At 33.8% G+C, this 136702-nt stretch overlaps 10 protein-coding genes and 1 pseudogene across 11 annotated transcripts; 6 read left to right on the top strand and 5 right to left on the bottom strand.

Annotated features, from left to right (window-relative positions):
• Positions 1-14228: 14228 nt before the first annotated feature.
• Positions 14229-15429, bottom strand: LOC117917857 (probable carboxylesterase 18). The gene has a single exon (XM_034834296.1). It carries the CDS (start codon positions 15322-15324, stop codon positions 14317-14319), a length of 1008 nt encoding a protein of 335 aa, XP_034690187.1. The 5' UTR covers positions 15325-15429; the 3' UTR covers positions 14229-14316.
• Positions 15216-29882, top strand: LOC117917856 (CCR4-NOT transcription complex subunit 11). Its single transcript, XM_034834295.1, has 13 exons — positions 15216-15308; positions 16912-17206; positions 19760-19870; positions 21892-21978; positions 22874-22927; positions 23184-23329; positions 23494-23641; positions 23733-23870; positions 26301-26372; positions 26457-26530; positions 26653-26794; positions 27745-27823; positions 29498-29882. Exons 2-13 carry the CDS (start codon positions 17060-17062, stop codon positions 29596-29598), a joined length of 1299 nt encoding a protein of 432 aa, XP_034690186.1. The 5' UTR covers positions 15216-15308; positions 16912-17059; the 3' UTR covers positions 29599-29882.
• Positions 29883-33592: 3710 nt separating this feature from the next.
• Positions 33593-34750, bottom strand: LOC117919221 (mitogen-activated protein kinase kinase kinase 18-like). The gene has a single exon (XM_034836355.1). The coding sequence runs from the start codon at positions 34748-34750 to the stop codon at positions 33593-33595; it is 1158 nt and encodes a 385-aa protein (XP_034692246.1).
• A 1793-nt stretch (positions 34751-36543) lies between these two features.
• On the top strand, positions 36544-40562 carry LOC117919450. The gene is made up of 5 exons (XM_034836658.1): positions 36544-36614; positions 37982-38264; positions 38776-39260; positions 39338-39569; positions 39694-40562. The coding sequence occupies exons 2-5, from the start codon at positions 38033-38035 to the stop codon at positions 40164-40166; spliced, it is 1422 nt and encodes a 473-aa protein (XP_034692549.1). The 5' UTR covers positions 36544-36614; positions 37982-38032; the 3' UTR covers positions 40167-40562.
• Positions 40563-47914: 7352 nt separating this feature from the next.
• On the bottom strand, positions 47915-67262 carry LOC117917981. Of its 2 annotated transcripts, none has more exons than XM_034834484.1 (12): positions 67187-67262; positions 65722-67072; positions 56158-56165; positions 54455-54630; positions 53897-53957; positions 53692-53790; positions 52720-52814; positions 52283-52396; positions 50869-50936; positions 50446-50556; positions 49762-49999; positions 47915-48276 (listed from the first exon to the last, which is right to left on the bottom strand). In XM_034834484.1, the coding sequence occupies exons 2-12, from the start codon at positions 67047-67049 to the stop codon at positions 48166-48168; spliced, it is 2409 nt and encodes an 802-aa protein (XP_034690375.1). In that variant the 5' UTR covers positions 67050-67072; positions 67187-67262; the 3' UTR covers positions 47915-48165. The 2 variants fall into 2 exon arrangements, with proteins under 2 accessions (XP_034690375.1, XP_034690374.1); XM_034834483.1 differs by having other exon boundaries at positions 54455-54636.
• A 5734-nt stretch (positions 67263-72996) lies between these two features.
• On the top strand, positions 72997-78505 carry LOC117918792 (N-lysine methyltransferase setd6). Its single transcript, XM_034835686.1, has 5 exons — positions 72997-73100; positions 73192-73564; positions 74726-74922; positions 77207-77435; positions 77585-78505. The coding sequence occupies exons 1-5, from the start codon at positions 73063-73065 to the stop codon at positions 78248-78250; spliced, it is 1503 nt and encodes a 500-aa protein (XP_034691577.1). The 5' UTR covers positions 72997-73062; the 3' UTR covers positions 78251-78505.
• Positions 78506-78634: 129 nt separating this feature from the next.
• Positions 78635-83989, top strand: LOC117918793 (annotated as a pseudogene).
• Positions 83990-87995: 4006 nt separating this feature from the next.
• Positions 87996-89124, top strand: LOC117919105 (zinc-finger homeodomain protein 4-like). The gene has a single exon (XM_034836185.1). The coding sequence runs from the start codon at positions 88317-88319 to the stop codon at positions 89067-89069; it is 753 nt and encodes a 250-aa protein (XP_034692076.1). The 5' UTR covers positions 87996-88316; the 3' UTR covers positions 89070-89124.
• Positions 89125-98243: 9119 nt separating this feature from the next.
• On the bottom strand, positions 98244-105043 carry LOC117917345 (vesicle transport protein SFT2B). Its single transcript, XM_034833588.1, has 6 exons — positions 104784-105043; positions 103755-103808; positions 101546-101619; positions 100546-100663; positions 100373-100431; positions 98244-98554 (listed from the first exon to the last, which is right to left on the bottom strand). The coding sequence occupies exons 1-6, from the start codon at positions 104931-104933 to the stop codon at positions 98476-98478; spliced, it is 534 nt and encodes a 177-aa protein (XP_034689479.1). The 5' UTR covers positions 104934-105043; the 3' UTR covers positions 98244-98475.
• Positions 105044-121306: 16263 nt separating this feature from the next.
• On the top strand, positions 121307-123252 carry LOC117917600 (peroxidase 47). The gene is made up of 4 exons (XM_034833926.1): positions 121307-121692; positions 121830-122018; positions 122104-122266; positions 122358-123252. Exons 1-4 carry the CDS (start codon positions 121474-121476, stop codon positions 122753-122755), a joined length of 969 nt encoding a protein of 322 aa, XP_034689817.1. The 5' UTR covers positions 121307-121473; the 3' UTR covers positions 122756-123252.
• A 2094-nt stretch (positions 123253-125346) lies between these two features.
• Positions 125347-130169, bottom strand: LOC117918648 (PHD finger protein At1g33420-like). The gene is made up of 5 exons (XM_034835443.1): positions 129693-130169; positions 128758-128884; positions 128055-128270; positions 126754-127371; positions 125347-126398 (listed from the first exon to the last, which is right to left on the bottom strand). The coding sequence occupies exons 1-5, from the start codon at positions 130012-130014 to the stop codon at positions 125603-125605; spliced, it is 2079 nt and encodes a 692-aa protein (XP_034691334.1). The 5' UTR covers positions 130015-130169; the 3' UTR covers positions 125347-125602.
• Positions 130170-136702: the final 6533 nt, after the last annotated feature.

The following is a 136702-nucleotide window of genomic DNA, read 5'->3' on the forward strand; positions in this document are numbered from 1 at the left end:
AAAACCGATGATGGCTCTGAACGCCGAAACTGAAAACCGACAATGATGGCTCTGAACGCCGACACTGAGAAGTGATAACGATGGCTCTGAATGCCGAACGAAGATGTGATGATGGCTCTGAACGTTGAAACCGGGAATGTGACTCTGAACGTCAAACTAGGAAGTGATGGCTTTGAACGCCGAAACTGAGAAACGATGGTGGCTCTGAACGCCAAAACTGGAGAAGTGGTTCTGAACGCCGAATTGAAAGTGTGACATGATGACTTTGAATGTCGTAAACCGTGAATGAATGGTGGCTCTGAACGCCAAACTGCAAGGAAATGATGAGGGAGAAATATGCCCCAGTGTAGCATGCCACCACAATGCTCAATCCAATGTAAATGACTGAAAGAGGCTCTACGAGTCTCGAACGATGCTCCACTAACGAGTCGGGATAATCAAATCGACTGTGAACATAGTCTCATAACCATCCCAACTAAATCATGAGGTCTCAATCTCAAAGTAACAATTCACTGAAGAGTCATGGCTAGTAGGGCGATCAGAACCTGAACGTCATGCTCCACTGAAAGCTCATCTCGACGAAAATCACAGGAACAACGATCTGTAAGGCAAATACAATATATCTCGGCCGAGTGATGGAAACTATAACAGATCGGTGAGAGAACGATTGTCTCCATGGCTAAATGAGGGAAATATGTCCCAATATAACGTCAGATGTACCCGATATGCCCTGATAACTCAAGAATAACTCCATGGGGATGTATAAAAGATCTGACATGTACTCCACTAAAATGGTGATGTGGGAACCTATGCACCTGGAGTAACTCCAACCAAGAATCATGACAATATCGGAAAATATGAGCCTGACTGAAAGACTCAATAAAGGCTCCACCAGAGAATCGGGACAAAATGAAATCGAATCATCAATTTGACGTGTATCTCATAACTAGGGATAATCATGCAAATCCATGGAGATCTACAAATCTCGACCGAGAGGGCGAATATGCTCTAGTATGGCATCGAATGTGCGACAGGTCGGAAAGATCAACTGACATCAAATCATCAATCATCAACTATGCAATCCTGGTCACCCGAATCCATAATTGAATCAGACCCACATTAAAGAGGCGTATCCCGGGAGGAAGCATGATGACATATAAGTGCCGAAAGGTGCATACCTAATTAGATAGCTCCAGAGAGACTCTACTGGAGGGTCATCGTCTCAATGTGTATCTCGTAAGTGGGGATGAGCATGCAACTCCATGAAAATATGTAAATCTTAATCGAAACGGAAATATGTCCCAGTATGGCATCAGATGTATGGTAAGTCAAAAATCGAGTGACATGAAATCATCAACCGTCAAATGTACGATCTCCGTAATCCAAATCGAACCCAAACATCAAGGAAATGTCTCCCGGAATAAGGAGCATGATGACATACAAATGTGAAAAAATACGGGTTTGACGGGATGGCTCAAGGGAGGCTTCATCGAGGAACCATGATAAAATAACGAACACGTCCTCGTCTCGGTGTGCATCCCGCAAGTGGGAGTGATCATGTAGCTCCATGAAGATTTATAAATCTCAATCAAAATGAAAATATGCTTTAGTATAGAATCAGATGTGGAATAAGCCAAAAATCGGACAACATCAAATAATCTGTCATCAAATGTGTGATCCCAATCATCCAAATCCATAGTTGAATCCAACCCACATATCAAAAGGCGTCTCTCAAAAGAAGAAGCATGAGGACATCTAAATGTCAAAAGTGTGTGCCTGACTGAATCACTCAAGAGAGGCTCTCCTGGGAGATCATGATAAGATAACAAACACGTCCTCGTCTCGATGTGCATCCCGCAAGTGGGAGTGATTATATAACTCCGTGAAGATCTATAAATCTCGTCCAGGACGGAAATATGCCCCAGTATGACGTCGAATGTACGGTAGGTCAGAAACCAGATGACATGGAATCATCTATCATCAAACATGTGACCTCCGTGATCCAAATCAAGTCCAAACAACTAGGGAACGTCTCCCAAGATAAGAAGCATGGCAACAACCAAATGCCGAGAAATGTGGGCTTGACTGAATGGCTCTATAGAGGCTCCAATGACGGATCATCATAAAAATAACAAACCAATCAATCATCTCAACGTACATCTCGCAAATGGGGATAAGCATGCAACTCCTTAAATATCTATAGATCTCACCCGAAACGGAATATACCCCAGTATGACATCGAATATGTGATAAATCAGAAAAAATCAGGTGATATCAAATCATCCATCGTCAAACGTATGATCCCGGTAATCCAAACACAGATGAATCGAATCTAAACATCAAAGAGACGACTCCCAAAAGAAGAAGCATGATGATATCTAAATATCAACCAGATTTCAAACACCTGTCCAAGTAGAGGCTATCGAAGACGACATTTGATCTTATGGTCTCATGGTGGTCTTAAGACACGAGACGTAACGTAGGCCAAGGTGATAGGGTGATAGAAATGAAGGAAAACTAGGCTCAAATACCCAATGGTAAAAAACTCATGCCCTCGTATATGAAATACAACATGTATAGTGAATCCCGTGAGCCATGGACATGAGGATGCCTAACGTGAATATGATGTCGGTAAGGAGACAAATGAAGCAAAATGAATTGATAGTGATATGTGTAATGATGATATAAAGAAAGTATCAAACCCGAGATGGGTTGCTGTAAGAAAATAATAAGATGTGAAGTGAAAATGATGAATCAGAAGCGAAAACGAGGATGATGATGGAACAAATAACACAAATAGGAGTAGTGATCAACTCAAATCAGACATGAAGTGAAGTCACATCAACAATGAACGTAATGATGGAAGAGACAATGACCCAGAGCTTTTAGGAGAAGGTCACTCATCTCACATTCGAAATATACAATAAAAATGAATACAAAGCATGAAGGGCCTCAGAAAGCTCACATACGAACTCCCATCGAAAAACATACTCAATCAAGTGACCCTCAAACATCAATATACACAATCAATGATAAAAAGTAATACACACATGCGTTTTTTTTTTTTCATTTTTTTTTCTTTTTAATTTTTTTTTCATTCATTTTTTTTTTTTTTACATATATACAAATGTACACACCCTGAACATGAACAAAATAAACCCCAAAGATGATATCAACGATGGATAGACACACTCTCAAAACTAAGGTAATAAAAACTCTCTCTAACAAGATGACCTTCTCAAACTAAAAATCTCTGAACCAGTGTCCATAGAATAAATAGTGGAAATGATGTGACTATCCTCCATGTAATGAACTGAGGAAGATCACCACTCAAGGTGGAGAGAATATGAAACAAAACAAGTAGTAGATAGAACAAAGAAGAAAATATGAAGGACAACCACTAAGATACGATGGAATGCAGTAATGTGATGGTAGGAAAAAATGATGAGAGAAAGATGCACCTGTAGGTCCAAGACTCATGAGACTCCCAAACAATGCATGCATACACTAAAGGGCCCCTATCCCGGTGTAGAAATGTGTGTAAGGCGATAAGAAAGAAAGACTATAATGCACATGTGAGGCTCAATGGGCTAGCAATGGTCTATGTATCAAAAAGGTGAAAGGGTATATGGCTAACCGAAATGATGGCCACCCATCCTGCGACCATGGTCTCAAACATAGTACATCTTTAGCTGATCCACATTGGTTAGCTCTGAGAATCGGTTTCCATCTAGATCCATCAACCATGCAGCGCCCTCTGAGGTCAACTCCCTGATGAAATAAAGTCCGCTCTAGCTGGGTTCGAACTTCCCTCTAGGATCTCTAATCAATCCTCTGATGAACCTCAAGACTAAGTCACCTCTCTATAATGGTCAATCAACAATCTTTACTATCTTTCCCCACTAACGGGAGATAAAGGAAGAAATGGACTCATCTGATCTCTGTCTGAAACCCTTAAGCTCTCTCCTCGACACATCCACGATAGTACTAAATGAAAACTATCATAGAAACTCCTAAGCTAAGTCATCCCATGTCCTACGTCGCGAGGACTCCAAATATGCGAACTAATGTTGGGTTGCACCACTCAGAGATAAAGGAAACATGGTGATCATCTGTGACTCGTCTAACCCATGGACCCTCATCACAGTACTGTAGAGTCGAAAATGAATACATGGACAATCAACGCTTGTGTACCTCTCAATGTCAGGCATTCTGAACTTGGCCGGTAGACTGGCCACTGGTATACTATCAAGATCATCTCAAGTCCATGAATTGTCAGATACTCTCAACTGCTTGATACACTACTTAATACGATCCATACATGAATGAGTATCCTCAAAGACTGTCTACTCTGCTGACTGTCTATCTCCTGCCTGAAACTAGTCAAGGCCTCCTAAATAGAAGCCATGGCGGCTGTGAACTGATCAATTGTGACAATCCACCGATCTCTCGGAAAAGCGAACTAATCTCCCCTCTACTCTGACCCAAGATGGAAAATCCACACTGAGAATGAAAAACCAATCTTGAAGAGCATAAAACACAAGATACCTGAATAGAATCCATGGTGTTTGTGAACTAGTCAACTGTGACAGTCTGCTGATCTATGCCTGATCTCTCGGAAAACCGAACTGAGCTCCCCTGTACTCCCCTGTACTCTAACCCAAGATGGTAAATCCACACTGAGAATGAAGAACCAATCCTGAAGAGCATGAAGCACGAGATATGGTAGGCACAGGGAAAACATGGAAGAAATGCTAGTCTAAACTGGAATGAGTAAAACATCAAAGTGTAGAAGGATTGTCCGACTGTAACTCAAACCCGTACTGATCTCTGTGCACTCTCAATTGGAGACTAAAAGAGGGAATATTGAATCTTAACTATGACCAAAGAGGCTCTGAAGGCCCTTAGATGCACCCACGTGTAGGTAGGGAGTCCTAATAGAAGGATTTACGGCTCAACCTACGAGGTCAAGGCGACTTTAAATGGATATGGGTGGACTTTAAAAGATCCCTAGCAGAAGCGATCATACCCTCCGGCGGTACGCAACCCTCTGCACGCCTCCAAAGAGACGGGGCGCTTCCATGCAAGGTGGTCATCACCTTCACACATGCACTACCTCGGCATCCCAGAGGGTTTCCTATGGTGAAACCTCTCAAAACTCTCAACACTCAAAAGTCAACTAGAGTGTGTAGTGAACGATGTGGGTGCATCCGATAACCCTAAGAAGCTAAAACGGGAAAGGAAACACACTGGCCACACCAATATCCATGAAACCTAGTTCCGGGCTATATAGGTCTTCAAAGATCGGACTCCAATCAGCATCGACGTGTCGGCCTCCTCTAGAATGCTCCCAAACATCGATATAGCCCATCGCTAGACCCTACTCCTAATCGCTAGCTCGGTCAAAGAGCAAACAAAGCAACAAATCTCATATCATAATACGAGATCAAGGAAAACAAGATCGACCGAGACTAGGGAGTTGGAGGTAAGGGGATAGATGTGTGTCCCACATAGATAAACAATACATGCATCACACAAAAGAATAGTAGTCATGCACCAAAGCAGTCATGCAAATAACAGGTATATAACTCATATCTACACACGACAAGAATATGATAAGCAAGATAGGAATATAACAAGAATAGACAATATGTCGAGATAAACAAGATAATATACAACAAATAAAATCAATCATGCCAAGATGAATGAGATATACAAAAATGAGAATATACATGTCCAAGAAAGCAAGACAATCATACAACAAGAAGAGTCACTATGCTAAAGTAGGTAAGAGAATCAATCGATGTAATCAACATGTCAACATCACAAATGAACATGACAGTCAAACATATATTACATACAAACATATCAAAGCTCTCAACGTGTAATCAACAACCAAACATACCAAGACACATAGAGGGGGGTATCAATTAATCAACCAATCAAATGCCACATTCCCCTCAACTCGAGTTCAAGTTTAACCCTCTAAAAATCCCCAGTGGAGTCGCCATTTTGTTTTCCCCCCCATTTTTCCCTCATCTCTCCTCTCTCCTCTCTCCATTCACTCACATGGCCGGCACCGAACCTAGGGTTTCTGGGGGGAATTTATTTTCTTTTTTTTCTCAGCCCCCCCCGGGAACAGCAGTAGAAGCCCCCCATTTTTTTTCTGCTTTATTTTTCTTTTCTTTCTAAAGTTTTTTAGGGCTTTTGGCAGCCCCCCTCTCCATTCACTCTCACACGGCTAGCATCCCACCTTGGCTTCTGGGCATTTTTTTATTTTCTTCTCCCTCCCAAACTCCCATAGGCGTGGCCCCCATATTTTTTTTCCATCTTCTTCCTCCTTCACAGCACTCCACCACACCTCCCATTTGATTTTAATTTTTATTTCATTTTATTTTGCTTCTGGAAAACCCGTCCACCCTCACTGTCGCCAATAGGGCCGACGAGCCATTGCCGGCCGGCGACCCCTTCCCATCTCATCCGTTTCCGTTATTATTATTATTATTATTATTATTATTGTTATTATTATTATTATTATTATTATTATTATTATTATTATTGTTGTTGTTGTTGTTGTTGTTGTTGTTGTTGTTGTTGTTATTTTATTTTATTTTAATAATAATTGTTGTTTGTGAAATTTGGATTATTGAATTAATATGAAATTTGGGATTAATTTATTGTTGGTAGATTAATACATAATTTGATTTAATTTATTGTTAGTGAATTAATTTGAAATTTATTAATTTGGGTTTGTGGGCATATTGTATTTGGTGATCAATTTGGGGATATTTAGATTATATCAATTGCATATTGTTTATTTGGACTTAGACCTAGTGTTAAGTTGTTATTTGTTTGGGCTTATTAGATTGAGCTTGAAATATTATTTCTCTTGACCATGTGTTTTTTTTATGTGGGCTTGTTAATTGATGTGGATTTTGGGGCCCATAATGTGGGTGAGATTTGTTGGATTATTTAAATATTTGATATGAGTTTGGCCAATTTAAATTGTTTAATTTGGATATGGGACAGTTGTGATGTATATTAAACTACGCTTAGATTATGAAATATTAAATTTAGGTATAATAGAATTTATTTTAATTCTACTTATGCATGCCAGATCTCAATTTTTAACGTCCTTGCAATTCATTGAACTATTTATTGTGTCATGCCAGCCAATGAAGAAATGAGGCCCCCACCCCCAACAGAAAAAAAAAGAGAAAAAAGAAAGAAAAAAAATGTCTTGAGGATATTGATGATTTATGTAACACTTTAAGTTGGTTTTTTTTTTCTTTTTTTCTTTTTCCGTTTAAATATTCAACATGCAAGTAGAGTAGAGTGGTTAAAAATACTGGTTTTTGTCTTGAGGTAATATCTGTTAATTGTCACTTTGAGATTGATTGTGGCTTGTGGAAGTCTTGTTGCATTTTACAAGTATTCTATTTCGATGTTAATCCTTTGGTGAAATAGAAAGGGATGATCATGCATTTTCTTATATTTTAGTTCTAGGAAAATATAAGGAAAGAAAAGAAAATGATTTTCTCTGTTTGATTTCACTTTGAAAAATACAAAGAAAATAAAATATAATTAAAATTAGTTAGAAACTTATATATTTTTAAAAAAATTAAGTTCTATGTATAAAAGATGAAACAAATAAAATGAGTTTTAAGCTACACATAAAAATAATTTAATTAATTTTTTTTCTTTTTTACATTTTCCTCAAATTTTTTTTTTTGATAAACAAACATAGCCTTGAATGGGATTGTCCTTCACTTGTGCTTTATTCTTGGCATCTGAGTGGGGTGCACAGGGGCATGCAGGAGAGAAAGCCAAAAGATGTTCAATTCTTATAAGAGCCGTGGGTGCTCTGTCCTAGTAATTCTGTTTTACATATATATTTCTCTTTAAATGGGTATAAGAATTTGGGGAGAACAAACTTGGACAATCCAGAATCAATTAACCAATTCTATCATGTAAGGATGTATATTATTCATTTGGATTCCATTGCGTGTTGGAAATTTAGACTCGTGTATTATGTACAAGAAAATGTATTTAATCACTTTTTGCCAATTCCCCGAGACCGGGGGACTTTCTCGCCTATGTTTCCCATGGGAAGAAGAGCAGGGCACAGCGCCCCTGGCTCTTTTTAAATAGTTTCTTTTTAGCTTTTTCCGACTTTTTAAAAGGTTTAGCTACAGAGTATTTAACCATAACTTAATTTTCAAACTAATGCTTCATGTGTATTTGTTAAAATTGATTAGAATGAATCAAAATTTTGTCCGGCGTGTGTATATGGTTTCGAATAGGATTCACCATAATTCGTAGGGAAGGCCCTGGAAACACTCCTCAAGGGCAATCTTATATAGCCCCCACACTTAAAAAGTGTCAAATTCATGCCATCCATTCTTTGAGATAAGTGTTTTGCTTGCTTTTGACAGCTTTGGCATTAAGGATGGTATTGTAACGACCCGTACCTAACCGTATAGATATTGTCCGCTTTGGGCCCAAGGAGGCCCTCACGGCTTTAAAACGCGTCTACTTGGTTAAGAGGAGCCTCTACATATCACAGGTATTCTAAAAAAAAGTTCAGTAGCCGAAGCCTGCATGTAAGTAGTAGACGTAGCTCCTCCTGCCTCCTATTTGCCACCCATCAGATAACCACAAATCAAATTCCTATTGATGGATGGCATTTTGGCACAACGTGGGTTAAACTACAACCTTATATAGGATATGTTAGGATATGTTTGGTTCTGAAAGTATCAAGAAAAAAAAAATGCAAAGGAAAATGATATTTTTATTTTATTATAAAAAGATTTAAAGAAAATTAAATATAATTAAAATTTTATATATTTTAAATTTAGATAATGAAAGAAATTAAGTGAGTCCTTTTATTTATTTTTTTATTTTATTGCTCTTATATTTTTCCTGAAATTTTATGGAACCAAGCTGTGGACCCCACATTTCGGCTCATGCGTTTCCCACTCGATGGCGAGCTAGATTTTTATTTGAAAAAATTGATTTTATTCATTGTTTGAAAAATGACTTGGAGTCGCCACTTATTTTTGTTTTATTTTTAAAAGGGTAAACAAAATAAGAAAGAAAAACCCTAAGTGTGACTCCTTATTTGGAAAAGGTGATCTACAAAAAACGGGATCGGGTTCAGGGGTCAGGTTACTTATCGAGAAGGTACGATAGAGGCCGTAGCACCCCTCTAAGTCCCTAAAGTCGGGTCTCTACTAATAAAATGAAGCTAGCATGGTGACCAATGAGAAAGTCAATGAATCCTCAAATCAATCATGCACGTATGAGAATTAGAAACAAGCATAAGGAGTGACCGTGATGCGAGAATATACGTACCTGGGTCGCGACCGATCAATACGCTATCATAAAAATGAGGTTAGTGCACAATTAAGGAATAATTTCGAGCATGTCATAGAGTAGAATAACACCAATCATGCATGACAATTAAATCAATCAATTATAAATTCATGTATGTAGGGCCCCCACCAAAGCCCATTTATTTTTTTGCATGAATTAATTCCATAAATTCCATTAATTGGAATTACAAAACCAAATTCATGCTTATTTCAAAACGTTTTAAAAAACAAAAGATGTATGAAAATTGCTTGCCAGAAATGAAAGTGGTAGCAAAAATGTTATTAAAAATGGGACTATGGGTCCTAGAGAAGAATATTAGGAATAGGAAGTTGTGAATTGAATAGTTTTGAAAACTGAACCCTTCAGAAATGAGGTTCTGGAAGTATGTTTGCAAACATGAGCTTTGAGGGATGATTTATGGGTCTGAGATGCCGCTGAGCCTGTTCTGTAAGGCTTAGTGATTGCTGCTGCTATTTTCTTTAATGAGCTCAGGTGTCAACAATTTGATGTATCACTTTAGGTAAATGACAAACAGCTTCTTATCAGATGACTGTTGCTCTTGAAGTCCACAAAGTTAACCACTTTGACAGCTGGACGCGACTAGGGGGGTCTTTCAAGTTATTGAGTCCAAACTCTCTTTGTAATCAAAATTATACTCCTCAAGAACTGATGTACCCAGAAAGGATGAATTCCAATCATTAACTTCTGCATTTTCTGAAGTTAGAACTTGTCCTTGAGAAGCTACAGATCTTTCCACTACAACACTGTATTGTCTATTGCCAGCAGACACTTCAAAATTGTCTTCATGTGTGCTCATTACAAGGCCTGAAGCTTGGGAAGCGTGGTGACTGGTATATGGTGACAGGCGTAGTGGGGAGCTTGAGATGGGTTTGATGTGGCAGGGCATGACTATGTATTCGTGTGAAAAGATGTGGGATAGGTGAATATGTGAACAGGATTTAAAGAAAGAAAAGGTGATGGAAAGAAATGGGTATATTACATGGGGTTATGAGACCTGTGGTGTTAGAGAGAAATAAGTATGAAGGAGTGAACCATGGGCATGGAGGTTAGGAAGGATAAGCATGAAGGTTAGGAAGGATGGGTATGAAAAACTAGTGAGACAAGGTAGCAAGCATAGAATGGGTTTAAGGGCATTAACATGAAATGGGTATATGGTGGGGTTTAGAGAGAGAATGCGAGATGATGAGTGCATGTGTGGATATGGGTGTGAGATGATGTAAATATGAAAGGGACGATAAGCTAAATACGTGAATGGAGGGGGTCCGAGAGAGAGTACAGTGATGAGTGTGAACAAACGAAGTGGTGATAGAATGAATGGGAATGCATGCATGTGGTTAGTAATGGGACATGGGTAACAACTACAGTCGTGGGTGTTGGATGGGTGGCATGGAGGTGGGTGCGAAGAATGAGGACCTTTTAATGGAGGGTTTTGGCTGTGAGAATCTGGATATAGCTGCAGTAGAAAGTGAGCATGGCGCCTTATTGGAACAGACGGCACTGCAAGAGACAAGCTCTGCAAATTATAAGAAAATCAATCTTTACAAGTCACGTGGCCGCACATGCTGAATTAGTTTAGGCATAACAATCGAGAATAAATTGCTTATAAGACCCGATGCTGGACTGTCCTGGAAAACTGAGGGGCTTCTAAATTCATCTCTAAGCACAATACCGACATGTTGTAGATATGAATCAATTTCTGGGGTAGGATTCTTCACCATGGATATCTCGTGCATACAATATACTCTAGCAAAGGGCAGCTGCAGCTCACAAAAAGAGAAGTTATTTGGCGCGGGATTCATGTCTGAATATGGTCAGGTTCTACGTGATTTTGTCTCTATCCTTTGAATCCAAGCTCTGAATAACATCAGCCATTAGTTTGTCAAAACAGAGGGAAAGGTGCTGATGCTGATCCACATGCTGTGAAGCCAAAATCTGAGCTTTTAGACCGGTGAAAATCTGCTGACTAATAAGAATTAAGCTCAGCATTGGTCTGTTGGGACTCCATTGGTTGCCACAATCCTCAAACAAAACAAACTCAAATAGAGTCTTGAGTATTTCTGGAAACAAAGTGGGGCAACAGGATTTATTTTGGCCACACTACCAACATGGGCAACAGTGTATTCGCTAAAAGTGGAGGTCCCAAGGAAATGGTAGATGAGCTTTCCCTTAGCGACAACGTAGAACTGCACAAGGCAATACAAGGCCCAAGTTTGACTGAAATTAAGAACAGTTGTCAAGTAAGGATAGTCGTATCCCCACTCAAATTTCCCTTTTCCATAAACCCCCCAAAATTCAAGAAAGATTGCCAATAGTGCACATATCATCTTCAGTATCATATATTTGAACAATACCAACTTTAACAGCTGGGTAGAAGTCTGGACCGAGATACCATTCCCTTAGAAAGAGATTTAATGGAAAATGATGCTTTATAATCCCATAAGTGTACGCCTCTTCCAAAAGTGGTGTGCTGCAAATAGGGTCCCATCATTTGATAGAATGTCAACAATTTAAAGTGCGAGGCCTACCAAACCTTGCCAACAATCCCTCTGTCACATTCATCTTCCTTCCGCTCAAGTATTTCAGCAGATCATTCTGACCTCCCTCGAAGATGTTAGCGTCAACTAACTTCTTTTCTGATATATTTCTCCATTCCTTCATTCGCGACTGATGGAAGACATCATTAAGAAAAACTCCATCATCAGAAATCAGTAAATGACTAGCCGAGGCAGGATTATTCATCGTCGTCGCCGTCTTTCGGCAACACGCGTTGATTGGAAAAGCGGCAGCCATAGTCGATAGGTGGGGCGTGACGTTGTCAGAGAGGAGGCGCTTTGCCGCCGGCGGCTCGATGATGGCTTTGCTTGCTTTATTTCTTTCTCAATTCCTCAGTCAACCCACTTTTTACCATGTAAAACCTCTGGCCTTCATAGTTCCAGCCTGTACTAAATCCATAGAGACTGCTTGTTGAAACACCTCATTAACCTTCTCCTTTGTGGATTGATTCACGACAAATACCATCAACCAGTAAGTGGTGAACCCGTTCACATAAAAAAGCTTATCATTAACCACAGATTCGTTCCCTCTCTTCTGCACCATTGCCCATGGCTCACCTCCAAGGTCATTCATCTCAAAAAACCCTCAAAGTCTGACTCAAATGAAAATAGAAGTCGGCCCAGGTTGTGCCCGTTACAACTTCATATTTAAGAGAGTCCAAACACGAAGAGCAGAGAGAAAAGTAGCAAAAATAGAGCAATGGGGGAAAAATAAGATGAAACATTAAGAACTATGCTTCGTTTCTTCATTAGTGGGTTTGCAGATGGGTGGATTAAAAGGTCTTTTTCTTTCTTTAAAATGTCACAAAGAAGGTAAAAATGGAGTTAAATCGATTTTTAGCCATAAACAGAAGCAAAATGGGAGTAGTCAATCATGAAGAACAGAGTATAAACCATCCAAAGATCAACAACAATGCATCTCAATAACAATATATGAAGAGAAAAAGAAAGAACAAGAACACAGTGGAAAACTTACCCCTGTCTGTAGCTGCCTTCCTTTCCCCGAATTCTCTTTTTCTCAGCTGAAAAAAATAAACCTCCTAAAAATATCTCTCTTCCCTCTGAAAAAGCACCACTACCCTCTGTAACAGAAACGCTGCTTCCCCTCCCTCTGCCGAATCCCTCTCTCCTCTTGTGCTCTCTCAAATCCCTCTCAACAATGGATACCCTCCTTTGCAATGGAAAAACACCCACAAAACCCTTCCGAAAAATCTCTCACCGTTGTCCCCCCCGAGGCCTATCCTCTCTGAATATCCTTTTAACAGCCCTAGCAGCAGACCTGCTCCTCCAAAACGGTCTGCAACTTTTCTGCATATTCTTTGGACACGTGTCGCACACCCATTGGCTCCCTGAACCCATTATCTGATTCTTCAACAGCCAATGAAGAGGCAACGCGTGACCTCCTGAAGCTGCTCCACTTGGCAAAATTTGCTACAGCAATCACCTCCCAAAATGGGGGTCTACACAAGCATAGTCGTAAGATTATTTAATTAAAAGGGTAATTGGAAACCTTTATTTTTTTTTATCCCATTTTGATAAATATGCTATCATTGTATTTTTTTTAAAATATATATTATAAATATTTGAAATAGTTAAAGACAGAGCCGATGAATCCTCTACCAATGTTATAAGATGAAATTGAAAATCTTATAACTTCCAGCTGCAAAGATGCAACTTTCATTTCAAATGCTAAGTGTCCAAACATAATTTTATTACTTAAAACATTTCTCACTTATTATCAAGTTTTTTTAAAATAGTTTTGGACAGACGCGGTTGCGACTTGCGACTTGCGACTTGCGAGGCAAGCTCTAAACTTGGTCCCGCGGATTCAACTGGACAGAATCTTAGGCATCAAAAAGTAGTTTCATTTATTTATGTTTTTTGAGAAGTAAATTATGTTTTATAATTGATCCTCAAACATATCACAAATATATATATATTGTAATTAAATATTTTTATTCCTTCTTATTGTGTCTTTAACAAAAACATTCTTGAGAAATAATCTAGTTTCAAACTCTTTCAAACATAAAAAAAAAAAAAAAAAAAAAAAAAAAAAGTAAAAATAACTCATGCTAAGTTTAAATGAGTTTGAACTATTTTTACTTCTATTTTCCTCTCTACTTTTGTTTCTCAAAATTTTCAAAAAATAAATATATTTACACTACCTCAAACTCTTTATTTCTTTTTTCCTCTTATTCCTTTTCAATTTTTCCCACCAACCAAACACATCCTCCCTATTTATTTTCTCTTATGTTTTTCCCTCAATTATTTTCCAAAAAATAGAGATAAATGTGACTTCTGAGCAAAATATTCTTCAGTAATACGAGAACTACACATTATATTAGTATTCATAATACATAAATTATACCTAGATCATGGATGGGTTTTGCCTACGCGTTTTCTTCTGTTTCTCAACGAAATTCTTCACCTCTGCAAACAAGAGAGACGCCTCCGGCAGTTCCGGAAACACGTAAAACGCATGAATCGCACTCCCATACTCCAACACCCTCACGTCCTTCCCCGATCTCTTCAGCCACTCGCAGTACCTCCTCTGCCAGTCCTGCAACGGATCGAATCCTCCAATGAATACCATCGTCGCCGGAAACTCCACCTCCGACAACTCCCTCCCTCTTGGCCCGCTCACATTCGCCGCCTCGTGGTCTCTGTCGGCTCCTTCCGGCAAAAACATCTTCCACATGCAGTCCGTACGCCTCATTGACACCAGCGGCGAACCTTCCAGCCTCCTCTCCGACTCCGTCCTCTCCTCTCCCCCAAAGAAGGGCTGAATGGGAACCAGTCCCACCACCTTCACCTCCCGAAACGTCGTTGTTTCGCACGCCCGCACCGTCACGTTGTGCGCGAGGTTCGCCCCCGCGCTGTCCCCGACGAGGAAGCACATTGACAGATCGGAGTTGGCCGGGGGTTGAGAATCCAGGTACTTGAGGACATCGAAGCCGTCGTCGTACTGTGCCGGGCACCGGTACTCCGGCGAGAGCCGGTAATTGACGGAGGCCACGATGGCAGGGATTTTCCGGGCGAATCGGCGGCACACGGCGTCGTAGGCCTTGGAATAGGCGCTCAGGTAGGCGAAGCCGCCGCCGTGGAAGAACACAATCACCGGAAGCTTCTCACCTCGGCCAGGAACCTCCGTAGGCTCGAAGAGGCGAAACCAGAGGTTTCGTGAGGGATCGACAGTCACGTCGGAGGTCTTAACACCGTGAACGGGGGTAGAGTTGGGCGGAGCGCGGAAGTCGAGGAAGCTGAGGAGACGGCGGTTGATAGTGCCGTCATCACGGAGGGAAAAGTCGGTAACGGCAGAAATCGCGGAAAGGGCGATCTTGGTTTTCCATGGAAGAACAGGTGAGGATTGAGTCATTTTGTTTGTTCTTTTCTTTGGACGGCGAGAAAAGTCAGAAAAGATGGGATTGAGAGCGAAATATTTAGATCCAAGGACCCAATGTGGGTTAATGCCTTAATGGTGTGATTGCAGAGACTCCATCGCCACAACCTCTCAAGTTGGTGGGATTGGCCAACCAATTAAATGCACTGTCTCAATCTATTTCATATTTTCAAAAATAAAAAATAAAAATAATGGTTTTGAAAAATATTTAAAAAAATTTATAATCTCAAATTTAATTTTTTTAAAAAATATAAGATAAATATGTACTTTTTCTAGCATATACTTTCACATGCAAGACTTATATTTACTAACAATTTTATTTTTGAAAATTGATTTTTAAATAAATATAAAAAAACAAAAACCTATGGATAAGACGTATCACATGTTGTAAATTGTAATGGATTTAATTATTAAAATTGTTTTTTAAATAAAAATGATAAACAAAAACCTAATAATAAGACTTATAACGACGATTGGGTTATCTATCCCAAAGACATAACATGTTTCTATAATAAATAAGTGGTGGAATTTTGTCCTCAATTAATAAATTAATTTATAGATATAATATAATAACACATCATGATAGATTGACATAATTTTATTTGTATAGATAATATATAATTAAACAATGATATCTTAAATTTTATAAATTTTCAAGTCGGCTTTCACGTTTCCCTTCAAACCAATAACCTTGTCCTTCAAATTCCTTTGCATGTGAATCTCCCCTACCCATGTGCTCATGATATCATCCTCATTCCAAATTTAGAAATCCTTTCTCCAAAGGCTTCTATTGCATTATCCCTAGCAATTTCTCTTGCAGTGCTCTGATACGACTTATCATACCCAACAAAACGAATACAATAATTTTTTATTTTTTTTTTCTTTTTTATAAGGTGTGATGCTAAGACAAAACCTTAGCCAACCTTAAATCGAAAGCCGCAATAAAAGCAACATAAATCAGACAACCAACTAGATACGAAAATCTTTCTAACTTGTGTTACTCAATAATCACATGATTACTAAATTTTCTATGTGTCTTAACATGTATATAATTTTCTTTAAGTTAGAGAACCTGACCCTCGTAAGAGTATTACAATATGACAACTCTCTCTTTTTCTTGTTTTTCTATTGTGTAGGAGCATTTTATACCTAACTATCATGCTTTTGAATGAGGGAAAAAATAAAAAAAATTAAATATAATTAAAATTAGTTAGAAATTTATATATTTTTAAATTATTTAATATTTATATTGAAGAATTAAAATAAGGTAAATGAATTTGAATTAACATATAAAAATAATTTATTAACTTTAAATTTATTTTTTATTTTTACTTTTCTTCTTTATTTTCTTTGCTTAACATTTTCCTTCAAATCTTTATGAGAACCAAATATAGCATAAAATAATTTCCTCCCATTTTTTATTTTAACTTGAAAATTAAATAATTTCCTCTTTTCCTTTCATTTAAAAAAAATTTAATTAATTTATTTTTATTTCCAAATTTCCTCTTTTTATTATTATTATCTTCATCATTATTTCAAGCTGACCTATTGGACTGGCCCAAGGCGAGGCTTCACCTGGGCTACAATATTCCAAAGTAGTCTGGGCCTGGCCCAGCTCTATTGCCAACTCTGTGATAGAAACACTTCTTTCCTTTCTCGAGAAACAAACAACTCCTTTGGCAAGTGGTGCGTGGTGTGGAGCGAAGAAACCATGATCAACGTGGAAGAATCAGGTGTGCTATTCTCATTGCTGAATGCAGAAAACCAGGCGTTAGATGAAATCATGACTGATTTTAACTCTAAGTTCCCTCGAATCCGCCATTTTAGACTCTGCACCTCCCTCCTCATGCTCTTGGAGGTAAGCTCTAACCAAACCCTAACACTTCTCCTCTCTCTCTATCCCTTTCTCTTTGAATTTTAAAATTCACCAAGGTTAGGATGAGGGTTAGTGTTAGGGTTAGGGTTTGCGTGGAACTAAATCCTAAACCCTAATTATAATTTGATTTTATAAGATTTGACTTTGTAATCAGCAAATTTTTATAGAGTTTGCAATTCTTGGTCCAACGCCTAGAACTGTCTGCACGTTTGTCTCTTATTTTCCTGCATTTCCTTAACTACCAAGCAGAGTTCTTTTAGTGTAAGATGTTTTCAATGTTAATCTGAAATGTGTGTTGATCTAGCTTGGTTTCGGATTTTTTTTCCCACAATTTAAGGCTTTGGGAATGAGGGCCAATCAGTCATTGAAGGACTTGGATTGAAACTTGAGTCTTGCTGGAAAATGCCCGTGATCTTTAAAGCACGTCTAGACTTCTGCTCTTGATAAGTTTCTTTATGTTTAATGTAATCGTGCATTGCGCCTAAGTTTGTTTTTCAGGACATGTTTGCCCTTTTTTACTAAATGCTAACTCATATGGAGTCAAGTGCTTTGTAGGTGACATCTAAGCCATTTTTATTTTTTATTTTGATAGATGTAGGTGACATCTAGGCCATCATTTCTCTGGGCCAGTACTTCTGTGTGGTATTTCTAATCCATTGGCAGTAGCAATGCTCATTGGCATTTGCCAAGATATTAAAACTGGTTTTACATAATTGTCCATCCTTCAATCTTAAACCATGGTTTTTAACTTCCGTCTTCCAAAATGTGCAATTTTTAGTGTGGTAAATTTAGATAAACTGATTAACTTATGTATTTGTTGCATATGGTTGCTTGATTATCAAGGATTACTCTAGTAGTAGGGATGGGGATGCCCTGTAATTCATATACAGCAATTTTATGCTTTTTTCAGAGTTTTCCATGAGCTTGTAGGAGGGGTGGTTAGCCAAATGGATGGGAGATGTCATGGTTTGAGGCAAGAGGGGTAGAAAGTATGACATTAGACTTGAAGGGTTGTAGATCTTAACTGGGCAGATTGGGAACCATTGGAAAATTCTATGTTGGTGGGTTCAAGTGCTGTTGTGTTCTCTGTTCTCTTATCTCCTTCTCCATGACAACCTAGAACCCATCCATGCTCCCAAAAACACAGAATGAGTGTTGTTGGCCCTTTTATATAGGAGCCTGAAGGAATATACTTGCTGGCAGATGCAGGGCCAGTTATTGCAGGGGTTTTGAGACCTTCTGAGGCAGGAAGCCCAAACCAGGCCGTTCCTTTTTTTGATAGGCATGCTTGAAATTAGATTAATAGTGTGTAGCATAAATGGAGCACAACTGTAGGACACCAGGAATATACAAAGGGCACCAAGAGCAAATAAAAAAAAGAAAAAAAAAAAGAGAAAAAGAAAAAAGAAAAAAGAACACAGAAGTGAAAAAACCTATGTAACCTACACTTGACTCAATCCATGAAATCCATCAGGGAAAGGGCAGACCCTAAAGGGCTCTTAGCCCATTTAAAAAAGGTTCTCAAGAATCCCTCTTTTTACACTTGATTTGGATGCTTCTCTTCCCTGAAAATTATGCTGTTGCACTCCTTCCATATACATCAAAACTAGCAAAGGGAGGCCAAGTTCCACATTCTCCTTTGCCTTTTCTGCTTTCTTGTCTTTTTCTAGCCTAAGAGAAGCAATTTGATGGACTTTGGAAGAACCCATTGTAAGGCCAAATAAAGCTAGAAGAAGGTTCCAAAGCTTTCGGGATTTGACACAAGGGATTAGAATATGACATGCTGACTCTTCCTTGACCCTACATGGGTTGGTACTGGACATGAGTGGATATTTGCATGTGTTCCTTGGAAACTGGTGGGTTTTCTCCCTCTTGATTTGACCTAAATGTGGTTATCCTCTATATTGGCCTCGAATAGACTCCAAGTTTAACTATCAACCAACAACCTCAAACCTATCCTTTGCATGCTTTGGTGGTATGACTGAACCTGAACCTGCCACCAAGGCATGCCAAGCCCGTGGTGAACCTTTTGAGCTCTACTCCCAAGTTGGGTAGGCCCTCAGTGGTCATATTGGAGGTGCACCAACTTTATTACCAAACCAAGACCTTCAAGTAATGCAAGAATAGACCTTGAATCAAATAATACCTTCACCATGGTTGGCTGGGTTTGGGGTTATGGTGAGGGGCACCACCCAATGTGTATTCTATAGGCCCAAGTTGGCTTCCCAAGTGGTCAAGATTAAAAAAATAAATAAGGGATTTTTTTGGGAATGTGGGTGGCTCTCCTTTGCATATGATATTGATTTTTTTCTTAATGTAATTAGTAATGCAGGTTTTTTGGAACCCAATAGACTACATGCATGTCCTTTATATGGTTTTTTTACAATGTTTTGCCTCTAGATCATGCATTGATATTTCTATTAGCACCTAGAAAGTTTCATTTAGAATTATGAATTTTGCTGCTAAAGGCTGTTATTTTTCAAATAGTTTCTGGTATAATACTCCTATTATGTTGTTATTATTATTATATTGCAGGACAAAAGTGTGCTCAAATCTACTCAGCGTTTGGTTGCATTGACTATTCTTCATCAGGCTTATTCCTCTCAGCAATCATCTATGAACCCATTCATATCTTTTCTTATAAATGTGAGCTAAGTACAGTATTATTGACTTATTCCAAAATGGAATGTCTATTGCAATCTTGTGCTATTCTTGTTGTTCATAAAATTTTATGTGGTTTGGAGAAAGCTAGTTATGGGATTAGTTGCAGGTGAGTATAGCTTGCATAATGAAGGTTAATTGTGGTTTTCTTGCTGTGAATCTCTCTTATAGAGAGTTTTACAGTTTTTCGTTAACATGTATATCGGAGAATGATAATTGAGGTTTATTATCTTGTATTCAGGACACTTTGAAAGTACGTAGTTGTTATTCATTTTACCTAATTACTTTTATTTGATACTCTTCTCTCTTCTTTCTCACTCTCACTCTCCCTCCCTCTCTCTCTCCCTCTCTCTTCAATTCTTTATATCCTTTTTGCAAAGCTTGATTGTACGAAGAATGGGAATTAGAATCAAGCATCATTGCATTCTAGAACATGAAAGACAGAGAAATCTTTTTCATAAGTTTATGATTATTACATCATTGAACCTATTGACATTTATTTATTTTTCTTGGGATGTTACCTTCAATTATTACAATTCTCTTTGATGAATATAGCTCTCTTATGCAAGTGGAATTGGCGGTATGTGCCAATGAAAGAGAGGCCCTTTGGAAGCAAGTCATCAGTCAAAAGTATGGTGAAGATGATGGGGGTGGCACTCCTGCGAGGTGAGTGAGAGATATGGTGTGGGGTTGTGGAAATCTATTAGGAAGGAGTGGAATTATTTGAGTAGCAGGTTGGCCTACCAAGTGGGTAATGGGCAGAGAGTGAGATTCTAGATGGACAAGTGGTGTGGACATGAACCACTTTGTGAGTCCTTTCCTTCCTTATTTACCCTTTCTTCGTCCAAGAAAGCTTGGGTGGTGGATGTTTGGAACCTGAAGGTGATGGGGGTGGATGGACCCCTCTTTTCTCAGGGGCCTTTAATGATTGGGAGTTAGAGTTGATGGAGCGTTTTCTGCAAAAGATCCAAGCTGTTAGGGTGCATAGGGATGTGGAAGATAGAGTGATTTGGACAACTTCAAGGTGTGGGACCTTTTCGGTCAAATCTCTTTATTCTATCTTGGAGCCTGGAGATTCTCCTTTGTTCCCTAGTGGTAGTGTTTGGAGATCGAGCGCGCCTCCTAAGGTGGCTTTCTTTGCTTGGGAAGTTTTTTAGGGGAAAGTCTTAACTCTGGACCAACTTCAAAGAAGGGGGCACTTTTTGGCAAATAAGTGTTTTCTTTGCCTCTCTAAAACAGAGATGGTTGATCATCTTCTTCTTCACTATGCAAAGACTCGGGTTCTTTGGAATCTTCTTTTCTCCCTCTTTGGTGTGTCTTGGATTCTTTTTTGTTCAGTGAAGGAAACTCTTCTTAGGTGGCATGGGTTGTTTGTGGGTAAAGCTCATAAAAAGGCTTGGCAAGCGGCCCCCTTATGTATATTTTGGACAGTATGGAAGGAAAGAAATTTGTTAGTGTTTGGCAATGAGGAGCTTTTGCTCCAAAAATTGAAAAATTCTTTTGTATGTAATCTATGGTCTTGGTCTAGGGTGTTTTTATATTTGAGCCCTTTTTCTCTTTTAAGCTTCATTGATTGGTTAGGCTCTAAGTAAGGGCAGGTGATGTTTTTTGTTTCCGTCCCTCCCCCTCTAGTTTGAGCTCTTTTGCTTCTTTTGTATACTTCCTGTATACTCTGAGGGCACTGTTCTTGGTGTCCCCTCTTCTCTTTATATTCGACTTTTCTTTACCTATAAAAACAAATAAAATAAAATAAAATTCTTTTAATACACTATGTGTATGTTGATGTGCCTTTACTTAGGCATTTCTAATATTTTTTCACTTTTTGCCTATCAAAGTAGTAGTAGTAGTAATAATAATAATAAAAATGATAATAATAATACTTATAAAAAAATAATAATAATACAATTCTTTTTGCTGAGGTGCTGACCTTCTGATGAAGGTGATGCAATGACAATTTTTGTGTGTGTGTTTGCTCTTTTCTACTTCCTAATTTTCGGATTTTGCAGGCAGCATGTAATGAAGAAGCCGAGAAATATGAAAGAGCATTTATTCGCCAGTTGTTAGCCTCTGCCAACTCTAGCAATAGTAAAGAGGTTCTACATTCTTTCTTCAGCACATTGTGTGAATCTTTATGTTGAATACCTATCAAAAAAAAAAAAAAAAAAGGAATCTTGATGTTGAATGATCTTGTTGATTTGGATACTCTGTGCAAAAGCAGTTCCTAATATTCACGAACTCTGCAACAGTAATCCATGTGAAATGCAAGTTGACCACAATCAACTGCTGCCTTGATTAATTGATTGAAGTGTTCATGGAACATAGTTTTGGATTATGGTCTGTTAAACTGGCATTTATAACAGTTGGGATTTTCTTCCTCTGAAAATTCCACTTTGAAGAATCTTGTTTATCTATTAATATACCATCCATGATGTTCACAACTGGGATTTCCTCGTCTAAAAATTTCATTTGGATGAATTTGTGTTCATACAGCTTCTCAATTTACAGTGTATATCAAGTTTTGGTTTAGCTAATGTGGATGGTTATTTTCATATTATGTATCATCATCTATAGCCTTTGACTTTCTGCTGCATTTTGACAATTGTATAATTTACTGATGTAAATGACAATTAATAGTTACAAGGATGGAAGCTCCTTCTTGAACAAGAGAAGTGAATATAAAGCTCCAGTGAATATGTAAATTACTGTACAAAAGCACTAGATCATGTGACCGAGAGATGAGTGGGTTGTGAACATGCTTCACCAAAGAAGCTTCCCTCTTAGTTAACCCATTTGCTTAGGGACTAGCTAATCTAGGTTTCCAAATGGACACAACAGTCTTAGAGAAAACATGGATTGGTTGAATCAAGTGATTGTAACTTCATGGTTGTCTTTTGTGGGAATGTCAAAATGCATTTTGACACTTGTTTTACTTCAAGATGACTCATCTCTCGTTGATTAGGGATCTCTGAAGTGGTTTGTCTGGTGCAGGTTCTAAAGCAAACTGCTACAGACTTCATCAAAAGTTTTGATCCTTCGTCACAGGTGAGCTTTAAATATATATATATATATATGTGTGTGTGTGTGTGTGTGTGTGTGCGTGTGTGTGTGTGTGTGCATATTCATATATACCTGCATGTAGTTATGCACATATTTCAATTCTGCTCTTGCTGGATAAGATCACACCATAATCATGAGAATGATCCTGTATACTGAGGTGGGGAAGACATCTGGTTTTGCAGTATTTTCTGTATTTTAGTTCTCTTTAGAGATAATATATTTCTTTTTTCTTGATTGTCAGGCTTTCCCACAGCAAGAACAGTTGCAGCAGCAATATTGTGATAGGGTTCATCCAGAACCATATAATTGCTTACTCAGGAATGCCACTGTGAAAAATGTGGTACCAGACCCTGATGTCCCCAGTGGTTGTGACATAAATTCACCAGAGTATGTCTCATTCCTGTGGAGTAACAATAGTTTGAAGCTTTTAGTATTTTCATTTTTACCATGAAAGCTTTTAGTTAGGAGAAATTAAATCTGGCTATCAATTTTGTCCACTTGTTTTCATCTCTCAAATTATTTCATGTAAATGTCATGGGGTTACATTTCAGGTTTGACTTGGAACCTGGAGCCAAACCAAAACTTGGATCAGGAGATAGAGATGAGGCACTAACTGGGCTGTTGCAAAATTTGTCACTGGAAGGATTTGGTCCAAGGTGGATCAGGCCACTTCCACCAAGGCTTCTGATACAAGATGAGGCAAGAAGACATGCTTTAAAGATTAATAAGCAATCAAAATTTGTGGAATTTGCTTGATCTATTGCACTTATTCTTTTCAAACTGTTGGCAGCTAGTGTGGCTTAACCCTGACAACAATCATGAGCTTCAATGGGATTATGGTATGTGTGCTGACACTAGCAGGGGGGCTGCAGTTAGGGATCTGATTGCCAAAGCTTTGACGGGGCCACTTGCACCTACACAACAAGAGGTGCATACACTCTTTTCATAGTGTATTTATTATGTTTGTCTTTATGAAATATTTGAATTACTAATCACAGTGGTGGGAGAAGAATTGGAAGAAGGTTTCATAGCTTGAAAATCTATTAAAGATCCTTTCTGTTTAACATTTTGTTTAGATTTTTATAGTTACCAGTAATAAATGGACTAGTGTTACCACCTTCACAGCTTGGCTATGGAGCAAAGGCACATTTGGTGGCACCTTTGCACCCATGTGGCCTAAGGCTTGTTGGAAGGTATGTCTTAACTCATATAGGATGGAAATGGAGGAGGTTTAACACATTAGATTTTTCTTTATTTACCTATAAATAAAAAATAAAAACACATTAGTTGGTTTCAGAGGCCTGGGCATGCTACCACAACACATGGCTGAGGTATAGCAAAGTAGCATGGCATGTGATCCCTCACATAAGTGGCTTGACTTAGCCAAAAAATGAAGTTGGAAATTTTTATGGATTAGGAATTTTCATTTTAAGAGGAGGCTCGAGGAGGAATTTACTAAGTCATGGCTTGTGAAAATGATTGCTCCTTAATTAGTTATGATTTTTATTTATTTATTTAGAAGACTGTTATGCATGTTCAACCATATATAATGTCTTCTCTAGGAAATGTAAAAATGGCTTAGAATTCTCTTTAGGGTGAAGGGGGATGGTAGTCAAAAGATGTCAATCTCGGGGGATGGCTAGGTTGGCATCCTAAGACAATGTGACCCTGAAGATGGGGTCAATTCTTGGATGGACTAGCCCAAGGGCACAATGCCTTGTTCAATGGATTGGAGTGTTATGGGTGGAATGTCATGGCATGAAATGGCTAGACATGGGGTTGCATCAGTGTGGGGACATGGTTTGAAATGTGGTGTATGATATGAGGACCATGACACATGATGCAGGGCTTGACTTAGGTTGGCATAGTGGGCGTCATGCCATGAGTCACTACATGGAGTAGCCATGAGCACAATGTCATGGTATGGCAGAGCAAGTCATGGTGCGGAGCTTAAATTTAGTGATTCAAGGCAAGGGCTGAGATGTGCCTGGTGACATGAGGATGACTCAATCACATGAGCCATGGTAGACACAATAGTGAATGCAAGCTTTGGCACAACTTAGGTGGTGGGCTCGATTCAGTGACCATGAGTTGTTGGCATAATGTGTATGCGACATGTGGAGGCATGTTAGGGTGACACCTTGGCATTACGGGAAGCCCAAATAAGGGATTGCTGGTGCACATGGCCTCAATACCTGGTTGAAATAAGGATTGGTGCAAGATGTGTGGTTGATCAAAGATGTAGCTTGGAGGATTAGAACGTGAGCTAAGAGACATGCTTGCAACATGCAACAAGAGGGTTAGTGGGCTGGTGCATGGGACAAGAGCCTAACATTGTCATGAGTTGATTGAAACTGCTATGACAAGTGGGTTAAAACTTTGTGTGACACCTAGCCTAGCGGAGTTGCAAGGCATCAGAAGGAAGGGGGGCATGAAAGTGGGCTGTTGAAAGGAAGTGCTCTCAACATGTGGCATGAGCCAAGCATCTATCTGATGTGCTAAGACAGGTGTCATGAGAGGGCGTAGGAGGCAACAAGTGGCGTGATCCAAAGGAAGGCAATACTAATCAGCCAACAAGTAGCACTGATGGAGGACTTGAAGGCAACTATGAAGACAGGTGGCATTGTTAGAGTCGCCACCACCTATACATGGGTGGAGAACATGAAGAGCTGAGTCTCCTAAACATATGGGCAGCTGAGTGGCACACGATGCTTGTGAGTGGGTAGATTTGTGGGCAAATGTATGAGCTTAGCAGGGTTGCTGGTGAAACCTCCCTTGGGTGTTTATATAAATGTAGTACTAGGCTTTGTGCAGGGAGAGAGAGTGCTGCCGAACCCTAGGTTGTTTGCTTGTAATTGTATAAGAGTGAAATAATACAAGTTTAGGGTTTTTCTATGTTTTCCCCTTTAACATTAGCTTTGTGTTGGCTTGCATTACCTTTAAATCTTAAAGATTTATTAGAGGGGACTTTGGTGGGAACCTAGAGTAGGCTGGCTTAGAAGGGTCTAAGCATTGCACATTTCGGAAAAGTTGGTGAAAAACATCATAGGTGTGACAATTAGCATGGTTTATGGCTCAGTGGGCATCTAAGAGACAAGCCACATTTTTATGTTGTATTAGTCACATTGGTAATCTAAAATCAAGAAATTACTTTTATATGGAGTATTTTATAAATGATTGTCTTATATTGCATATTCACATGGCATCAATTTCAGGAGTGTACATACTTTTGATAAATTTTCTCTTCCTTGTGAAGCTTTTCACTTTTAGTAGACATAGTTTAAAAGCATTTTCCCTTCACGAGGAAACTCGTGAATGTGTTCTTTTTTAGTACTGCTTATATTATCTTACTCCCCAGCAAGTGTTTGTTGAGTTGACAAATGATCCAAAGCTTGTATATCACTGCGGACTGACGCCAAGAAAGCTGCCGGTATGTGATTATGCATGTGTAAATTGTTTCTTAATATTAAAATGGCTAGTTCTACCTTGATATTCAGAGACCTCTTGTTATCAGGATCTGGTGGAAAACAATCCCCTTATTGCGGTTGAAGTTCTCATTAAGTTGATTAATTCAGCTGAAATTGAGGAGTATGTTTTTGTCATGTTGATTTACCTTTCTTGCTTTATTACTGAAATGATAAGCATCCCAGCACTTTAATCTTTTTTTTTTTTTCTGTATTTTTGCTTTCCTTTCTTTTTTGTCAATTTAGGTACTTCAGAGTTCTTGTCAGTATGGACATGAGCCTACATTCAATGGAAGTCGTTAACAGGCTTACTACAGCGGTTGAACTTCCCACCGAATTTGTACACATGTACATAACTAATTGTATATCATCTTGTCAAAACATCAAGGTCCTTTTCTTCACTTCGCTTTCTGATAGTATTTTATATTGTTCCTTGACAAACGGATTTCAGCAAAATTCTGACTGGATTTATCGCTGGGCTTGAGTAAGTTTTAGATTTTGGTATGAAGGAATGAATATCGGGAAGTTAGGCCATCTTGGTTTCCATTTCTAGAAGCCCGTTTTGAAATTCTCAGAAATTTGGAAATCAAGCAATCATTACTTTTGAACATAGTGATGTTTATTGATCCTTTTTTATTAAACCAAGAAAGAAGGGAAATAAGAATCGTGGAAACTTTTTCACAATGTTTCCATATATTTATCTGTTTTTAGAGATTTTGAAAAACGGTTTTTAGGAACAAGCTTTCAAATAGGTTTTCATGCCATTTTGCTTTATTCTCTTCCAAAAAAAATTGGAAAATAGCTTCTCAAAGTCAAACCAACACTCCCAAGTTTGTCAAGGTGATTATTGTTTTCCATGTGTCAAAATGCTGGGTTTTTTTTCCTTTCCATTTCACATTTTCTTATTCCTTTCAATTATACTATCAATACAAGTGTCCCTTACATGATAGGGTAAATGCAGAATTAATTCTTGAAGGGATACAGAATATGACGGGGGTTGTTTTAGCTATATTATGATACTATATGGTATTTAATTTGGGAAAGTTGTGTCTGGGGTGCTTTCCTTTTGTATGAAATAGGAAAAGCATTTTTTCCATTATCTTAAAGACTGTCGGTGTCAAGTTTTTGGAATATAATGTTTGTTCTTACATCCATATATTGGTGATATGTGCCTTTGGACAAGTGCAGATTAGAAAATTTTGAGGTTGTAAACTACCATGGTTCTTTGCATTGCTTCTCTTCCTGTTGTAGTGGGTGGTTATGTTTCTGGTTTGTTCATATCAGCAAACCCAGTTAGGGTAGAAACATCTCAATCTTCTTCTTCCTTTATCTTTCCAGGATAGGTACATGCAGAACAGACTTGTGAGACTTGTATGTGTATTCTTGCAGAGCCTAATTCGAAATAAAATTATTAACGGTGAGTGTGCCTTCCACTTGCAATTAGAACTCCTGCAGTTTTTAAGTTTCATTGTAGTGAGTACAAGATTGTCTCTATATTTCTAAGCACATGCCCTTGAGGCCTGGCTCAAGTGGCAAAGGGTTGGGATGGGTTTATGGGAGGTTCCAGGTTCAAGTCCTAATGGGAACAAAAAAAAAAAAAAATGGAAAAAAAAAAAAAAAGCTATTAAAAAATAAATAAATAAAAATTCTAAGCACATTCTAGCTGATGAATGGTTTGGGAAAACAATGGAAGAAAAACTGCAACACACCAGCAAATAAAATTATTATCAGATTGAAGAGGGTATACATTTATTATCAACATAATATTGGATTTCTTTTAACCTTTATTTTATTATAAGAAAAAAAATAAATAAAGCCTCATAAATGGGTGAAACCTAGTACACAGGATATCTACAAGGAAACTCCCCAGAAAGTGAATAACAAGATTAAAGCTTAGACCTGCACTAAATTCTCTACAAACTGAAAGAAAGAGGAGCTCTCCTTTAATAATGTCTGTCAGACACAATTCTTTAAGACAGACTACCTACGTCCTATGTGATCCTCCTATTACGGACCTGAAGATGATCAAAACAGTCAGTAGAAGTGACATCCTATAAAATGGGCTAGAATTACCAATTTTGGAAACTAAAAGGGAATTTTACATGGAAGATGAGAATTTGAAATATGGAAAAATTATATGGGACAATTCTTTGAACTCGATCCAATTCTGCACGGGGAACTCTTTATGGAGACACAGTACAAAGTCTTGGAAGTCGTTTTGGAATAAATTAATGCTGGTTAGGTACCCTGGCAACTATGTTGAAACAGATGGTGTTTGGAAACCTTAAATGGAAATTGAAAAATGGTGAGAGAGTAAAAGATTTTGTTCATTGTTGTTCTTTGTCCCTCAAATATAGGAATTGAAATGCATACTAAGAGCATTATGACAGTTTGGGGCTTAAAATGGATGTTAAATTATTCTGGTTGTTTCTCCTTCTCCTAAGATGTGTAAGCCAACATAAATTAAGTAAATTTTGGGGGACATTATCTGGATGCCTGAAAATATATTTTAGGGAAAAAAAACACCGTTTTGCAAAGGATTTCTTAAATGGATTTGAAAATTTTCTGTCTGCATTCTGTTATGTTTCACTGAAATCTCCAGAGCATGGGTTTTCTGAGCATGCACTTAGGAGAACAGGTTTGGTGACTGAGTTGGATATATCAAAGTTGTTTTTCATAAGAAATTTAGATAATTGTTTTTTAGGTCCCATGCAAATACTTATATGCAAACTACACATCTATATGCATGCTGTGTATCGTTGATTCATGTGCTCTCTAAACCTTTGTACCATATAAAACCTCTAATAAATATTGGAACTTGGAAGTATATGCAAACAACCTTCTTATTTAGTTCTTTTTTTCTTTTAAGGAATGAAATTTCATCAGAGAGAATTATACTACTATTTATTTGATTGAACTGTGTTGTCAAAAGATGTTAGTATGCACCTGTGTTAAACATGTTATCCTTCCATTGTAGTATAACAACTTAGAGCACCAAGTGATTGGAATTGCATGGTATATGCCAGGATGAATACAATTTACAAGAGTAGTTTTTGCTGATTCTTTATGTTATGATTGTGGTTGGGTGCAGTTCAAGATCTTTTCATTGAAGTTCAAGCCTTCTGTATCGAGTTCTCAAGGATTAGGGAAGCTGCTGGACTATTTAGGCTTCTTAAAAGTTTGGAATCTTGATGCTGTTTGCATTGCTGTTTGTTGTAGATAACGACATTGTCATTCTCAACCTTCACCACTCTGAAGTTTGGAAATTGTAGAACCATTTGAAATGTGCTTTGTTTTGAATAACAACCATGCTATATGGATTAAAACTCTTGTTCAGAGTTGTTCAGCAGCTCAAGTCAAGTTTTGACTGACCCAAACAGACCTTAAGCTTGAGTTACAAGCCTAATTGATTGTAAAATGCTTTGTTTGGTTTAGATCAGATCAAATAAATTTCCTGGATGCTATTTTTAGGTTAATCACATTGGCCATAAAGTTAGACCTAATTATAAGGATCTTTGTTCCCTTTAATTCTGAAATTACATGGGCTCAATCCGTTGGCAGAGTTAGTATCCACAAAGATTGGAAGATAATGGGAATAGGGAAAATATTCCTTTTTAGAAAAAATAAAAATAAAAAATTCTAACAAGCATAATCAACCCCCTTAGCCCTAGAAGAGGTCACCATTCCCTCTGATTTGGTGGGAAAACAAATGCCATTTGTTGAATTTTGTTATTTTGAGTTGCTTATGAGTGGGACTGACTGGTAGGCAATTCAATTAGAATGAGAATCTCAATTGATTTGTGCTATTTTTCCTTGTAATTTGGTGGCTGTCTCTTTGATTAATGCTTTAGTAAGTTTTATGGGTCATGGATGCTTTGTATTATAATGTCATATGGGTTCTCTTTCTGTTACTTTAGGGTGCATTTGGAACGATGGAATGGAGAAATATTATTCCATTTCCCATTCATTATTGTGTTGGATTGCACATAGAAATGCGCTTGTCTTGTCCTTGAGACCTGGCGCAAGTGGTCAGGTGGTCAAGGGTTAGGAAGGGTTTTGTGGGAGCTTCTAGGTTCAAAGTCCCAAAGGAATTAAAATTTACCTTAAAAAAAAAGGATTTCTCTTATGCATCGTGTTAAGATTCATCTTTATTCTCGTTTCTATATCTATGGTAATATTTCATGTCGCAAGGGGTGATTTATCTAGACGAGTTTTAAAGTCTTGGGATGGTGCTTATACTACAATTAAAATATGATATGGGAATAGATGTAACCCACTGCCGAAGCTTTTACTGTAAAAAAAACCTTAATAGATTCAGAAACTTGGATGCTGTGAATGGATTCTGACATGATCTGTTTTGGAGAAAGGTGGCACTCGCAGTACTCTCTCTTCTCACTACAAAGTAAAAAAGAGAAGCACCACCAAAATCTCAAACAAGAGCGAACAGAATCGAATATTCTAAAGGTGTTGTGATCCTGAAAATGAAAAGAAAACCTGAATGTACCTGCCTACATGCATGAAGGATGTACATTTTGTGTACGACTGACCATTGTATGTCTCCTTCACAACACCAAATCTAGACCCCAAGATTATGATTCCATCTGTTTCATCTTTCTATATTCTATTTACTTTGGACCTTGGATCTCTATCTCTCTCTCTGTCTCTCTCATTATACTCTTTTTGAGCAACGCTTGCATTTAATTTAAGCTCAAATCTCACGGGGCCCTGTTCATTGAATCAGCTAGTTGGGTGCTTAATCTTTAATAAAGGCAACCCAAAGCAGAGCCACTAAAATTCAATTTGACATTAATTAACCATATAACCCTTACTCGTGTTAATTGTTTCCAGCAATGTTTATACCCTTTGCTTTAATAACGAGAAATCTACCTTAATCTCTAACAATTTAATTTTAGGCCCCAAGTGTTTGAAGAAAGGTCTTTAAAATGAAAATGAAAAGAGTAACGTGGCAAACAAAGAGACAACATGGGCAAAAAGGTGGTGTTTTTAATTGATTAAATGCGAATGCTGCATGGTGGCATGGTGGCATACTCTCCCATGGCATGTGGAACTCCTCCCTCTCCCCCCCACACAGATTGTCCCACTCTCCTAATTTGTCCCTAACCCCTTGTCTCCTCACTTCCCAAGGCTTTCTCTCTCATTCTCTTAAATATTATTCTTCTTATGCCGACTCCAATACTTTCCCATATCCCTATCTATCTCCTTCATTTCATTTTTAATATCCCATATGTATTCCACCTATGTAAAGCAATGAATCGTATATTCTACGGTTCTACCCACATAAAATAGAGGGATGAAAAAAAAGAGGTGGGTGTTGAGTGCTAACTCAGTCTCTCACAGCCGGATGGGTGTTGTGCTACCAATAATTGGAGAACAATATCTTCTAAGTATCGAAATGGACCATACGTGTTGTTCTCTTGGTAGACCACGACATCCACTACAGCTCATTTCCATCCATCCTCGTTCATCAATCATCCTTCCCTTATAATAATAATACCCAAAATCTCAATCACCCAATTATTTGGAAACCAAACTTCACAACTTGGCCCCCTCTAAACCAATCTGGGATACAGCCCTCGCTCCACCACCAAAAATCCGTTCCCATATTTTAATACCTTTGTTGCTATCTTTTTACTTTCTCCCACAAAAAGCATACCGTATGCCCTCCTTTATCACCACCTTTTGTATATATACAGCAGCAGAGGCACCCCCTTCACTAGCAACTTGCAAATACCAACCAACATGAAACCATCTGCCCTCTTCAGAACCCTCTCGTCCCGGATTCCAGCCACACGCCTGTCCTCTCCGGCCGTAGCACCGTTACCAACCCGAAGCCGATTTGATCACCTAGTGACTTCAGAGCTAGATACCTTGCTGATACAAGGGGTCTCTGGGTCTGGATACACCAGTGTTACTTTTCTGGTTGATGCCCTTGGTGCCTCGGCCGCTGCCCAGAAGATAGCACTCGAGTGTCTAGCAAATGTGAGACGTGGGGATAGGGATGACCGAACCGCCATTGATGAGTATCTTGAGGACAGTGCTGAACTGCTAGATGCATGCGGGGACTTGTCTGCAACAATGGAGGCGATTCACAAATATGTTGAGTCACTTCAAGTAGTGCTACACTCCCTCCATGGGAGGTTCCCGCCCAGCACACCAGCTCTAGCACGGGCATCACAAGCGTTGGAGTCATGTGAGGCTATGGAAATGAACATGAAATATAGTTTGATCTCGAGAAAATTAAGCCAGAAGCTCGCTCATGGCACTAAAACTCCAGCAGAATTGAGTGAGATCTTGAGTGGTTCTAGTGCCATAGCCTCAATGGTGTGCCAGATTCTTGGAATGGTATTGTCATTTAAATCAAAGCGCGCCTTCCCAACAATTCAGTCCAGGCCAACAGCATCCTGGTCCAGTTCATTGCATGAACTGCACAAGGGATTAGAGGAGGAAATAAAGAAAAACCGAAAATCTGGAGGGTTTGCGATGCTAACTGAGCTGAGGGAGACCGTGATGGCAGCTCAGGAGCTGAGGATTCAAATCAAGAACCAGAAGCACAATGAGTTGGGGCTCATTGTTGAGGAATTGAAGAGAAGATGTGAGGCATTGGAGCAAGGAATTAGGGCCTTAGATGAGAAAGTAAATAACCTTTACAGGCATCTAATTTCTCTAAGAATGGCCTTGTTGGGGATTCTCTCCCAAGCCTAGAACATTGCTGATCATGAAACCATTAGGAATACTTGCGAAAGAAAAAAACATAAACATTTGACTTCAATTTTTATGACAGACATGAGTGTATATAGATTTGGCATTCACCAAAATATGTTTGTTGGATTTGTATGAATGTCTATTAATTGGTTTAATTTTTTCTACATGTATTTGATCTTCCATTAGTCTGACGTTCTTTTTCTTTAAACCAAGATTTGAAGAGTAGAAGATTACATTATATAGCAAGGCCATTCCTCCATCAATGGTTCTTCCACTACAAAATCTGTAGATTGATGTATCCATGTTTCCCTAACAGGAGGTGTCACTCTGTTTTCATATGATCCTACAATCCCACTAAGTTAAACACCTATATAATCATTTACCGAATTACAGCTAACTTTCATCTGTCAATGTATCAACAACTAAAACAACAAGACAATCAATCAACCACTCTAAATAGTAATCAACTTGTTGCAGTGAGATCCAATGATAAAAAAGGATGATGAATTAGCATCTCAGCAGACCATCTACTCCTAAGACTCCTCACCAAACACCTCTCCAAGAAATCTTTCCCATCCCTTGATATGTCACTTGGCAATTCGGGCCATTCAGGGCTGTTTCCAATCCGCTGGAGAATATCTTTAATTTGCGAATCATGACTCAAGTCCGCCTGCGAATCCCACATCGGCTTCCCAGTCATCATCTCAAGAACAGTGCACCCAAGTGCCCAAATATCAGCATACTGATCCTGTACCCTATGGCTCACAGTTTCTGGTGCCATGTACCGGTAAGTTCCTCTCACGGCCCCCAACTCATCATCATCTTCTTCTCCATTAGGATGGGCAGCCACCCTCTTTGCCAGTCCAAAATCTGCAATCTTTGCAGTATAACCATCACCATCTCTTGCAAGCAGAATGTTGGAAGGCTTGATATCGCAGTGCACATAACCCCGGCTATGAACATGGACAAGTCCCAAAACCATGTCTCTAGCAAATAACCTAACATGGTATTCACTCAATCCAGGATTACCCAACTTCTTAATCCATTTGGCCAAGCTACCACCTTCACAAAACTCCATCAAGATATTGTAGTAGGTTCTGTTATCAAACCTTGACTGGGTCATCTCGTCTCCATGAGATTGAACTACATGAGGACTTAGTTTCAGGTCCCACAAGATCTTGGTCTCTCTCCTAAGGGAAGACGACATGGAGACTTCAGCAGACTTCACCGCGAAATTAGTCAAAACAGAGTCAGACCCACCACCACCACCACCATCATCATCATCATCATCATCATGACACACAATGATGGGGGCTCTGGATGTCGCAAAAGAAACAAAACCAAAACTGCCTTTACCAAGATTGTGTTTCCGAGTCCAAGCAACCCCATCACCTCCACGCAGGCTCTTCACCGCACCTTTCAGGAAGTGGCGCCTTCTGCACGCGGCCTGCCAATTACTATTACTACCCTGTTTGGCCCGCTTTGTTACCGTCATTATCTTGACTGATGAAGACGAAGACGAAGACAAGGGAGGATTCAACCTAGATAACAATCTAGGGCACTGGAGGATGAACTTACTCCTTCTGATGATCGCCAACCTCCTCTTCTCTTCTTCCACCATTGATCTCAACTAGAGAAGCAGATGGAAGTAAATGTGGTTTTTAAAGTATTTAGAAACATATATTTGTTTTGTAGTAGGATTAGAAATAGAAATAGAAACAGAATCTTGGAGTATATATATATATAGAGAGAGAGAGAGAGAGAGAGAGAGAGAGAGAGAGAGAGAGAGAGAGAGAGAGAGAGAGAGAGAATATCTTATAATATAATTTCATATAAAAAAATAAATCAATATCTTTCCCTTTGATTCTCAAAAAATAAGTATTTTTTATAATTTCAATTATTTTTAATATTCTAAAAAAATAATCTATTTTAAGAAAAGATTGTTATAAATTTGTTTTTAATTAAAAATTTATCAAACATTCAAAGAAGCGTTAATTCCCAAAAAAAAAAAACACTTGTTAATTATTTACATAATTTATTAAAAAATAAACAATTCCCAAAAACACCCTTTATTTACCCCCCCATACATTATCCTCCGATAGAAGAAGATTCAAAGTGTGATATTAAAGTTTACTTTGAAATTATTCTCGGGAAAGGATATCTCCATAAGTATAATTTGAGAGTGTCTAAACTTATAAATATTTTAAAATTTGTAAATATGAATTTAGTTTACAAATCTACAAATTATCATTATTTGGTATAAAAAGAAAAAGGAAATACTTATAGAGAGACTATCTCAGATAAGCATAATTTAAGAGTCCACAACGTTATAAATATTTTTAACCTATTTTTTATATTTTTAAATACGTTTTTAAACCAATTTTTTATATATCTTTTTTCATATTTACATAATTGTTATTTTAAAACAATTATTAAATGAAAACTATAGGAAAATATATATATTTGAAAACATTTTATATCTTATTTGAAGAAAAAAAGAAAACTATTTTGTAAGAGCAGAGTGCAATAATTAGTTGGGATTCTATTTTCTAATTTTTCTTAAAATTGCCTTAGTACTTTCCTTCCTAACTTCCAATTGTGTGTGTTGCCTCTCTTCACTTGTCTTCCCTCACAAAAGGAGTCTGTTTGCCAGGAAGCCCAAGAAGTGTTTTTTTTTAAAAAAAAAAATATATATATATATGTTTAATAAAATGTAAGAAATATTTTCTAAAATATAAAAAATCACTTATTGTATTAAAAAATTATTTATAATATTTTTTATGGATAAATTTGTGGTTGTTTGGTGGTGTTTATATTGAAGTATTTCAAGTGAAAGTGTTTTTAGGGGATTTGCTTAAGTAATTTTTAAAATTTTTAAAAGTGCCTTTTAAATTTTATTAAATACTTATTTTTTAAAAATATTTTTTAAATCAAAATCACTTTCTAAAATCATTATAAAAAAATATTACTATTAAAATATTTTTAAAAGAAAATATTATTACTAAAAACATTTTAAATAAAAATATTATGAAATGCAGTTGAAAATATATTAAAAACTTTTTATATTATATATATTATATATAATGAAAAAAATTATTTTTTATAAGTTATTTTTCATACTAGGATTTTGCTTTTTACAAATTATTTTCGAAAATATTATTCAACAGAGCGCTTTCATGTTTATTTATTAAAAAAAACCCTTAACATACAATAGTGTAAAGCAAAAAACTGACAGAATTGTACTGGAACTGACCACTCAGTTTGATTAAATCTAAGACATGATTGGTCTGTGAGATTCCTTAGATCCCCTACATGTAATTAAATCAATTTTATTAATTAAAATTATTAATCAATGAAATTAAAATCTAATGTTAATGGCCAAGAATAAAATAATACTAAAAGTTAATATTAAGGAAAAAAAACAAACAGCAAAGCACCAAAGTAAAACCCTAGAAATTGGATTTGCTTCTCTGTTAGGGTTTAAGGTAATCTTCCAGCTCAATTTTGATTATGCGCATTTCACTTCTCTCTCATTCAACACCCGTTTTCCTTCCCATTCAATTCATAAATATAAGATTGCTTTTTTATTATTATTATTTTTTTTTCAAATGGGTTTTATTCTAAAGTCCCTGTTTGGTCGCTGAGAAAAATCGAGGAAAGATTATTTTTCTTTTCAAATGGGTTTCTTCTTACGCTGTGGCGTTTGTTTTCAGGACTCGCATACAAAATTACAACCAAATGGAGTTTATATATGTTATTTTTATTATAAGATTGATTTTTTTTTTTCAAGTGGGTTATCTTCTAAAGTCCCTGTTTGGTTGCCAAGAAAAATCGGGCAAGATTACTTTCTTTTCAAATGAGTTTCTTATGCTTAAGTTAATTTGTGGATATTGTTTTCAGGACTCGCATATAAATAATGCTGTAAAAATTTATGATTTTCATTTCTTTTTTATTTTTCTTGTTGCATTTTCTCAGCAACCAAAAGGATGTTATAAATGCCAATTTTTCCCGTTTTATTTAATATCCATGTTTTATTTTTGTTAGGCGACTATGGTTGTTTGCCATTCTATGAAATTGAAGTCTTGCCGTTGTCTGTACAGTTATTCTATTTTATTTTATTTGGGTCTTTTTCTCTAATTTGGATGCTTATGCTTTGTTAATGGTTCTTTGATGACGCGTGCTTGAACGTTGATGACATGGGTGCATGTTTTCAGATTTAGAAAATGAAAGCTGGATGTAGGAATAAGGGCTATAAATCTATAACTGAACTGGAAAAAGCACAGACCAAATTAAGCTAATTAAATCTTTTTTAGGAGAGCAAACATTAGTTTAACATTGACAATGTGTTTATCATATATGATAAAAAAATTGTGTAGTCATAAACAAATCAGAAATCTCTTCACTCTATGATGCTTTCAATCTCAACCTTTGAACTCCTGGATTAGGAGTTATCTATAAATAAGGATATATGAATAATTAGTATTTACCCCCTTCACTTGTTTGCTGTTGCATTCTCACTGGAATTGCAGGATAGTTGCCAAAGTAGGGTCAATGTGGAAAACATATAAAATGGTTTTTGAGCAGTAAATGTGGGAAGCTATGTAAAAATGTGAAAATACTACTTTCTTACTAATAAAATGGAACTCAGTTGGAATGCACTTAATTTTTTTTTTTTTTTGTGCTCATATTTGTATCTTAATGGAGAATTGGTCTTTTGTTTTTCTATCCTTCTTTTGTTGTGAATTTATTCATCATAATATCTTTATCCTTTTTATTAGTTCTTTTTTGGGTGCATTAGTATGTCATAAAGAATTGGAATGATTATGGGCTTTATTGCTATTTTGGAATGAAGACAGTTGGAAACAAAAGACCTCAGTTGTTGATATGTGTTGAGACTTCAAGCATGTCTATTGATCCTAATGCACAATTACCATTGGCTTTCGTGGATGAGGACCCTTCCTCAGGCTCTGGAGATGATGTGAACATGTTGGATGGACACAACAAGCGTCAGTCTGTGACGCAATCAAGTGCAGGTCGTCGCAAGAGAAGTCGCAAGGCTACTGGAGATGCCATAGTGGATGCTATGCTTGAGATTGCAGCTGCTTCCAAAATGAGGGCGACTGCAATTATGAAGAGTGAGGACCGTTTTTCTATAAGCAAATGTATTAAAGTCTTGGATGAGATGCAAGGTGTTGATCAGCATGTCTATTTTCTCGCTTTGGATTTATTTGAGAATCCCAATGCGAGGGAAACTTTCATCTCTCTAAAGAGTGAGAGACGACTGGCATGGTTGCAGGGCAAGTGTAGTGCTTCCTCTGGTTCTGTAGTGGGAGGAGCTTAATGGTTTTTGTGCTTTTTTGTCCCTTTGTTTCAAACTTTTTGTGATGGTCTATATGATCATAGGGCAACCTGCAAGATTGTCATCCTTGTACTTAGTTTGACATTATGGTTGATGACTCTGTCACTTATGGTTTCATGATCGTAAATGATAGTTAGCAGTTTTAGTTTCCATTTCTTTGTTGGTTATTGCTTTTCTATGAAGCCTGCAGTATTTGATTGAACTGCTTTCAAGAATGATTGACTTTATATCTCATGAAGTTAAGTTTATTGCGTTATATATTCTGTATTTTTATTCTATTTCTACAGATACGTCTGCTAGCATGGATGAATTTGACTTAGAATTGGACGAGATGGAATTAGTTGCTGCAGCTGCTGGCTACTACTATTATAATAGTATAACCAGGCAGCCTTGTCATAGTTTGTCACCTAGCGGATCTGGATTTATGACTGAAGTGCTGAATGGTCATGACGATGTATGTCGGGAAATGTTTAGGATGGATAAACATGTGTTTCACAAATTATGTGATACTCTTCGACAGAGAGGCATGTTACGAGATACGGCTGGTGTCATGATAGAGGAGCAGCTGGCTATTTTCTTGAACATCATTGGCCACAATGAGCGTAACAGAGTAATACAAGAGCGATTTCAACACTCGGGTGAGACCATCAGCCGGCATTTCAATAATGTATTGAAGGCAATCAAGTCATTATCTCGTGAATTTCTGCAACCACCACCACTCAGCACTCCTCCGGAAATCTTAAGAAATAATAGATTTTATCCATATTTTAAGGTTTATTTCTGGACGCTTGTTTTGGTGCATTTTATGTGCATTCTGTTATTTCATTTGCTTTACTTCCTTTTGCTCAGGATTGTATTGGAGTTATAGATGGCATGCACATTCCTGCACATGTCCCGGCGAAAGACCAATCTCGATTTCGTAACAGGAAAGGTATTTTGTCGCAAAATGTGTTGGCAGCTTGCACATTTGACCTACAGTTTATTTTTGTTTATCCTGGGTGGGAAGGCTCCGTTGCAGATTCACGTGTATTAAGAGCTGTCCTAGATGATCCAGATCAGAATTTCCCTAACATTCCTGAAGGTGCTTCTGGAAATATATTCACCACAGGAACATTTAACTTTTTCTTTTTAATTTGGTTTTAATGTAACATATCATACAAATCGAATACATCCCCAACTTAACCATAAACGATTTTCTTTTGCAGGGAAGTACTACCTTGTTGACTCAGGGTATTCAAATATTGAAGGATTCATTGCTCCTTACCAAGGTGTGAGGTACCACCTCCATGAATATAGAGGAGCCAATCAACTACCAAGGAGCGCAAAGGAGTTGTTTAATCACCGGCATGCATTTCTAAGAAATGCCATCCAGAGATCATTTGATGTGTTGAAAGCACGATTTCCTATTCTCAAACTCGCTCCTCAATATGCTTTCCATATCCAAAGAGATATTGTTATAGCTGCATGTGTTATACATAATCACATCCGACGAGAAGAAAGAAATGATTGGTTGTTTACTGGTGTTGAAGGAAGGACAGTGGAAGAATTTCCTGATTATGATGATCAACCTGATATGCAGTTGACTACCTCAATACAAGAACAGATTGCTTCCTCATTACGAGACTCAATTGCAGCAGCAATGTGGAGTGACTTCATAAATAAGTGGGATGAGTGGTGATTGGTACTGCTAGCAATCTAGGAACTTGTAGAGATTCTGTATGAGTTCTCCATAATGGGTGAATCATTTTGTGGATTCTAGATGTCTCCATATGAAATGGAATAATCCATTTGATATGGCCTTTTGCAGTGCATGGTAGCAATGAAGAATTTCTAGATAACAAAATTCTTTTTTGGTTTTTATTTTTCTATTTATGTTCCTTTTTTGTTCTTTTCCTGTTGCAGCCTGGGGAAGTGGGTAGTAGTTGGGTGTTTTCTTTGGTTGGTTTCTGTTCCTCCAAATCGATGGCACTGCCTCACTTGATTGAGTTGGGTTTGCATTGATGATCTTGTTCCTACCCATAACTCATTTAAATCATGCAAATTTGTGTATCATAAGAGTGGGCACTATTGTAGAGCTCAATGGCACTAGAAAATCTAGGTACAAGTAGATGTATGGATGATTCTTTAAAAACTCACACCATTATCATGTTTGCAACTCAAGTAAATAGGTGCTTTGTTGACACAAATTTTAAAATATTCCAAAATTCCTCTATTCTTTTTGTTTTTTTTCCCCTGTTTTGGTGTGCCCCAATTTGGAAACAATACAGCCCTTCCCATCTCATTCACTGCTATTAAAATGCTTCATTGGCGTGCCTGTACAACAGAGCTCAAGTACCACCTTTTCCAATGATATCATATTCTGCTGTAACAAAGGGAATCTTAGTGTAGTTTAACTTTGTTCTCTTTTCTTTTTCCATTTTCTGATGATTCTGCTTAATGAAATGTTCACTGTGGTTCCTTTTTTCTTTCTATATTCTGATGATGGCGTTTGTATACAACTCCTGCTTTTGCCATGAGAGTGTTATTATCAAAGGTTATACATGAGCGTGCAACTTTGGTTATTATCAGAAGAATATTATTAGCAACCAAAATTTATTGCTTGGGAATGAGGGATACTTGAAGAAACAATGGCACAGACTGCAAAAGGAAAAAGATAAAAATGTAAGATGCAATATTCACATGCCAAAATATATATGGCAGTTGTCTTCAGGATGTGCATGTGTAGGTATGTATCTCTCTTCACTCACACTGAAGTTAGCAATAACTTTTTGAGGATGCCAAAATATATACGGCAATTGTCTTCAGGATGTGCATATGTAGTTATGTATCTTTATTCACACTGAAGTTAACAATAATTTTTTGAGGAGGCCCTGAGTGGCTTTGTTTGATATTATTTCTCATTCTGTATTTTTAATTTTTTATTTTGCTAACCAAATTCACAGCCTTGTCCTGTTATTAAATCTTTTAAGGTCTAGAATGAGACTGAAGAAAGAAGAGTTTGATAAGCATGAAGAATAATTAGGTATGCATCAATTACTTCTTGGACGCAAGGTTTAGAGAACTGGCTTTTTGAAGGAAACATCTGCAGAGGTACTGATTCTAGCCACTTCTTAATTGTTTAGCTATTTAGTTTTGTAATCATTCACTATATGCTGGGCCTGCTCAATTGAAGGGGTCTCTAGTTGGTTGGGATACTATTCTATTGGATTTTTAGTCTCATGAATTTTGTGTTGTGAGATAGTTCTTTGGCTATAATGGACTTTTGTAGGGTTTTTCCCCTATTGGAAAGAGAATTGAAGACTATTTTGTCCAATATCTGAAGCATAAATTGCATCTTCAATTTGTCCTATCAGAAAAAAAGAAAAAAAAAGGTTGCATCTTCAATTTGATGCAAGCAATAAACTATGATGTGAAGTTGTTTTCTTTTTCCTTTTTTCTTTCTTTTTTTAGTACAAAGGATGATATATATCAAAAAAATAAAAATAAAAATAAAAAATAAAAAGGAAAACCCTAAGAACAGCGACAGGATAGCTATACCAAACAATTATGAAACAAGAACATGTACAAAATATACAATAATGTATAATTCAAAGGGGTAAAAAATCTTTTACAAAAGAAACCAACTGTTTGGCTTCGTGTTTAGGTATAATCTCATTAACCAAATGAGGGTACCAAGAGAAGGAACAACCCAAGCCACTTAGCATACTTCCTAGGACCTCTCCAAATTAGACACCCATGAGATCACCGCAGCAAAATCTCCCTCCACCAAAAAAATGGAAAGATCCAAAGCCTTAGCCTGCAATAAACCCTCACAAAGAGCTAAGACTTGTGTCAATAGCCAAATTCTGTCTTGCCAATTTGGAGAAGGCTCTCAACACTATACGATGTTCTCTAATAACACCTCCAATTCCCAACCAATCTAGGTTATCTTAGAGCACACCCATCAAAGTTTAACTTAATCAAACCCAATGAAGATGGAGTCTATATTAAGGGGATTTTACAACCTACCCTTTTTTTTTTTTTTTTTTGATCGGTAAAAGAGTTTCTATTAAAGAAAGAGACACCAAGAAGGCGACTCAAGAATTACAAACCTATACACCCTCCTTTAAGAAAATGCTAAAAGAACAAAGGGCCCCAAAATACAACCCTAATTAGAGCCCATCCAATCTATGAAATTAGCTATAGTTAGAGGGCTATCAACTATGAACAATTTTGTTTCAGCCCAAAGAGAAAGAATAAAAGAGTATTTCAATCTTTGAATTGACAATATATCATCCTTGAAAGCCAAGCAATTCCTCGCCTTCCAAACCGTCCAAAAAATGTGCAGAGGAGCCGCTCTCCATACCTTCTTACGCTTTTTGCCCACAAAAGAACCATGCCAACTTAGAAGTGTTTCTTTAACGGAAGAAGGCAACACCCAAGAAACTCCAAAAACTGTGAAAAGAAGATCCCATAAAACCTTTGTTCTTGAACAATGAAGAAGGAGATGGTCTATGGTCTCCTCATTCTCAAGACACAAAAAACATCTATTTGCCAAAGCCCATCCTCTTTTCTGCACCTTGTCCAATGTTAGTGCTTTGCCCCACATAGCCTCCCATGCAAAAAAACTAATCTTGGGCTGCACATTCGCATTCCAAATAAGGCTTGAAGGAAACCGAGCCGAACCCCCCGCTTCAAGGGCCAAGTATAGAGATTTAACCGAGAATTTACCACTCTTAGTTTCAGTCCAAGATACCCTGTCCTCCACCTCCTCAATAATTCTGTGCCGATGTAACCGCTCCATAAAACTTGACGCTTCCTCTACCTCCCAATCATTAAAAGCTCTTAAAAAGCATGGATTCCAACCTACCCTTTCTGACTTGCAAACCATATTCCAATCAAGCTGTAGTGTTCAATGAAGTAATCTCAAAAACTGAAGAAGAAGAAGCCTAAAAGGATGAAGGATGAATACATATGTATCAAATACCAAATACATTCTAAGGTCCTTCATTTATCCTTGTAAAAAGGTTTTACAAAAAATAAGCCTGAAGAATTCAATGACCAAACTCTCTCATCTGAGAAGGAAGGTGATAAATACACAAAGGTAAGAGATGACATGAAAACTTCAAGCTCTTCAATTTTTAGATTGGTGAGGTTTCAACAAAAGTTGAAATTCTAATCCAAAGAGGAAGAAGAAATATCAAGAATTGATGAAATAAAGGTGCTTTTCACTCTTACAATTTGGAAGAGGTTAGGAAATTGAGTGCAAAGTATCTGGTTTCCTCACTACAAATCTTTCTAGAATCGAGCCTTTCTGCCATCACAAATTGAAAAATGAGTAACAAAAAATTACAAAAAAAATGTCAAATAGGTTTTTAAGGGTGACAGTACAAGGCTCTTGTGGCCAAAGTCTCCAGATGAGGTTTTTTGTGGCTAAAGCATACAGACAAGGCTCTCATGGCCAAAGCTACTCCCTCTTCTTCCTTCTTGGGGTGTGGGGTTCTCTGTCCTCTCTCTAAAGGCAATCATTCAGTGTTGGGGTGGATGAGAGTATGCTTTGTTGGATAGAGCCAGAAGGAGTGCCTATGTTTTAGTCTGATGGCGTAGTGAGTGAGCCATTGAGTATGATCTTGCAAGATGTGACTTTGAGGATTACTTTAGCAAGTTGTCAATTAGTGAAAAACGAGGTGATCCAAGTTTAGTTTGGGGTGGGGATGGAGGTGGAGGTGCTGCTAATGTGGAGGATCTAGCTGATGTTCTGGGCTGCTGGGTGAGTACCCTCACCACTATTTAATTGGGATACGGTTGTGAGCCCCTTTCCAATCATCATTGGTGTGATATGTTGTGGAGGAAAGATTCAAAAATGGCTTGCTACGTGGAAGAGACAATACCTATCGAAAGGAGGTAGACTCACTTTGATTAAAAGTACTCTATTGAATCTATACTTTATGTCATCATTCATCATCTCTAGAAAGGTGAGCCTAGGATTGGAGAAGATCTGAAGGAATTTTCTTTTTGGGGAGGGAGGTGCTCTTGAGAATAAGCTGCATTTGGTAAATTGGCAATTGTTTGTATGTACAAGAGGAATGAGGACCTTGGTATTAGAAGTCTCTCCATATTCAACAAGGCCCTCATCAACAAATGGTGAGAAATTGACTGTTGAGAGGGGATTCCTTCAAAACAGGTGATTATAGAGGAGCATAAAGCAAAGGATGGGGATGACACACAAGAGGCATAGGGAAGGGTATGGAATGGGTTTGAGAGGGGTAATTAGAAGTGGACGGGGAGGTCTTTAGAAGATAACAGGATTTATGGAGGGCAATGATTGGAGGGTGAAATTTTATAAGGATCGGTGGTGTGACTTATCATTGACAGAGTCTTTTCTTGCATTGTTTTCTATAGCATCACTCAAGATAGATCCATGACTAGGAGCTAGATGGAATAGAGGCTTTTTTTAGGAGACTATAAGCACAAGCAATTCAAAGGAATGAGGACGATAAAATGGTTTGGTCAGAATTGAAGCAGTAGATTCTTAGTTAAATCATTTTATTCCTCTTTGTCTACTAGAAGAATAGAGCCTTTGCTTACAAGTATTGTCTAAAATCCTTGGATTCTATTGAGGGTCAACTTTTTTGCATGGGAAGCAGTCTGGGTAGGGATTTTAACTTTAGACCAGCTCAAAAGAAGGGGGAAATGTTGTTGAACAAATGCTATATGTGTAAAGGAGCAGAGGTAATGGTTAATCACATTCTCCTTCATTGCTTGAAAGTACTCATCCTGTGGCTGTTGGTTTTTTCTCAATTTGGTATAGATTGGGTAATGCACTCTTTAATAAGAGGCCTCTTTTGAGTTGACATGGTTTTTTTATTGGAAAGAAGGGGAAGAAAGTTTAGAGAATTACTCCTTTGTGCTATTTTCAACCCCACATAAAAGAAAAGAAATAGAGGGTCATCTGAAAATATGAAACAGCCAGGTCAAATAATCAAACAGACATAATTTTTGGAGTTGGTTAGCGTATATAAGGGCTTTCCCAATGTCCCTTGCAAACTTTGTTGATTGGCGGAGCTCTAAATAGGGAGAGAGTTGATTTTTGTTTCTCCCTCCTTTTGGCCAGCCTTTTGGCTCCTTTATATATACCATGTATACTTTTGTGTGCCTTTTCGCTAGGAGCTATATTAATATATTCGCTGTTTGTCTATAAAAAGAAAATGCCTAAAAGGAAAACTGACTGGAATTCTTGTGACTTGCTTGTGGATTTGGTTGCTTAAACCCACCAGTTGTATTTTTCTTTAATTCCTGCATTTGGTTCTCTGACCAACCTTATAATTTATATTTTTTTATGTAATTAATATCAAGTTCATTTGTTAGTAGATCAAGTAAATCTAGCTACATTTAACATGATAAAACTTCTGTACAGAAGTAAAACTGCAAGATGTGGTTTGTGCCCTTTTCAATTTCCTTGGTGCGCCCTTTTTGGTTGGCTCTATTTATAATATTTTTGTTTGCATATTAAAATAAAACTGCTTGATGTAAATTGATACAAAGGTTAGTCGTCGATAAGTTATTTAATTAGGTAGCCAACCAAGTGCCAAAGTCATAAGCCTTTGCCTGCATGTCTGCCTCATCTATGTATCCAGCTAAGGCCTTATTGCTGGCCCCATAGAGGGCTCAAGTAGGCTTTGAGTACGCTAGGCGGTTTCTCATGCATAGGATGTTATATGTGGAAATGGAAAAAAGGAAATTATAAAAAAAAAGAAAAAAAAAACCAAAAATTGTGAATTTCCTTTGATGTGAAGGAAGGGAGAACTTCCAATCATTGGTTTGTTAAGTGTTTATTTCCAGTTCTGATGAGTAGGTAATGTGGGACTTGCTCTTCCATTATCACCTTTGCATGTTGATATTTTTTAAAAACTATTATTTAGCATTGAATCATATTTTATACACATTTGCTCCCTACTTTGTTTGGGTAGCATAATCCCTATGAATGAGGCTTTCTTAGATATTAGTGATTATGGAAAGACGATGCTTATATTTTGGGTAGTATAATGTCTCACTGTTGTATTTGGAAAGGTATCTCCTAACGTTGGGTGAATTCTTATTCCCATTCACAAAGGTTCTTGGAATGTGAACGTCTTTCTAGGATCCAATGATAAAAGAGATGGAGAATGCTTTCTTCGGACACTCTTATTGCCCTTATGCTTGTTATTTCTTTTGGGGGCTTTAGAAGAAGACTATCCGGATGGAGGGAAAAAGTTCAGAGATCGTCACAAAAGAGGACAACTAACGAAATGGCTGTGTTTGGTTTCTCAGAAGTATAAAGAAAAAAATAATAATTAGAAAAATATTCTTCTTATATTCAGTTGTACTATAAAAAAATCAAATATAATTAAAATTAGTAATAAATTTATATATTTTTAAAATATTTAGTCTTTATATCGAATAATTAAAATAAGTTAAATGAATTTGAAGTGATGTATAAAAATAATTTATTGATTTTGAATTTAGTTTTTTTTTTTTTTTCTTCTATTTTTTCTCAAATTTTTTGGGAACAAACATGGTTTATATATATATTCCTGCATGTGATTGGGCATGATTGTCAAAAGGATACACTCTACTATGGTATTTTTGTCTGACTTCCTTTTTCATCTAATTTGGGTTTCTCTTAAGAGTTTTGAACATGGGCAAAAATTGGAGGTGAGAAGCTGGAGGCAATTTTTGATACCTTGTTTTCAAAATAAGTTTGTTTTCACTTATTTTTTAAAATATCATTTTAAAAAATGATTATATGAATATAGGGGATGATTGAAATAAAGTGTTATAGATAAAATTTATTTTTATTTGAATATATATATGTATGAGAATATTTTAAATTTTTAAATAGATTTTTATTTTTTAAAATATTTAAAAATTATTCTGAAAAACTATCATGGAAAATGTATCTAAATAGATCCAAAATGACCTTCTCATAAGTCTCTATCCAATAGGTGTGTTGGAATTCTAATAAATTTTCATTTTCTATAAGAGAAATGTAGTAGAGTTGAGAATTCGAGTCCCCGGCCTTGAGACATTTCTTTTATTAAATTAAATATTGGCAATTTGGCAATTTGGCACCCAACCTCTTCTTTCTTCACTGGAATACATCATGTTTCATTCCGCTTTTACTCCGCCAGCAGCATCTTCTCATTACTAGTTTTGCTGTTGCAGCTCTTAAAATGACTTCGGTTTATTATGTATGTAGCCTTAACAGCCTTCCCTCCTCTAACAAAAGAGCAAAGATTTTGTATACATTGTTTGAAACCTAAAAATCACATCAAAATGATTATAATTAAAGATTCAAAACCAAAACCATGACAAGCATGAATGTCTTCTGGGCATATCATGCAGTTTGAGATTTGGTTGAAAGGTTGTATGTCATACGTATCATAAAAACACAAAAATCAGAGAGGGTTGTAGGAACAACATTCATTTCATAATAACAAATTAAACAGCAGATCTAATTTACATAACTTAACCCATAACATTTATAATCTAAATATTTGTACATCCTCCAAAGTTTCCCTACTACTGTCCTAGTAAGTGAGCATTCATAAAACAGGAACAGCTATTAGCCTAGCAACACCAAAAAAACAGCGCCAAATGGGATGGGTTATTTGCACAAACATTGTATTGTAGGGAAAAAGAAACACCAAGGGTCTATGCTAATTTGGAGATAGGAAATGAACTCGAGCAAGCGCATATTCCTTTCCAGCTATACAAACGCCAGTTTGGGACCACTGCACATCCTCCCAGTCGAGATTCTCCTCCAAGACCTGTTCAACCAAAAAAAGATCCAAGGCACTGATTCAGAATGGATTACCAGGCGCATATTTAAGTTTTATGAATAGATCATCGCCATTTGGATATTTGGTATCTCAGCATAACAGATCACTTTAAAAAAAAAAACAACCCACTAATTGATAAAATTTACAACTGCTGTTTATGACTCCTGTCCAACTGCTGTTTTTCAGAGCAATACACTTATTAGACATCCCAATATTTTTCTCATCCAGTTGAAATAACTTGTGAAGAAAAATAAGCTGCTCATCCCACAAATTATATAAAAATTGTGTAAACGCGTTTCTTCCCCTAGTACAATCTTAGCTGCTACGTAGAATCAGGTCTCCATCTAATTATTTTTCTCAAGAGTTCTCCCATAATAATTTATAAACATTTCTTAAAAATTTCTTTTCAAATGTTGCTTTACATTACAACCTTTTTATCATCCTAGCCGGTAATGGATGGAAATATGACAGTTACCAGAATTTTAGTGCTTTACAATTTCCTCAGGGTTTTCTCTGAAGTCTCTGAAAAGACTTCCATCAAAACTTTCAATTTAATTTCAACATGCTTAACCATTAACTCCAGCACAGCATTTCACCATAAAACAATTCAATTGCCAATTTATAGGAACAAACTGCAAACATTCCTATGGTATGACACCCATAAGGTATATAAACCACTCATTTGGAGATATAACCACTCATTTGGTTAAATCAAAAGATCTAACCAGGACTGTGTAAGTTGTTGACAAATGAGAACCGCATTCTTCCATTGCTCATATTAAAAAAAACACTGTTCACATGCCATATCCCAGACTCATAAGAGTAGAATTTGGCCCAACACCAAACTTAGGCAGCACAGGAGGAACTGCCAAATCATGCACCTAGATATAGACCAGAATACAACTTAAATCCACTTTAGTCTTGATCAAAACACTGTTCATTATCATCCCAAAACATGATCATGTCAACCATTGCTGCCCTTCAAACTATGGCCTAAAGCATACTTCAAGAACATGATATCCCCCTTTCCACTGTCCCCGACCAACAACCCAAAAAAAGAAATAGGGGTGAAAAAAGAACTACATACTTTTATGGAATCAGAATAATTTCCTGTGAAGTCTTCAGCTATAACTCAATGGTAGCCAAACAAATGGATTGGTGTGAAATATAAGCTAAGTAAAATATAAAATTCAAACTAATCATTCCAAGAAATATTAACTGAGAAATCTCCTAGGTTTATAGGCCCACCCAGATAGGAGCCAGATAAATAGTAACTGGGAGAGGAATCTGTCATGTACACTTGAAATAAAACCATAGGAGATATAAACCTCTTTCTATGTGAATGAAAAACTTGAAAGAATTATCTTTTCCCAATAAAAAGTTAGTACGGAAAGTTTTCAGAATAACAAAACAATTTATCTGTGTGCTAAGGATACGGGATAGATCCAGAATGGAATAGAGGAGACGAAGTACCTCTAAATGTTCGAGGGGCAGTGGGATTCCCAGTGAACGCATGACTTTTTGGGGAAGGGCCCTCTTACAACGAGACCAGCGGAATACATCAATCATAATGTTATCACCATCAGTTGAATTTCGTTCACCATTTGTTGAATGCAAGCTATGAGTCTGAGATTTCTCTGTCTCTGTTTCATGTCCATGCAATGCTGTTGTAGCTTTGACCATCTTCTCTCCAATAAAACACAGTTCATACCTTCAGACAATCCCAAAGATTAGAAAGCAAAAAGACATTACATAGAGGTTCATCAAACTTCAATAATATCATTAGCATGAACTTGCAGTGATTACACCGTTGTAGTCTGTCAAAGTGCTGACAGGACAGCTAGTAGAAAATAATATCAATTTTTTTAAAAGATATTGTATATTTTCAGATAAAAACAGGAAGAAAAAAAAAAAAAACTTGCTACAGTTATGTTTTGGACAATAGGGAGATATGAGAACAGAAAAAAATAACAAAAAATAAATAAAGATTCAGAAAATAATGTGCACAATGCAGGCCTTAAAAGGTGAATATAGACATGAATTTAACTACAAAAGAAATATGATCTCATTCCATGGAAAAATGGGAACTTAGATCTAAGGTACAAAAGAAGAGCCACCAGTCATGCTAATCTCACTCAATGTCAATAAAGTGAATACCTGCGGGAATGTGTTTCTAAATACAAAACTTCTCCCTTCTTCAAGCGTGCAGATGTATAAAGGGGCTTCTTTAGGCCTTTGTCAGCAACAATGCTTATGCTGTATTTAATCCTGTACATTTTTGCAAGCATGAAAATTGACGAGAACGCCATTCATTTAAAAGATAGAATCAAAGGAACCCATAAAACATCAAATGTTAGTCCTTGCTATCAATTGAAAGTTTCAGAATAATGGGTAGTTCTCTTCTCCTAGTCTCATCTCTTTTGCTCTACCTCTCATTCAACGCCATCTCTTGCACATTCAATTTGGTTGCTAGAAAATTAATTTGGTGGAAAAACTCTCAATGCCTTCCATTTGCTTCCAAAAATCCTCTACTTACGAATTAAAGGAGCAATAAGCTACCCAAAGAAATTTGAAGCATACCAAGGTTCATTACATAAGTTGTACTGTATTGTGACTTCTCGTACAAATCTTTGTTGCCGCAACGCATTCTGAAGAACAAAACACCATCAAAGAAGATGATTATCATTTATAATAACAAATAAATAGATAAAACAATACTAACATGATTAATAAAATCCACGTGATTACTAAAGTATGAATGTATCTAGGAGAAAAATTAGCAACCGGATAGTTAATGTATAAATAATAATAGCAAGTCTCCCAAAAGCTATTTAGTTTTGCACTAAGAATGTTAAAGTTTAAAACAAAACATACAATATTGAGACTATCTTTCGCAATCATGCTTTCAGTTCTCTCCATATTATTTTGTCTAATAGGGAGCAAAATTAATACTTTTGCATCTTTTTGAGGTTCAAATCCTCAGGCAGAATAGTCTGAGTGCTGCAGAATTACTACTTTAGCATCATTTTGAGGTTCAAAACCACAAGAAGAATAGCCTGAGTGCCATGCAATGATTGAAGAAATTATGAACCAAGAACCAGCTTCAGATACCGAGCCAGTTCATATTTTTCTTTCAAAAATGAAAGACAAACCTAGTCTAGATTTTGCATTTTATATGTATAGCTTTACCGCAAGAAAAAGGGGGGAGAGAAGAGACAACGAAAGCTCAAAACTCCAATGCCATTTGACAATTAATAAAGAGGTCCACCAACCTAGTCTAAATATGACATTTGACAACAAAAGCTCAATACACCTACAAGGAATAACCCAATTCCTTTTGAACAAGTGATCCAATGTCAAATATTCATTCAAAGTCACCAAAGCAAGTGAAAAGATATTAGAAGGGACTCTTAGGCTCCAAACCTTCAATCCAGAAAACTAGGATCATTCTATAAGCTCCAAACAGAATATGATCACAATCATTTCATTCACACCATGACACCAGACTATTCTATGATCTACTCTATGCACATTTATCAAATCAAGCTTTTCTTTTTTGATAGGTAAAAGCAGTTGTGTTATAAGCGCCTATCAAAAGGCATGCAAAAGAATGCACAATGTATACAAGGCGCCTAAAGCCACAAAAACAACACCCTTGCCCACTTACAACCCAACCAGACAATAAAATCAAATAATGACAATGAGCTAACTCCTAAATGCACCCTCGCTTGTCATAAAAAAGGCATTCTCTTAACATCAAATCATGAATATTCCTAGATAGTCCAATGAGTTGCCCCTTGAATTAGCTAAGAGAAAGCGACAAGGGTTTTGTGAACCAAGCCCATCCAACCCACACCTATTATTGCAGCCTGTAAATGTCTGTTAAAGAGAAAACGTACAAACCCAGGACAAAGAATGTTGGAGACAAAGGAGAAAGAAAATTCGCAAGTACACATAGCAAAAGATGATTTTGATAAAATATATGATGTAATACCGAAGCAGCTGCCCTTGTAGTCATTGTACGCTCAACAGCCACTGGAGCAAGAGTAGGCTCCACAGTTGATGTATGTGTTAGACAAGGTTCAAGACCAATGGTCCCGCCTCCTTTCTAGAGAAAAAGAAAAAAGAAAAAAAGGAAGCAAAAAGAATGAAGCATTAATAACGACTAACAGAAAACAGATAGGTACCTAGATCATGATTATTCAAGGAAAGGGCACATTAAATCCAATAGAATATTCTTTAGGATGCACAATGGAAAAAGAAAACCATTATGAGATAAAAATAAAGTTATCAAGTCCTAGAATTTGTCAATATTCTATACAGCCATCACCATGTATGGTTAGAGGCACTGATGACACTCTGAAATTCACTATTAAATACTTGAAACTTATGACATGGAGAAAAAGTAACTCAACTAGAGGTGTTTATCACCTTCACAATGCAGCACCGTTCGACACGGTAGCTACAACCAATTGCAGCCCCCCAAGCACGGGATCGGACATTGTTTCTCAGTGTAGAAATGTAGCCTAGAACAAGAAAAGTTAACGTGTTACACATGAATCAAGTACAATGAGCAACATAGAATAACCCCAACTGCAATAATAAGGAAAAAATAAAACCCAACTTACAAAATGCTCACACAATTCACCGGAAGTAAAGAAATGAGTTTCATCAGTACCCAGGTGTAATGATTTGGCCAAACAGTGGCCAGAACTATTAAGCAACTAAAGAACATTTTCAGAGTTCCATGAAAAGAATAACTGATGAACTGTCAATGGAGTAAGACATTAGGATATAAGGGTAAGAAGAACCTACCTCCTTCACAGCACAAAAAAAGACTACCGAGAAGAATTATCACCTACTGGACCCTGTTGGTCAAATACTTCTATCTCCTAAAGTTTCTATTGTTGCAATATATTGTTTTTTGATAAGCAAACCATCATTCTTTCAATGCAATATAGTATATTATCCTGTGTGTGACAAGTATTAGTGAAAACTGCATCACTCACATCTATGGCTCCTTGCAAAACTGTCGATGAAGTACAATGTGGAGATGTCAAGCATTGTCTTACACCAAAAATTAAAGAAACTTCAGGAGTGGCCAGAGCTTAACCTGAAGTAAAACTTTGCACTACAATATTGGCCATCAAAATCATCTAACAATTATATTCTAAATCTAAAACTCCATTCTCCTTTTTCAAATCTAGACAAAACATGACCATGTGTTCCAAGAACAAGAAGGGCATGGCTCTGTTGAACTGCAGATAAGAATACACCAAGCACACATACCACATTAAAGTTAATATTTCTAGTAAAACTAATGTATAATTTGTTAACATGGGCCTAATTTATAATTTATTAGCATGGGCCTAAGACAGAAATATCAATTTAATGCAAACTTACAATCTTGTGGAGGTAGCACCTGGATGGTAGCACGTAGCTCCTGAATAGCAGGTGGAGGAGGAGAAGCCGTTGGGCGACAATAGCCCGTATGCATGAGAACTGAAAGACAATAATGCAGCATTAATATAAGTTATGGCATACCACTAAGTTCTATCATCTACAAATGCAGTATAAGCTCTAGACTCTCCTTTGTAACACCACATACCAGCAACAAGATCTGAGTCATCAGTGTATATATCTGTCCCCCATAATTGGCCGCCTCTGACCTGTACATGAAGCACAAAGCACTTAAGAGGATTCAAACAGTAAGGATTCAAGGAGCAAGTAAGTGGTTGAGGTTTAAGAGGCAGGTTTGCAAGGCAACCAAATGGTGTAACCCCTACAGCTCCACCATTTCAAGTAACTGAGGATGACAACTCAGCCTATCAGTCCAGTAACCAGACCTGACCTGACTGATCCATACAGTGATGGGTTTAGGAACACCATACTAGGGTTTAAAGTGAGAGTCCAAGCCACAACAGTCAAGGTGACCACGAATCTGACCATGTTATGTTGATTAAATGTAATCTCTTGTAACTTTTAAATAGATTATTTCTGTCATACATGAACCCACATGTCTAATCAAGTTAGTTGAGTCCTAAACCCACCTTTCCCCCTAGTGGCAAGGCAATTTGCAGAATTACTTTCAAACTTCATAAAGCAACTAAACCAAAAGTCATCATTGTCTGTACAACCACAAGAAATTTTCTGAGGTTGATCTTACTTGGCGATTCGTAGCAGTAACATGCTCAGCTGGTATTCGGATTTCTAAAGTAGGACCATTAGAAGAGCTTTCACCATTTTTATCAGCTTGAGATGATTCATATTCCTTCCACAATTTTATCAGTTCTTGCATGCATTCACCGACTTTATAAACAACAGTGGATACTTCAGGTTTACCTGCAACTGAAACATTAGTAGGTTTCAAATATAAAAAGCCTGCCAAGGAACCACACAGTACCTAACTTTATGATGTCCAATATGGGCCTAAAGCATTAAATCATCCTTCAAGACCATACAAAGCATATGTTACAACAAACACAAAAAGGAGGGGGGGTATGGGAAAACACCAACAGGCCAGACTTCTCAAATTTCATGACAAGTAATAAGATGTTTTATGGATTTCTATAGATCTTTAAGGTCTAAGTTGCTGTATCAAAAATATTTTTTCGACTTGATCCCTTCTCAATGTCAGGTCACATTCCGTAAGTGCTATTGGTCTTCTTTTCATTAAAAATTGATGGTTCTTGTCCTTCAAATGGGATACATTCCACACTCTTACACATTGTATGGACCATAATCCATGGATGTCAACACCGAGCAAAGGTATGCCAAAAATCAAATGATTTATTGCATTGTGGCCATTAGTCTGAATTCTTCCTAATAAAAGTTATTTTTAAGCATCCCACCACCCAAAGAAGAAACCAGAGGCAATCAAATAGGAAATCTATAAGAAGTGAGCCATTGTGGAGCTTATTTTCTTTAGTCCCACATAAGAGATTATCCTTGCAATAAAAGGCAGGATGAAGACACTTTTCCTACCAAACTATCAACTTCCTATTCACACACCTCCCCACACCCTCATCAGAAAAAAAAAAGGGAAAAGAAGAAAACCACCACCACCACACCCTTACAAACAAAGTGCACAAACACATTCCTTAAGCACAATTGAAGACAGTCCCCATTGAGCTAGGACAAATCCACTCTACTGGGAGTTTACCCCCAGCACCTCAAAATAAGAATTCAATTGGCTATTCCAACAACCAGCCTCAACCCCACTCAAAGGATGACAATCTGCTGGCATGGTTTAGGTTCAAGGTGCTCCAGGGAAAGGGAGACAAATATATGGGGGTTAAAGTAGGCACAAAAAATGCACCTAGATAGCAAATACAAATAGAAGATATGGCCCTAGATAGCACAGAGATAAATAAAGTTCCACACAAAATAAAGTTAAATGTTAAACACACAGAATTCCCTGCCCCACATTCATTCCTTTCATGGTGACTATCCTATTCATAGTTACCACTGAAAAGGCACCAACGTTTCATTGATGAAAATCACGAGATTATTATTATTATTATTATTTTTAATAGGTCAAAGAAAAATCATGAGATATGAAGTGCTATAATTTTTGTAATGTTCATATATAAAATATAGCCTCTCAATCACATCAAGACAACACAAGGGGTATAAGTTCCACTTCACACCAATCAAAATACAATACCAGTATCAGAAATAAGGGGGGGGGAAGGAGCAAACAATATTGCTGCAAATAAATAAAAAAAATAAAAAATCAGGATGAATGGAATTTTGCAAACTAAAGTAATTTCTCTCAAGAAAAAGGATCTTTGCACCAGTGCACAGGTTCATCTTGTTTTCAGGAAGTGTAAAAGTTCCAACTCAATGAAATAGAATGCAATAGATTACCTTGAGACCTGCAATGCAAAAGAAAATACAGAGAGAGAAAATTAGAATGTGCTTTACCATTAGAAGCCAAAGAACAAATTACATCACATTGAAACTATGAGTATTCAATTCTTAAAATGGGACAGGGACAAGCCAAAATTCAGATGCTTCCAGGCAAGTGAATATTTCTCTAAAATGACCATCTATAATAAAGTAAATGATTATTTGAAACTCAAAAGAGAAACACTACTCACCCAACTCCAGATGGATACAGTGGCCTTCCTTATAAATTCAAGGAATGCAAGTGAAAAGGATTCTAAAATTGACCGTATCAGTAAATTAAAATTATTATTCAACACTCCAAAAGAAACACCATTTGTTTCCAGCTTCAGCTGCCATTAGTGACCTTCCATGTAAATTCAATAAAAAATTTCTAAAAAATAAATCATATCTAATAAAGTTACTCTTGAAATCAAAATTAACTATTAAACAAGGAAAGACATAAGATATGTCAATAAACATACAAAAATTAATTCTAATACCTGTTATAACAGCCCTGTTTACTTTTGGCTTTATAAACTCCACAAGACTACTCAAGAAATGAAATCACCTAAGGGGAAAGATGATAGCAGGGAAGTATGGGAAATGGAGAGGGGATGGTGTTCTACAATAGACAGGGAAGCATATGGCTTAAACTTTTGGAAAGCCATTAGGAAGCGTGGGCTTATATTTTTTCCTCAAGGACAAGGCCCTCTATTTGGAATGACCATAAGATTTTGGGATGACCCTTGATCAGAGGAGACTCCTTTAAAGGATCATTTTGTGGAGCTTGTCATCATGGTGGTTCACAAGGATGCTTGGGTGGCAGATTTCTGGGATGGGAGCAACTGGAATCCCAGGTTCAGAAGGAACATTTTAGAGACAGAGATGCCAACAGTGGATTCCTTGCTGTGGGTCTTTTTCTTTTCTTTTCTTTCTTTTTTTTTTTTGGGGGGGGGGGCGGGGGGGGGATCTCAACTTTAGACCAACTCATCAAAAGAGGTTGGAGCTTCATGAATAGGTTATTCTGTAATGAAGATCTGGAAGCTACAGCCCCTATGGGTGATTGTTGTCATCTTTTAGCATTGCCTAGGTGTTTCCCCACCTGGTTTGAAATGTTCTTCTTACTCAACATGGTTCATTTGGGGATCTAAGTGCAAGGCAACTTGGAGGATGGTTCTCTTGTGCATCTTTTGGTTGCATGGAATTAGTGCAATAAAAAGACATTTGAAGATCTGAAATGGTTTTCTGTGGAACTGAAATTCTCAAATCCTTACTTTGGTGGTAAAGCAGGGATATGGGCTATAATTTGTTGCCTTTCTTGAAACTCTATAGACAGGAAGGGAATTAGTTAGATTAGCAGTGTCCTAAGTTGTTTTTCGCACTGCTTGTATACATGTGTACATGGGTTGCACCCTTCCTTTTTGTTAAGCACCTTTTCAAATAGTCTGTTTTATTGCCTATCAAATAAAAAAGGAAACCATTAAATAGAAACACATATGTAAACAAGGAGGCATAATACAGATTGTCACCACAATCCCTTTCAATCCATAACTTGCTAAAAACATATCTAGATCATCGAATAGAAAAAAAAATTAAAGAACCAGATGAACCATCACATGAAACCAAAGAGACAACATCCGATGTCAAAAAAATTTGGTCAAATTAAGATGATGAGATTCTAGGTCATATGTCGCTATTCTTACCACATCATTTCTTGAACAATGGCTAATCATCATCAGCTTCAAAGATGATCACATGCCCAAAAGGTTGAAATCCAGGAGAATGTTTTCTTTTTCCTTATAGAAGATACGATTTGAGGTGGCGGGGTTGGGTTGTAAGAAACAAATAATTCATTAATTCATCAAAAGAAATAGGATTGCAAATTAGACAAAGGACCAAGAGAAAGCTTTAACCTAAACTGCCATTAGATCCAGCAAGGGATCCAAAGACCAAGACCATTTTTTTTATAAACCAAGGATAAGAATATACTAAAAGATGTCTAACTAAAAAGGGGGGATGTAACCCTAGTACGTAGGAAGTATATAGAGGGCATCTAAAAATGAAGGGAGAACAAAAATTCCCACAAGGAACTAACCATCCTAATATAATGAATTAAATCCAAGATAGAAGGGTTCAGAATTTGTAAAGAGTCAATAGACCATTTAAATAGAGATAGAGATCTAAGGAAAGACTCTCCCAAAGCTTGACCCAATTGCTCCACATCCCTAAAAGTCCTAGAACAAACACTCAAGGGGAAAGAAATGAACTAATAGATGCCTCTAACGGTGAGGCTTCTCGGCTTTCCAATGATAAGGTGCCTGTGAGTAGATCTAAGCATCTAAGATAAGAGTAGCCAAATCCAAGTAATGCATCCCAATACCCCTGTCCTCCAAGATAAAATGTCAATATCAATGGCCAAACCAAAATTAGGTGACTTTGAAAGCTCTAATCCTAGTCTCATTGTGATATCTAAAAACACCATTGATCCTCATCTTGCCTCAATTCCCTAGCAAACAACCATCAAATTGCGAAAATTTGCTTTAGTCCAACAACTCCACATCCCTAAATAGTCATAGACGAATACTCAAAGGGAAGGAAGGTCATAATAGATGCCTCTAACAATGAGGCTTCTTGTTTTGCCAATGATCTGCTACCTAGTTGGCAACCTAAGCATCTAAGAATAAGAGTAGCCAAATGCAAGCAATTGCATCTAAAGCATCCTCCCTTCCCCAAGCTAAAATGCAAGCATCAATAGCTAACCTAGAATTTGATGACTTTGAAAGCTTTAATCACCCACAACCATTGTAGTCTCTAAAAACACCATCAATCCCCATCTACCACAGATCCCCTAGCAAACAAACATTATTGAAAAAGATCAATCTAGTGATCTCTAAAAACACCATCAATCCCCATCTAGCTTTGCCTTCGTTGCAAACAACCATCAAAATTGACTAGATCTAAACCCAATCTTCAAATGAAATGAGAATCTTTATAAAGAAAAAAAAAAAAAAATGAGAAAAATGTTTTACTTAAGACAAAGATGTCATGGAGAGATCCAATACTCTTTTTCTTTTCAAAATCAATAAAAAAAATTGTAAAAAAACCAAAAATAAAAATGAGAAAAATGTTTTACTCGAGAGAAAGAAGCTCTGGAGTGATCCAAGACAAACAAGGTGCTGAGAAGCTTCTCTTTCGCCTTTGAAGAGCCCATGACTGCTTCAAATCAATAAAAGAGTCCATCTCTCTCTCCCTTTTCTTTGGATCAATCATAGAGTCCATCTTTATCACTCTCCTCTTCAAATCGATTATAGAGTCCATATCTCTCTCACTTTCTCTCTCTCTCTCACACACACACCCCTATCATAAGAAAGGAAAACCACCAAAAAAGGAAGAAAAGTTATTGTAGGATAAATGCACAACAATTCCAACACATATTAACATATGCATAGACCATATCTGACACATGGTCGGTCCATATCTTGTTCCATCTGCATTCAACACATGTCAAATATAGCTAGATCTCCTTCGGAAGAGCACCCACACACAATAAGAAAAGATACATTATTGAAGGATCAAATCTCCTTAGGGGGAGAGTACTCCCATACACACTAACAAAAAAGAAACATTGTGCACAACATTTCCAATACATCAAGATATGCATAGACCATTTTCACACATGGTTAGGTCATACCTAATTCCATCCACATCAAACTTGTGTTTTATACAACCAAATCTCCTTTAGAAGAGTACCATCAAGGAAATTTAAAAACTTCTTTCACAACTATCATCTTATCATTGTAAGTTGCAAGACTTAGCACTAATCTCCTACACCCACATTTTCCTTTTTATTTTTTCTAATTTCTTTCAAAGTTAACAAAAGACTAAACACATGCAAATGATTGTAAGACTGTTTTTTTATTGAAGTTTTAAATTATTTCACTCCTAAAAGCATGTTAAGCATTTTTTTGTTGTTCGTGATGCTTTAAGTTGCCCCCCAAGCTTATAAAATCATCTTGTCATTAAAATATCTTATAACTCTATTTCTAACTTTCTATAGAAATACGACATAAGATACATTTGAAAAACTCCCATAGCTCATGATTGTCATTATTTTTTCAACTCATTTTACTATTAAACATTACTAGTAGCATCCTTGGACTCTCACATGCTTTCGTCCATCACTTCCTTCATTTGTTCACATGGAAAGGTGTACCATGAAGAAGTTTTTAACACACATACACACACACACACTCATTTATATAATGAAGTAGGTCTTTAACTTGAGGTGTTTAGAGTAATATCCGCTTGTATACTTGTCAGCTCTCATCCATTATACGTAATGAAATGGAACTTGTAAGAAACAAACATTCCATTGCCATAAAATAAGTACATAGAAGGATAAGAAAAGTTTCCCCTCATAGACCATCATAAACTTGATCAAAAGTAGAAAAAAACCATATACTCTAGAAAGTTTAGGTCATTGCATATTTGAAAGTAGTTACAACACCCTTGTTGTCCCATTTAACTACGTTTGTTTCCATAATCCATACCCTAACAAAATGCCAAGGGACAACCCACCAATACAACTGGCGGGGAGGATGGTGTTACTGACATAGACTGTCTAGCAAAAGGGTTGTAGGAGTAAATTGTGGTAGGAGCATAGGGAGGAAAGGGAGCCCGAACGGTGGAAGAGCTAAGGGAGGCTAGGTCATTTGATAGAACCACCCCTATTGGAGAAGGCCCTATGGAGTAAAGGGATTAGAAAATAATTACTAAAGCAAGTAGCAAATCCCCCACAAAAGGGTTCAAATGTTTGGCTCCCTACTTCACAAACATATCCAAGATGTAACTAGCTAAGCAAGGAATTCATAGAATGAGCACGCCAACTTTGATGCAAAATAAATTTCTTGGTCCAAGCTGCTTATAGGAGAAAGATTGTTATCCATATTTGATTTCATTGATTGGATGGGTGCAATTTGAGAGAGGGAGTATCTTTTGTTTTTCCGTCCCTTTTTTTAGCGTTTTTTGGCAGTCATTGTATAGATCATGTGTACCTTTGTGCGCCCCTTTTGGCACTTTCAATATTATATCTCTAAAAAAAAAAAATTGATTTCAGAATAAATATATGGCAAAGCCACCAATCAAATTTCCAAGGGCCTATTTCTTTCTTATTCACCCAAAACAAGACTATTGTGGCATACAATGAAATTGTTCAATTCAAGGTAACACCCATATATGTCACAAAGAAATCAATTTTTCTTTTTCTTGTTCTTTTTCTTTTTCTTTTTTTTTTTTTCTTTTTTGAAAAGTAAACAAATATATTGATAGCTTCAAAAAACTATACAGCAAGGCACATAGATCGTATATAATGGATAAAGAAAGGCAAAGCCTAGAGGCAAGAAAACACAAAAAACTACTCCCTCCCTTAGCTAAATCCTACCCAATCTACAAAATCAATTAAAGATATTGATCTTTTTGCTATGTACATCCTAACCCACAATGACAAGCTTCTAATGAAGGAGCTCTTCAAATATTGAACCGGCTGCTCCACATTTTCCAACGCTCTTCATTTTCTTTCCTTCTAAATTGTCTAAAATAATTTGACATTTATATCATTTACATTTGAGGCTCCATTTGTCGATTGTATGATTTAATGGCACAATTAACAATTTAAACAGATGATAAGTGAAAACATAATTATTACAACCATGGCTTATTGCTAAATTATGGAATTTGTTTCTTATACCAAAAGGAGATAAATAAAATTAGGTCATTTCAAAATGTTGAAGTGCACATAAATATTTTATGGATTACACTTGCATAGGATAGAGATAGAAAGAGACATGAAGGGGCAATATGTTGACAACAATTATTGTGAATGGTTAGGAGCAGTTATTAAAAAAAATTGAGGGACCCGATATGTGTTTTCAAAAATTTTCTAAATAGAGACCAAAAGGGATACCAAACAAGACCATCAATTTCCTATGAATCCCCCTCATTCAAAGATAGTAACCATAGAACATGAATTAATCCCCTTCTAAACATTTTCAATTTTCTAATTCATAATCTCATATCCAATCGAGACAAGACCTTCCACATCCTAAACTCTTTCAATCTTTTTCCCTTCCTCTTCGCTTAAAATGATTTAACTTTGATTAATTCAAAAACCACTTATGAAATAAAACAAAACAAATTTCTCTTAAATTGTTAAAAAATGTGTTGATATAAATCTTTGTTTCAAAAAGGAAACAAAACAAAGGGTGGGTGAGGGGCACATTTTTCAAAAACCACTTATCAAATTTCTTTATCCAAACCGAATCCTCTCAAGAAATGTGAAGAAGTTATATCTCACATTTCCAAAAGTGAAGATCATTTACAAAGTGAAAAGGTCTTGGAATGAGCAACTTAAAATTGCTTTGTTACTAGGTTGTGCCTTGTTTGACACCTTTAGTAATTTTTTTCTTATTTGCATATCCAAAAGCAAAACAAAACAAACCAACACAGCACAGCACAATACTTTGAAATTCCATCATTTCAATTTCCAAAAATGGAAACTGGATGGCACCCATGAGCCAATGGAGTGGCATATGGTAGCCCTTTTTCATAAAAAGATGCAGCATGTCCCACTGATTGTGTTGATTCTTTCTCGCATGCAGCCAAAACGAGCTTGATAATGTGCAAGATGTTCTGGTATCAACGAGCCTCCTGCTCTAGCCATCAAATCAATCTTCAAACCATCCTACGTATTTGATGATGAGGCAACTTGTGACTATCACCGAGGTGCACCAAGGCCATTGGCTTTCCCATGTCCTAGTTCCAACTCGACCAAGCATGAAGCATCTAGTGCATTCCGCTAGTAGGCACCTTCTCAAGTAAAGTGTAGGTAATAACCTCGGTGTGGTGATGTTCTTTCCAACCTCTTTTGTTAGAGGGGTGTGGAGATGGTCATTCACCGTATCCCCTTAATGAGGCAAGAAGTCCAATGGGCTAAGAAGCAAAGATTGTAGAGTGATCACCCACTTTTATGAGTGGAGGGTAACCTCCCACTTTGTCATGCCCAAGGTGACCTCCCCTTCAGTCAGCTTATCAAGTGATTGTTCCCATTCTAAGATGGGTAGAAGAACCTTGACATTCCCCATAAACAAATATCCACATCTATGAGCATTTGAAGAGCTTGCCATAATAGCAACCATTTCCTCCTACCATTAGAAATCCATAAATCACCCGGAGTTGGCTATGGCGAGTGAAGTCAAGCTCCTCAAGGATTGAAAACCATGGGTGGGGCCAAAAGGCCCTACCATGGTGAGGTTTCCCGGTTATCTAAGAAAAAAAAACATTTACAAAATATCTCAATCCACTCCCCAATGCTTAAACCAACTTAAAAGCCTTGAACTGCCATTGAATTATCCAACCTATTGTACACTCTCATCATGATGAAAGTAAATAGAAAACGAAATAGAAGATCCCCTAACAGAAACCCCTTAGAACTCTTGAAGAACCTTTATAAGCCCCATTAACCAACATTAAGAACCATGACAATGGAACATGAGACTTCACCTATCCAATCCATTTTTCCTCAATTGCCATACAAGACAAAAATAAAGGAGAAGGCAAAACTAAAAGCTGTGGTGATTCAATACATAATTGCACCATTTATAAAGTGGGGAGTTTCTTATCTGTATTTGTCTAGGCTCCTTTATTCTCACAAAACATTCTTTGATTAGAAATTTTCAAGACAAATCTAATAAATTCATAATTAATGCTTTCCATTTCTTTTCTTCAATAAGAACCAATTCTAACTTTTCAAATCAACAACCCAAACTAGAGATGGCATCTTTAAAATTATATAATCCCAATCATATAAGATTAAGAATTTTTAAACATTCTTCTCAACCATTTTGGAATTCTAAAGATCCATCTCAATGTTTGTTGCTATTGTATTTTTACTTGGCAACTAAGGGTTTTTTTTTAATAATCAGAAAATGGTTAAGGTTATTGATAAAAGATTTTTTCTGGATAACGAGGTGCATTACCATTCTGTGCAATATATGAAAAACCAAAAGTATGATTTATCAGAAGGGGTTGGACACTAGTTAAAAGATGTAGCCTTGGTAAATCCAATGAAGAATTAGCCAATCATATTTAATTCATTGTGATAGATCCAGATAGTTGTAGGTCATGTCGTTGAACATTACATTTTTAGATTGAAGTGGGTATTTCCTTTCTCACTAAAAGATCTTTTGTTGGGTTGAAAGTTTTGGAGACTAAATAAGTGGTGAAAGGAAGTTTGGCATTTGGCTCCTCTGTATGTTCTAATGCATATGGATAGACCAACACAGTTGTTTTTTTAATGGTGAAGAACTTTCAGAGGAAAGGCTACAAGGAGACCTTCATTAAATGAATAGTCAAGAGCCCTTTTGGATATGGAAAATTTTACAGTATTGGAGTTCATTGAGAATTTGAATTGTAGATACCTAGTTCAGCTTATTTGGTTTCTTCATAGGGAATTTGATGCTCCTTGTTTGGCGCCTCTTGAATACCCCCTATGCACATGGGTGTGCCCCCTTTGTGTTAGGCGCTTTTATCGTAGTTTTTTGTTTGCTTGTCAATAAAAAAATAAAAATAAATAAATAAACAAATAAAAAACAAGAAGGGTGAAAATCTCATAATAAAACAAGGACATAAAGTTCAAATATCCTCTAGCTTTGGTATAGGATTACACTGTTATGTCATATTTGATATTTTATAGTAGTGAAGAGAATGTTGCTTCTATATAGAAGACATACTGAAGCACATTAAACTGGACAAGATATTAAATAAGAGCAAATATAAGAGTGATATTTCCATCCAAGATCAATGTATGTAGACAATAGACTACAAAAGGAGGATATGGAGCTATCCACATAGGATTCCTATGCAGGCATGATTCCCATCCCCGTCATCATATACAAACCATAACTCGATTTCAATAATACTCCGCATTCTCGAGAATACTAGACACATGGATTCATAAACAATGTTTTCAGCGTCCCAAGGATCTCTACCACCAACATCGACACAGGGAGAAATATTTTAGATAATGAATCAAATATTCAACAAAAAGTAGTGATTGGTAATTCAAAGTAATTTAAAGAAATTAGATCATACCTTAAACATCACTTAAGTTTACAAAAAAAAAAAAGAGAGACAAGTGACGTCAGTCTTCAAATAAATAAAATTGCCTTATGTTACTTTTTACAGGCACCTCATATAACCTACGCATTGATACGCATTTCCTGATGCTTAACAATCACTCCACGGTTCAGACACTTATATATTGAAGGGCAAAAAACTGGTGACTCTGAGGAGACACATGTAGAAACACAATCACAAAACCTACTCAGGCAAAACAAGACACTTAGTTTAACAATATTAGTAAGTTTAAGGTTATAACATGGATCCTGAGCATAAGTGCATATGGACATATGAAATGATGCAAATTAATCAATATTCGAGATATACTTGCATTTAATACCAGAAACAAAGAAATATAATAAGACATACCCTTCGACATCCTGAGCACGAGACCTACGATTTGCCATTTGAGGACTTCCCCTCGGGCGAAGCATCCTCTTACGATGAACTCCATGATTGAAAACTTCTCTTTCCCTGTCTGTACCCCCTTCAACATCTGCACAACCATCATCTGACTCTCTGTCATAAACCCTACTGCGTTTTTCAGGTCTATCACCTTCTGCATCAGCATCCCTTTCTTTTCTTCTATCCCTAGCTTCCCTATCAACATTCTTCCAGCCATCAAATTCTTTTTGTTTCTTTTGCTCCGAAGCTGGACTTTCCTGCTCAGACATTCTCACAGATCCATCGACCACTTCTTTGTCACTATGCAGACCATCTTTCTCCACTCCATTCCATGCTTCTCTCTTACTATGATCCTTTTCCCTCTCTTTTGGCCTTTCTTTGTCTTTTGAGACATCCTTCCTCTCTCTCTCCCACCTCTCTGCTTCTCTTTCTTCCCTACTCAAATCTTTACCCTCACCACTGCTATTACCTACTTGCAAGTTGTTATTCCGGCGATCACTCCTCTCCTTATCCCTTTCCCCCCAATCCCTATGCTTTGCATCTTTCCTCTTCCTGTCCTTGTCCTTGAACTTATCCTCGACCTTCAAATCAACCTTATTTTCCCCAACAGCCTCATGCGTTTCCAGGTACTCCCTGTCATCCGCAGGGGCCAGACTCTCCTTTCCCACCTCACCTGTACCATGCAAATTAGGCCGTGACATAACCCAGGGGTCTACATTCCCGCCTGGGGTTTCCGAATAACGTTTCCCTCGATGATACTCCTTGGATTCTTTCCAATTTAAATGACTAACATTTCCCGAACCAAAACCCTCCTTCTCCATCTTCGAATCACCGTCAAATTTCACTTCTTTATTGCTGTTAGTACTAATACCATCTTCACCCCTACTCTCGAAACCCTTTTGCGAATCCCTCTCCCCCTTGGCAGGATCACCCTTTGCATCCGAACCACCACCAGGATGATCCGAATGCTGTGAATCCTGCATTCTGTACATCGATATAAGTGGCGATCTCTTATCCGAATCCCGTAGTTCGGGGCGAGGGATCTTGGGGCCAGGACCCAATTCAAAAGTCGAATGATTATGCGAATGCGGAGGATGGGAATGATATTCATTAGCAACCACCGAAGATGGAACTGGTGCTGAAGACGACGATGGGTTCAATTTCCCAGCAAATGCATTGCCGGAATCTTCATGCGGATACTTAGAAGCACCGGAGGAATGCCCAGCAGCAGCAGCAGCACCGCCGCCGCTACCACCGACCTCATCGTGAGGCCTCTTGGGAACACCACTCATGCTTAATTAAATTCAACAAAAGACTGGGGGAAAGCAAAAAAAAAAAAAAAACACATCGAATTTATTGATTATCGGCAGAATTGAAACCCTAAATGGTAGTGAGAAATTGTATTGAAGAGAAGAAGGGAGAAAAATACCTGGCAATGGCTCTGTGTAGTAGGCAATGTTAAGAGAGAATTTCACAATTTCTCAGCTGTGTGTGCCTCTTCTTTTGTCTTCAACTATGAAACCATATATTGGCGCTAGGGCACTAGCCGAACCGGGGTTGACCCGACCCGGTTCCATGGACCTTGTCGTGTTGGACCTTAGTCAAAGTAAATGTATAAATCCAATAAAATTGATCAAATCAAGGCCCTATAACTTTTATCTCCAATATTTTATAATTATTCAATTATACTTATTATATTATTGTTATTGCCATGTGTGGGCTCCATTAAAGTATTTCACTATTATTATACTTTTTGGTTCATCGCACAATTAGGTATCATAAAAGTAACCCGAGGATCGAAGAAGGCTACATGATTTCATGTTTTAACTTCATTCAATTAATAACCTTATCACATGAAAAATAACATCGTTAGTTTGATCACATTTGGAAAATAACTTTGCTAATTTCTAAGGCGACCAGCATCAATTCAATTTAATATTTCTTTAAATTACTGAAAAATTAACATCCTATTTGGTACATAGGAATGGGGATTGGAAATAAATATTTTATATTTATTCTCATTTTTCCTTGAATCATAATGAATTTAATTATTCTAATTTTTGTATTTGAATACACATAAGGAGCATAAGATTAAAATGATTATTTGTTTCCATTTCAATATTTGGTAATAATAGAAATGAGAATGAAAAAATAAATAAATTTATTACACATAGTTAAATATATATATATATATATTATTTTGAAAAAACATCATTTATTTTTGGTTAAATAATAAGATTAAGAAATATTATATTTACTTAATAAATAAAAATTAACTATAAAAAGTTATAAAAATATAAAGGTAAAATAGTAATTTAAAATATCTTATATCATTTTCTATCCAAAATACCTCATCACGATGAACAATTGAAATATTACTTAGGAGAAAGATTTTATTTCATTTTTATCGTCATTTAAATTATCTAAACATAGGAATAGATGATAAAATGGACATGAGAAAATGAACAAAATGTCTATTTTTGCTTTGTACCAAGCATGACCTTAAAGGACATCTATCCGTCGGTGTGGTATCCTAGTCTTTTTTATTGATATCGATTTGTTTACTACCACATGTTATATCCTTATTTCCTAGGGCATTGAAGTTTGAAAAATCAATCCTATTTTATAAATTTTATTGATATGGATTCATCTACCATTAAGATGATTTTTTTTAATTAAAATATAGGAACTGTTAAAGACTTAATTTAAAAAAATAATTTTTTAAAATTGAAATATTAAAAAAAAAAATGGTACTATTTCAAATTTTAGAAAATTTAAAAATAATTAAGAAAATAAGATAAATTCATATTTGTTATATACAAAAATACTATTATTTTCTAATTTTAAAAATAAAAAACAATAAGTGTATCCCACCAACATTATTATTTCAAATACATCTTCTTTAAAATTAAAATAATTTTATATAATTATTTCCTATTTCTCAAAGTTAAAACCCATATGTGAAATCGGGATTGCCTCCATTCTCTAGATTTATGCTACCCAAAGGTAGAATGTGACTTCTTTTTTTTTTTCCTTTTTTCAAATACGTCACTAATTTTCTCACTAATATTTAAAATTTCCTTATCTCTCTCTTTTTTTTTTTTTATAATTAATTTATTATTTTGAGCTCTGATTTAAATTTATGTCCTTTCACTATTTCCAGATCCATGTCATTAATATTTTTCCAAATCTCATTCAACTACTACCCTTAATTTATATAACAATTATTATTATTATTATTATTATTATTATTAACATGTCCTTCCTTATATAATTATTGTTAGCATTATTCATTATTTTCATTATACTATTGAGGAAAAAATATTAAACAAAATTATTATCTAATGTATAATATATTATGAAAAATATAAAATCAATTCAAATATAATTAAAATTAGTAATAAACTAATATATTTTTAAATTATTTGATTTTTATATAAAAATAAATAAATGAAATAAGTTTAAAGAAGTATATAAAAATAATTTATTCACTTTAAATATATTTTTATTTTTCTTTCTTTTTTTCTCTATTGTTTTAATTTCATTTTTAACACTTAAAAATAGGATATATATATATATATATATATATATAAAAACCCAATTCTTTGCTCATGAGTGCCCTATGTCCAACCTAAAAAATCAATTGCCAGTAGGGTAACACATAGAGGAGTAAAATTTATTAACCCAATTTTAGAATGCATTTTGTAGTGATTATATGAAACATTTTAAATATTTATAATATCTAAAATATGAAAATTTTCACTATTAGAAATACTAAAAATATTTTATATAATTACTACAAAACGCACTCTAAAAAATGTGTGTAATAATAATTAACATAATTAAAATACTAAAATAATAAAACAAATCCACTATATGAGATCAAGTCATATAGATTTACCTGACTGTTTTATCTTAAAGACTTTACTTTTCGACACTTACAACTTAATCTACATTTGCGACACGTTAATTACTTTAATGAATACATATCACGCTGAAATTATACATGTTTTCAAACAACCCAAGATTTAACAATGTGAATCTTTTTTGGGAGATTGAGAATAGTAAGGCAAATTAGGTCGAATCTCTCTCAATGTATTAAAAAAACACACACACATTTAGGCAGGGTATATATAAATAAACCTAATAAAGTGAAAATCAGTTTAGAAATCATATTTTATTATAAATGATTTAGAAAGTTAAGAGTTTTAAAAGGATTTGGAAAGATTTCATATTTTAAATTATAAAAGATTTGGAAAATTTTTCTATTTAAAATTCCTTTAGAATTTATTTTTATTATTTGGAAATATTTTTTTTAATTCTCAATTTTAAATTCTTTCAAAATCATTTTAATTTAATCAGAACTTCTAATTCAAACCTTATTATAAAAACTAACTTGTCTTTATTTAACCATTTTTTAGACTTACATGACTTTCTCATTATAAAACCCCAAACCTATGCAAAAACGTTATATCAAGCAATTTGGAGTCATGATCCCGGGATGGCACCAAGTCCAATTTCAAGTTATTATACCAAATAGTTAACGGGTGTAAATGTGCACTATTCATAAAATATAGATGAATTGAAAACATGAAAAAAAATAAGTTTCATGTAGAGTACATTGCAGGGGAAATAATCCCCAAATCATGCATTGAAACATTGTTCTTCCCCACACTTCCAAGACTACCCTTACTTATGTCAACAACTCCTCGCATTATTATTATTATTTTTTTTCTTAATTTTGACATGACAAGTGCAAGTGTACTTATCATGTTAGTTTTTTTCATGGGAAAGTTGTGTTTGCAACCAACTATTTGAAAGTAATATGACAATCAAACTCCAATAAATTGAAATATGAGATTTGACTGTCAAAAGAGAAAATATTATCTTTCTCGTGTATTTTTTGCTGACTCCATTTTATACTCCTAGATTGCCCTTCCATGCCTCCATGTCAGTTGCAACCTTGTCTCCATACCAATAACCATGTCACAATAGAGATTGAAAATTTAAAAAATAGAAAAATCTGAATTTGAAACCTATGAAAAACCACTTGACTTGATAACCGGTTGTTATTTCTCTAATCTGAAACCTTTATTCTCTTTGATTCGGGAGCATATCTCTCTCTCTCTCTCTCTCTCGGCTTCATCATCCACGCAATCCCGAGACCCATCTAAAATTTCCCAATATTTGTCTCATTTGAGAGAAAAAAACCATTAATCCACAAGTCCAACCTGCATGTTTCTCTCTTGTCCACATAAAAGTGCAACAAAATGGAGCATTCCATCTTAAGAATGTCCGGGTAAAAGATGATTTCAAGAGGCGCATCTATGATTGTGAATCTACTACAATAGCTCGTACCCGAACAAAAAACTGAAATCCAAAATATTGGCTTCGTTAACAAAATATTTCTTCCTATCATTGAGTCGCATTTTGCCCTAACCCTAAATTGAAATTTGAAGGTAAATAATTTATATTTATTGTTATTTAGTTCATTTGTTTGAAATGGAACACATCAACAATTTTGGAGTCGTTGATGGACTTTAACTTTTGTGTTGGGTTGTGGAAATCATATTATTCCTAAATAACCATATGACCTACAAGTCGCATTGAACTCAAATGGAGCTTACAACATATCCGGTTGCAAATAACATTGTTATTTTAGAAACTTTACCTTAGGTAGTACCTTAATAGCCCTTAGGTACTACCTTAATGTACCTTAGATACTACTTTAATAGAGGTTAGGTACTACCTTAGTTAAACTTGGGTACTACTTGTTTGAAACCTTAGAACTTTAATTGTGAACATTACTTATTTCATTTGTGACCTTTAGAGCATGTTATTATGTGATTATTTAGAGTGTGCTCAATTGGTTCACCTTTCTTGTTTTGGGCAATTTAGGAATATAAAATGGAGTTAGCAAATAACGAGAAAGATAACATTTTATCCTTTGACAATCAAATCTCATATTTTAGCTTATTAGAGCTTGATTGTCATATTACTTTCAAATAGCTGACTGCAAACACAACTTCCGTATACCTCACCTTCTTCACTTTTTATTTTTATTTTTTATTTTATTTAATGTTGGTTACACATTTTCTCATCAAACCTTTTTTTATTTCATTTTTTTTTCACTTTTTCATCTTTTCATCTTTTAATTATCTATAAAAGTTTTAAACACAAAATAATCATATGATAAATCATTAATGAAAATCAATTTAGAGGTTTAGGAGATAAGATTTTCTATAGCCATACTAAACAAAATATTTATTTATTCTTATCACATATAAATTGAATAAAACCATTTTTATCATATTATTTTATTATTATATTATTTTAAAATTAAATTTTTTTTTATGTGAAAATAAGAATTAATGATCATGATTTTAATTTTTTTTGCTTATGGTTTTAACATAACAATGATTTTAACCTTTTGCAAAGTTAAAATGTTAATTTTCTTATTAAAATAAAATAAAAATTTGACCATGGTTCTAACCTCATCCATAACCCAAAGAAGGGTGATGTATCATTCTTTAGATGTGATACATCTTATAGATATCAATGGTACTTTCTCTGTACACCAATAGTACTTTCTTTATATATCATGATACTCTCTTTATACAACAATGTTACTTTTTTTTTTAATAAAAGCAGTACCTTATTTTCAAGTGTTAGATACGAGGTATTTTAATCTCTGTCACAATAGATGTGAGTAGGTAAACAAGTGGTTCTAAAAATTTTAACCAAGCAAAAGGTTAAAACCATGGTGTACAATTGGGGTATGTGTGTGTAATTATGCAATTTGAATGAGCAAAGATGCACAATTTAAATAAATTAGGGGTGCACAAAAAATTAGAATCATGGTCAAACTGTTTTATTTTATATAAAAAAAATGTAAACATTTTAATCAAACAAAAATTTATAATAATATGATAAAAATATTTTTATTTAAACTACATGTGATAAGAATAAATAAATATTTTGTTTAGTATGAATATAGAAAATCTTATTTTTTAAATCTCTAAACTTATTGTCATTAATGGTTTGTTATATAATTATTTTGTGTTTAAAGCTTTTATAAATAATTAAAATATGGAAAGATAAAAAAGTGAAAAAAAATTGAAATTAGAAAGGTTTGATGAAAAAATGTTATTATTAATCAAATGTATTAAATTTGATTTTTTAATGTGCGGCAAAAGGACATTAAAAAAAATAAAAAGTTGTGTATCATCGTAAACCCTAAACCCCAAGGCTTCCCAAGAGGAGTGACGGCAGAGTCCTGGCGGAACACAGCGTTGCTGCGTTGTCATGGCGGCCACGGCGTCCACCACCACCACTATTGCAAGGCATTTTCTCTTCCCTTCTCTTCTCTCCTTTCTTCTGATAATAATATGATAATATCGGTCCCTTTTAGCTAAATCTGAAGCTATTTAACAGGCGATTGAGGGCATTCAAGAGATGGATGAAGTCACAGGGCATAGACTGCAGCGACGCCCTAGAAATCACGCATTCCCTCGACCAGGGCATCTCCGTGTACGCCAAATGCGACCTGGAGGAGGGCGATGTTGTGGCCACCATTCCCAAGGACTCGTGCCTCACTGTCAAGACCTCTGGTGCTAAGGACATCATTGAAGAGTATGGTTTTGAGGGTCCTCTGGGGCTCTCTTTTGCCCTAATGTATGAGATTAGCTTGGGCCATGCCTCTCCCTGGGCTCCCTATCTTCATCTCTTGCCGAATTCGGAGTCGTTGCCGTTGGTCTGGAGCCTCGATGAGGTTGATTCACTTCTTTCTGGTACCGAGATCCACAAGGTGAGATTTGTTGAGTCGTTTGTGTTCTGGTTGTAATTTTGACGTTGGATTCAGATGTAGGTTTATGGTATTGACTTCGTGGGAGGGTTAGAAGTGAAAATCACACTTTTTTAGTCATAACACTAATAGATTCTTCTTAAAATCATTTCTGGACAAAAAGGGTTACAGATTAAAGGCATTTCTACTAGAATCACTTTCGAAGGTAAGATATCTAGGTATTGAAATTTTGATGTTGCATTAACCACGACTTACCTCAAAAGGTTTAAGCTTTTGTATAACGGATCAACAATGTGTAGAGAGATGGGCGCTACTTGATGCCCTCCTTAAATGTGGCCTCCTCCACAAATGCAGGAATGAATAAATGAAGATATTCAAACCCAATATCTCTATAAAGTGAAACTCAACCACCCACTATGTTAAACTCCCACATAAGCTATCTGTATGCCATATGGTACTGACTAGGACTGAATGCCCTACCTCAATGGTGGTCTCCTTTCACATATTGGTTCAACAAATGGGGAAATAAATAGATAAAGATATCTGATCTAAAGTTATGATACCTTGTTATATTATTCCTTACCATAATGGACCAACTATGTGTATAAAACTGAGTGACACTTATCATCCCCATTATACATGTATCTTCTTTTACCATATGGGTTTAATAAATGGATGAATAAACAAACAACGGGATTCTAATCCCCCGATCCTCATGGCTACCGGTTGCTTCAAAAGCTTCACTTTTTGGAGGTTAACCAACATTGTATATAAGGTCAACTAACTCTTAGCAAGATATATGCACATAATAATTGTTAAGGTAGTACATTTGATTAACGAAGATTAGAGAATTTAGTTGATTAATAAAGGCTAGAGAATTTTCCATTGCTATTTATCATCATCTATGTAAACAAGAAAATTTTGTCATCAAAATTTACAAGTCTGTGCCCTGTAGAAGTAATGAAAGCTAAAGTTTCAAGTTGGTGACTGTGCAAATAAAAGTGCATTGCACAACCTATGAGATTTTAGCCTTCTGATTTTCCACTTCTTTTCTGCTTTCGTTGCATTGTTTTACAATCTGTTACTACTGACACTTGTTTAGGGTATGATCATTTTAGTTTAACAATTCTTCTCCTTTTGTTATTTTGGTACACTTGTAGGCAGATAGTGAAAGAAGATAAGGCACTTATTTATGATGACTGGAAAGAGAACATTCTACCCCTTATGGATTCAACATCTTTAAAGCTCAGTCCAGACTTCTTTGGTGTTGAACAGTACATTGCTGCAAAAAGCCTTGTTGCATCTCGATCTTTTGAGGTAGATGATTACCATGGGTTTGGGATGGTTCCTTTGGCTGATCTGTAAGTTGCTTTCTTTGCTGCCCATTTTATGAGTATACCATCATTTAATTGGGTCATTTGAATCTCACATGATTGACTATAGATCTGATTTGTTTTTATTCTTTTATTTTTGTGGGTATGGTTTACGGTTTACCATATATATATATATTTTAATAGGTAACTTTTGTCCCCATTGGGACTTGAACCTGGAACCTCCAACAAACCCTCCCCATCCTTTTACCACTTGAGCCAGGCCTCAAGGGGCAGTTTACCATATATTGATATGTATGTACTTAATTGGACTATTTTACATGGAAATTTTAATTTTTGTGTTGGGCATAAATTATACTAAATTCAACATGAAGAAACACTGACCAAGTATTTGCATTAGTTACCCAAGTCCAACTATGCAGGGTTAAGCTTTTCTGTTTCCCACTGTTACTGAAGTTACATTTTTGATAGACAGCCTTATGTAAAAATTTTGGTTTCAAAGCATTATTTTATGGTTGTAGTATTGCATGCTCATATTATGAATTTATTAATAATAGTTGTCATCATGCAACATAGAGGGTGGGATCTATCTTTCTATGCTCAACTGATCAGTTCTTGCTATAGTTAAAGCAGAAGGGCTCAGTGTAACATTGATGGAAGCCTAGTTTTCAGAAACTCTTACCGTTTCTTGATCATTCTCAAGTTTATGTTCTTGTCTCTTGATCTCTTCAATTTGTGTATTTGAATCTATTTTCTCTGTGTAACCCATCATTTACTATGTTAGGGTCCCATCTTATGATATCTTCTAGATGAGAGGAACTGTATTAAATTTATCATACTTGCAGTTCACCGATTATTTAGGACTAGGAGGTCTAGGAAATAAAAGCATCACTCCTCTTAAGGGTTCTACAGAATTGAATTTTAGCAAAATCATTTTATAAATGGAGATTTATTCTTGTAGCCTTTAGATTTATCACTTGATCAATTTTCAGAACAAGAAAAATTTCCATACTGCTTCATAATGGAAGCATCCATGGAGTGAAATAGTCAGCATGGAATGTAGCAGGAGAATGACCTCCAATCTCCTTGATAATTGTTGTCCTAGAGAAGTTAGTTTTAAAAATCCACTTCTTCATGATATCCAAATGAGATTTTCTCCTCAAACATTCTTGTGTTCCCTCGTTCTGGTGGGTCAACAAGTGTCTAAGAAGCATAGTGAAGGCTCCTGCCAACCTTATTATGGGGCAAACATCTTCTGTGGCATTGATCATGAGACATCAAATTTTGAAAAGAAGCAATTTCAATGTTTAGATCTTAGTGGTTGAACAGCAAGGGATGATAAGTTGGTCCACTCCTTGATGGGGGTTGAACTTTGAACAGGACAAACTTGGTGGATTGATGGAGGACGCAACATGGCAAGGAAAAACCATTGGATTCCTCTTCTGGTATTAAGCCTAATAATTTTCTAGCATAATTTTACTCAAAAATGATTCTTTTGCATCTTGGATTCATTTCCTTCAACCCAGAAGGTACATTGTTGTTATCCCTAGTTTACTTCTTCACTTTGAACAGCAGCATCCTCTGGGGTTTTGTTTCTATGAAATTCTATTTCTTGTAAATCCTCTTTTCAAAGGGAAGGATGCTTTACATTGTGTCATATTTTGTATCATTTGCTGCTGTTTTTTTTTTTTTTTTTTTTTATAAATAATTTTCTTTTCTTTTCTTTGCTTCCTTATATAAATTTTCTGAGCTTGGCAGAGAAGCTCTTTTTCTTATCATATGCCTTGATATGGTTTTTGTTGGAGTATCTATCAAATGTGAAGTTGCTTTGGAAAAGCTTCTTCTTCTTTTGAAGTTGGCTTTAATAATTGATTGAAGTCCAATCCACTTAACGAAGATTGGTTGTACCACTGTGCATGTGTTTCTTTAAAGATAAGCACACTGAAACAAGGAAATAAAAGTATAAAATTATTCTTTTTAGTTTTTGCATGGAAATGCAAAACATGGTATTGCAAGTACTTTAAGGGTGTTTTTGCAAGATGCTTTGTCTTTTCAATGCCACGATTAAGGATGTTATTTGCTTTATTGAATTTAGGTGATGCTCACATCTGCCCTGTACACATATAATTACATCGCAGAAGCATCTTCACCCCAGAGTTAGCTTTCTGTTTGTAGATGGATGTGATCTTGCTAACATGAAAAGTCCTTTTATGTTTTCCAGTGGTATATTAAAATATCTCCTTTTTATTAGCCTCAATATTCCTTTCCTTCTTTTGTGTTTTTAACCTTGATAAATGATTTCTATGGATTCCAGCTTTAATCACAAGACGGGAGCTGAGAATGTACACTTTACCACTGAATTGTCTCATGGTGACTCCGATAATGATACAGACAACAATGATGAGGGCAACAATATGAGTGATAATAAACCACTTCCTCAAAATTCTTTCGATGATGGTAACTTGGAAGACCCTTCATATTTGGGGAGTGATTCGATGATTTTGGAAACAATTATTGTGAAAAGTGTCAAAGCCGGGGATGAGGTTAGCATTTTATTTGTTCAGATGTCTCACCCTGGTTAACTTCCTTTCTTCTTATGAAGTCCACACCAGCTTTGCAACCACTAATACTGGATTGCCACATATGGGATGTTTGATTTTGTTTCTCATTTTCTTTGTTCTTTTCCTGTCAGGTATTTAATACATATGGGTCTATGGGTAATGCTGGATTGCTACACAGATATGGATTTACAGAGCCTGATAATCCGAATGATATAGTGAATATTGATCTTGAACTGGTACTTCATTGGAGTTCAGCTTTGTTCTCTGGTCGGCATAGTAGAGGAAGGCTTTCATTGTGGAGGAGGTTGGATTACCATGGATGTGTGAGCCAGAATTCTGAATATTTTGAAATCTCATCTAATGGGGAACCCGAAATTGAGCTGCTGATTTTGCTTTACATAATGTTACTGCCAGAGGAAGCATATAATAAGCTGGATCTTATAGTATCTACTGCAGGAAATTTGAATGAAACGGTGATTTCATTGGAAAGGGGCATGATTCCTTTTGGAAAAACTTCAGAAATAAGCAAGGAATTGTTGCTGACCAAAAGTGTGTGTGATGCCCTGTTGGCACTTGCAGATGCTCGGGAGAGCTTATATGGTTCAAATTCTGTAGATGATATTGATGCATTGAGGAGTTGTTGCATAAGTGATCGGAAGTTATACCATTCTCTGATGTTGCGTGTGAGTGAGAGGATGATCCTCAAGAAGCTGAGGACTTATGCTGCTACTGCTGCTGCTCAATCACACCCAACTGCAAAGGGAACTCTTTCAAGGAAGAAGTTGAAGAGAACATGAAATGCACCACAGACTCAAACAAGGCATTCATTCCATTTCTATCATACTTTGCTTGTGTTTCTACAATGCTGCAATCTGCTGGCATTTCATCAAAGACATGCAGTTTTTTTTATGCTTTCTGGATTAAACATTGCCTTGTTATGTGATTTTGGTTGAAATTTTACCTTTTCCACATCTTTACTATTCTGTACACCCATTATCCCGTTACCTTAGAAGTTGGATAATCTATCTGGGAATATTATTGAAGTTTGTTGAGGTACCATGTTCCATGGTTACAGGATCCAAAGAAGTTTTAAATCCATTCATAAAATGTTCATTTCTTACTTCCAAACGTCTGTCTTGAAGTAAAGTAATCTGGAAAACACCTCATGGCTTTTCTTGTTATTTATATTGCAATTTGATGTCCAATTCATTGCCCAAATGACTACCATAATATCTTCTGTTACTAATACCCATTTGAGAATTGATGTCATGCGGATGGTTTAGATTTTCTAAATCTTCAGCCAGACATTATAGCATTGAGGCTTATGATTGAGCCCCTAGTATGAGAGATAAGACATGTGCCTCTTCTGGTCTTATACTGCAAATTTATGTTAACACCTTTGTTAAATGTTTCATTCACATGCATTTCCTCTTCTGGTCTTATATTACCTATTTAAATTAATGCTTTTGTCTAACAGTTCATTGACATGCTCCAGTTCTAAGTGATGTGCCATTGGTTGGAATTGAATTCTGCTATTGCAGTCCATTCATCTCAGTTATTTCATTTTTTTTCCAGGGTGGGGGCCCTTCTTAGCTCCACCACTGGTTAGAAACTTAAAATTGAATTCTGCTACATGCCTCTGTTGTTAAAACCCATTCATCTCTCAATTATTTTAATTTCTATTACATCTTACCATGGGAAAAAAATATTAAGGAAGAATTGTGAGATATGCTAGAATTGGATGCTTTCTACATATCACACGGATTGCTCACACTGCCGATCAATGGCGATTCACAGCTATCAAGTCACTTCCTCTAGTCATGAAAGGAGAAGATACTGAGCCAGAGACCCTCTTCCATTTGCGTGATTTCTGTGCACTGGAAGATCCACAAACCCAGTCAATGCGGTCCACCAAAATGAAACCATCCATGATTTCTACGGCATACTCGAACCCATGTATAAGGTTTGTGCCAATTTTTTTTTTTTGGTTCTATTCTTTCTGTTCTTTTTGCCTATCAATTTTTTTTTCCTTTATTTTTTGAAAAATTGTGTGAATCAGTTTGGAGAACTCATTCTATTCTTAATGTTTTAGCATTATTGATCCAACATCTTTTAATTTTCATGGAATACTTAGGACATTGCTAAGTGTTAAAACTTAGAATAGCTTTTCTGAGATAGTGAAACCCATGATATACTTTTTATGTTATGGTGTTTCCATCCAGATGGTTCATTTCTTGTTTCTATGTGATACGGGCTTTTTCTTGTTTATAGAGATGCGTCCATGAGACTGAAGTTGTGCTATCATTTTGTTGGCTAGATGTTTAACGATAATGTTTGAAGCATGCTTGTTGTCCATGAGCCTAAAAAAATTGCTGGTCAATCCTAATGCAATCCTAATTTTCCTTAATACCATGAAATAGGAGAGATTAATTATCAAAATAAAATAGTAACCTAGATTTGGTACCCTGGAATGGATGAATTATTAGTAAAGTATTAGAAAAGTGTTATTCTTCTGTCTCTCTTCTTGACAATAATGATTGGCTGCAAGCCAAGAATGTGGTATTGCTGGAACTTGACAAAAGTTATTCTTCTCTCTTTTTGATGACATGATTAACCACTATCTCTCTCTCTGAACACTGGATACCCTGCCACTACTTACCACCCAATTCAGAGAACTCAGTCGTCAAATTGTTCCAGTTGTTAATTCTATTGCTGGAAGATTGTGGAGACTTCTTTTATTATTTTAATATGCTTTCTCCTGCTTGTTAAAAGTGATGGTGGGTGAGAATTGTGATATTCCATAGGGTGAAGGATGATGGTAAGGTGGAATTAGTCATATTAATCCCTTTCTTTCCTATTTTCAGCTCAAGTATCCAAAGCTCCTGGAGCTCCAGGTTAAGGAATTGCTCATGGCATCCAGCTTCAAGTGTGTGAATGATGATAAAAAGCATGGGCTAGGTCATGGCACATGGATCCCCTTCATGCTTATGTATCCAGAAGCGGATATCTTGGTGTGCCAGTTCTCCATTCAGACAAAGAGGGATGGAAGTTGTCACTACAACATGGGAGGCATGGGCCCCTCCCAGGGAGGAAGGTGTCCTAGTCATTGATTCTGGAAGTGCTACTCATAATCTGAGTGTCCATGGTCTTAGAAGTGAATCTGTTTCTTGGGCATATGAATTCAATACCTTGCTGAAAGAAGCACTTTTTGATGGAAGGTAATTGTTAAATGATTGTATTTTTCATCTATATAATTCTGTGCTTTTAATGCATATATACTTCACAAGAGGACGTAAAAACAACCTGCCATAGCTCCGGACATAGGGTTGCCTAATTAATTTAAGTGGGCAAGCAATATATGCCATTCTGTTCTCTGCCAATGATTAGATTACAAAAATGCACTTTACCTGTTCATTGATGTAAATTGGACAACTGAAATTTTTTTAACATATGCCTATTAGGAAACCAAGCCTGGTTTGCTGTTATCAAAATGACTTTTTCTGTCTGAATATTTAACATTCACTGTGTCTTCCAATGTGCTGCTGTTGGATTTGTATGTGCCATTTGGCTGAGAATCTCATTTGTAGGACACCTATGTATGTTTTGTTTTGGGCATTTTTAATCCTGATATTGTTTTAGAAGGTTGTTTGAAGTTATAGCTGATTATGAGTGAATAAGGTTTCTGGTAATTTTTTTTTTTTGTATATTAAATTAGAAGCCATACTACCTTTTTAGCACTTTATAGGAGAGTTTAGAAATTGAAAGCTTTGAAGTGTGGTAACAGTTTAACACTTTGATTTTATTTTATTATTATTGTTTTTAAATTTTTTTTGGGATTCTCTATTTGCTTCTGGATTAAACAATTCTTGACTAGGTAGAACATTTATATCTTATCATTAAAATTAATATATAATGAAAAATAATAACTTTAAAGGTTACTTAAACAAAAAAAAGTATTAAATTTATTATTATTTTTCATGATTTTAACTATAATTAGTGCAAATTCCTCTACTACCACTACTCATATTCATATGAATTAATTTTATGTATTTTTGGTAGACTACACATTATGTTTATGTACTTATATTTAGGGTTTTTTTTTTCCTTTCAAAAGTACATGTTAAGAACATATTAAATATCATTATTAATTATCTATTTCAAAAGGAATATTCATTAAAGAAATTAATGAGGTCAAATAACGGAAGGATATATTGTCTTTAATAATATTATTGTAAATGTTTTTATTTTTATTGTCTATTATAGAAGTTCTAATGATATTGTTGAATGTCGGTTTCATTTGACTTGTTACATAATAGTGATCCATAAGATAAAACTATAGTTTTTGTTTATTTGTTTTTTATTTATTTTTTATTTGGCTACCGGAGCTTTGGGAGTTGTGATTCTTATAGAATTTTAATTTCCCATCATCATAATATGAAGCTAAAAAGGACCATGAATTATCTCTTGGAACACTAGGATAATGTAGGGATGACAACAAGCTAGGTTTGGGATGGTGGGGCACTCCTATCCCACTCCCATCCCAATTATGTTGTTGTCTCCCATCCCCATTCCAAACTCGTGTTGGGACATGTTGATTTGTTCCCATCCCCATTGATGAAAGGATTAATAACCCCATTCCCACCTTGTCTTGAATGTGGATTTTGTCAAATTTAGTTAGGTATGATTAATCCAATGTGGATTTTGTCAAATTTGGTTAGGTATGATTAATCCAATTCATTGCAAAATAATGATATTCTAATAATCTACCAAATATGAAAAAAATCATTTGAACAATTCGCAATAGGATAGAATGAGCAATGAATCAAAGAGAACATGGGTCAACATCAACCATGAATTTAGATCCCTCTCAAGGTCAATATTTGAATCAAGACTTCATCAAATCTACTACTTCAAAGGCTTTCATGTTTTTCTTGAGTTGTGCTCTCAAACAAATGCTTCAAGTTGATGTTTTAGATGATTGTGTTACGTATATTTAGGATAAAGAGAATGGGGAAGCTCGAAGATGCCAATGATGGGTGTGATTGAGTGGTGGATAGGAACAATGTGGCCTATGACTAGTTTGATGCGGCGACAAAGGAGTTTAGGACATTGAGGCTAAAACAAGAGCAACATGGAATTAATTTCTTAGTCTTTCCGTGAGGGAGGAAGAAGAAGTGGCATTGATCCTTGAAATAGGGTTTTATTAGAGGAAAAAGAAAGGGTCATTGGAATTAAGGCAAATGTGAAGAAAGAAGTATATAAATAGTGAGTTTTTTATTTTTTTATTTTTTTATATTATATATATATATAGTTTTGTACTAGTAATTGAAGGATAATTTCATAAATTAATATTTGGGGCGAGGCGGGTAGGTTGTGATAAAATCCATACCTGTTCCAAACACAATTCGGGTTTTTAAAATATTCCCGGACCCATTCCATACTCGATTTTTATATTTCATACCCATTCTAATAGGGGGTAGGGTAGGTTGGGTTACCTAAGTAGCCCACAAAACTGCCATTCTTATGTCAATGTAACCCAAAATTACCTTTTAAGGTTATCTCTTGATACACTAACTCTATATTGCATGAGATAATTCATGACCACCTTCAACTTTATAAGAATTACATCTCTCAATGACTATTAAGTTTAACATTTTTGGTTTTTAACAATAAATGATGATTATCTAATAAGTCAAATAGTTCGATATTGTCATGAACATTGTTATAAATAGACCAATATTTTTTGATTGGATATAAATAGACCAATATGGATGAAGATAATTATAATAATATTACTTACATATTTTCTTAGGGATCCAAACGTGTGAACATACCATCTTGTCACATCTAGTAGGTAAGTAGGTAAGCATCATGCTTTATATTTTATTTCTTTATGAAATAATTGCTACCTCATCATCATTTAATATTTCTACTACTTTTTCTCCTTGATGGAAGGTAATCATTCAATTCAATTACTATATATATATATATATATATATATACTATTCTCTGCAGTAGAATTAAGCAACATAGAATGGTGTTAATGGAGTTGCTCCTGTGTATTGAGGCAGGGCAGTCATTCGTTTTGTTTCATTTTCTGACATTTATATTTACATGTTCGTGTTCAAGATATGAAGACGTGAATCACTATGAAGAGAAGGCACCGCACGCCAGAGAGGCTCACCCATGGCCAGACCACTTCTATCCTTTGCATGTAGCCATGGGTGCTGCTGGCAAAGATGCAAAGGCCAAACTCATCCACCACAGCTGGAGCTTTGGTACTCTCTCTTATGCCTCTTACCAGTTTACAACAGCAGCCAGCTGAAATTTGCATCATCAATCCATGCTGATTTTCAGTCCTTCCTTTGAGAATAAGTGCCCACTCACTCTGTTACTTAATTCCATGTTGATGAATCCCTACTTGTATGATTAATATATTGTAAACCATTATAAGATTGAAACATGTTCTTGGATTTGTCATTGTTATAAGTTGGTATTTGTACTTGATGTTCATTCAACCTCAGTTTGGACTCCGAGAATTTGGGGCAAATGTTATGGGTATATTTGGTTCTTGAAAACTAACTCCATCAGGAAATGCCAAAAGAAAAAAGAAGAAAAAAAAGAGAGAAAATAGTAGAAGAAAAGAAAATAAAGAAAACTAAAAAATGGATTAATTCATTTTATTCTTTTACGTGAAGATTAAATAATTTGAAAATATATAAGTTTTTAACTAATTTTAATTATATCTGTTATAAAATATGAAAATTTATCGGATTATGGGAACTGAGAACTTGTGTGGATGATCATCCATTGACGTATATCTCTATGTGACTTCCTATAAAAGGGAGATATCTTTGAGTTCTAATTTCTCTTTCTTGTTTTCTTCTCCTTTCACTTTATAATTTTACAATAATATCTTATTTTTTTTGTACTTTTTTTTTGTCTAATTATTTTATAAAATAAATAATTTGAAAATGTATAAGTTTTTTTTTTTATTGATTTTAATTATATTTAATTTTTTATCGTAAAATCAAAATATGAGAAAATCCCCATTTTTAATCAAATTGAAAACTTTTTTTTTTGGGTAACAGATAATTCCTCTTTTATTTTTATTTTTTCAAAATAATTTTGAATCATTTTTTATAAGATTAAAATTTTCTCTTTTGCAATTGAAAAAGTCTTTTGGTTAAAATAATAAATAAAAAATGATTGTTTTTAATAGAATCCAAGCGGTTATTTTTAATGAAATGGTAAAAAAATTTTCTCATAAAAAGATGCAAATCTGAAAGCTTTTTAGAAAATAAAAAACCATAGATTTTTTTTTCCCTAGTAAAAATATAAAATCTTCCTTCTAAATAAAATTGATTTTTTTTAATAAAACGGAGAAATCATCTTTTTAATGAACTTGAATTTCTTTTTTTAAATGAGAATAATATCTTTTATAATGTTTACTTAAAATAAATTTAAAACCTTTGAATAAATAAAAAAACAATGAATTTTAATATCCAGAATTTTTTTTCTTTTTCTTAAATAAAATTGCAAAGGATCAGTTCTTCCAAATAAAATAATAAATCATTTTTTCTTTCAAAAAAGAAGAAGATTGAATTGAAATATTCTTAGTAAAAAATGATTATTTTCATAACGTTAAAACCCTTTTATTTTTATTTTTTATTGTATAACTTTTTTTTAAATAAATAAACAAATAAATTTGAATTGATATATCTTAGATAAATATATTTTTAGAACTCCCCGTCCATAAGATTGCAAAGTTTTTTTTTTTTTGAAATAATAATAAAAGTCAAATGATTTTTTTTTTTTTAAAATAAAAAGTCTTTTCTTAAGGTAAAATTATTTTTTGTTTCAAATAAAATCATAATTTTTTTAGTTCAAAATTTTCCTCAACGAAACAAAGATGATTTTTTTTTTTAATAAAATAAGATAATAAATAGTTTTTTTTGGTAAATATAAAAGGGATTGCAGTACTGTAAATAATTTTGTAAAATTCATTTTCCCATTCTAAATCTTTTTTACTAATCAAATTAACTTGATTTTTAATATGTAAGTAAATAATTGTGAGAGTCCTATTTTCTATAAAAATCAATTTTCTTATGAACAAAATTTAATTGATTTTTGTTTTTATTTTAGATAAGTTTATAAAAAAAATTATTTTCTAAATAATTCATATAAATCATTTTTATTAAATAAAAAAAATAATTAAATTGAAATACCTTTGTGGATAAAATTACAAAAATTCATTCTTTCTCTTGCAAAGAGTAGATAAAAATTATTTTTGGAATAAATAAAATCATTTTTTATATATATTTGTATTCACTAAATTATCTAAACAGTAATGAGTAAAGATGACTTTCTAGTCAAATCAAATGATTTGTTGTTTTTAAGTTGAAAACATTAATCCAAAATTGTCTTTTTTTTTTTTAATGAAAATAAATTCTTTCAAAATTTCCTAAAATTACATCACGAAGTTTGAAATAATAATTTTATTTAATTAACCTAACAAGTAAATTCATAAATGTCTCTTTTCACTTATTTTGCTTATTCTTATAATTTAATATTTATCCTGATATATAAATATTTATTTATATGATTCTTTTTTTTAATATACATGGTTAATTAATTGTTATATTTATTTATACATATTTTAAAATTAAGTGATTTTTAGATTTGAAATTTACAACATTTGCACGAGATGAAACAAATGTATAAATAGTATTAGAAATGATATCGAAAAATGTCTATCATATCATGTAATCTCATTAAACACGATCAAGATATCGTACTTGTATTATAGTCATTCTAGACTTAATCCCAAAATGGACAATAAATACATAAATAGGATCTATTTCATATGCATACGTAATTAAAAAGTAAAGATAATTATCAAGGGTAAATCATAAAATATGACTCATTTTCAAATCAACAAATGTATGAAAGACACCCTTGCTTGGAAGTAGTAAAAGCAAAGCCAAAGATGCAATTTGCTTTTGATGAAGGTGTGCACATGAATGGCTTTTTTGACTGGTGACACCGTTAGGAGAATAGAAAATAGGCAAAGAGAGGCATTAAAGAAGAGGAAGAGCACCCTCAAAGCTAACTTTTGTCTATTTCCTGCCTTCAAAGCAACATCTACATTCCTTAATTTATGAACCCTAAGCATATACGTTTTGATTGTCCTATGCTCTGCTTTCCATTATTTTAATCTCCTCTCATATAATCATTCATTTAACTTACTAATCATCCATCATTGTACTAATTTAAGTTAGAGACCAACAAATAAAGCAATGCATTTGAATGATAGTGGTTTGGGTTTGGTCAAATTTGGTGGGTTTAGTATTTTCTAATTAAGGCTTGATACATCAACTTTGTTATCTTTTTAATTTTTATTTATTTATTTTCGATAGTAGGAAATCCTTCTCGAGTAGGAGGGTATTTACCTTGATCGGTCAAGTAAATTGTGAATGATATGAATTCACTCGTTTATCAAGTATCAAATATGTCATATAAAACCCATGCAAAGGCATATATTTGTTACATCGTTGAATTTATGGTGAAAAATATATATAAAAAATGACTTATTTAACAATTGAATATAGTTTAGAATTCTTATTGTTTAAGACGAAATTGGGATGAAATTAAAAATAGTTTAGTCATTTTTAAAATTTACCATTTCTTTTAGGACTTCAAGAAACTAAAATATCATAGATGTAGATCAAAGTAGCTTTAGTGAATTTCATTTTTCATGGCAATATTCATCACAATATTCAAAGTGGGATCAAAGCACATTTTTCAAAGAGTCAGGGGTGGTTGCCAAATCTTTCATTCTGCTCTTATTGTAAAAGCATTTTGTGGTGAAAGTGGTTGGTTAACTTTTAGAGTAATAAAGGAAATTGAGGTCTCCACATATAGTTAATTCCATTCAAGAATTGGTTTCAACCCTTCAACAATGTACTGCTCAACTGTAAGTGAAATTAAGTAGCCTTCAAACAGATGCTAGTGTGTACACTGCAGTTGTATCTGACAAACCACATTTAAGCTCATATTTCAGAACCTACCCTACCCTCAGCTCTCTCCTTTCATCTCAACCTGCACTCTCTCCATTCAATTAACCAAAAAAAAAATAAATTGGGTTCGAAGTATGGAATTGGGTTTTGACCATATCATCTTAATATCAATTGGTATCTACATTAATACTCACTCTGAATCTGTTTTTAGAGCTATTAGCTAGGCAGTGTGGGATTGCTGCAACCCTACCAAAACAATAGTGTTTGTAATGTTTTGGGAGAAAAGGAAAACTGTGGAATTGGGTTGAGATAAGTCATTGGTAAGGGGTTTGGGGAGTGATTCCATGCGGGATGTGTCCATCATCCTCAGCTCATTGATAGTATTTAGAGCTCTCTCTGCTATTGCAATTACTGTCATCACTATATATCATTTACTGCTTTGCCTCTATACTATTATTAGCTCCTTCTCTCCTACCCCACAATTTTTATCTCTCTTTTAAAACTTTTCTGCATTCTTCGTCTCTCTGTGATCTCTCTCCCTCTGTTTCTATGTTCACATACAGGCGCACTAATGCCATAGGCTCCTGTTAGCCGCTTTAACTGCTTGTAAATTTCACCATTAAAACTCTAGTCCCTTGAACCCTCTTCCCTGGCCTCTCTCTTACATGATGCTATAACTTCGATGGATTTCATTTCTTGGGTTCTTGTCTTTTGACAAGAAGATAATCTGCTCAGTTGAAGTGTCTTTAGAAGAAGGGATAGGGGAAGAGAAGGAAGTGAGAGTTCATTCTCTGCTAGCTGTCTTCAGCTGTTTAGATCACACAAAATCGATCATTGGAGAAAGATGAGCATTTCAAGGCAACAAGTGGAAGTACAAGTCCCAAAAACCAGCAGTACCCACACAAGAGGAAACGGGCATGATGATGAATCCCCATCTCCTTCCCCTCCATTCAAAGGGGGCATGCACCAGGCCTACAAGAAAGCGGCAGTGAGGTACAGAGAATGCCAAAAGAACCATGCAGCAAGCATGGGCGGGAATGCAAGAGATGGGTGTGGTGAGTTCATGGCAAGTGGGGAAGAGGGCACCCTTGAAGCCCTCAAATGCTCAGCCTGTAGCTGCCACAGAAACTTTCATCGGAAAGAGACAGAAGGGGAGTTTTCCTACACCTTCGGCCATCTTCAACCCCTCAACAATACTGAAAGAAAACTCATTTTAGGCCATCACAATAGGCCAATTATGGGGCCAAAGTCCATAGAATATCCCACAGGAACACTGGTTTCCTCAAGAGCAGCAGCCCCTCAACACATGATAATGGGATCAATCCCATCAGAGTCTGATGAGCAAGAAGAGATTGGACGTGGTGGGGCAAAGCCAAGTAGTGATCAGCAAGTAAAGAAGAGGTTCAGAACCAAGTTCACCCAAGAGCAGAAGGAGAAGATGTTGAGCTTTGCAGAGAGGGCTGGTTGGAGGATACAAAAGCCGGAGGAATCGCTAGTGCAGCAGTTCTGCCAAGAGATTGGAATCAAGAGGAGAGTCCTCAAGGTGTGGATGCACAACAACAAAAACTTGGCCAGGAAAAACCCCTCCACAGATTGAACCATTCTCTCTCTCTCTCTCTCTCTCTCTCTCCCCTGTAATCTACTTCTCTCTCCCTTCTTTTTTCTTTCCTTTTTTTTTTTTTTTTTTTAATTTTAATAATTGTATTTTTTCCCCATTAAAATTTCCAATTTCTGAGTAATGTGACTTCAATTAATGTAGTTTAGAGAGTTGGATTGCCTTGTTTTCCATCTATTATCAGTTCATGCAGTGAAGAAAGTTGTGTCTTACTATTTTTTCTTTTTAATTTTGCTAAAATATTAGAGCAAGTAAGAGCTTTTAACTTATTTTTCTTTGCCTAAATTTCATTTCTCTATTTTTCAGAACAGAAAAAGAATTTATTTTTATTTTTATTTTGTTAACATTTTTTTTAATACTCATCCCCTCCTACAAACAATATATAATATTGAAATTTGCTTTGAACACAAAAAGTATTAGGAAAAAAAAAAAGTCTAATAGAATCCACATTCTTTTGTTTGATTTACCAAAAAAGCACAAAAAAATTATATTGAAATTTCAATAAAATAAAGAGTCTTTATGTTGCGGTAGTGAGGACCTCGTTTAAAAAAGAAAAAATACATCCCCTAGAGCTTCACCAAAACCAACTATAAAAATATATTTAAAAATTTAAATATTTTCAAATTCATGGTGGACATACAAATGGGGAAGATAAATAAATGCAAAAAACATATAAAAAAAAAAATTAAATTTACTTTTTTATTTTCAAATTCTTTGCTACTATTTTTCTTAGCAAGCTTTGTGAGATGTAATTGGAGCCAAAATCTTAGTAATAAATAGTCGGTGAATAAAAAAAAGCTTTGAGGGTGGGATGCATGTGCAAAAAGAAAGGGTAGATGAATGAGTAAATTATTATTGAAGAAACAAAGAATGTAATTAGGGTTAAGCTTGGGATGCCCAATAAGGGATTTTATTATGAAAAATGGGGGGGTGGTGGGATTTGCTGCGCCGCTAATCTTGATTTTCCATTTTTCTTTATGGTATAAAGTGGTTCACATATGATTCATGATTTCATGTTTTGAATAATCCAAAAGTATTGATTATTCAAGGCATGCATTACACTTTCATTATCATCATTCTAACCTAACCATACTAATTATACTACTTTGTCTTCTACCTTAGATTTCAAATTTTAACTAACCCAACATTGATGGACATGTTTTTTTAAAAACAATTCTCAAAATATAATTTTGGAGAATGGTTTTTAAAAAGTAGTTTTTCATGGTTCAAGAACAACTCTACAAAAAATAAATAAAAATATCTTGAATTTGTCCTAAAACATAACTTTATTTCAAAACAAAATTTGAAACCATCAAATGTGTTTTCTAAATTAGAAAACTACTTTATATTTTCAAGTGTTTTCTTAATTAGAAAACTATTTTTTATTTTCAAGAATAACTAAGGGTTTGTTTGGTAATTGTTTTTGAAAACTATTTTATGATTTTTGTAAAACAAAAGTTTGTTTAAAAACCTAAAATATTTTAAAATTGTTTTCATATTTTTAAATATGTTTTAAACATAATTTTTATATCTACTATTTTATTTTTAATCATTCTACACGTTTACATAATTATTTCTTAAAATAACTTTCAGAAAACAAATGAAAACAATATAAAACAATTAAAATATGTTCTCTAAAAACACCATGTTTTTTGTTTTTAAGTTTTTTATTCTTAAAAATAAAAATAGAAAACATAATTTTTGTTACCAAATAAGTCTATGATTTTTTGCTAATGATAAAGCGATTCTAGCTTCATCACATGTTTATGCCATTTAATTGGGTTGGTTTATGATTAATTTGGGCTACATTTGTCTTTGTTTTCTAAACCTTGATCAAGTTAAACGAAAAATTAAATCAGGTTTAGATTACACCTACCCACTTATTATTAAAAACAATTGTCTAAACCCACCTTTTAATGTTGGATTCAGATTGAAGTTACACCATTTGTTTGTTTGCCATTTAATATGAATTTTAGATGGGAGCTTCCCAATTTTTTCCAAGAACAGGCCGTCATGTGAAATAGAGGATCATAAAAAGTATTTGGACAAGAAAAATAATTATTATGAAAGGATACGGTTAAATCTAAATTATTGAATCAAAATCCAAAATGGAGATTCGAAATTTAGCAATTAAGATGTATGTCTAGTTTAGATTGTCAAACGAAAATGTTAAAAACTTAAAAAAAAAAAAAAAATTGATTTACGTAATTAAAAAAAAAGACCTTTTTTTCTTATAACTTACTTTTGATTGGTGGGCACTTTTACTTTTGATATGCGACCATAGTCAAATTCTCTTTACCTAATTAATAAAAAATGGAAAAAGTAAAATAGAATCAAATTCATTTAGAAACTTAAAACCATTTTCCTCATGTGATTTAAAAATAATTTTTTGTTGTACAATGTGTTTTTTCTCTCTAATATATATATATATAAGTAAAATAAACAATAGAAAACAAGTAAAAGTTATTTTCACTTGTTTGTTTAAAAATAAAAGAAAAACATAGAGAATAAAGAAATGAATTTTAAAAAAAAAATCATAGAAAACAAATGAAAGAGAACATTTTCTTTTCATTCTCTCTACTAACCAATTCCAAAATCCTCAAAAACGATATTTTTGTTGTAAAAAAAAAGAAAAAAAGGAAAAGGAGCAAGAAGAGAATAAGTGAGAATTCTTAGCGAAAAAATAAAATAAAATTTCATTATTTGGTCATTCCTTTTTATTGAGAGTTAGGAAGATATTTATATTAATATGAATGATCATTCACAAATTTCCATAATCCAATAAGTTCTCATATTTTATGACACTCCCCCATTGGATTATAATAAGAATATGCCTCGTTAAAACCCTACTAGAAAAAACTCAATACGAAAAACTCTAGTGAGGGAAAAAGAATATGATATTCATTGAATGATTTTATAATTAAAATTGTTCTGTTAAAAACCTTATTAGTAAAACCCAATTGGATAAAACCTAAATGAAAGAAAAAAAAGAATGTGATATATCCATATCAGTATTCTTCCCCCCATGTAGATATGATTATATTTTCTTCAACGCTCCAACTAATAGATCTCTCAATTTCTGCATTCCAATATAATATCTTAACATTTTTAATATGATCGATGGTAGCACTTTTGTAAATAAATTTGTTAGATTTGTTGAATATCAATTTCACTATTCTCTTAGAACTCGTGAGTATAGAAAAGTTTGGGAGAGAGCTTAGTTCAATCTCCTTTTATAATCATTATTTAATTTGTGCGATACAAACAATATTATCTTTATGTAACTTGGTAGCGTTATCTTTGATGAAGGATGATCCATGTGATTTTTCAATATGTTGAATCATTGACCTTAGTAATACACATTCATGACTTGCTTCATGAATTGGGTGCATTTTTGAGTGATTTTAAGAGGTGACCATCATTGTTGCTTGATTGATCTTTAAGATATTCTATCATGTGTTTGACTCTATTCCAATGTCTTCAAGTTGGATGTTGGTGCAAAACAATATCTTGTAATCACATTGAAAAAATATTATATATGGTCATATACAATTTGTAATATGCATCAATACTCTAATGATACTAAGATAAAGGTACTTTCCGATCAAGTAGTTTTTTGTTATTTTCTTTAGGATGAAAAATATTTCTTTTCACTTTAAGGAAATGAACTACATTAGAGAACTTAGTGGATGTGATTTTTTCATATGAAAGTGCTTCAAGATTTTCTATGTATACTGATTAATGGACTAACACTCCATTTGGAAAGCGCCCAATCTACTAGTCAAGACAAATTTTTTGTTTTCCAAGATCTTTTATTAGATAATTAACAACTCTTATAAACTCTTTTGAGTTCAAATAAGATTGTAACAATTAGAAACTTTTTGTAATGATTATAAACTTCCATTTCAATCCATACAAGGACGAAATCTAATCAAGTATAAAACTTAACATTATCTGGAATATATTATTAAATTTTCAATTATTACTTCAAATATTAATCCTTCAGGAAATGATTTGCTTCAAGCATGCCAATAACTCAAGGACTTGGTTGTTTCATGCATTTTAAATCCTCCAAAGATTTTAACATATATATGGATCCACATACACTATAAAGTATACATCAAATCTTTTAAGGATTGTCAATCATATGATTGAATCATGATGAGATGATAATAGATCTTCGTTGAAAAGTTCATGCTATAATTTTTGCTATATAGCATAATAAACCATTGATATCCAACAATCTTTACATCTTCTAGCATTAGACTTCAACTCCATTTACATTCAACAGACCTAATATATCTTAGCATTGGATTATAGGTCTAAATGCTCCTCATTTCACCAAAGAATCTAACTTTTTATGTATTACATATTTTTGTTTTAGCCAATTATTCCTATATTGTCATTCTTGCATAATTCATAATTTGGAATTTTCATAATTCATTATAATGTTAAAGTTCATCTAAAAAGAAGATGAATTGTCAGTGAGAATGCTATTTTGATCTCATCTTTCTCCTATTGTGTTCATAATCGATAGAGATCTCTTTTACTTTTAGGTAAGGAGGTATTTATGCCTCTTTAAGGGTCATTCATTTAATTTGTACCTCTATAGGGCCTACTAATTCAATTTATACCACTTTAGAGATTATTTATTCAATATACGCCTCTTCAAGGATTATCTGTTTCAACTGTACATTTTCAAAGGCTGTGAATTCCTCAATTTTAGACCAATCAGTCATTTTGTGGCTTCTTCGAAAATATCAAGTTTTTCATATGTTTTTCTCATCCAAGGAATTACAACCTTGAGTCAATAAGTATATTACGCTTCAAGTATACTTTAGATTCAAATGTTGTTATATTAGTTACTTGCCCTAGCAGGACAATATTTTTTGCTTCAATTAGGTAATCATACTTCAATTGTGTGTCTACTATTGTGTTAGTTAATTATCCTTTAAGGACATCAATATATCATATTTGCTTCCATAAAAAAAATTTCCAAGAAATTTCACATCGTTCTTTTGGAACCAACTTCCTTTCCCCAATGACGGGAAAATTTGTTTCATTAAAATAATAATTTGTACAACTTGTCATACTGCCCTATAAGCGTATAGATAAACTAGTCATTAGGTAAAAACTTCTTATTTTTACCTAACATGGAATGTACAAATTTCAGAAATTTCAACCTCCATAGCTTAAAGATAATAATGAGGATACAATAAGATCAACTTTAAATTATAGCAAATTAAGAATTTCAATAATTCGATTCAAAAACCAAAAATTCATATAATTTCTTCATAACTTCTGATTATGAAATTATATAAACTTATATACCTTTAGGCTACAAGTCATACAATAATTTTTTTAAAGAATATATAGGATAATAGCTTCAGATTAAAAATTTATCATAATTATATTTTAGAAAATAAGGTTAATCTAAATAAGAATAACACCCAAGAGGGGGAACAGGGTAAATTGGGTTTTTGAAAAACTTTTTCAAACACAACAATTTTAAGCAAAACAAGGAACATATGTAAATAGATAAAGTTAGAGAGAGAAAACACAAATTTTATAGTAGTTCAATACCCCTAACCTATGTCTACTCTCTTCAAACTCCTAATCGAGTGAGGGTTCCACCATCCTTGAAGTTTCAACCAAGCTTCCAAAGTCTTTACATTTGAATTTCGATTCTAATAGGTTCTTACACAATCCTTCAAGTAATCATCAACTTGAAGCTTTTTATTTACACAACCTCACTTAATCATAATGAAGGGAACTCTCAACCTAACTCAATAAATGTTCAAATACAAGGAAAGATTAAAATGAATGAAAAATGTAAAAATTATTTATATACCTTATCATATACAAAATTTTAATATTTTATTATAAAATTATGTAAATGATATCTATTTGTTTGTTTTCATAGTTTTTCATGCCATAAATCCTTTTATTATAACAAAATGTAGAAATAAGGATTGCATAATTTCGAATTATAAAACATTTTTCAGATAAGTTTTGCTTGTATGAATTTCACAAAATTGTGCAAGAAGAGTCCCCAAAAATATATAAACAACTATGACAAATTTAATTAACAATAAAATAAATTTCCTAAATAATGTTTTATATATTTTTTTTAATAAAAATGAAATCATAAAATCTCACCCAACAATAGATATTAATCTTCTACTCGGTAAAATCCATTATATTAATAATATAAATGATAATTAATAAAAGAAATTATGACAATTGAAAATAAATAAATAATTTTAACTAGAGTAGTATGATTGAAAAAATTAAGGTCATGACTTAGATAGTTGAAATAAGGCCGAACCCAACCAACAATTTTTTTTTTTTTTTTTTTTGCTAAAGCCTCTAACTAATATGAATAACGTTAATATCCTTATATTCATAACTACTAGTTATAAATAATAATAATATATAGTTTCTAGATATGTATACTATCACAATATTTTTATATAGCTTTTGATTTTTCATAACGTTTGATTATGAGTAATTATAATAATTACATAACTTCTGGCTATGCATAAATGCAATATTTTTCATATACCTTTTGGCTATATACTTTTAACATTTAGCTTCTAATTATATATAAAAGTAATATTTTCTATACAACTTCTAGTTATATGAGTTAATTTTAACATTTGTTTTACATGGCTTCCGATTATAAATAAATAAAATTCAGGTAATCAAATAATATAAGACAATGCATAATGATAATGATAATATATAAAAAAGTTATATTACGATATACCTTCTTATAATATTTGATGTAAAAGTCTTGTAAAAAAATGAATGATATTTCAAATTATTGTTTAGAGTCTCATGCTAAGAACGTGCTATAAAATAAAAGAATTGAAAGAAAGAATAAGAAGAGGATAAATGAGAATGCTAAAAGGAACAAAAAAAATAAAAATAAATAAATAAATAAATATAATTTCATTATTAATTCTCTCCCCTTCATAGAGTTAGGAAACGATTTACATCAAGTTTCTACAATCTTATAAATTCTCATATTTTATAACATTTTCTTTAATTTTAAATTTTTAAGTTTTTTTTAGACAAATAAATTTTAAATCAAATATATATATATATATAAGATTTCTTAAAAATAATTTGAAACTAAAAACAAGTCCAATTAATGCTCAAAGGTCATAGAATCAAAACCTATTCAATTAATATTAGAAAGTAATAGATCAAAACTCATTCTGAACTACTTTGTTAGTTTTTTCTTTAACATAATTTTTAAAAATAATTTGAATCTCAGATACTGAACGTATTAATACTAGAAACCTATGAATGAAAATTGATTCATGATAATTTTTTTTTTTATGTAGAATGATAATTTTCTTAATTTTTTACTAGAAAATAAACTTCAAATCATACCATACTTAATGTGTTCAATTATTAACCAATTTATTAATTTAAAAAAAAATTAAAACTCAGAAAATAACACAATTACCATTAAAAATTGATGGACAAAAATTGATCCAAAATAACTATTATGGGTCTGTTTGGTTACTGTTTTTGAAAACTGTTCTGAAAAACAGTTTTTGAGAACAGTTTTTAACAATAGTTTTTTTGTGTTTTCAAAAAAAGAAAATTGTGTTTGGAAACTAAATTATAAAAAATATTTTTTGTTCTCAAAAACAAAAAAAAAACATGTTTGGTTGAGTTAATAAATTTTTTTTTTAGAATAAGTAAAATAAAAAACATGTCTAAAAGTTTTTTTTTAATTAATAAAGTGTTTTCTTCTATTAACTTGATATTATAAACATATAAATAATTTTCATATGCACTATTTATATAAATTAAAAAAAATTATTTCACCATATGTAAGTATATTAATTTCAATAATTTAAGGAAAAAGAAATAGTTTGCGGGTAGGGGTGTGGTGGTTGGGTAGAGCTCACATTTATGGAAACACAAAAAACAGCTAAGAAAACACAAAAAGAAGGAAGAGAAAATACGAAAAACAATCTATTCTTTGAACAGTGAAAAAACAATGAAAACACCTTTTTATTGTTCTAAAAAAAGTGGTTTTTGAGAACACAAAAAACAAAAACACACATCCTTCCCAAACAAGTTTTGTGTGTTTTTTGTTTTCAAGAACAGAAGACAATTCTTGAAAAAGGGAACCAAATAGACCCTATATTTATCCTCTACACATAAATTACACTTGTCTAAATTTTCTTACTAGAAAAATAAACTTCAAACCAAGCAAGACTTAATGAATTACATTTACTAATGAGATTAATAATTAAAAAATTCAATCAATACTAGAAAATATTATACCAAAACCGGTTAGAATAAGTAATGATTCTACCAATTCTCTTTTACATACAACTATATTGTTTTCTTTTCTTTTCTTTTTTTGCAAACACAACTATATTTTTTTCAAATTTTTTATAGGCAAATAGATTATAAATCTAGTGAACTTAATGCTTTAGAGTTAATCTAGTAATATTTAAAAATAATTTGAAATTAAAAAAATTACCCAATGAAAATTGTTTAAGATATTTTATCTATAATTAAATATTAAATGTGCACATGTAATAAAAAAAACCTGACTTATTTACACATTAAATATATTAAACTTGATTTCTTTTAACATTTATTTTAAATAAAATATTATTAACCATGATTATTTTGAAATTACTATTTATTTTTAATAAAAAAATCAATGACACCTTTATAAAGATTTTTATAACATATGTTAAAATAGTACCCTTTTTTTAATTTATTTATTGTTATAAAACTTCTTTTTATTTTTAATAAGACTTAAATTAAATGTAATTAATATGACATAAATTAAATTTGAAGTTTTTTAACAAAATAAAACTATTTTTAAAAACAACTAAAATTTCTTTATACAATCAATTTTTAAAAATATTTTTGAACGCTCGCCAAACACCTTTGATTTTAGAGAATACCAAAAAGACTGTTTGTTTTTTTCCGTCAAACAAAAAACAATTTTAAAACCAAGTTTTAGAAAACATCCTCCACGGAGTAGCATTTATTATTATTATATATATTTCCTTATTAGAGTTGGTGTCTAAGATTCTTAATTCCTCGTGAAATTAAAGGCTAAATAATGTGTAAATATGAAATTTTGAATATTTGCTAAAAGAAAAAAAAAAGGAAAAAGAAAAAGAGGGGATTCAGATATCATATCATAACCCAGAAAGCAAGAAATAAAAGAAAGAAAACTATGAAGCTCAACGAGTGATTTATACAAAGAGAATTAGTCTTTCAGTTCATGTTTTGGTTTGATTAAGTTGGAACAACCTCTGTCCGCAACCCACGGAACAGCCATATGGGTCTTCACTGAATCGTATTCGTCTCTAGGGTCTTTTAATCATCATACATCACCTCAAAATTCTGTGTCAAAACAAGAAACCATGATCTTTGAAACCATCGACCTTGCGAAGGGGATGTAGCTTAAACTGTACCTGGTTATTCAACAAAATCATTGGGGGAAAGTACATGAGGAATAACAGGAAAATGGAAGAGTACACGATGAAAGAAAATGAATACTTTGCTTCATTATTTCAGAACCAAAAGAAAAGCTGTCATCTCTGTGTATATCAGCGTAAATGAGTGAACAACTGGTTCTCGCATTATTCATTTTCTGGGGCACTCTACTTCTAACAAGCACCAAAATTATGCGTTGAGTTAGAGGTGATTGTGATATCCCATGTCATATGGGAAAAAGTTCCTAACTTTGTATATGAAATAGATTTCTCGTAAGTAGACAGACATGTATTAAAGTCGTGAAGACTCATTAGAACCCACAGTGAACAATATCTACATGAGAGGGAGAAGCCGTTACAGGTTAACATAACAAAAATAAATTAAACAAAACCTTCTCTCACTGTTTATATGTTGAGCTAATCCACTTTTGATAAGAATCAAACTTATGATCGGCTTGACCCCATCCCATAATCACTCTTTAACACAAGGCACATACAGTGCAATGCAACAGATTAAGACCAGAAGAATGGAAAGTAATTGACAGCCAAAAGTACTTTAAAATCTTCATATATCCTATTCAAGGAGATCAAATATGACAATAATCTACTAATACTAACATGCCATAAAGAATTGAAGTTTTTGTTGATAGATGATCATTGTCAATCAATTTAACTTGCAACAATTGGTGTAGCATAAAACAAACGTGGAAGTTCTAGTTATGCATTAGTGGGCAGGGCTTACCACATTGGGAAACCATGGCATTTAATGTTGGTGATTTAGGGCTCGTTTGTAGGAACTGAGATAGGTCTTCGGGGTCAAGGTGCATTGTGAAGACAGTGATCTAGCATTGCAGAAATGGTGTGGAAAGTAGAACAAGTGAGGGAGAGCATGAGTGTGGCCATGTGAAGGCAATTGGCATCTAAAACATACCGCGTATATGGCCTCAATTGAGCCCCACATCAACTGCCCTGGTCAAATTAATATCCCATGCTAACTTTAATATTACCTTGTCTAACTTAGGCACTGCAAAATGTTGCTATTAACCATTAGTATTTTTTTTCTACATCATCTAAAATAAGTTGACTTTCTCTCAACACTATCAAAATTAAGTCATTCCAAAATTTTAAGAATAGGTTCACTTTCTTTGTTTTTTCATTGTCATAAGGCCTTCTAATGAGACAATTCTCCAAGACAAACTTGGATGTTCAAAGGCACAGAACTATAGATGCAATAACTTCAATTCATTGTTGTTTTCTATGATACCCGAACTCTCCAATTTCACCCAGTACCCATGTTGTCACAACATGACGTGGGTATGTATGGGATCCTTGTTGGATACTCCTACTTCACTTTAGACATGGTTGTTTGATTTTGACTTTTTTATTTTTTATTTTCAACTTCCTTAGTAGATTATTACATTGAAAAAAGAGATAATTTAAGAATATTTCAAGATAAGGGAGAAAAGGCAAAGATTAAAGAAAAAAGATCGGAAGTTTTTGTCAAAGATATCTTTACTTATAATTGCTTTCTAATTGGTTTTTCCCTTTTTCCTTCTATTATGCCGTATCCTCTATCCATATCTAAATTTTGGATTCTTCTTGACCAGTTGCTTGTAGCTTAAATTTTGGAGTTTAAAAAATCTGACTCCTAGATAAACATAGGTCATTTCCACACTCAAATACAATGGAACTATACAACAATAATTTCAATTCCATGTGGTTTCTACATGTCATAAAATATGAATATGATGAATAGAAGAAATGAATGGTAAGCAGAACATGTGTAATTTGACATACCAAATTAGTGCACCAAACTCTAACATGATTGCCAAGAGTGTCAATAACTTGTTACGAACCTGCTCAATCCAATCAATGAAAAATTGTGCAACATGAGAAACCAAAAGGTAAGGTAGAATAAGGATATTTAAGATGACAGTGGAATATATATATATATCCACAAGGCAACTTACATAGAGAGCACAAAACAAGGCAATTATTATACTTGCAAGGTATATGGCTGTTGCATAAATACGAACAGGGTCAAGCATCATAGTCACTTGCCGTTTTGGGCCTATGAGGAATGCCGTGCTGCCATACAAAACACTCCAACTTAGCATCTGAAATACACCCACAGAAAATGAGTACAAAAAAGAAAGAAGAAAGCTAGTCTCATCAGAAAAAAGCTAGTCTAATGACTTGTTGAAAAGACAGTATGACAGAGATATGACTAATATATTAATCTGAATATGCAAGAAAATAACAAAACTTCCTCACAAATTCAGAAAATTGAACTTAGCCCAGATCCAATCATCCAAGCCCTCTGGCCCATGTTAAAGATATAAAGACAACATAGGATGGGAAAATCCCTATAATCAATAGATTTTCTCAAACTCCATCAAGGGACCAGAAAGGACATCATATGGGGAAAAAAGCATAATCTAAAATGTTAAGTGTACTAGGAAAACTAAAAACCTAAACAATGTCCCTCAAACTGACATTTAAACAACTAAAAAATTCATGAAATTATGAGATTACATTTAATTTACAAACCTTTTCAAAATAAAAAATACTTTGGAGTTGCATTTTCATATTGGTGAGACCAAATTGATGAAGATTTTAAAACCTTGCAAGGTAAAGGTTCTCAAGCTCAAAGGTGAACATGTTAATCGTTTTGATCAGATTATAGCCACATAATGGACAGACATTCAAGAAACTTCACTATACAAATCAGACTGCTACATGAAACAGAAAGATAAAATGAGCATAGCCCTTCTCCCTTCATAAAACAAATAATAATGACATCCACAACCATAAAAGGGCAGTGTGATGATGCTCTAAATGTTTATGAATGCAAAGTCCTGTATATTTATGATTTTAACCTGATTGCTATCTGAAGTGCAGTAAAATAAACATGCCATCACTTAACAATCATAATCTTGCTAATAACATGAGGCATACAGTAACACAAACCTCCCAAGTGCAAGCAAATTGCCAAAGGTGAATGTTATCCCGAACTTGATTGGATTGAAGAAAACAAGCATTGACTGTCACAGGGTAAAGAACAAAAACAGGCAAGTTAGATTTTTTCAAGGCCACTAATATCCATCCCCAATTCAATAGTAAAACCAATTTTCCAGCCATGACACCACATATTTATCAAAATTGAAGACTTGCTAGTAATTCAGCTAAACAAATTTTTGTCAACACAAGCAATGGCAAGAGAGCTAACCTGAAATATTTCAATCTTTGCAGCAGAAACATAAGGGGGTTTAAATAGACAAGTTTGATACAACATTGGAGGATTACATTGGTATCCAGTATTTTAAATTTTACCTTCTGATTAGCTGCTGAAAATCGAGGAAAAGGAAACAATAAAAATGAAAATCTTAAGTTATATGCTGTCCCTTGTTTTTCTTCTTAAATTGAAGGATTTATCTCAACTGATCCAAATAGTTACAGAAGCCTCAATTGAGAGAAATTCTTCTTTCTTATTAGTTCCACTAATTTTAAGAAATTTGATCTCTTTTTAGCAAACAAACTACCTCAAGTTAAATATCAGTCCTGTTGAAAGTGGAACACATTCAAGGATGTTCATACAAGTGTTGATGTCTCATTTCAATATCATGTTAACTAAGGGTATGCTTGGTTAATTGGTAACTTGATTAGGGGATATGTTCTTATATCCAAGTATGAGATCATGGACTACCCTGTTTAGGATGCACTTAGTTTTCTAAGCCTCGTTTTGCTCAGCCTCTTCCCCCACCCAGTCCTGCACTGCCCTTATAAAGTGAAAATAAAAAGGAAGTGGACAACCGTTTTTATTCTTTTTTTATTTAAAACTAAATTAATTTTAGTAGATATTATTTAGAGGACTCTTATGCGAAATTACACTACTTCCTAAGCAATTCCTAACATAATCAAATGCTAGAAGAGGAAACAATACTTTCTAGAAATATCAAATTATTAATTTTAATCAAACATCAGAATTAGAACATCATATTCACTGCATTCCAGAAATTCATTTTGGAAAATATGATTTATCTCCTTATACCAAAGCAAGGTGGTATCATAGCCCAGATGCCCACCCTTCTGGTGGAAGCTTGAGCTTCTTAGCAGCCCAGTAGACATGGATACCCAATTAGGGAAAAGATAAAGAGAAGTTACTATAAGGTCAACTCTACGGACATCCACTATATGGACAAGGCAGCAAATGAAACCTTATTTCACATTGACCAGTCTTGGGGTTTATGTGAGTTAACCAGTTCTACTCTGCACAGATCACCTTGACGGTCATCAGTCTTCAAAATTAACAAGAATTGATTACGTCCATGACTGATCCTCGAAGGATAGGCTCTTTAATTACGAATTTGTAAAATTGTATATGTTTTACAAGGTCAGGAGAGGGGCACAAATATTAAAAACACCACCTAATTATATATTTGTGCGACAGCATGGACATTTTTTCAAAAATTTTACTTGCATTTCTAGTCATAAAAAGTGTGAAAAAGCAACAGTAAGCTAAATTATGCAATTAAACTTAAAGCCAAGACTAGAAGTTTCAATTGACATTTTTCAAATCCCAAAAACTAAGTGCTAGCTAGGTTAGGCAAGTTTCCTACATGATTACTTCACACATAAGTTCTAATGGCTAGGTTTTCCAGGTTATTTGACAATGCCAAATGCAAAATACTAATTCATCATAGGAGAAAGTCATAGAATGAGAAAGAAAACATAGCAGGAAACAGTGGTAACATCTAATTAAGAGAAAAGAAAAAAGAAGAAAATAAAGAATAGCAGAATTCAGGCTTAGAACCTGAGCTCATTGAGTAAATCATTTTTCCTTTTTCCTTTTTCCTTTTTCTTTTTTGATAGGCCTGTGCTCATTAACTAGAACTTGAAAACTCAAATGAGGAAGAGTCAAACCAAGAGTGGTAAACTAGAGTTTGAAAGCCCTGATCCATTAATAAAACAGAAAACCTTCATTCAATAACATAACTACTCATCTTAGATTTCACGGAATAGAGAAGGTTTAATTCCCAGAATAAATAGGTTTTTGTTCAGACAAGCGAAGTGAGCTTGTATTCAATTTTTAAAACCAACAATATAGAAAACCAGAAAACATATGATAACTGACAATGTAATAAAAGATGGACTGAAAGTATTCAATGACTGAACTTACCAAGAGTGTACAAGTTAAACCAGCAGCCAAGCATATGGCAAAACCATAAAATCTCTGTGTAATATGAGAGGGATCAATTGGTCAGAAAATCCAAACAGGGAATAGAGATATTGAAAGGAAATCCATGAAACATAAGATATTCTGGATCCAGAAAGAATATTTTGCAGTCAATTTTTTAAGATTTTCTTTTCACAAACACCAATGGAGCCAAAATCCATCTCAGTTTTATGCAATTCCAAAGTCCATAAATGGCATAAACCTGTCTTCGTTCAACTTTTCTTTTAACAATTTATACCCTAGACCAATATTCTAATTTGAAATTCAAGGCAAAAACTCCATTACTTGAGAGCATTGGAATCAAAAGAAAAGCAAAAGAGGTTGTTGAAAGCAGATCCTTTTACATGTGAATAATCACACATTATTAGCTTTGTAAGGCTCTATTTGGGCTACAAAAAGTGAGAAAAAAGGGAAGAAGAAAAAGAAAGAAAGAGTGGAGGGCAACTCAAAACATGTACTGAGTTAAATAAATTTTGCCTCTGAACCTTCTCGAAATTTATTCTCTTTTTACACAAAGAACAAAGAATTTAAGAATGAATAAATTTTTAAATAATTTTCATTATAGTTCATATTCCTTCATATTTTCCATCTTAAATCAAGCAAGAGAATCTGAGATCCCTCCCCACTGTTTTGCTTTCCCTAGTACTTTTAGAGGTGCAAATGGGGCAATAGAAAAATGAAGAACCTCGAAATAGACATGTTTTTTTTTTTCCAAGCTAGCTAATGCGCGTGTGTTTAACACTGACTATACATTTAGCTTTCAAATCCTAGAAATCGCGGGTTTCAGCTGAAAGCCCTAAGTTTTAAAATAAAGAAAAATGCAACTGTGAAACGCTAAACCCTAGCTGATTCGGGGAAGCAAAAGTGATGGAATTGTGCGAATGTTTATTCTTATAAGAAAGCAGAATAAAAGGAACTATAAGGTGCAAATGATGATTTGATTTCCTGCGTTTTCTCGACATCCAAACGGACCTGTTTGGTGGACAAAGTGCAGTCGCGATTGAAGTCATCCATGAAAGAGAATGGGCCATCATCAGGTGGTGCGGCGACGTTTTGGTCGTCATCCACCTCCATTCCAACTAGAATCTTAACCCTCTCGAATGCGTGGTTCATCTTCTCCATTTTTTTTCCCCTGGGGAAACCTCGCCTCCGTTTGGCAAGTGAGAAACTGTGAGAAAATTTGCTTTAGCACTCCGGAAGGGAAAGTCAGAAAAATAACTTTGGGCCCCTAATTGAAATGCGGGTGGGCCCGTGGGCCCACCATTTGGGCTGGGTTAGGCTCACCTAAACTCCACAAAACTTTAGCGTAAAGAGTTCACAATCTCAACATTGTTTTTTGTGTTGTAAATGCAAGGTGGCCTCCTTGTATTAAAAACAACATAATAACTTTTCCATTCATATCGAGCGAATTGAGGCATTAATACAAGACTTGCGTGAGGCCTATAAAAGGCTTTCCATCTCTTATACAAAGACCATCTCGACCAACAAGAAATTCCCTTCTCTAATTCTCTAGTCCTCATTATCTATTATCGAGAGTAATATATATTTCTCTTTATTTTTCTTTGTATTACATTTATTTTCGTTTTATAACATTTTAAATCGATAAAAATTAAAGAATAAAAACTTATCACAAGCAAACTTTGTGTGATAATTTTTTTTTTCTCATACTGATATCTTTATAAAATCCATTTTTTTAGAAGATATAATAGCATGAAATCATAATAAAAATTAATTAATAAAATGTAAATAGTAAGGATGAACCAAAATTTTAAGACTAACCTTTCACATAAGGCTTATTTTGATTGATTTTCTAGAAGTCATTTTTTTTTTAATTCAATAATAATTCCAATACTTGTTTGATTAATTTTATTAAAAAACCTCTTAGCTTAAAAAATAGTTTTAACTTAATATAAAAATCAAGAAAATATTACTTCTTATACATATCTAGTTTTGCTATGATTTTGATTCCCGTAGGAAGCCTTCCTTAGAAAGTATCTAGAATATGTATATAAAAATAATAAAAAATGAAAAGTATTGAAAAAAAATATTTTTTATATTTGGTTTACCATTGAAAAAACATATAAATAAAATTTATTTAATTTAACTTTATTTTTTATTTTCTTTTCATTTTTTTCTTCTATCTTCTTTCCCTTACATTTTATTGAAATTTTATTTTAGGAAGTAACTCAAAACCACTTATACATGAATGAAAATTTAGGCTCAAAGTTATAGGATACCTATTTTTAGAAAAGACATGTTCTTTTAAAATAGATGCGGAGAAGTTTTAAGACACAACTTTCTAATAGATATATCTAGTGTTTTAAAGGCACAACCTCTCCATTAGTCATTACCTACAATTATAAATAGGGAATCCTCATTGTACTATTTATTCGGAACATTCTATCAATTCCTTCTCTATTTGACCATTCATTTTTCAAATTTAGTCAAACATTATTTCTAGAATGTAAGTTTAGTCAACTATTCACTCAATCAAATATTTAAGAGAGCACAAATCATTATGTAACGTGTTGTTTCTTGTGATTTGGAGTGTCGTTATTATAAGAGAGTGAGAGAATACAATCACCTTTATACCTCTAAAGCATAGCTACTTAAGCTTCCTAAATTTTATTTTAATGACAGTGAGTCAAACTCTAGCCTCGTTCAATAAATAAGGTCAAGAATAGTATTACGTGTTAAAACTCAATTCTACTAAAATGAAGAAGAAGAAAAAATTGATGTAGTAGTTTAGGGTTATATAAAAGGACTTCTTAGTCTTTCTTCTCAACAATTTAGAGAAAATAAGTGGAAAAAACTTAAATTTATTCTAAAAAATCACTATATTAAAAAAAAAATTCTAAAAAAAGCGTCAATTTTTTTTAATGTTGAAAAAACTAATTTTTGTCCTAAAGAATTAAAAAACAGTTTTTAAAATAGTTCCCAAATAGACGTAAAACATTAGGATTCAAAATATTCACTTGAAATATTATTATTATTATTATTATTATTATTATTATTATTGGAATTAAACCGTTACCCTTGTAATTATACATTTGGGCCCAATAGATTTCAGCTTATTATTGACATAAGCCCACAGTGGCCCATGGTTGGACAAAAAGAGGCCCAAAAAATTGGGTGTAAGCCTTGCTTAAAAGGCCATTTGTATTTAGTCATTCAATCATGTTATTGATAGTATATTATCCATAGAAAAATTTGGTGGAGCCTAATTATTATCCTAATTGTAAGGATATTTTAAGTTGGGGTATTTTGGGGATTTTACACATGATTTGGTTACCCTATGCATATTATGTTTAAGGTAGCCAACTTAGAGGGAAAGTTTTATTTTTTGAGATATTAAGAAAAATAGAAAAATGTAGAGATAAAAACCTAGAGGGTAAGACATTTTGGGATTCTCTTGTATTTTTTTTTTTTTATCATAGTGAAAATGTGCAACAGTTATAAGTGAATGTAACTCTCACATTAAAAGTGAACTACTATAAATCTCATGCATTTTTATACCTTATTTTTCACATTGGTTTATTGTCATTTTCAGAAAATAGGATTAGAGTGTTTTAATCCTAACAACAACATCCAAGAGATTCGTATTACAGTTTTGTATCACGGTCATATTATTTGTATCAAGTTATTCTTTTCATACCTTGATTGTTTATTCATACTTAATTATATTTTTAGATTCTTATAACTTTTTGTTTGTATTAATCACATATTTCATACCTTTATACATTTTTTAATACAAGACGATAGTCATTATCCTTATTGATAAAAGCCCTATTTGGGAAAGTTTTTTAAGTATTAATATCGAATCAGATGGACTTAATTAATTTTTACATATTAAATACCGAATTAATTAAACTTAGACTATATTTGGTTCTCAAAAAATACAAGGAAAAGAAAAAAATGTTAAGAAAAATGATTTTTGATGTTTGGTTTTACTAAAAAAAATATATATAAAAGAAAAGAAAATATAATTAAAATTAATTTAAAATTTATATATTTTTAAATTATTTAATCTTATTAGAGAGAAATTAGTAAAATGAGTTTGAAGAAGCGAATAAAAATAATTTATTAAATTTAAACTTATTTTTTATTTTTCTTCATTTTTTCTTTCCTTATATTTTTCTTCTCTATTTTCTTTCATTTGCATTTTCCTCCAAATTTTCAAGGAACCAAACATAGCTTTAAAGAAATTGATTGATTTGCTTTGATTAAGTTCCATTTAACAATAAAAACCCATTTTTTATTTGCCAGTTTTGGCCAAAATAAAAAAAAAAAAAAAAAATCATAATTGAACATTGTAGATTAAAAACCTCACATAATGCTAATATGATGAATTTACCTTATAGACTGTTTAAATCACTTGGTCACAACTTGTTTTAAATCTTATTATTATAATCCAATGATATGAATAGCTCCTGTTATAGTCCATGTAGTTCATCATACTATGTATCCCAATCATCGAAAAAATAAATAAAAGAAACCATGTAGGTATGGTTCGATTTAATTTATATTTGGTTTTTTAAATGGAAGACCGTGGATTGAATGGGTCTAATTCAGTTTTTAATTTAGAAAACTGAAATTGTTAAAATATTTTTAAAAATTGATTAGATTTAGTTTGATTGGTTTAGTTAATTTAATTGGTTTTTTTCATACCTTAATTTGTTCTCCCTCAAATTTGATGCAGTTGGTAGGTTTCTATTTAAATAAAAATTTAAAAATATCATAATTATCTTCTATCTTTCATAAAAATATTTTTAAAATATAGTTTTGACACATAAAATTTCATCCCATTAAACTAATAATGACTTTTATTCTACTTCTAATTAAATGCACAATATAGTATTTGTTAGCTTAAGGGTTCTTCTAATCATGATTTGATGATAACGAACCATGGTTAAGTTACTAATTGGTTTAAATTATAAAGAATTTCAGATGTTAATTTGGAAATTCATCAAATGACCTAATGGATGTAAGATTAAGACTTTTTAATCATAGAAAACATATATAAGATGAATGCATGGGTGCACTTAGGATTTTTATATCATTTCATGCATATTTGAAAACTTGGTTTATGCATTAAAGTTACATTTCCATCAAAATCCAAGTTCTATCAAATGAACCTTAGGCAAAACGTTTCAAAATTGACATATTATTTTACCTAGAAACGTTGCCTAAGTGTTAGAAGCAAAAAGACAAAAAAAAAGATAGGTTTTCGAGCCAAAAAATGGTGAACTGGTTGAGGTATTGGCCAATTGGCTCAACCGAATAGAGTACCGGTTGACTAATTACTCTTTCCCGGTCGAGGTCCGATCGAGAAATGCAAAAAACCTTCTCTCTCTTCTAGTAACCTTTTTTTCCCGATCAAGAGATTTGTCTTCCCGATCGAGGTTCGATCAATGCTCGGTCGAGGTCCGGTTGAGAGTAACAGTCACTTGCCAAACATTTAATGCTCCAACTGCTAGTGAACCGATCAACCCCTAGCTCGATCGGTCGAGGCTGTTTTTTGATTTTTTTGGCTCTTGAGGTTAGAAACCTATAAATTGAGATATCCATTTCATTTATGTAAGAGAACACCTGCATTTATTTATTTACCTACTTGTTCTTGCCATAAAAGCTTTCATTCTTTTCTTGGTGCATTAAATCTCCATTTGCATATTCTTCAGTGCACATTTGTGATTCATCGTAGCTTTGAGTTGTATTTGAGTCATTGTTGAGCTAGGTTGAGATATTCAAACTTGTTAATTGAGTGTTAAAACCTTCAAGTGAGTAAATACTTGAAGAGATCGTGTAAGAGCCAATTGGAGCCAGAATCCAAGTGTAAAAAGTGATTAGAAGCTTGGTTGAAGCTTTAAGTATAAATGAAATCGTCAGTCGATTAGGAAATTGAAGAGAGTGGATGTAGGCAAAGAAGCGTCGAACCACTATAAATATGAGTTTGCTTTTTATTACCTTATCTCTTTATATTTGTATTTCTTGTGCTTAATTTTATTGTGTTTAAAAAGATTTTTTTTTTAAAAAACTCCAATTCAACCCCCTCCCTCTTCTTAGGTGTTTTTATCTATTTAGATTAGCCCTTTATTTTCTCAGTATTAAATGATATACCGATAAGGCTAAAGAACACATAAATGCAAATAAATAAAACTTCGATATAAACAAGTTAACCATTTTTACGAACGACTATTATTAAATTGAGTATGTTTGGGTTAATAATGATAACAAAAGGTGTTACCTTGAAGCAAAACACTAAATGGATAGGAAATATGAATTTGTTATGGAGCTTTCTACCATGTTTGATTCTTAGAAAATATAAGGAAAGAAAAAAATGTTAAGGAAAATAATTTTCTTATATTTAGTTTTACCATAGAAAATAGAGAAGAAAGTCAAATATAATTAAAGTTAACAAGAAACTTATATAGTTTTAAATTATTTAATATTTATATAAAAGAGTTAAATAAATAAAACGAATTTAAAATAATGTATAAAATAATTTGTTAATTTCATTTTATCTTTTCTTGTATTTTTCCTCTTTATTTTTTTTTTCCTTATATTTTCCTTTAAACTTTTCGATAATGAAACGTAGCTTTCAAGTTTTCTTGGAAAGTGGTTGAGTACCCCAATGGAGTGGTCAAATACCCTGACGAATGCAAAACACTTGAGACAACTTATCTTTTTAAAATTCTTAAATTTTGTGTATTTGCTTCAAATGTTATCGGATTTGACAAGTTAGGGTTTTCCCAGAATCAATACATCATATTGTGTTTAAAAAAAAAACACATATTTGCAAAGGGGCTCCAAACACTCTCTAAAGCCTAATTCAAATTGGGAGAACTATGTAAAAGTATACTAAAAAGGAAAAATATAATTTTTTAAATGCTTTAAAAAAGTAATTCAATAAACATGCACTTGAATAGTAACATAAACAAAATTTCAAGATTACCCTTTTAACTTTTCTCCACTCGGTCAACTCCTATACTTTTTTTTTTTTTTTTTTTTATTAAAAAAAAAATTTGATTTGACAAATCAAAAAAATTATAATGAATTTTGTTTTTGTGAAATCAAGGTTTGGTTAATCTTGATTTTGATGATAACAAAATAAGGTTTAGAACTAATGATCATATTTCAAGTGTGATTAGGCAAGACGATTTCCAAAGTGACAATCACAAAGACAAATCAAGCCAAGGAGAAATCATGAAGAAGAAGACCTCCTCAAAGAGAAGAGTTTTTCAAGACCAAAGCTTCATAAGATCTCTTTGTAAGGTTGTTGGTGCACTAGAACTTTCATGCATTTCATTATTTATTTATGCACCAAAATCATCCAAGAGTAATATTATTTTAAATATCTTAAGAATTGGATGATTTCATGTTTTCAACTAAAACCTTGTATTAAATGATTTTCAAACTTGTGTTAAAAGGTTTTAAGTTGAAAAAGGTTGGGTGTTGAGCCAAAAAATGGCTCGTCCGGTTCAACCGATCGACCGGTTGTGCTCGTCCGGTCGAGGACCGGTTGAGGGAGGCCAAAAGTTTTCTCTCTCCCAATGGCCTTTTCTTCCCGGTCAAGGTTGAACCTCAACCGATTGAGGTCCAGTCGAGGTCCGGTTGAGGCCCAACGGTCACTTTCCCTAACGGCTAGTCAACCGGTCGACCCCTAGCTCGATCGGTCGAACCCCCAACGGCTAGTTTGACTTTTTTTTCTTCTATAAAAAGACTCTAATCTTCATTGTTTCATAAGTTTAACCTTTCAAAATCATTCTTGATTATATTTGAGCCTTGGAAGAGTGTTTTTGAGTGCACCGTTGTTTCATAACTTGCATATCTTTAGTGCACCATTCAATCCTAGTTGTTCTTGTATCATTTGAGCTTAAAGTTCTATTACTAGGATTTTTGTGAGATCATTATTTGTATATCTTTGTGAGGAATTTTCTCAAGTGAGGGGTATCACTTGAGAGGTTGTTCAAGAGAGGGATATCTCTTGAAGAAGTGTAAAGGGTGCTTGGAACCAAAAGTCTAAGAGGGTGAATTGGAACCATAATCCAATTGTAAAGAGATTGGAAGCTTGGTTGAAGCTTCAAGATAGTGGAACCCTCACTCGGTTAGGAGGTTGAGGAGAGTGGACGTAGGCAAGGAAGTGTTGAACCACTATAAACTCTCGTGTTTGCACTCTCTCTTCCCTAACTTTTTTAAATTATATGCAATTGTCTTTATTTTGTTTATTATATACTTGCATATAATTGTCTCTTATTTTTGCATAGTTTAAATTTGTGAAAAAGAGACCATCACCCTATTTACAAACCCCCCCCCCCCCCCCCCTACCCTCCCCCCTACCCTCCCCTCCCTTATAGGGTGATTACCATAGTTTGGATTAGCCTCAAATTCCTAACAGTTTCTTTTTTGTTACTCATACTTGCCAATGTTTTTAAGCTTAACATATGACAAACTAACATGCCGCGTTATTTTTTTCCCCCTTATTTCTTCATTTTAGCTTTTGATTTTTAATTTCATTTTTTTCATTTCATCTTTTGATTTAAATTGTTTATGAACATTTTAAACATATAATAATAATAATAATAATAATGAGAAAAAAGTAATGTAAAAATAAATACATAATCAACAAATTTAACTTTTTATTTATGGGTATTTAACTTGATCGTGATTTTAACTTTTTTTTAGTCAAAATGTTTAAAAATTTTAATTGAAAAATATAAAAATTTGATTATGGTTTTGATATTTTGCTTTGTTAAAATTTTAATTTTTTATTTATATAAAATAAAAATAAAGCACATTTTTCACAGAAATTATATTTAATCATTTATGTTAATTTTTTCTTAATTTTATCAAAACTTAATTTTTTTGTATACTGAAAATGTGCATTGATAAAAACAACCATTTGTACCACTCTTTAGTGTTACTTTTTTCATAAAAGAGTGGTATCCTTGTTTCCAAAAGTTATGTTTATCAATGTGCGATTTCAACATGCAAAAAATTTAATTTTTAATAAAATTAAGAAGAATTAATATAAATGATTAAATACAATTTTTTATGAAAAATATATTTTATTTTTATTTTATATAAATTAAAATTTTAAAAATTTAATAAAACAAAATGCTAGAACCACAACCGAGTTTTTGTCTTTTTTAATTAAAAACATTAATTATTTTAGCCAAGAAAAAAAAAATAAAATTGTGGTCAAATTAAATTGATAAGCAAAAAGTTAAACTATAATAATCAACTTTAATTTTTACATGAAAAATTAAAATTAAAAAAATATATAAACAATAAAATAATATAACAATATATAAGATTTATAAAATAAATAAATATTTTATTTAACAAAAATATAGAAAAGCTAATGTCCTAAACCTCTAAATTTGTTCATTATGAATTTATTTTTATATTAAATTTATTCTCATATTATTATTTATTATATATTATTATTATTTTATGTATAAATGTACATAAATAATTAAAATTAATAAATATAAAGATATGAAATATTAAAAAAAATGAAATTAAAAAGATTTTATAAAGCTAGCATATTTAAAAAACAAAAAACAAAAAAAAAAAAAAGATAGAGATATTATAGAGGTGGGGAAAAAGAAAAAAGGAAAAATAATGTGATATGGTCATTGACACGTGCCAAAGTTTTTATTTTTAAAAAGAACAATAATAATGACGAGAAAAAATGTGGTAGATGGTAAGAGGAAGGGGAAGGTAAATTTGGAATCTTCATTATTTTTATTATTTGAGTGCATGTTTTGAGTATTATTTTCTACAAAATAAATACCCTTTGAAAATCATAAGTCAAAATTCTAAAAAAAATGTATTTTTTTTTTCAAATTGTGCATAATTACATGATTCTCATATTCATGGTGGTTGAACACATGCCCTCTAAATTATGGAGGAGTTCATTAAAAAATATGTAGTGTTGTATCATCATCATCATCATGATGTACAAGTGAAGGTGTTGGCTAATGCAAGGTCCTAAGTAGCATTTGGTATCACTAAGTTTAGAATTAGTGGATTTCCTCTATAACCAATTAGATTTATAGCACGTGACTATTCTTGGGGTGATATTTAACTATAGCTTATTAATCAAAGAGACCTAATAATATAGAAAGAATCGAAACCTTGAACTCAAATCAACAACACATATTCACCTCTTTGAGCAATTTCCATGAACTTTCATGTGCTTTTTCATTCCTTGTCACTTTTCTAGATGATGGAATGGAGTCGGATCTCAGTAAGTTATGTACACACGGGAGAAAAATGGGATTGGAATAATATTGTTATTGTTAGAAAAATAGGGTGATGGTCTCTTTTTGCTAATTTAAACTATGTGAATGTAAGAGACAATTATATGCAAGTATATAATAAACAATAAAAAGACAATTGCATATAAATTAAAAGAGTAGGGAAGAGAGAATGTAAATACAAGATTTTAAGTGGTTCGGCGCAACACGGCCTACATCCACTCTCCTCTAGCTTCAATCCCAAGCTTGAGGTTCCACTAATTCAAGGCTTCCAAACCAAGCCTTCAAGCAATACAATTGAATTATGGTTCCAATTCACATTCTTGGACTTTTGGTTCCAAGCACCCTTTACACTTCTCAAGAGATATCCCACTCTTGAACAACCCCTCAAGTTATACCCCACACTTGAGAAACTTTCTCTTAAAGATTTACAAATAAATGATTTCACAAAATCCTAATACAAAAACTTTAAGCTCAAATGATACAAGAATAATATGATTGAAATGTGCACTAAAGATATGCAAGTTTTAGAACAATGGTACACTCAAAAACTCTCTTCCAAGGCTCAAATATATTCAAGAAAGTTTCGGGAAGGTTAAACTCTTTAAACAATGAAGATTTGAGCCTTTTTATAGAAGAAAAAAGCCAAACTAGCCGTTTAAGGGTTCGAACGGTCGAGCTAGGGGTCGACTGGTTGACTAGTCGTTAACATTTAATGCTTGGCAGGTGACTGTTGGGCCTCAACCGAACCTCAACCGGTCCTTGACCGGACCTCGATCGGGAAGAGAAGGCCATTGGGAAGAGAGAGTTTTTGGCATCCCTTGACCGGTCCCAGACCGGACGAGCACAACCGATTGACCGATTGAGCCATTTTTTAGCTCAACAACCAACTTTTTCAACTTAAAACATTTTAAAACAAGTTTGAAAAACATTTAACACAGGGTTTTAGTTGAAAAACATAAAATCATCCAATTCTTAAAATATTTAAAACAAAATAACTCTTGGATGATTTTGGTGCATAAGTAAAAAATGTAATGCATGAAAATCCTAGTGCACCAATAACCTTACATAGAGATCTTATGAAGCGTGGGCCTTGAAAAACACTTTTCTTTGATGTGGTCTTCTTCTTCATGACTTCTCCTTGACTTGATTTGTTTTTGTGATTGCCACTTTGGAAATTGTCTTGCCTAATCACACTTGAAATATAATCATTAGTTCTAAACCTTATTTTGTTATCATCAAAATCAAGATTAACCAAACCTTGGTTTCACAGTTATTAACAATATTTTTGCTTTCCAAGTGGCCTCTGAAGTCATAAGAAATGATGAAGATCCCGAACCACGAAATGTGGAAGAATTTCGACATAGAAATGATTGGCCAAAATGGAAAGAAACTATACAGGCATAGTTAAACTCATTAACAAAACGAGAAGTTTTGGACCTGTAGTCCAAACACCTGAAGATGTAAAACCTGTTGGGTACAAATGGGTATTTGTACAAAAGCGCAATGAGAATAATGAGATCATAAAATATAAAACGCGATTAGTAGCACAAGGTTTCTCGCAGAGACCTGGTATTGACTACGATGAAACATATTCTCCCGTCATGGACGCAATCACATTTCGTTTCTTAATTAGTTTAACAGTCTCAGAAGGATTGGATATGCATCTCATGGATGTTATTACAACATATTTATACAGATCCATAGATAATGATATATACATGAAAATCCCTGAAGGATTTAAATTTCCTGGAGAAAATAGTACAAAGCCTCGTAGCATGTACTTAATCAAGTTACAACGATCCTTGTATGGATTAAAGTAATCTGAACGCATGTGGTACAATCGCCTTAGCGAATACTTGCTAAAAGAAGGGTATGTGAATAACCTTATATGCCCATGCATCTTCATTAAGAAATCAGAAACCAGATTTGCAATTATTGCAGTGTATGTTGATGACTTAAATCTTGTTGGAACTCCTGAAGAGCTCACAAGAACAACAAATTACTTGAAAAAGGAATTTGAGATGAAAGATTTTGGAAAAACAAAATTTTGTCTCAGGCCGCAGATTGAATATTTTCCAAATGGAGTTTTAATACATCAATCAACATACATTAAGAAAGTTTTGAAGTATTTTTATATGGATAAAACGCATCCTTTAAGTTTTCCAATGGTTGTCCGATCACTTGATGTGAAAAAAGACTCATTTCGTCCTTGCGAAAAAGATGAAGAGTTACTTGGTCTTGAAGTACTATATCTTAGTGTTATTGGTGCACTTATGTATCTTGCCAATTGTACACGTCCAGACACTGCTTTTTCTGTCAATTTATTAGCAAGATACAGTTATGTTCCAACTCGAAGACATTGGAATGGTATCAAACATATATTGCGTTATCTTCGCGGAACTATTGATATGAGTTTATTTTACTCAAGGGAATCAAAGCAACAATTGCTTGGATATGTAGATGCAGGATATCTTTCAGATCCATATAAAGGTAGGTCACAAACAAGGTATGTGTTTAATTGCAATGGTACTGTTATTTCATGGAGATTTGTCAAACAAACAATGGTGGCCACATCATCAAATCATTCAGAAATACTAGCAATTCATGAAGCAAGTCACAAATGTATATGGCTAAGATCTATGATCCAACATATTCGGGAATTATGTGGACTCTCCTCTATCAAAGGTGACCCGACAATATTATTTGAAGATAATGCTGCATGCATTGCACAAATAACAGAGGGTTATATTAAAGGAGATAGAACTAAACACATTTCACTAAAATTCTTTTATACACATGAACTCTAGAAGAGTGGTGAAATTGATGTGCAACAAATACACTCAAGTGATAATTTAGCAGATTTATTCACAAAATCATTACCAACCTCAACATTCAAGAAGTTAATACACAGGATTGGAATGCGTTAACTCAAGGATATCGACATGAGGGGGAGTATGCTTGTAAAATGGTGTTATTGTACTGTACTATTTTTTTCCTTCGTCCAGGTTTTGTCCTACTGGGTTTTACTAGCAAGGTTTTTAATGAGGCAATCCTAATATACCAAGAAAAGAATATTGTACTATTTTTCCCTCGCTAGGTTTTTCCTATAGGGTTTTTTACTAGCAATGTTTTAATGAGGCATATTCTTCAATATGGTGGACATCCAAGGGGGAGTGTTATAACTGAAGTAATGAATGCCACCACATTAATGTTAATTAAGTATTATTTATGACTTCCATTAATACTTATTAATGGAAACCATTCATGTTATTTATGAGTTTCATTAATATTCATTACTGGGGATATTAATGAGAGTTCATATTATGAAGCCTATAAAAGGCTTCTTACACTCTATGTAATAAGCATCCTGAGAAAAAGAAAGAAATTATCTTCCTCTCATTCTCTCTGTTTTTCATTCTCTCAACTTTCTCAACTCTCTTCTCTGATTTCTTCTTCCCTATTATATATCAAAGTAAGACATAAATCATCTCTACTACTTTGATTTGCATTGTATTTGTCCTTATTTTATAACAAAAATATATTTTTTAAAAAGCTTTTAAAAAGTAATTCAATAAACATGCACTTGAATAGTAACATAAACAAAATTTCAAGATTACCTTTTTAACTTTTCTCTACTTGGTCAACTCCTATACTTTTTTTTATTATTATTAAAAAAAAATTGATTTGACAAGTCAAAAAAATCATAATGAATTTTGTTTCTTTTTTGTTACTCATACTTGCCGATGTTTTTAAGCTTAACATATGACAAACTAACATGTCACGTTATTTTTTTTCCCCTTATTTCTTCATTTTAGCTTTTGATTTTTAATTTCATTTTTTTCATTTCATCTTTTGATTTAAATTATTTATGAATATTTTAAACATAAATAATAATAATAATAATAATAACAATAATAATAATAATAATAACAACAATAATAATAATAATAATGAGAAAAAAGTAATATAAAAATAAATACATAATCAACAAATTTAACTTTTTATTTATGGGTATTTAACTTGATCATTGATTTTAACTTTTTTTTTTAGTCAAAATGTTTAAAAATTTTAATTGAAAAATATAAAAACTTGATTATGGTTTTGACATTTTTCTTTGTTAAGATTTTAATTTTTTTATTTATATAAAATAAAAATAAAGCGCATTTTTCACAAAAATTATATTTAATCATTTATGTTAATTTTCTCTTAATTTTATCAAAACATAAATTTTTTGTATACTGAAAATGTGTATTGATAAAACCAATAGAGTTACTTTTTTCATAAAAGAGTGGTATCCTTTTCCAAAAGTTATGTTATCAATGTGCAACTTCAACATGCAAAAAAATTAATTTTTAATAAAATTAAGAAGAATTAATATAAATGATTAAATACAAATTTTTATGAAAAATATATTTTATTTTTATTTTATATAAGTTAAAATTTAAAAATTTAATAAAACAAAATGCTAGAACCACAATCCAGTTTTTGTCTTTTTTAATTAAAAATATTAAATATTTTAGCCAAGAAAAAAAAATTAAAATTGTGGTCAAATTAAATTGATAAGCAAAAAGTTAAAACTATAATAATCAACTTTAATTTTTACATGAAAAATTAAAATTAAAAAATATATAAACAATAAAATAATATAACAATATATAAGATTTATAAAATAAATAAATATTTTATTTAACAAAAATATAGAAAAGCTAATGTCCTAAACCTCTAAATTTGTTCATTATGAATTTATTTTTATATTAAATTTATTCTCATTAATTATTTATTATATATTATTATTTTATGTATAAATGTACATAAATAATTAAAATTAATAAATATAAAAATATGAAATATTTAAAAAATGAAATTAAAAAGATTTTACAATAATAATGACGGGAAAAAAAATGTGGTAAAAGGTACGAGGAAGGGGATGGTAAGCTTGGAATCTTCACTATTTTCATTATTTTTATTATTTGAGTGCATGTTTTAAGTATTATTTTCTACAAAATACATACCCTTTGAAAATCAAAAGTCAAAATTCCAAAAAAAATGTATTTTTTTTTCAAATTGTGCATAATTACATGATTCCCATATTCATGGTGGTTCAACACATGCCCTCTAAGTTATGGAGGAGTTCATTAAAAAATATGTAGTGTTTATCATCATCATCATGATGTACAAGTGGAGGTGTTGGCTAATGCAAGGTCCTAATTAGCATTTGGTATCACTAAGTTTAGAATTAGTGGATTTTCTCTATAACCAATTAGATTTATAGCACGTGACTCTTCTTGGGGTGATATTTGACTATAGCTTATTAATCAAAGAGACCCAATAATATAGAAAGAATCGAAACCTTGGAACTCATATTCACCTCTTTGAGCAATTTCCATGAACTTTCATGTGCTTTTTCATTCTTGTCACTTTTCTAGATGATGGAATGGACCCGGATTGAAAGCCAAGGAACCATGGTGGGGGGACATTATATAACTTACAATGGAATAGACAATGACAAGTGTTGGGAGGTCTATAGATTGGATGCAATGTGTCGTTGGAAAAGTGAGTTGAGTTGAGTTGAGGGAGACACCATGAATAAGCCTAGGTGAAGGTGGAGCAACCTTTCGGCATGCATGCCTCTCCATAAAACATTTTATACATAGAATATTGACCTCTTGAGCACAGCCCCACCCACATATATTATTATTATTTTTATTATATGACTTAAACGTGTGAGATTCCACTCAATTCCTTAACGCGGAAAACCAACTTTTGGTGTGCAATTTGTTTGTCCACTTGGAAATTAGATGAGAGAGGATAAAGCCACACCTGCTACTGCAACTGCTGCCTGGAGGTGGGCACATGCACTAGCTAGTGCATGCCTTACCAATGTGCAAAACAGCTGCCCTTCTGCCACTTACTCTCCCACCTCCACTTCCATGTTGACTTTCGATCATCTCCCACCATCCATAAAAAAAAACTTCTATTATTACCAAGATGCTGAAGATGCAATATTCCTCCTTGTCCATCGATCTGTTTAAAATTGTTTTGCTTTTGTTTTCATCTGATTGAAGCCTGAATAATCACAATTTGACGTAAAACTTCATGCCCTTATCCACTCAAATTGATTTAACTTTGACCAATCTTAAAAATGCCAAAGAGTTGAAAGTTTTGGTGATTTATGTCATGTTACGTCATGAGCCAACAATATATTCCATTTGGGTAAAACTATTAGCTCATGTTTAGTTTTATTAAAAAAAATAATTTTCTCTTCACCTGTAAGTAAGGTCCGTCACTCAAGATATCTTTAAAACCAATCTCTTTTCCTACTTGATGTTAAAAAGAAGCATTTGATAGCTTGTAGCAGAAAGCTGCAATGGCACAAACAAAGAAAACAAAGTTCATTCGTTCATATGAAGAGTGACCATAAAAATAGGCAACAAGTGGAAGGGGGAGGAGGTACTTTTTTGAAAAATAAGAAGAATTTGAATTTCTTCATATACAATAATAATATTGATTTTAAATTTATTTTATATTTTATTTTAATTTTTTCCTTTCATCTATTTATTTTTTTCTTAAATTTTCGGAGAACAAAATATAACCTTAGCATTATTTGTTGTAATAACTGGTTTTGTTTTGGCTTCCAAATAGTGAAATTTGTCATGATGACGTGTTGAATTACCAATAATGTATGTTAAGGCTATTTATAATAAAATTTTAATTATAAAATGTACATCAAGTTCATTTAAAGTAAACACCTATACATGAATTACTTTTACACATCGATCTACCACATGCATGATGCATACATACTTAGCAATCATCGCTTTGCTAACCATGCCATAATTGGATATCCACTTGGGGTTTTCTTGAATAATATTCAAAGAAGGCAACATTATATAACATGATTTCACCTTGGTAATTAAGAAACTAAACCATGCATCCACCCCATTTTGTATCAATTTGTTCCAAATATTGAATGATGTAATCATCTATACCCTCATCTCATCCATGGACGTATATTGTACATTAATGTGCATTGAAATTTTTAATAGCATGGAATGAGTTGATCCATGGATCGTGAATTTGTGACGTGTCAACCCACGTTTAGTACGTATACTTAATTATTATTATGGAATTGAAAATTTGATTAGGTGGAAATAATTGTAACTTGTAAGCCACTACCTTCCAACATTCTTCTCATTTTCCATTTATAGGCCACTATGTATGTATGTGCATGCATTGCTTTATCCATGTACTCTCTCCAATATTTAACATTCTTCAATTCTAAGTTGTTCCCTACTACTCACAAACCTTTATCAACTCATTCTTCTCTGGCTCTAATTGGTTTTGGGCTTTGGCAAATATACATGCTTTGCTGAAATTTTTCTCTGAATTTGGCAAACATGGTAGTCTCTAATTTTTTTGGCATATTATTGGTGATGGAGGTGATGGTATTCTGTGGTTTGAGGCTTGGAGTTCATGGGTTGAGCATGGATTACTATATGATGGATTGCCCAATTGCTGAATTTATTGTGAGGGATTCAGTCACCAGCGCTTTGCAGTCCGACCCAACTCTTGCTGCAGGCCTCGTCCGGATGCATTTCCACGACTGTTTCATACAGGTCCCTTCTTCTCTTTTCTTCAAAATTTAAGCTATTAGGATTTTTCATTCCTGATTGAATTATACTTAATTTTTCCATGATAAACCAAATACGAGAAAATCATTTTTCTTAGCGTAGTATTTTTCGGGACATTGCAGGGATGTGATGGATCGGTTCTCCTTGATTCCACGAAAGACAACACCGCAGAAAAGGATTCCCCAGCGAATCTGAGCCTGCGAGGGTACGAACTCGTAGATGATATAAAGGATGAACTTGAAAACCGATGCCCTGGTGTGGTCTCCTGCGCTGATATCCTTGCAATGGCGGCCAGGGAGGCTGTTTTTTGGGTACGCACGAAAATATCCCACAATTTTAATTTTTGGGATCAAATTAGTTAGTAGCTTAAGACGACGATATTATGATTTGAAACAGGTTGGAGGTCCGTTCTATCAAATCCCAAATGGACGAAAAGATGGTAGAAGGTCTAAAATCGAAGACACCTTTAACCTCCCTGCTCCAGCCCTCAATAGCACGGAGCTCATCAACTTGTTTGGGAAGCATGGCTTCAATGTTCAAGAAATGGTGGCTTTATCAGGTAAGAGTAAGACAACTTAAGGCCCCGTTTGGTTTGGAATCCAAGGTCTTTTATGGAGAAATGATTATGTCTTCGTGTTTGGTTTTTGCAGGGGCGCATACAATAGGAGTTGCGAGGTGCTCATCATTCAAATCCCGGTTGAGTAACTTCGACTCCACTCATGACACGGATCCCAGCATGAACTCCAACTTTGCCAGGGTCTTGTCCAAGACGTGTGCTGCCGGAGACAACGCCGAGCAGCCGCTGGATCCCTCCAGAAACACATTTGATAACGCCTACTTCATTGCGCTGCAGCGGCAAGCGGGGGTGCTGTTTTCCGACCAATCCTTGTTCACCAGCGCTAGGACTAAGCGTATAGTCAACGCCTACGCCATGAACCAAGCCATGTTTGCCATGGATTTCCAGCAGGCGATGCTGAAGATGGGGCTGCTTGATGTCAAGGAAGGTTCCACCGGAGAAGTTAGAGAAAATTGCCGGAAAATTAACTGATGGATTCTTCTTTTTCTTCCCTTATAATCTATATATAGAGAAAGAAGGAGACTTAGGAGTGATGTGGATGCACTCTGTATGGATTCTTGTAAGTTGTAACTCTTATACGTAAGTAAAGAAGTAATAATAGGGGTTTGGGATTTGAAATGCCTTCTGTGTTTTTGGGGTTTAACAAAAATTATCATGATTTTTGTTTCGGTGGTTTTTCTTGCAAAGTTGTACAGTACCAAACTTCGAGTGAAGAACTTGAGAGACGGCAACAGGAGCAGAATATTCACGTAGCTTTCCATGAAGTGAAGTGAGTTTAGCAGTATCATGGTCAGGCTGGAAAAAGAGTACATAAACAAGGGAGGTCCAATGTTCTCCAGTGTTTCGTGCTCGATCTAGATCGAGCTGCTTCTTGTGTCACCGGGCCCGGACGTACTTCTTCTAGTAGTCCTCCAAGTAAAGAAAAAAAAAAAAATTGTAATAACTTGATCATGAATGAAGGAATGATTTTCTAGAGAGAGAATGACAGCTTTTAGAGAGAGAAACATGAGTATGTTTTATGAAGCTATATCTTATGAAGTGATGGAGATGAAGAAGAGTCAAAATGAACCATAAAAAGTAAAAACATGGAATGGGTCCCCAACAAGAGATATTTATTTGTTCATATCAACCCATTGTCATTACCTTAAAATCATAATAAAATAGAAAAAATAAAACGAAAAAAAATAGATGAATATAATAAAATAAAAGAATTTATTATGGGTTGACTTTATTTCAATTTGTCCCTAACACATCCTGATTCTATTAGTTTATATCCTCAAATAGTATGAAAATAATAATAATAATATGTTATCACTTTTTTTTTATACAAACTTCAAGGGCCCTCACATATTTAGTATAAAAGAATTAAAAGAAAAATAAAGACGCCATTACATTCTATTTAAAATCATATTATAAAACTAAGTTAATGATTTGATTTATATTTTACTGTAAACACAATGATTCCAAACTTCCTTCAAATCCTAAGAGGCCTATTAGATCATAGATACATTTTTAGTAAGGCAAATTTGAAACTTGTAAAATAATAGTTAATTTTTTTTTCTTGTTGTTATACTTATATTTGTTTCAAATTATTGTACAATAATGATTCATTGGATACAATAGAAGAAGAAGATAAAATAGTAAAAATAAATAATGATCTAAGGAATAATATTTTTGCTTGCCTAATATAATTATTTTTTAAACTTAAAATTTCAACTAACTAGCAAATAAATATGGTCAAGAAAAGATTTAAGCAAGAAGTGAGACTTGTTTCTAAAAGTTAAAAAAGAAGGATTTATGGCAAAGTTGAAGTAAAGTTTAAAATAATATTTGCTCAAAAAAAGTATGAGTCCAAAGGTAAAATTATTAATTAAGAAATAGTTACATTAGTTGAATAATGATTGCATCAAAACACAAGTTTCCCTTATTTTTTTTTATATGGTTAGGTAGATAATATAAATTTTTAATTATTAACCAATGAAAAATCAAATGTAATAAGAACTTTAATGTGAGATGCATTGGATTTGTCCCCTTTAAAATATCCGTTTCAATGGGAGGCCTGCGGAATGAGTTCTTTTGAATTTTTTATTTTGGTACCATAGCAAAATCCTTGTGAAAATAGTTTTTAAAAATTTGTTTTCCGAAGTTCCCTTGAAAACTTAAAATATTATTAATTAGTTTTCTATATTTTTATTTATAATATTTTATTTTAATCATTTTTTATATTTATATAATTATTTTTTAAAAGTAATTCTTAAAGAAAACAATTGAAAATTATTTTTAGATACTTTTTGAATACATTCTATTTTCTATTTTAAGTTGTTAAATACATTTTTTTTAAATATATATATAAATAAAATATGATTTTAAAAAATAGTCGATAAACAAGGCCTAAGACTTAGACACCCTTCATTTTTGCAAATATTAAAGAATTCAGCCCAAAGGTTTGAAGGACAAATATTAAAAGGGAAAACTAGAATAAAGAAAAAATGTTAAAAAAATTTATGTTGTCCATGAAAATTTAAAGAGTTCAGTTGTAAAGTGATAGTCATTTACATAATAAAATAGAATATTTTAACATTTTTTTTTAATAATTTTCTTCCAATTTTTTCATCATCCAAGCACATGAAGACTATTTCTTTTTCTTTTTTTTAACATTAATTTTCCTTTGTTTAAAAGTTTCCACCAAACAAGACAAGGAGAAAAGAAGTAATTTCCATTTTATTTATATTCCTTAAGTTGTGTTTGATTTCGAAGAATATTAAAAAAATCAAGAAAAACAATTTTTTTCATATTTGATTATATTATAAAAAAAATATCATAAAAATTAAATATAATTAAAATTAATTTAAAAATTGATACATTTCACATTATTTGCTTTAAATATAAAAAAATTAAAAATTAAAATAAGTAAAAGATATTTAAAATGACATAAAATTAATTCGTTAATTTAAATTTTATTTCTTTTATTTTTCTTTCTTTAAATTTTTTCTCTGTTCTTTTATTAACTTTTTCTATATAGTTATGCATATGTTGATGAATTGTATACGGAGCCCTCATGGTTACAAAATCTTCCCACCACAAAAACAGCCTTCATTTTTGCATTTTTGAATTTTTGAGTTCCTAAAAGCCAGTACAACCGTCCCCAGATGCTCACTTAACCCTCTACCTTTTTGTATGTACAAGTTCCTCTTTGAGGGTTGTTTTTTACAAAACTCAAGACATATTTACAGGGTAACAAAAATCTCAGGCGGCATACCGGTGACCCTGTTGTTAAGCTTTTCATGAACCCGGAGACCCCAACAAACTCTGCTCAGCTCACCCCACCCCGCCAGACCCCGTCTCATCCTTGCAATGCTCGCTTGCTGGGGTGGGCATTTGGCCTGAGCTTCCACATCTCCAGCAAATGAACCTTGCAGGGACTGCAGCAGAATCTGGAATCTCAGCGCACCGAGTGTGCTGCCATACACCACACCCATCACATTCCAACATTCTCTCCCCATCATCGTCCTTCGCTCCGCAACTGCAATCAACTGTCCATCTCTCCACTCCTCTCTCCATTCTAAACCTACTCAGGCCATTCTTCCCAAGGCATCTTCCTCGGACTTCAACCGTTTCAATTGAACCTAACAAGAGCTTGAGCTGGGTAGACTCATCTACCCCAGCATAGCCGACCAGCTCTTCAGCTTTGAATCTTTTGAACATCAAATATACATCCTGAAAAGCCCTTGATGCTTCAAGCTTGAGGTCGGAAATGGTGGCGTTTGGAGATAGAACAATTAGTTCTGGAGGTGGTTTTGTATCACCCTCTTCAGATAGCTCCATGAGTTCCACTAGGCATGAGAGGTGAACTCCAAATGGATTTGTGATTGACAACCCCTTCTCGGGCCTGTAGTCTTTCACAAACTGCTTGCAGTCAAGGAGCTTTGCAGCTGAGCTGACAGCAAGGTCCCTTGTTGCCTGAGGCCCATAGCTTGGCATGGTCTGAGGATTGAGAATGGCTTCATACAAGAATCTAAGGTCCTGCAGGAGATGTTGCTCTGATCGGCAATTAGAAAGATTAAAATCGGTGCAAGCAGCAATTCCATTGGAGGGAACGCTTCCAGGATCAAGTCTGTAACAAATTAAACCACAAGAACTGAATGATCATACTCGGGAGGGTTTAACAAACTAAAGCCTACCCCCTAGAATTCCAACATTAAAACTGACTACTAATAATATTAATTGAAACCTGATAAAATGTTGCAAAGCTCATGCTTATTCAAGACGATATTCTGATAGTTGGGGCATTGCAATCATCTATATCATGCCACAATAGGGAGGAAAAAACAAAAACAAATATATACTATAATGACCTAGAATGGCTACTAACTGGATTACGCTAAAGGCTGAGCATACAGGCACTGTAGCTTATGTGGGGAAAAATTTAAACAGAAAATTCATGAAGTTAAAAGAGTGAAGTTGCTAACCTGTACTCAACAGCACCTGAATCAGGATTGCAGCGGACCTGAACAACCACACCATAAGACGTCAGTTTCCCTCCAAGCTCCTTGAGGCAGTAATCCAAAAGCTCTGGAGGAGCCACTTTGCAAACTGCACCCCTTAGAGCACGCCAACTGACCCAGTTTGATCCGGTAACTGCTCTAAGCACTCTAAACATGGCTTCTTCCACACGTTCGATATCATTTCTAGTCCATGCACACAAGATCCCTGGGGTGCAAGACCGATGCTTCTTACAGGTGATATCATTCTTTGTTGGGGAAGACTTGTGGGCATCATGGATCAAACTCATCAAAAAACAAAAGAGATCTCTTGCATGTACAAGTTCACGTTCTGATAATGACTGGTAGTATGAAATTAGGTCCTGCAAGTGAGTGCGTGGTTTCCTTCCTTGAGAAACAAAGATGGACAAGGGTAAAGTGGAGAGGGTTTCAACTGCCGCTTTATAGGCATCAAGCGTGAGAGCAAAACTACCAGCTCCAAACTCATAACCCCACTCACCATACCATGGATGGCCTTTGGTGATGGCATGAAGCAGCCGGAACTCCAACCCATGCTTTTTGGACACATCCATCACACTGACCTTTCTGTTCATGTGTGGAAAAACAAAATTTCCAGAGTTTAACTCCCATCTATGGTAAGTTAAAATTATCTGGGGCTAATGGAACTCATCATGTTAATGTTAAGCATCATTGAAAAAAGGCAGAATGGGATTATGATAAATAAGGCAGACATCAACTGTCACTTGAATTTAAAAAAATTAACTTCATTCCAAAGGTACTTGATAATCGCATTATCTTTTTTGTATACCACCAAGCAACCAATGAAGACAACCTTCATCAAATCAACTTGACAATACTAAAACCTAGTTGAAGATCAGGAAATGAAGTACCATCCAGTCTAAGATATCATATTAGTCCCCCCTTCCCAGCTAACATCTTTCATAGTTCTGAGAGTTTCTTTGCAGTACAATAAGGTAGCTGCTCAATTTATTTTGTGACTATCCAAGATCTCAAACAATGAAACTCCTAACCCGGTCATGTCAAAGTCTTCCCACCATATATTTACAGATACGTCAATGGCTGAGCTTTCAATTGAAAAATGAGAACCAAAATAAACGAGTGGGGTGGAGGGGAAGTTCTAAATAAGAAAACATTATGGAGGCAAAAATGGTCGCAAAAGTTGTCCGCACTTGAATACATAAGAATGAATCACTTTCATTAATAAACAAGAAGAAAGCACTGATGCAAATACAATCAAGAATCCTAACCTGACTCCAAGATTTTTACAAAGTCGATCCCAAAAGTCCATGATATGACATCCAGAAAGAATCCTTGAGCCACCTTCTCTGCCGTTGACTCTAAGAAGGTGCCCATAACCATTTGCATGGACAACACCATGCAAAAGATGAGTGGTGTCGTCCAATTGATGATAGACCCAGTCTTCGGTATCATCAGCTGTCATTAATTTGTTGCATGACTTGCACCTGAAAAAGAAGAAAAGAAAAAGACCCATCAAACTTATTGAAGCTGACAAAGTGTATTGTTATTTACAGCACATCCAAATCTAGGATCTCAAATCCAGAGAACCCCACCAGTACAATTTGCAAAAGAGAGCAGCATATGAAGCATATTTGCATACTAATAAGTTTCTTTCAATCTTATAACTTGATTGTAACATCGATTTCGCGTTTGCTCAAAGGGAACATCATTGGCAAAAGATGACCATTTCACATGGAAAGATCATTAGAGGCATTATGCTTCTCTCGATCGCAGGGGGAGCCTACCAGCTAGAACATGTTTCAATCAATGCTAAGAACAAATCCTCGGTACAAAACAACTCATGAGTCACCCTACCCTCGTGTATTCCCATCGGGCAAATGCCACAGTAGGAAACAGTTTGAATAAACAAGAACCCAATTAACTAACATAAGAATACGTTCAAATTTTGCAATGAAATTCCCAAGTGCTTACCTGGAATCAGACAAATGAAGAACAACCCCACAACTTGTACATGACTTGTAATACCCACCAATGGAGTTCCCATCAGCCTTTATAATGAAATGGTATCGTTTTGTGCATACTGGATTGCCACTCCAACCTAAACACACAAACCAACAAACAGAATTTTAGTAAGATCATCAATGCTCATTCCTCATCCTCAAAGCTCTAATACAAGATCGGATGAATAATTTTCCTCGTTCTAATATCTCATTAATTAAAGTATCACACAACTTTTAAATATATATAAATATATCATTAATGATCACATCATATGCAAAAAAACTAGTACTACAAAACATAAAATATATTGAACCAATCAGTCTTCGACACGTGGTGAAGCTCTGTAGGGTCAAAAAGATATTAAGTGGACGACTACACACCACACATTGTACGAGAACTAAGACCTAAAGATTTTTCTATGATAGCTGATATGGATTTACATTCACGCCCATGTCCAAATAAATATTATGCACCGCAAACACAGGGCCATTTTCGGTAACCAAATCCCCAGGCCCACATACATATATAGCCTGTCACCCACCACCATGACTGACTGTCACATCACAAAACTCAACGACACCTGCATGCGCTCCACGTGTCTAAACACAAGGATAGGTCACTGATTGGGCTCCACTACCCCCACCTAAATCATTTCATATTATTATTTATTTATTTATCAAAATAACGAACAATCTCGTCATGTTTAATCGCGAAATTGTATCCTGAGAAGAGATGTCAGTATCCAACGGTCATAATTGTATGGGACACCTGACAATATATTTCGCATACCTTTGAATAAAAACGTTCAATATATCGCGATAAAAACGAAGTACCACGATATATAGAATAGAAAAGAGAGGGAAAACGTAAGCGAGTTGACTCGGTGATGGTGACTCGAAACTCACCAACGACTCGGCACTGGTCACAGTAGACGGATCTGGATCTCGCCACGTCCTCTTCCACGACATCGAGGCAGACGACAGCCGGGGACGACTCGCCTCCGTCGACAACCGCCTCTCCGACTCGGAACCAGATCTGCCACGTCATCAGGTGAGGCAACAGAGACCCTGGAGGAGGCAGCAGAGCGTGCTTCGTCAGGAACGACTTTACGGTCGTGCGAAACGGGCCCGCGGCGAAGTCACCGGCGGCAGGAAAGGCCAGGAAGTCGTAGAGATCGGCTGTGACTCTCATCTTCATACGCTTCATCGGGCGGCCGTTTACCACCATGGTCGAGATCACGCGGCGTCGGTTGAGGGAGTGTTTGGTTTGCGGGAAAGTTGGAAAGAAGAATGAGGGAGGGAAATGGAGACGTTTGTTTAGAATCTTTAGATTAGGGTTTCTGTTTGGATCTGTGTCCCCTCTTTTTATCTAATTTTTGTTTTTTCTTTCTTTATACTGTGTTTTTCTGTTTGGTTTTCGAGAAAAAAATGTAAAGGCGGTTTTAGGGGAGAGAATCTTAGTGGTTAAGAAAAAGAAAATTACTGGAATGCCCTCTTTGGAAGACACTTTCGTCGAAGTTTCTTCTCGTATTTTTTTAGGAAAATGCCTCTTTTTCCTCTTTGTTTGCCACCTTTTGTGCCTAAAATTGTTTACCATCCTCAAAAATCTTTTCTTTTAAATTTTAAAAATGTTTTCAAAATTTATTTTGAGTTTTTGTGGAAAAAGAGAAAAAGAGAAAACCCAAAGGGCAAAAATGGTAGACGAAATGGCATTCCTGTAAATTATTGCAGTACAGAGTGTAATGCTGATACTACGATGAAATTACCAAAATACTCTCTCATATTTTGAATCGGAAAGAAAAGCGGCTGGGAAAATGACATTAAGGCGGGATCATACGGAACCTATTCCTTCTAAATTATGGTTTTACCCCTGACCTTTTCTGCAAGACCTTGTTTGGAGGTTTTGTCATTGGATTAATTCTTTTCTTAAAAATAATAATAATAATAATAAGCATTATTGAAAACAATAATTTTTGAAAAAAATGGTTCTAGTGAGCCAGCTGGCTTATAAGTTGTAAGACAAAATCAATGACACCTATGATGGACGAAGTTTCTGGATTTGTTCAATATTACTCAAATTTCACTGCCCATTAAATGATAAAAAATTATTTTTGTTTTAATATTTTTTGAAAAAATTAAATAAATTAAATATCCATTTAAATACACCTCCTATTTTTTTCCTTATGCTTTTAAAAATAATTTTTTTTTCAATTTTTATTAAAACAAATTTTTAAAAGAAAAAAATGAGATTTGATTCACTAATATGAAAATATATCGTAAAAATAACCCCAAATATTTTAAATGAGCATAATCTTCATCTATTTAAAAATAATTTGAAATAATGAGTCATCCAATTATTCCCAAAACGGTCCTTTTACTTGTCATATTATTCAAATCAATTGAAAATTAGACTCCTTTATATAAATGTTTCTCTTCTTTTTAGATATTTTTATTATTATTTTATTATTCAAATCAATTGAATGACATGACAAGTAAAAAGACATTTTTGAAAATAATTGAATGATTCGTTAAAAAATACATATATTTTAAATTATTTTTAAATAGATAAAAATAATATTAATTTAAAACATTTGAGATTCGTTTTTTATATATTTTCATATTAGTAAATCAAATCTTACTTTTCACATTTTAAATTATTACTTTTTCAATATAGACCTTTTTAAAAAAAATGATTTTAAAAATAAGAAATAGAAATTGTATTCAAATCATTGTTAAATATTCTAGATCACTTGTTTTTTCAATCATATTACGAGTGTGTACATGTACATAATTAAGCTTAAAGCTTGGCCCCACCTATCTTAATGTTAAAAGTTCTATGGGTGTTTGATAAAATTTAATATTTATTATTTAATAACTTATTCTTAATTTTAGTAAGTATTTAATAAATAAACTTAATAACTTAAAATAATTTAATTTAAATCATTAAATAAATTAAGTATATTTGGTAAAATAATTTAATGACATGACTTAAAGTCAAAAACAACTTTAATGAATAAATAAAAATAATTAACTTATTCTTAAATTCATATTTTCATTTTACCTTTTACTTCCATTTACCTTAATTACTCCTATGATCTTTTTTGGTACTTCATGACATCTATTGTTAGTTGACATTTTTTTATCTTAATTATAATTTATGAGGATAAATATCTCAATTTGATAATTTAGAATAAGTTTTAGGTTAATTTTATCAAACAACCTTACTATTAAAATTAATAATTAAGCAATAAGTTATAAGTCAATAATTTAAGTATAATTTAACTTAAAGTTAACTTAATTATTAAGTAATAATTTAAGTTTTAATTAATAACTTAAATCAAGTTATTAAGTTACTTTAAATCATTATATTAATTTACTAAAACACCTATTAAACGGAAATTATTCTATTTAGAAGAGCTTTTTAAAAACATTTAAACATTGTTTTGAATGAAATGTAACTTTTAATAGTACAAACATAAAATTCTTAAGATAGATGTCATAGTTTATCTATCATGATTTATCCATATTTTAAATTAAAAGACATACTATTTTTTTTTTTTTCAATCGGAGTGTAATACCTAGCACTACTGAATTAAATAGACAATAATGATTATCTTAGTACTTAACTTTAAACGTACTTAATTAGATGTTAAAACTAGTTTAGTGTTAATACTGTTTAATTATGAATTAAACTTTGATTAAGGTTAAGTGAGATTAGTTAATGACTTAACCGTGCTTATTAGGTTTTTAGGGGCTGATTATAGTTTCGAAAACCTAAAGGACTAATAGACAATTATGGGTTTAATTTTTGATAACTTGAAGGACTAAAGTGCAAAATTGGGAAGTTGGGGTTAGTGGCAGCCATGTGGCCTGCCACCTCCTACTTGGGTGGGTTGGTGACAGTCATGTGACTTGCCACCTCCCACTTGGCTGCATGGAGAGCCCTATATAAGGGCCTACAACTCGTTTTGCACCATTTTACCTACAGTAGCTTGGGTTAGAGAGAAGATCTAGAGAGAGAAAGTGTAGATTTGAGGTAAGCAAGTTGCTTAATTTAGTAATTTTGGTTTATTTTGGTTCTTAATGGTATGCTAAAACAAATTAATAGTAAAATTTGTGTAAAAGTTAAGTATAATTAGCTATAAACATGTTTTAGTTAAAAATCACAACTAATTAAGGATTAAAGTATTTTAGCTTGAATATTTTATTAATGCTAAGATCAACATAAATCTTTATTTAATTTGGTTTAATTGAAAAATAGATTAGTAAACATGTGATTAATTAGGTTATTTGGACACTTGGGATTTGTTAATGGGTTAGGCTTTAAGAAAAAAAAAATCAAAACAATTAGTGTTTGGTAATTAATTAGGGAATATTAATATGCATGGTAAATATTGTTTAATTCAATTCAAATTTGATTTGAAAACCTATAGGCATGTAGATTAGAGAATATTATAATTAAAAAATTAGCAATGGTAAATTGTATAAATTTCATCGTTAGGAAGTCTAAATTATGTGTTTCATTTTCAGTTTCTTGTAATAGGTAAAGATCACCTACATAGAAGAATCACAGAGGGAAAGTCCGTATAAGGTAGAGAATTTTATGCTATCCCAGGGTGTATCTGATTTCTTTCCTTGAAACATTTATTGGAAATTTTATGTCATTTCTATGATTTCATAAAATGTTTTAATATGTTATTGCATCTCAGTTTATTGTGTTGAAACGTTACATTGATATTGGAACATATATTGGTATGAAGATTCATGGTTCTGTGTTGTGGAAATGGTTCATGGTGTGGTTGTATTGACAGAAGGATATGGAATAATCATAGATGATATTCAGAGAACTGATTGGTGAGAAGTGTTAATGCGATGCTATAATCATTATTCTTTGATATATTGTTTATGTGGGATCGTGGGTCCTTGGGTGAAAGTCCCTAAAACCCTCGAGGAAGACACTCCGATGTGGGTGTATGGGGTGGGTCTTGCCCTTGGGTTTTAGTCCCTAAAGACACATGGTTGGTCTTGTCCTTGGGTATGAGTCCCAGAAGACACGGGGTATGACTTTTGCCCTTAGGTGATGTCCCAGAATAGTTATTATTATACCGACCGAGTATCTTGTGGAGCATTGATATCTAATATATAGATTGGTGGGGGTGAGCAGTTTATCAGTTGTGAAATGATGGATGAGGAAAAGTAAAGATGAAACCAGCAAACACATGCATACATGTTTGACATGATTGCATATTTGTTAATGGTTATAAAATGTTTATCATGCATGCTATTACATGTTTAATTCAAGGTTTTTTTAAGGGTAAACTTTCCTACTGAGTTGTGAACTCACCTTATTCCTTCCACATTTAGATGTGGTTAGAAGACCTATGCAGGAAATAATGCTTGAGCAATGCTTTACTATGATTAGATGCTCTTTGCTCGCATTGAAAGTGTTTTGAGGCTTTGTCATTTTTTTTTATTGAAGACTGAATCTTTTTGTAGGAATGATGTAATATATATATTTGTTAGATACACTTGTAGTATGGGCTACTCGTAGTGAACCATGGGGTTTTGGTATATGTAAATTAATGTAGTACAAGTTTCTTTTGTGAAACAAAACATATTTTTGTTAACAAATAGTTACAAAGTTTAATATAGGATGTACTCTTTATAACAAGTTTTGCGTATTCTCTTTTTGCACAAAATCAAGTAGGAACTCAACATTTAAATTTTTGTATCCCCATATCTTTGAGAGCACTTATACTGTATTTGAATATTAATTGTTAAGTTTAAAAACAAAAAAACAAAAAAAATCGGGGTGTGACACGAAGCATTGAAAACAAATTTTATTTATTTTTGAAAATATTATAATGAATTATATATATTTAAAATATGATTCTCAAATAAATATTTGATCATACCATGTGACAATTTAAGACAAGATTTAATAGGCAAATAGGCCACGAATGACAATGAGTACATGAAATTAATTCATTTTTAAAAATATAAAATTAATATATTTAGTGAATTACATATTAAAAACCAACTTGTCATTTGTCCCACTTCCAAAGCTTCTTAACACCCATTCATCCCAAGCCCTAATTATTTTTTCTTTTCTCCTTTTCATCTTCATCCTCAAAATTTATTTTTTTTTTCTATTCTTTTTGTGTTTTTCTCTTCCCTTTCATCTTCATCCCCAAATATTTTTTCAACACAAAATTTAGCCGTCGGTGATTAGTTACTATATGTTGTTGTTGTCACCACATAATGTTTTTATTTTTATTTTTTTCTTTTCAATGTTTAATAAGAAGGAAAAATTTAAAAAGGAAGATGAATGTTATGTTTGGTTCTTGAAAATTTTGAGGGAAAGTACAAGATATATAAAATAAAGAAAAAAAGTGGAAGAAAAAAATCAAAAGAAAATAAAAATAAATTAAAAGTTAATAAATTGTTTTTATATATTTTTAAAAATTTATTTTCCTTATTTTCTTTCATGATATAAAGATTACATGATTTTAAAATGCATAAATTTTTAACTAATTTTAATTATATTTCATTTTTTTTCATATTTTTCATAGTAAAACTAAACATAAGAAAATCATTCTCCTTAATATATATATATATATATATATATATATATATATATATATATATATATATATATATATATATATATATATATATATATATATATATATATATATATATTTATTTTTTTTTTTTCTTTTCTTATTACTTTTCAAGAATCAAACATATCATAGAAAGGGGAAGGAAATGGATGAAAAAAGGAAAATAAAAAAAGAATGAAAAAAAAAGATAAAGAGAAAGAGGAAAGAAATGAAAGAAAAGAAAAAAAGAGGTAACGATTCACATCCAACTCTGTAGATTTTGTCCACTCTGAACTCAAAAGAGTTCTCATGACTTTAGGGATGTACATCATATTTAAGTGAATTAAATGTTCAATGATCTCTCCCTTTTTGTCACAAAAATGGTAAAACAAATTAATCATAAACATGAGAAAACACACAAGAGATAAAAAGAAATATGAGTGTTATATATATATATATATATATATATATATATATATATATATATATATATATATATATATATATATATATATATTATTTTGGATACATAAGATATGCAATCAAAATAAGAAATCTAGATCAAGTGATATATGAAAACATACATAAACATCTATGCGTTTGGTGGCGGTGGTGGTGGAGAGATAAAGCTTGAAGTGCCCTAAGAGTGGATCTAGGAGATGATGTAATCAATCTATCCCTTAATCTCTTAGAGCTAGAGATCCTGAGAGTCCAACCTATAATGGATATGAGCCATGGAAACCTAAGTCTCTCGTGCAGATGGGTCGATGGAAGTAGATGTTTCATGTGCAACTCGTGATGAACTCGCACGACCACGACTCGAGCGAGTCCTCGGTCCATAATTGGATATTAATATCATCAAACATAATATAAGTAATACAAGATATACAATAAAATATAAGATTTTTACGTGGAAAAACCCACAAACTATGGAGATAAAAAACTACGAGGTCTAAGACCTACTAATCTAAATCCACTATTTGAAATCAAGTTCGCAAATTTGTCCAACCTCTTTACCCTAAAGACTTATTCTTTAGTATCTACAACTTGATTCACATTCGTGACATAACAACTTCATATTGTTCCTTAGTAGATCTTTCAGCCATTCCGAAGGGATTAAAGTTTTCAACCCAATATTCAAAAATCGAATATTTGAATGAGAGATCGAGAAAAAATATTAAGCTTTCTCAAAGAGATTCTTTCTAAGGAATGAAAGGTCTCCTAACAATATATCTCTAATGTCCAAGATCTTTCTAACCCTCAAAGGGTTACAATGAGGTATGTATATGTGAAAACCCAAAGAGTTTTGATAAC

The sequence above is a fragment of the Vitis riparia genome, chromosome 7, assembly GCF_004353265.1.
Source record: "Vitis riparia cultivar Riparia Gloire de Montpellier isolate 1030 chromosome 7, EGFV_Vit.rip_1.0, whole genome shotgun sequence".
Lineage (NCBI taxonomy): Eukaryota > Viridiplantae > Streptophyta > Magnoliopsida > Vitales > Vitaceae > Vitis > Vitis riparia.

Excerpts from the sequence above, each read along its gene's own strand:
- LOC117917857 (XM_034834296.1), bottom strand. The coding sequence starts at position 15,324 with ATGACTCAATCCTCACCTGTTCTTCCATGGAAAACCAAGATCGCCCTT.
- LOC117917856 (XM_034834295.1), top strand. The coding sequence starts at position 17,060 with ATGATCAACGTGGAAGAATCAGGTGTGCTATTCTCATTGCTGAATGCA. Across the intron at positions 23,330-23,493 it reads TGTGACATAAATTCACCAGA|GTTTGACTTGGAACCTGGAG; the intron begins GTATGTCTCATT and ends GTTACATTTCAG. Across the intron at positions 23,642-23,732 it reads GGCTTCTGATACAAGATGAG|CTAGTGTGGCTTAACCCTGA; the intron begins GCAAGAAGACAT and ends AACTGTTGGCAG.
- LOC117919221 (XM_034836355.1), bottom strand. The coding sequence starts at position 34,750 with ATGGTGGAAGAAGAGAAGAGGAGGTTGGCGATCATCAGAAGGAGTAAG.
- LOC117919450 (XM_034836658.1), top strand. The coding sequence starts at position 38,033 with ATGTCTATTGATCCTAATGCACAATTACCATTGGCTTTCGTGGATGAG. Across the intron at positions 38,265-38,775 it reads GGCGACTGCAATTATGAAGA|ATACGTCTGCTAGCATGGAT; the intron begins GTGAGGACCGTT and ends CTATTTCTACAG. Across the intron at positions 39,261-39,337 it reads GATTTTATCCATATTTTAAG|GATTGTATTGGAGTTATAGA; the intron begins GTTTATTTCTGG and ends CCTTTTGCTCAG.
- LOC117917981 (XM_034834483.1), bottom strand. The coding sequence starts at position 67,049 with ATGAGTGGTGTTCCCAAGAGGCCTCACGATGAGGTCGGTGGTAGCGGC. Across the intron at positions 52,397-52,719 it reads AACGGTGCTGCATTGTGAAG|AAAGGAGGCGGGACCATTGG; the intron begins GTGATAAACACC and ends CTTTTTCTCTAG. Across the intron at positions 50,937-52,282 it reads CTACAAGGGCAGCTGCTTCG|AATGCGTTGCGGCAACAAAG; the intron begins GTATTACATCAT and ends TTTGTTCTTCAG.
- LOC117918792 (XM_034835686.1), top strand. The coding sequence starts at position 73,063 with ATGGCGGCCACGGCGTCCACCACCACCACTATTGCAAG. Across the intron at positions 74,923-77,206 it reads ATGGTTCCTTTGGCTGATCT|CTTTAATCACAAGACGGGAG; the intron begins GTAAGTTGCTTT and ends TATGGATTCCAG. Across the intron at positions 77,436-77,584 it reads GTGTCAAAGCCGGGGATGAG|GTATTTAATACATATGGGTC; the intron begins GTTAGCATTTTA and ends TTTTCCTGTCAG.
- LOC117919105 (XM_034836185.1), top strand. The coding sequence starts at position 88,317 with ATGAGCATTTCAAGGCAACAAGTGGAAGTACAAGTCCCAAAAACCAGC.
- LOC117917345 (XM_034833588.1), bottom strand. The coding sequence starts at position 104,933 with ATGGAGAAGATGAACCACGCATTCGAGAGGGTTAAGATTCTAGTTGGA. Across the intron at positions 103,809-104,783 it reads GCACTTTGTCCACCAAACAG|AGATTTTATGGTTTTGCCAT; the intron begins GTCCGTTTGGAT and ends CATATTACACAG. Across the intron at positions 100,432-100,545 it reads CCTTGTTTTGTGCTCTCTAT|GTTCGTAACAAGTTATTGAC; the intron begins GTAAGTTGCCTT and ends TGGATTGAGCAG.
- LOC117917600 (XM_034833926.1), top strand. The coding sequence starts at position 121,474 with ATGGTAGTCTCTAATTTTTTTGGCATATTATTGGTGATGGAGGTGATG. Across the intron at positions 121,693-121,829 it reads TCCACGACTGTTTCATACAG|GGATGTGATGGATCGGTTCT; the intron begins GTCCCTTCTTCT and ends GGGACATTGCAG. Across the intron at positions 122,267-122,357 it reads AGAAATGGTGGCTTTATCAG|GGGCGCATACAATAGGAGTT; the intron begins GTAAGAGTAAGA and ends TGGTTTTTGCAG.
- LOC117918648 (XM_034835443.1), bottom strand. The coding sequence starts at position 130,014 with ATGGTGGTAAACGGCCGCCCGATGAAGCGTATGAAGATGAGAGTCACA. Across the intron at positions 128,885-129,692 it reads TGACCAGTGCCGAGTCGTTG|GTTGGAGTGGCAATCCAGTA; the intron begins GTGAGTTTCGAG and ends TTGTGTGTTTAG. Across the intron at positions 127,372-128,054 it reads TGTAAAAATCTTGGAGTCAG|AAAGGTCAGTGTGATGGATG; the intron begins GTTAGGATTCTT and ends ACACATGAACAG.